The sequence below is a fragment of the Rhinoderma darwinii genome, chromosome 1 (assembly GCF_050947455.1).
Source record: "Rhinoderma darwinii isolate aRhiDar2 chromosome 1, aRhiDar2.hap1, whole genome shotgun sequence".
NCBI classification, from domain to species: domain Eukaryota; kingdom Metazoa; phylum Chordata; class Amphibia; order Anura; family Rhinodermatidae; genus Rhinoderma; species Rhinoderma darwinii.
The window spans coordinates 563,145,268-563,280,334 of NC_134687.1; the positions used below are offsets into that span (position 1 = coordinate 563,145,268).

At 43.2% G+C, this 135,067-nt stretch overlaps 1 protein-coding gene across 2 annotated transcripts; it reads left to right on the forward strand.

Moving 5' to 3' along the window:
• The first annotated feature begins 59,713 nt into the window (after positions 1–59,713).
• JMY (junction mediating and regulatory protein, p53 cofactor) lies at positions 59,714–121,574 on the forward strand. Of its 2 annotated transcripts, none has more exons than XM_075838749.1 (11): positions 59,714–60,809; positions 68,220–68,393; positions 86,418–86,568; positions 88,472–88,641; positions 97,766–97,931; positions 103,389–103,576; positions 110,802–110,885; positions 115,401–115,496; positions 116,608–117,151; positions 118,038–118,374; positions 120,370–121,574. In XM_075838749.1, exons 1-10 carry the CDS (start codon positions 60,171–60,173, stop codon positions 118,343–118,345), a joined length of 2,520 nt encoding a protein of 839 aa, XP_075694864.1. In that variant the 5' UTR covers positions 59,714–60,170; the 3' UTR covers positions 118,346–118,374; positions 120,370–121,574. The 2 variants fall into 2 exon arrangements, with proteins under 2 accessions (XP_075694864.1, XP_075694863.1); XM_075838748.1 differs by having other exon boundaries at positions 59,715–60,809; positions 118,038–118,348.
• The last annotated feature ends 13,493 nt before the right edge of the window (positions 121,575–135,067 follow it).

Sequence of the window (135,067 nt, forward strand, 5' to 3'; positions counted from 1 at the left end):
GTTGTGCCCCACAGTAATAATGCCCCCTGTATATTGCCATGCAGCCACCCCTCCCTTGTATATAGTGCCACACAGAACCCCTCTCCCTTGTATATAGTGCCACACAGAACCCCTCTCCCATGTATATAGAGCCACACAGAACCCTCCTTATATATAGTGCTACACAGCCCCCCTCCCTTGTATATACTGCTACACAAATTCCCCCCTGTATATTGCCACAGCCCCCCCTTTTATATAGTGCCACACAGAACCCCCCTTGTAAATAGTGCCACACAGCCCCTCTTGTATATAGTGCCACACAGCAATCCCCCCTGTATTTTGCCACACAGCCCCCTCCCTTGTATATAGTGCCACACAGAACTCTCCTTGTATATAGTGCTGCACAGCCCGCTCCCTTGTATATAGTGCTACACCGCAATTCCCCCCTGTATATCGCCACACAGTCCCCCAAAAAATGTATTTATACTTACCTTGCCCCGCAACAGATGGAACGATGCAAAGCCTCCGGATGGGATGCATGCGCAGACCGGCATGATGCAGTGACGTCATCACGCCGGCTTGCGCAAGGATTCTTCCCAGCGCCTTATAGGCTGCAGGCCTAACGTGGCCTGCAGCCTATAATATTCATTTGTATCTGCGTCCTGAAGACGCACATACAAGTGAATGTGGCTGTCGCTAGCACCGGTGCCCCCTCCAGTGCTAGCGATGCCACCAGGCATGAGGGGGCCCATGCCGCCCGGCCCATAAATGTTATGGACCGGGCGGCACGTAGCAGCCATGGGCAGGGGGCCCTAAGAGGATTGGGGCCCTGGGCAATTGTCCAGTTTGCTCCCCCTAATGCCGGCCCTGTCTATGGTAAAATAATAGCATGTGAAGGGACATGCCACCATTTTTTTTTCTTATGAATTTAGTATAAATCCATTAAAAAAACAACTTTACTTGCCTCTGTATTAAATTGGGAGCACATAAAGGTATAGTATGAGCCATGGATTTCTATGAAATTACCGATCCATACAACAGGCATCCATAATACAGTCCTGTGCAGGAGTTCATATTTCCCCTCTGCTGTAACATTAATAGATCTTACTGGTTGGTTCCACCTATTAATAATAGATGATGGGGGAATTTATTCTAGAATGGCACTGGAAATATGTTTGAGCAGAAGTGATGTACAAAATATCACCTTCGTATATAATTATTATAAAGTACAGCAATTCTTGGCATTTACACTTGAATCAGAATTTACTGTTTGTGGCTGTGGCAGAAAAATGGTGCAAACATTTACCTAAAAAAAGAGCGAAAGTTATATATTCTAGATCATATTTGGCCAACTAGCTACACCTATCAAATAAATATACTAGGTGTATCACCAAGTTACTGAAGTTTGTGCCATAAGTTGTCGCCTGTCTAAAGAGGTTAAGGTACCATGGCGAAACGCAATGGTCATGATAAAACTGCAATAGTAAATTTTCCCCCAAGGAGGAAAAAGTCATAGGAAACGATTGCTAGAACTACGACTATCCGACAATCAGGCAATTTTTTTCCCACATAGAGAAGCATTAAGATCAAGTGCTTTTGATAAGCTGTGATTATATGGCAACTGACATGCGACCCAAGAGTCCTTGTGGAGCCCAAGCCATATGCCATGCCCCATGTGTTGGCTATATGGCATGTTTACTAGTAGACTCTTACCTGTCGTCAATAGATCTTTCTTTTGCCACCACACAGTAGTATTGTTTTGGCTCTAGTTAACCGTTCTCACATTACAGCCTTTATATTTCTTGGTACACCATATGCGCAGGGCTTCACTCATTATTTATGACAATTGTCTTGTTCTTTGAATTGTCTTTGAGAATTTAGGACCCTCTGGGAGTCTAGTTACCCCCCTTAGGACTTCATGTCGACAAGCCATATGGCCTTGCAGTAATAAAAATGAAAGACATAAAACCCTTGAAAGCTGAAATGGATTTAAATAAACTCAGAGTGACGAATGGCATTGGGTAATGTAGTTTCCCTGCTGTTGTGGAACTGCAAGAACCAGGACGGCTGATCAGGATATGAGAGTTGTAGTTATACAATAGCTGTAAAGTGACCATAATGCCTATTATTTTGGTAATTGTGTGATCATTAAGGCTATTACATACAAAAAAAAATCCAAAATAAAATGAAATTCTATCTTAAGTGACATGATATTGTTTACATGCTAAAGCATTTTACATATAAATGAGATTAGTATAACTCAGCACTAAAAGTTTGTAATACACTTAGGGTATGTTCTCACGGAGTGTTTTCAGGTGTGTTTCGGGGCATTTACGCCTCGAAAAAAGCCTGAAAAAACGAAAGCAGAACGCCTACGAACATCTGCCCATTGATTTTAATGGGAAATACGGCGTTCTGTTCCGACGGGGCATTTTTCTACGCCTCGTTTTCCAAAAACGACACGTAAAAAGACGCTCACTAAAAAGTGCATGTCACTTCTTGGGCCGTATTTGGAGCCATTTTTCATAGACTCTATAGAAAAACATCTCCAAAATCGTCCGTTAAACGCGACTTTAATTAAAAAACGTCTGATAATCTGGAGCTGTTTTCCCTTGAAAACAGCTCTGTATTTTCAGAAGTTTTTGAGTTTGTGTGTGCACATACACTTTTCCCCTGAAAACAGCTCAGTATTTTCAGACGTTATTTGCTAAGCGTGTGAACATACCCTAGCTATGTTCACACGGCTTATTTTCGGACGTTTTTTGGGCCGAAAAATCGGAAGCAGAACGCCTCCAAACATCTGCCCATTCCGACGGGGGATTTTTTAAGCAGCTGTTTTTCAAAACGGCCGCGAAAAAGAAGTGCATGTCACTTTTTCAGCCGTTTTTGGAGCCATTTTTCATAGTCTTTATAGAAAAACAGCTCTAAAAGCGCAGCGAAAAACACGGCTTTGATTAAAAAACATCTGAAAATCAGGAGCTGTTTTCCCTTGAAAACAGCTCTGTATTTTGAGACGTTTTTTATTTTGTGTGTGCACATACCCTAACAATTGTGTATTAGATGTACTTGCATATACTGCATAATCCAAATCAACTCTGTCACAGAAGAGGCTGGACGCAGCCTGCAGGGCTTAAGGGGAAGCCTCCATGACCTCCCTGGTAGGGAAAGGGTTAATAGGTAAGGGAGAGTTGGAGGGAGAGTGAGGAGGAGGGATAAGGAGGAGTCAGGGGGCCGTTGCTGGGCTTCCCGCTGTTTTTCGGCATTGAGCCGGAAGCAGCGGGAGAAGTAACACAGGGAGAGACAAGCTCCCCGTTGCCGCGCTCACTCAGTATGGCAGAGGCAGGGTTGTTAGAGCAGCTGCGTGCTGCTGCTGTGCACCACGGTCCCGGATGGCTGGAGGAGACCGTGGCTGCATTAGCAAGGATCCCGGACGCCGTGTTGCCACGTCAGGCACGGCGTTCGGGGTCTGTTGCAGGAGACAGGCTCCCCTCCCCCGGCCCCCTTCCTAGCATGGCGGCGGGGGGGGAGTCGACAACAACTGCTCCTGTCCGGAGCAGGCAGAGAGCGTTGCCGGGGGTGACGGCGATGCAGGCCGGGTCGACTCGTCCCTCCCGGCGGTCTCGACCTCCAGAGCGCCTCAGTCCTGAGGCGGTCCCGCGGACACGGCGTCGCAGAGGGAGCCCGATCACGGACGCTGCAGGCCAGGCAGCTGGGAGGACCGCCTCTTCCCAGGCCCTGCGTCCTGGCAGGAATCCCAAGCCGCGACGGGGTCCGGCGGTATGCAGGGAGTCGCAGGCCGGGCTCCCTGTCACCCCTCCCCCATCGGATGGAAGATTCGGAGGACAAGGTACGGCCGCCCCGCCTGGTGATGTTCCGGCCAGGGGGCAGGCTTCTTCAGGATCATCGAGACGGACGCCTAGATCTACAGCGACGTCGAGGCAGCAGGTCCGGTCGGAAGTCTGGGTTCCAGCGGTCGGGCGGCAGGTTGCCGGCCCATCGGTCAGCGCTTCATCATCTCCGTTCCGAAGATGTCGGTGGGATGGCCAGTCGTCTGCGAGAGAGGAGCTGGAGGAAGGTGAATTGGACGCGTATCGTCGAGGTCAGGATGGTCCGGCTGACGGGAACACAGCGCCTGTGCAGCCCGGTGAGTGTATAACTCCATCATTGTCATATCCAGCGATTTTTATGTCGGGTGTCGGCGGGGGGGTTGCTAGCGTCGCATCGGTGGCCGGTAGTGGCGCGGGCGGGCGTGATGGCCCGGGTCTGGGAGATTTAGTGGGTTGCTTGAGAGAGCTGGTCGGGCGCCTAGATAGGGCGGTGGCGCCGGTAGTCACGGAAGTGTCCCCGGCGGTAGTTTGGGAGGGTCCCAGGGACGTGGGATTGTTACAAGCGCGGCCCGTGACGGCGGTTAGAGAGGCGGTCGCAGTGTCGGTACAGACCGAGGCGCAAAAAGATGGCGATCGGGTGCGTATTGATGATCGTGCTCGTGGGGAGGTGTATGTTTGTTTCGAAGGTCCGTTGGGGGCGCATTTAATGCAGGAGGTGCGGGAGCGGATCTGGAAGGACGAATATGTTGAGATTTTTTCTCTTTTGCCGCTCGCTAAATTTAATTTAGATAAGAGCAAGCGGGACGAGAGTAAAAAGGACGAGGAGGAACGGCGGCGGTATAGGCTTATCCCGCAGACGTTCGTCAATTGGTCGCAGGCGTTCGCCATATTAGCCAGTGTGATAGGGGAAAAGGCGCCGGAAAATTGTTCGGCGTTGTTTTGTTATTTTGATGCCATTGGGGAGGCTCATAGGGCGTATGGGGGTCAGGCGTGGCTGCGATATGATGAGCAATTCCGTCAGCGGAAAGCGGTTCGGCCGGCGATTCGGTGGGACCAGAAGGATATTGCTCTCTGGTTACGGGTTACGGCTCCGGTTAGGCAGTCTTTTCCCGTGAGCGCCGGCCAAGGAGGCCAGTCTAGTCAGGTTGGACAAGGCGGCGGGGGAAAGGCGGGGTTTTGCTGGCAATTTAATGAAGGCCAGTGTAAGTTCGGGGCCACGTGCAAGTTCAAGCACGTGTGTTCCGAGTGTAATGGTGCATCACACGGGGCGGCAAAATGTATGCGTAAAAAGAGGTCAGGGAACCTGTCCTCCGCGGCTGGTCAAGGGGGTGTCACCGGTGAGGGTGGAAAAGATGGCCCCTTATCTAAATGAGTATCCGGATAGGGCGGCGGCTAAATTGCTTTACGAGGGGTTTTTGTGTGGGTTTTGTTATTCCTCCGCCTCCTTATGAGGTGCCGGTTACGCGGAGGAATTTAAAATCGCCTTACTTGCATGCCAAGGTCGTGTCGGACAAATTGTTAAAAGAAGTTTCGTTGGGTCGCATGTCGGGGCCTTTTTGTTGATTCGCCAGTAAAAGATTTAGTTGTGTTCCCGTTGGGTATTGTTCCTAAGCGCGAGCCCGAAAAATTTCGTTTAATTCAACACTTATCGTATCCCAAGGGTTCGTCGGTAAAGGACGGGATAGATCACGAGTTGTGCTCCGTAGTTTATACCTCTTTCGATAAGGCGGTGGGTGTAGTGCGGGCTGCGGGTCCGGGCGCGCTGCTAGCAAAAAACCGACATCGAGGCGGCGTTCAGGTTGTTGCCAGTTCATTCAGAAAGCCAACGGCTGTTGGGCTGTTTTTGGGAATGGGGCTTTTTAAGTGGATCGGTGCCTTCCGATGGGGTGTTCCCTTTCTTGTGCATACTTCGAGGCGTTTAGTAGCTTCGTGGAGTGGGTAACGAGGGGAGTATCCGGGGTCGACTCGTTGATCCATTACTTAGATGATTTCTTGTGCGTGGGGCCGGGGGGTTCGCCGGTTTGCGGTAATTTGCTTTATGCACTACAGAAGGTGGCAAGGGATTTTGGGATCCCTTTGGCGCCAGGAAAAACGGAGGGCCCAGTAGCGACGATTTGTTTCTTGGGAATTGAAATAGATTCGGTGGCAATGGAGTGTCGTCTCCCTGCGGAGAAGCTGGTTGCTTTGAGGCTGGAGGTACGGCGGGCTTGTAGACCGAAGAAATTGACGCTGCGGGAGCTTCAGTCGCTGCTGGGGAAGTTGAATTTCGCCTGCCGGATTATGCCAATGGGGAGGGTGTTTGGTAGACGGTTGGCGGCGGCAACGGCGGGAGTGCGTGCGCCGCATCATTTTTGTGCGGCTCAAGGAGGAGCACCGAGCTGATCTTCAGGTTTGGGATGACTTCTTGGGCCAGTACAATGGTCGCTCGCTGTGGATGGCCCCAGCGCAGGATACGAGTGATTTGTATATTTTTACGGATGCGGCTGGGGCGGGCGGTTTTGGGGGCTTACGGCGGAGGTCCGTGGTGCGCAGGTCAATGGCCGGCTAGTTGGGTGTCCAGTGGACTCACGCAGAATCTGGCCCTGCTCGAGCTGTTCCCCATCGTGGTGGCGGCGACCATTTGGGGGGACAGGCTCAGGGATAAGAAGGTTTGTTTTTACTGCGACAACATGGGGGTGGTGCTGGCCATTAATAACATCACGGCGTCCTCTCCTCCGGTAGTTCAATTGTTGCGACATTTAGTGTTGGTGTGTTTGTCGTTGAACGCGTGGGTGGTGGCGGTGCATGTGCCGGGAGTACGGAATTGTATCGCTAATGCTCTTTCTCGCTCGCGGTGAAACCGGTTTCGGCAATTGGCACCGGGAGCGGAACGGCTCGGTTTGGCTTGTCCGGAACATCTTTGGGATCTGGTCTCGGTCCCGTGGAACAACTGGTAAAAAGGTCTTTGGCGCGCACGACGTGGAGTGCTTATTCTGCTTGTTGGAGGCAGTGGGAGGAGTGGGTAAGAGAGTGGGTGACGTCAATACGGATAGAGACAGGTTGGTGGCACTTTTGTACTGGTTAGGGGACGCCTGGGAGGCGGGGTTTTTTCTCAAAACCTGACCAATTGGGGAAGGGTAAGCTGATAGTTTTGTTCGCCCTTCCGGGGTCGGTTATGTGCCCAGTAGAGTGCATGCAGGGTTTTAAGCCGCGAGCGGGGCCTCCAGATTTGCCTTTGTTACGTCATGTGGACGGGTCGTTTTTGTCCAGGTTTCAGTTTGGAGCTGTATTTAAAAAATGTTTGACGGCGGTTGGTGTCGCGGCGGGCTCATATTCATCTCATTCCTTCAGGATTGGCGCAGCAACTGAAGCGGGGCGCTGGGGGTTGGATGATGAAGGGGTTCGGCGCATTGGTCGTTGGGAGTCCAACAGATTTAAGTCCTATGTCCGCCCCCATTTGTTATGAGGTTTGTTGTTAACGCTTAAAGAAATGTTTTATATGGTGGTGTCTAATTGTTTTCTGTTTCAGATTCGCCTCCGTAATTGGTGTGGTTGCTGGGTCATTCTTACGTGCACTGGGGGGCTTTGAGGGCGGACGTCCGCCCGGACGGTCGCCAATTGCGCATTCCGCGACAGGATGCGGTTGTGCATTGGCTGGGATTTAGAGGTATGTCATGGAGCAGGGTGTTGGCGGAATTCCAGATATATGCCCGGCTTGATAGGGTTCCGGAGGTCTTAGTGTTGCACGTGGGTGGGAATGACTTAGGAGTCCGCCCCTTTCGTGAGTTGGTGCGGGACATCAAACACGATATGTTGTGTTTGTGGGTTTCTTATCCCAAGTTGGTGATAGTGTGGTCGGACATAGTCCCGAGGAAACATTGGCGGTTGGCTAGGTCAGTGGAGAGAGTCAATAAGGCTCGCATTAAAGTTAATCGGGCGGTGTCCCGTTTTGTAGCAAAAAACGGGGGCATTTGCGTGCGGCACAGGGATTTGGAGTCAGGAGTGGGGAACTTCTGGAGGAGTGATGGGGTTCATCTGACCGAGGTTGGCATTGATCTTTGGAGCTTGGCGATAGCAGAAGGAATAAAAAGGGCGGTGGTGGTGTGGCGGAACTCACAGGCTTAAGGTGGTCAAGGCCTGTTTCGCTGTGGCGGGGGGAGTCCTTGAGGCCAGTCAGTACAAAATGGTGGGGGGGTCGCATCGGGGGTATGCGTCCCCCAAAAAAGGTACATGGTTGAAGACTTCATCGGGTGTTATCCCTTTGAAGTGGTCTTCTGGTGGAAGGTATATCACTTGAAGGCTTCATCGGGTGTTATCCCTTTGAAGTGGACTTCTGGTGGAAGGTATATCACTTGAAGGCTTCATCGGGTGTTATCCCTTTGAAGTGGACTTCTAGTGGTCGGTATATCACTTGAGGGCTTCATCGGGTGTTATCCCTTTGAAGTGGACTTCTAGTGGTTGGAGCCATCTGCAGAGGTGAACGGTGCTTCCGAGCTGGTTTACGGCTGGAGGTAATTACTGGTTTGCAGATGGCTAACTCGGTGTGTTCTTAAAAAAGGAATATCTGAAAGGGCTTCAAGGACTTCCTCTGCTCGGGTTAATGTTAACGTTAAAATTGTTATTTACGATTCTGACCCATGTTGGGTCATGTGAATTATTAGGAGGAATTCTCTGGTGGATTCCTAACTAGTTATCCGAATGTTTCGGATTTAAATTGTTTTTATAAAACTGTGAAATTAATAAACGGCTGCTGTGGCCATTTCACATCCAACCTCGGTGTCACGTGTCTTTCCTAAAGGTGGGGGTGGAGGGATAGGATGGGTAAGGGAAGGTTCATTAACACACGACTCTACTTAGGCAGGTCAAGAAGAGGCTGGACGCAGCCTGCAGGGCTTAAGGGGAAGCCTCCATGACCTCCCTGGTAGGGAAAGGGTTAATAGGTAAGGGAGAGTTGGAGGGAGAGTGAGGAGGAGGGATAAGGAGGAGTCAGGGGGCCGTTGCTGGGCTTCCCGCTGTTTTTCGGCATTGAGCCGGAAGCAGCGGGAGAAGTAACACAGGGAGAGACAAGCTCCCACCCTCCCGCCCTTGATTTGTTACCCCTGTGGGTCTTTATGTACGTCTGTCTATGAGTGTTGTGTTTGATTTGTGTGCTTATTTAACATGTTTTTCTTTTTTCCGGAGTAGGTTCTGTTGTCATGGCAGCTGGCGGGGGGAGTCCTTGAGGCCAGTCAGTACAAAATGGTGGGGGGGTCGCATCGGGGGTATGCGTCCCCCAAAAAAGGTACATGGTTGAAGACTTCATCGGGTGTTATCCCTTTGAAGTGGTCTTCTGGTGGAAGGTATATCACTTGAAGGCTTCATCGGGTGTTATCCCTTTGAAGTGGACTTCTGGTGGAAGGTATATCACTTGAAGGCTTCATCGGGTGTTATCCCTTTGAAGTGGACTTCTAGTGGTCGGTATATCACTTGAGGGCTTCATCGGGTGTTATCCCTTTGAAGTGGACTTCTAGTGGTTGGAGCCATCTGCAGAGGTGAACGGTGCTTCCGAGCTGGTTTACGGCTGGAGGTAATTACTGGTTTGCAGATGGCTAACTCGGTGTGTTCTTAAAAAAGGAATATCTGAAAGGGCTTCAAGGACTTCCTCTGCTCGGGTTAATGTTAACGTTAAAATTGTTATTTACGATTCTGACCCATGTTGGGTCATGTGAATTATTAGGAGGAATTCTCTGGTGGATTCCTAACTAGTTATCCGAATGTTTCGGATTTAAATTGTTTTTATAAAACTGTGAAATTAATAAACGGCTGCTGTGGCCATTTCACATCCAACCTCGGTGTCACGTGTCTTTCCTAAAGGTGGGGGTGGAGGGATAGGATGGGTAAGGGAAGGTTCATTAACACACGACTCTACTTAGGCAGGTCATGTATGTTTGCAATCAAAATAAATGTCATTAGAAACATATAACATAGCGGCAGCTAAGGACATAGATATAGAGGGACCTGTTATTGAACCAGGGAGACGAGGGGACCCCAACTCAGCCTGATGCTAAAGGTCCTTTCATATGGGCCAATCGAGCAGACAAACGCTTGTACATACGCCTGTTCCCAATCATACACCCATGTAACAGTGGCGTAGCTATAGGGGTCGCAGCGGTCGCAGTTGCGACCGGGCCCCTAAGCCTGAGGGGCCCACGGGCCCCTCTCGCCACACTTAGAGCGACCGTATCATTCATTATCGCTTAGCTAAACTTTACACAGCGCAGGTGCAGCAGCGTGTGTAATCCCCCCTCCCTTCTTGTGCTCTGAGGCACTGGATTGGAGGAGACAGGGGAGGAGGAGTCGTCTAGATACACACGCTGCCGCACGCTGTGTAAGGAGAAGCTCATGTCTCATCGCAGCTCGTTTCCCCCACATCCATGTGAGTTCTGGACAGGCATCACTTGTAATTACATGGTCTTTCTTTAGTGGTTTTTCCGACACTGGGTTTGATCTTTGCTGTCTCTCTCTGTTCTTTCTATCCTGCAAATAGAGGACAGAACGGGAGGATTCAGCAGTGAGAGCAGCGCAGACAGGACACTGATAACAGAAGTTACTGAGGGTCATAATTCATTACAGGACAGCTCCAGCCTCCAGTTATGGGGAAGACACTGATAAGGGGGCCAGAGGTTACTGTGGGTCATGATTGCAGCATAATTTGTAGTTTGTGTGAAGAGACAAGTTGTGGCTGGAAGAAGTCTTGCCGGTCTGGCCTGGATAGAGTAGAAAAGGGTAATCGGGATACAACTGTAGTGTATTCATTTTTTACTGTGTAGAGCTGGTATATGACCATTATTTGGCGACTTCATGATTTAGGTATACTATCATACACAGAACTGCGCCGCTTTAAGCCTGCCGTGTTATAAAAGTTGTTTTATTCGTCTCTGATGTATATATTTTTGTTTTGAGGGGTTACTTTAGAGACCCATTAATGCAGCTGTAAGTTAGAGAGAAGATGCGTAGGGGGGCCCAAACTGAAATTTTGCACCTGGGCCCATGAGCCTTTAGCTACGCCCCTGCCATGTAAATATGGCAGCGATTAGCCGATGAACGAGCAAACGTTCGTCGGCTGATTGGATCGTTTATGCTGCCATAATTTTTATCTGGCAGCATAAGAGTGTATACACATAGTGCAATTTTTGCCACGTTTTATACTGCACGACCGAAAACCACACCAGAAAATGCATGCGTTTTTAACACAATTTGCAAAATCACGACTAATCGCTCTAAAAATGCATTTGTTTTTCTATATGGTTTTCAACCGCATGGCAAATGACGCGGCAAAACCGCACCAAGTGAATACACCCTAAGGCCAGGTTCCCACGTGTCAAATACGCTGCGTAAAACTAGGCAGCGTATCCGACCTAGAATCCGCAGCACATTCCATCTGAAAAAACTGAATTTCTGCTGCGAAAAGCAGCACTAGAAAACACAAAAACGTTCATACTTACCCTGGTCATAGTCATGGCGACGCGTCCCTTCGTTGTCATGCAGTCCGACTTCATGGGTTGACTTCTGCAGCCTGTGATTGGCTGCAGCAGTCACATGGGATGAAACGTCATTCCAGGAGGCCGGCCTGGAAGAAGAGAAGATAACATTGCTATGACAACACCCGGGTGGTAAGTATAAGCTTTTTATTTCTGAGTTGCGATTTTTGTGGCAGAATTGCTGCAATTCCACCACAAAAGTCTGAACACTTGGCAATTTGTTGTGGATTTTACATCCCCATTGAATTCAATGATGAAAATCCACCCCAGAAAAGCAATGAAAACGCAGCATAAATTGACATGATTTGAAATCCGCACTGCAAGTCAATTTATTAACGTTTACGCTGCGGTTTTTTTCTGCAGCGTGGGCATGAGATTTTCTAAATCTCATTCACTTTGCTGGTACTGTAAATGCTGCCGAATTTCTGCACAGAATTCTGTAGCGTAAATTCCACAGCATTTCCGCTACATCGGAACACGGACTAAAATATATGAAATCATTCTTTGTCAGCAGCACATATCCCTCTGTAAACAGAGGATGTGCTGCCGACAATATGCAAACTATATGGCCATGATCATTGATCCATGTAGAGATGTATTCAAATGGTGTTGTTGTGCTGCGTTTTGTGTACCGAAACACACATGCGCTTTACCATGGTTTGCGGCGGTTTCCGTGCTCAGTGCAAGACCACGCTAAATTGTTGCTTGGAGTTCTCTGTGTATGTATGGTTCTACGTTGAAGCCAAATGTGTTGGGCCATATAATAGAAATGCGTAAAATAGTGCTTGAACTGAAGACACTAGTAAACATACAAGTGAGATAACCGCAACAAAGCTTTCATTCACTCACTAAAGAGTAACCTGAGCGTATCGTGTATTAACTGCCACCTTCCTCTTTTTTGTATTTCAGCTTGTAATTAATTGCTAATGTCTTGTCCATGATTATGTCAGACATTTCTTACAACTGATTATTTATCATCTTCATATACATGGTGTCACAGAAGAAAAAAAACACCTAAATATATATTGTGTAATTTGCTTTTAAGAGGCTCTGTCGGTGGTTTAGTAATGCCCAATCTCCTAGCTAGTCTAATAGGCGCTGTCACACTGATAATGCTAGTGACAATTGTGTCCCAAAACATTTATTATTTTAAAAGTTATGAGCTTTATTCTAAATATGTAAATGAGTCTATACTTGACAAATGGGCGTTAACAGCAGCGATTCTCCGTAGGTGGAGCCACCTAACAGCCTCTGACCTGTCCTATCAGCATGAAGCTGCTTCACACAGTGTGAAACTAAGGCTTTAGGGAAGGGTGATCATTTAACCCATTTACGCCGCAGCCCATTTTCAGATTTTCATTTTCGTTTTTTCCACCCCACCTTCCAAAAGCCATAACGTCTTTATTTTTCCGTCGATATAGTCCTATGAGGGCTTGAATTTTGCGGGGACGAGTTGTAGTTTTTAGTAGTACCATTTGTTTTGCCATATAAAGAACTAGGAAACTGTTTTTTTGCGCACCGTTGTTATGGAATTCACTGTGCAATTAAAACAACATATTAACTTAATTCTCTGGGTCAATACGATTACGGCGATACCAAATATATATAGTTTTTTCTATATTTTACTACTTTTACAAGTAAAAACCTAAGTGTAAGGGCATGACCACACATGGCGGAATTCCTCCGCAACTGTCCGCATCAATGCCGCACCTAATCCGGGTTGCGGATTACGGCTGCGGATCTGCACAAAATGTGCAGAAAATTGATGCGGACTAGCTGCTGCGGACTGCGGGAAAAGTGCTTCCCTTCTCCCTATCAGTGCAGGATAGAGAGAAGGGACAGCACTTTCCCTAGTGAAAGTAAAAGAAATTCATACTTACCGCCCGTTGTCTTGATGACGCGTCCCTCCTTCGGCATCCAGCCCGACCTCCCTGGATGACGCGCCAGCCCATGTGACCGCTGCAGCCTGTGCTTGGCCTGTGATTGGCTGCAGCCGTCACTTACACTGAAACGTCATCCTGGGAGGCCGGACTGGAGACAGAAACAGGGAGTTCTCGGTAAGTACGAACTTCATTTTTTTTAACAGATACATGTATATTGGGATCGGTAGTCACTGTCCCGGGTGCAGAAACAGTTACTGCCGATCGCTTAACTCTTTCAGCACCCTGGACAGTGACTATTTACTGACGTCTCCTAGCAACGCTCCCGTCATTACGGGAGCCCCATTGACTTCCTCAGTCTGGCTGTAGACCTAGAAATACATAGGTCCAGCCAGAATGAAGAAATGTAAAGTTAAAAAAGCAAGACGTATCCGCAGCACACATGACATGTGCATGACAGCTGCGGACTTCATTGCGGAACTTTGAATCTCCATTGAAGTCAATGGAGAAATTCCGCCATGAGTCCGCCACTGCTCCGCAACAGACAGAGCATGCTGCGGACACCAAATTCCGCTCCGCAGCCTATGCTCCGCAGCGGAATTGTACGCATCGTGTAAACGAACACTGCTAAATTAAAGTGAAAGTCAATGGAGAAACGGCTCCGCTGCGGATTAACGCTGCGGAGTGTCCGCAGCGGAATTTAAGTGAAATTCCGCCATGTGTGAACGTGCCCTAAAAAAGAAAATTTATTTTGTGTCGCCAAATTCCGAGAGCCATAACTTTTTCATTTTTCCGTCGATTAAGTGGTATGAGGGCTTATTTTTTGCGGGATAAGCTGTAGTTTTTAATAATACCCTTTTGGTGTACATGCGACGGTTTGATCACTTTTTATTTTATTTTTTGTGGGAGATTAGGTGACCAAAAAATAGAGATTCTGGCGTTTCCAATTTTTTTTTACGGAGTTCACCGTGCGGGTTAAATAATGATATATTGTAATAGTTCAGACTTTTATGGACGCGGCGATACCAATTATGTTTATTTATTTATTTTTTTACTATGCTCTAGGGGGAAAATGGGAAAAGGGGGGTTTTCGGAACTTTTAATATTTTTTATTTTTTTTACACAAAGAAAAAACTTTATTTAACTCATTTTTACTTTTTTTATTAGTCCCCCTAGGGGACCTCAACCAGCGATCGTTAGATCGCTTGCACGATATACTGCAATACTAATGTATTGCAGTATATCGTGATTCTGACAGGCAACTATTAAGCCCTGTCAGAAAAACGGCCGAAAGATCGGAAGCAGAACGCCTCCAAACATCTGCCCATTGATTGCAATGGGAAAAACGGTGTTCTGTTCCAATGGGAAGTTTTTTTACGTGGCTGTTTTGAAAAACGGCCGCGTAAAAAAACGGCCGAAAAAGAAGTGCAGGACACTTCTTGGGAAGTTTTTGGAACTGTTTTTCATTGACTCTATTGAAAACCGCTCCAAAAAACGGCCATAAAAAACGCAGCGAAAATCCGAGTAGCTTAAAAAACGTCTTAAAATGAGCTGTTTTCCCTTGAAAACAGCTCCGTATTTTCAGACGTCTTTTAGTAAGCGTGTGAACATAGTCTCAGACTCTGCTGACCAGAGTGGTGATGGATTGAGGTAGCTGATTTACCTGCACGCTTGTTCCAGACAGTCTCCAGCTACCTTTGGGGAATTACTCGTAAAACAATTCCATAAATTTGCACTCTGGGGAATTGCTCAAGTAGTGATTCCTTGACACATAGCTCCTTGTGAAACGAGCAAACAAGCGCCAATCAACGAGCTGTCTCTATAGGCACTCGTTTACAAGGCCCACTTTGGGCCGTGTAATAGGACCCTAAAGCTTTGTCCCTTTTGGTGCCCATAAACCTTAGATATAAATTGACCATAGTGATCAATTTTGACTTTTTCGGCTACTAGTTTGGAGGAAAGAATATAATGATCCCTAATCCTCCAAAAATAAGCTTGAATATGCTAGATGTTTTTTGCTTTTTTATAACTATGTTTATGATTTTGATGGCCATTGGTGAACATGCATAACATCGTTTCCTTAGCTTTTTCTTTAGATCTTTTTCTATAAACTTCAGTATCCAATTACTATACAATGAATGTGAGTGTAATATCAATTTATTTACATTGCAACATTGCTTTTTGAATAGTTTGGGTAAGTACTACTTGATTTATGTTTTTCATGCAGCACTATCATAAATTTACGTTTTATTCTGCTGCAGCAAAAGGGCAAAGCGTCAACTTTTTTAAGGTTATCCCACCCACCAAATCACAAAAGGTTATAGTGCCTGCGAGTGCAAATTTCTACAACATTATTGTTATCTGTGTTTCTCAGATTTTTTCGTAGATTCAAATAATTGCATAAAAGTAGATATAGGAAGAATTGACTATTAAAATTAACTGATATAGCTGTTGTGTAATGTTGATGAACAATACGTGCTCTGTAAGCCATTTATTGACTGCATCTACCTGGAAGTAGATTGAACTTTCTTTTGCTTACAGAACATTTCCGTGGAGGGAAGAATTTTACAAGATGTCCGAAATGAACAGCAAGATTATTGTTCTATGCAGAGATTATGACAATAAGCCGATGCTAAATATGAAATATTTGTATTACTATACTTTGCAAAGTCCATTCCACCTCATCTTAAATTAGTTATATGGTTATGGTAAAGATATCCGATTTTGAAATGACAAAGTGTTTTTTTAGGCTTTTTGTTTAATGAATCAAATGCAAAAACCGTGGGCGGTTTTTGATCAAAAACTGCGCAGAAAAATGGTTCAAACGAGCGGCACATTTTTTTTTTTCAATAAAGGTTAGGAGACAGAAACAGCTGCAAGATAGGGCATGCCGCCCGGGGGAAAAAAACCTCTCTGCCTCCCATTGAAAAAAATGGGGGGGGGGGCATTTTTGGCATTTTTTGGCGCAGTCTGACACAGTTTCCACTTCAAAATCAGCTCCCAAATACATAGTGTGAACTGCGCCTCAAGTGAATAGTATATTTACAAACAGTGTATTTCGTCTATACATTCAGGATATTCCATGTGTGGATGCCCTTGAACCTTGAATACAGTGTAATCTGTACTGTTATCTATTTACAAATGTACAGACCTAAACTAGTTGACACAGCGTGTATAAAAACATACAATATAGAACAAGATACATTAAAGAACATTGTGTCCCATTCTGCTGCTTCAACCTATACTCAGTGTTTTCAGAGACACCTAAAAAAGGGATGAACGTGAACCTACTGAATTAGCATGTTTCCTTGTTTGAACTCTTTTGTTTCAAGTTACAATCCAAAAATAACAAATAAAAATAATAGTCATATAAAAACAAGGCAAAGACCCACCGTTTAACAAAGCCAAACCCAACAGACAGCGGTACTTAAAGGGGTTTTCACATCTGGGACATTTATGACAAATCCACAGGATATGTCATAAATGTCAGATAGATGGGGTCCCACCTCTGGGACCCGCACCTATCTGTAGAACGGGACCCCCAAAACCCCGTTCTAGCTTTGTCTAATGTCGCTGCCTCCCGGCCACTTCCTATTTATGTTCGGGTGTTACGAAAACAGTGTAACTCCTCGCTGAGCTACGCTGTTTCTGTAGTGATTCACTACTGTTTCAATAGTAGTGAATGGCGGTTACGGAAGCAGCATAGCATGCGTCCTACGCTGTTTCCGTAACCACCATTCAATTCTATGGGACTTACGGAAACCGTGTAGCTCGGTGACCTACGCTGTTTTCGTAACTCACAACCATATAACCTTTTTCACCTGATTCAGCTGCAACACAGAGCAGCAGAACGAGGCTTAGGGGACCCTGTTCTGAAGATAGGTGCGGGTCCCAGAGGTGGGACCTGCATCTTACTGATATTTATGATATCTCCTGTGGATATGTCATAAATATCCCTCATGGGAAAACCCCTTTAACTACTTTTAGTAAAGGTCCACTTACTTGGGTATTACCTCAGATGATGTTCCGAGCTGAACACCAACAGCAAAAAAATGTAATAAGGCTATGTTCACACAGCGCGGATACGCTGCGTAAAAGTACACGGTGTATCCGCCCTAGTCGCCGCAGGGAATTCCGGCTGAAAAACGACACCAAATTGTGGAGCAGTTTTTCGGCTGGAAAGTCCTCTGTAGAAAACTGGCGGTAAAAAGAAAGAAAAAAAAAACGTTTCATACTTACCCGTAGCCATGGTGATGCATCCCCCTGCCGTCCTGCAGCCTGGCCTCCTGGGATCACGTTCCATCCCAGAAGGCTGGTCTGGACGAAGAAGCACGGAATTCTGGGTAAGAATAAGATATTTTTCTTCTGAGTTGCAATTTTTGCGATGGAATCGCAGCTTTTCCGCCGCAAAAATCGCAGCATCTGCTATTTGTTGGGGGTTTTACCGCCCCATCGAATTTAATGGGGAAAACCCCCAACCAAAAAGCAGCGATTACGCAAATACAATTGACATGCTGCGGATTAAAAACCGCACCACAGGTCAATTTCTGAGCGTTGTTTTCCACTCCGTATTTACGCAGCGTGTGGATGAGATCTTCAAGTCTCCTCCACTCTGCTGCTACTGTATTATGCTGTGAATTTTCCGCAACAAAATTAATTGCAGAAAATCTGCCGTATTTACGCTAAGTGTGGACCCGGCCTACAAATCACTGGTGAGGTTTAATAGATTATCTGTGCTTTAACACAGAAGAAATAGACCATAGTGGTCAATGATGTCAAAGGTAGTGGAGGTAAAAAGCACCTGCTTATAGCAGGCTATGAACGTGTACTACGTATCCGTACAACAAAGATCTGCACGTTTTGCTGAGCCGCAATAGATCAAGTATAGTAACGTGGATGCGTGGTCCAGGTTTTCTTCTCTTCCCTCGTGAATAGGTCTGTACAGCTGTGTGTGTGTGTATGAGGTCTTAAATTCAGATAATGTAAAGACTGGTATTTTCTAAGCAATGCAATTCAACTATATTTACCCTGCAGAATGTGCTGGTTTCTTTCCAGTAAAAACCATGTTTTATAGTGTGATCAGTTACTGACATAAACACTACACACAATTCAGGGAGATTGCTTCATTTTGAAGCACTTTATGTCAACATATGAGGTGACTTGTGGTTTTTGGTTTTCCTGAGCAGGATAATTGTGCGGCCAGCGGTCTCGTACTACACTTCCTTCCTGATAAATACGCATTGTCTAGTGCTATGCCTGTGCACAGATAAATGTGACGTGACACAAAGCAGCCAGCACACTGAACAAAGCAACTTGCACAACTGCAATATGTGACTCATTGGGAAAAGAATTTTTAATGAAAAGGTTTATTTACATGAGTAGATTTCCTACTGGATTTTAACATCTTCAAGACTGAGCCTGTTTTGGCCTTCAGGACGAAGCCGATTTTTCAAATCTGACGTTTCACTTTATGCGGTAATAACTCCGGAATGCTTTTACCTATCCAAGCGACTCTGAGACTGTTTTCTCGTGACATATTGTACTTTATGTTAGTGAAAAAATTTAGTAGATAAATTCAATATTTATTTGTAAAAAACACCAAGATTTGGAGAAAATTAGCAAAAATTAGCATTTTTCTAAATTTAAACGTATCTGCTTGTAAAACAGATAGTAGTACCACACAAAATAGTTACTAATTTAGATTTCCCGTATGTCTTCTTTATGTTTGCATCGTTTTTTGAACATTCTTTTATTTTTCTAGGACGTTACAAGGCTTAGAACTTTAGCAGCAATTTCTTATATTTTCAAGAAAATTTCAAAAGGCAATTTTTTCAGGGACCAGTTCAATTCTGAAGAGGCTTTGAGAGCCTTTTATATATGAAAGTCCAGATAAATCACCCCATTTTGAAAACTGCACCCCTCAAAGTATTCAAAAAAGCATTCAGAAAGTGTTTTTACCCTTTAGGCGTTTCACAGGAATTAAAGCAAAGTAGAGGTGAAATGTACAAATGTAATTTTTTTTGGGCAAAATGTATTTGTAATACATTTTTTTGCTGTTACACAGAAGGTTTTATCAGAGAAATGCAACTCTATTTATTGGATTCACTGGTGTGATATGAGTAAAATATAACATTTATTTATAACTCTCTAAAAACAGGGGTACAATCACCACTGTGAAAAAGCCCCACCGTGTGTATAAAAATGTATTAAATAGTAAACACTGAGTTCTAATTCAATTGTGAACCTACTATAGCTCAGTGTTAAACAAGAATATCAATACGGAATCAGCATTTGAAAAGTGGGCATAACAATAGTCTTGACCCTAATTCACACTAGAGTCCGTGATAACCGCACCGGAAGCTCCTAGTGTTGAGGTAAACAAACAATGCTAGTGTTCCCTATGCTAAAAAATTCCTATTCACAACCGACCCTACGCGTTTCAATACTCATCATCAGGGGTCTGTAGCTTGGTCACTCTGGCCGGGATGGCAGCGATATTTAGTTCAGCAGCAGGTATTCTGCTGTACACCACGGGAGCATGCTCGCATAGATGTCAGCGGCATGCTTCATTCTGGGACTCTAAGTTATTTAAAGCATCTGACTCCTCCCCCTGTCCTCGGCACCGCCAATCGAAACAGCCAATCACACTCACCAATCGAATTCGTGACACCTGTCCATGTGACTCCCGGCCATCTGCTGACAGCCAGGAACCAACATCGACCGCATCAATTGCCGAACGCGCAGGCGCAGTAGAGGCCACAAACGAATCGCCCATGCTGCCGGGAACTCACCACTGCAAGGAAGGAGTATAACGATATTAAGAGTTTGGGTAAGTGTTGCGGGTCAGCTCAAAACCCGCAGCTGGACTGCCATTGATAAAACAACTACACTGTAAGTACTGTGTAGATAAATGAGTGTCTACCCCACTATGAAGTGTCATTGGAACACCTGCTGAATAAGGACCATAGCCAGACTGCCCATACGATGATTATTATTGATGAAGAGTCCACCTATCATGACGGCCATGTGGGTATCTTGCTCTCCTGAAGGGATAACTGGCCATGGAAATGCATGTTTGAATAAAAAATGCATGTTTAAATAAAACATGCATAATTTGTCTGCTCATTTAAACCCCCTGGTTGTACACTCGCCAATCTATAGAGTCTCGTAACTCTCTCTCCCCTCCGTTGTCTAGGAACAAGAAGACTCTGCCTGTCCGCATCTCTCGCTCCACATAGGCCTTTCTGATCACTCCCTTAGGGAAACCTCTATCCTTCAATCTAGTTGTAAGTTCCTGTGCCTGTCTCTCAAAGTCGTCCATGGAGCTGCAATTCCGGCGTACTCTCATGAACTGACCTTTGGGGATACCGCGTTTGAGGGGATAAGGATGACAACTGTTCCATTGCAGGAAACTGTTGGTTGCTGTTTCCTTACGATGTACTTGAGTGCGGATTGTACCCTCTGATGTTTTTATAATTTTAAGGTCTAAGAAAGACAGTTCCTGATTGCTGATTTCACATGTGAACCTTAGCCCTAGATCGTTCTGGTTAAGGGCAGCCACAAACATATTGAATTCTTCCACTGTTGAATTCCAGAACAGTAGCACGTCATCAATATATCTGATCCAGATCCCTATTGACGAAGTCCACTTGGAAAAACTCTCCCCAAAAACAATTGTCTCCTCCCACCAGCCAAGAAATAAATTTGCATAGGTGGGAGCAGTTGGACTCCCCATTGCTGTGCCACATTGCTGGTGAAAAATCCTGTCTTCAAAGATAAATACATTTTTCTCCAGCACAAAATGTAATAACTGCAGAACTAGCTGGTTATGAGCCACAAATTGAGTACCTCTAGATCTCAAGAAGTACTCTACCGCTTCACAGCCAAGTTTGTGTGGAATGGAGGAATACAAAGCCTCTACATCCAGGCTAGCCAGGAAAGTACTGTGTTCCAAAGTGATACCTTCAATTTGTTTCAAAACATCCATGGTATCACGTACATATGATGTTAAACCCAGTACAAACGGACACAACACCTGATCTATATAAGTGCTTACATTTTGAGCTAGATTGTTTATGCCTGAAACAATGGGTCTGCCACGTAAGGGGGGATACCCTTTGTGGATTTTGTGCAGGCTATAAAAACATGCCATGATGGGAAATTGTGGAAATAAGAAATTAAATTCACTAGCACTGATCAAGGACCTGCTTTTTGCCTCACCCAAAATGCCCAAAAGCTCCTTTTTGAACAGTGCTGTGGGATTATCCTTTAAGATGGTATAACAGTTAGGATTGAGCAAAATGTCCTCACATATTTTTTTATAGTCTTCCCTGCTCATAACCACGATGTTCCCACCCTTATCGGATGCTTTCAGAACAATATTTTGTTTTTTCTCCAATTTGGTTAGGGCTAGCCGTTCAGACTTAGACAAATTGTTGTCAATACCCCTCATATCCTGACTCAATAGTTTAATCTCCTCTCCCACCATGTCAACAAATAAGTCCACATTAGTGAAATCTCCTATTCGTGGCAGCTTCCTACTCTTAGTCTTTAAATTAGTAAACGGGCCTTGTCCTGGGGCTCTACTTGACTCCTCCAGTAGCCCCTCCAAGGCCTCAAGGCCTTCCAAGTCAGATATTTCTAAACCCATTTCCATACATTTTTTTCTATTATGATCTTTAGAAAATTTTATCCATTTGAGTTTTCGAGCAAACAAATTTAAGTCCTTTATCCAGGTAAATGAATCAAACCTCACTGTGGGGACGAATGAAAGCCCCTTCTCTAATAACATAGTCTCAGATGCGCTAAGATTATACTCAGATAAATTGATGATTTGTAACTTATCTGTATCTCTTCCCTTCACTAATCCTTTTGTCCCCTCAGCATGTAGCGGGAAATGGGGGGATTGTTGACTAAAAAATTATTGCCACTATTGGAAGAGGCTCTGGCCCTACCTCTACTCCTGCCTCTAGCACCACCCCTAAATCTCTGTCTACCACCACCAGTCCAAAAGAAAGGACCCACTCTTTCAGAGTCTGTTGTCTCACTCTCAGATGTAGATGGGTCAGAGTCTCTTGGTCCCCTATTAAGTTGTTGGTGTTGTTGTTGCTGTTCGTTGACAAAATCGTAATCTTTTTTCTCCCTAAATTCCTGCAAATCTCTCTGGAACTGGAAGTGTTTACGCTCTTTTAAATGATTGGTAAACCTCTCTAGAGTTTGTTGTAGGATTTTGTCTTTTTTCTCAAAGCCAGGGGTATCGACCAGAGTCTTAGCCGTCTCAATTTCTTTTTTTCTTTTTTTTTTTTAAGGTCAGCACTAATGTGATCAAACTGGATTTTCTCTTCCTCAACCAAAATTTGCATTAGTCTCAGTGAACTCCCTGTGTTCTCCTGTTCCCACCTCTCTATTATATTAGATGTTTTTAATCTGGAAGCAGGGGCAATAGGTATTCTTAGGCCTCTAGGTACTATTTTATTCTTGAGATAGTTCTCCAGACTCTGGATCTCCCACCAACTCCTTGTATAATCCTTGTGTAGTCTAGTCAGGTTTTTAAAGGAGGATTTCAGGGACACACCCTGCGTTGTATACACCAGTTCACACTCAGAGAAGACGCTTTTTGCTTCTCTCATCCATCCCTCTGTACTCAAATCAGAGAGTGCAAAGGCTGCCATACCCAGATGAAATGTACTATATGAAGAACTGTATAATTTGTATAATTCACTGTATTTCAAAGATATATTCAATTGTGCTCCCACAACAATGTTATGTTGTGGGAGCACAATTGAATATATCTTTGAAATACAGTGAATTATACAACTCTATTTATTGCCCAGATTCTGTCGTTTTTAGAAATATCCCACATGTGGCCCTAGTGTGGTAATGGACTGAAACACAGGCCTCAGAAGCAAAGGAGCACCTAGAGGATTTTGGGGCCTCCTTTTTTTAGAATATATTTTAGGCACCATGTCAGGTTTGAAGAGGTCTTGTGGTGCTAAAAGAGTGGAAACCCCCCAAAAGTGACCCCATTTTGCAAAATACAACCCTCGAGGAATTTATCTAGGGGTATAGTTAGCATTTTGACCACATAGTTGTTTTGCTGAATTCATTGGAATTAGTCTGTAAAGGAGAAAAAGCACCCCAACGTTTGTAAAACAATTTCTTTTGATTACGGAAATATGCCATATGTGGTAATAAACTGCTGTTTGGACCCACAGCGGGGCTTAGAAGGGAAGGAGCACTTTTTGGCTTTTGGAGCTCAAATTTAGCTGAAATGGTTTTCGGGTGCCATCTAGAATTTGTAAAGCCCCTGAGAGACCAAAACAGTGGAAACCACACAAGAGTGATCCCATTTGGGAAATTACACCACTTAAGGAATCTATCTAGTGGTATAGTGAGCGTTTTGACCCCATAGGTCTTTTGCAGAATTTATTAGAAATAGGCCGTGAAAATGAATATCAACACTATTTCCACTAAAATGTTGAATTTTTTCAATTTCACAAAGGATAAAGGAGGAAAAAGCACCCCAACATTTGTAAAGCAATTTTTCCCGAGTACAGCAATACCCCACGTGGTCATAAATGTTATTTCATTAGAAAGTAATTAACCCTTTCCAGACATCCATTTTTGCTTTTTCTTTTTCATTTTTCCCTACCCGCTTTCCAAGAGCCATAATTTTTTTATCTTTCCGTCAATAGAGTGCTTTTTGGGCTTATTTTATGCGGGATGAGCTGTAGTTGTTAGGGTATGTCCACACGGCTTATTTACGGATGTAATTCGGGCGTTTTACGCCTCGATTTACATCCGAAAATGCGCCTCGATAGCGTTGGCAAACATCTGCCCATTCATTAGAATGGGTCTTACGATGTTCTGTGCACACGGTAATTTTTTTTTACGCCCCGCTGTCAAAAGGCGGGGCATAAGAAAGACGCCCGCATCAAAGAAGTGCCTGTCAATTCTTCAGACGTAAATGGAGCCGTTTTCCATTGACTCCATGGAAAAACAGCTCCATTTACGTCCGTAATGGACGCAGCGAAATAGCGCCTCAACATGCCATTACGGCTGAAACTACGGGGCTGTTTTCAGCCGTTACGGACGCTGCCGTGTGAACATACCCTTATTGGTAAAAATTTTTGGTACATACAACTTTTTGAGCACTTTTCCTTAAATTTTCTGGTAGAGCCAAGGTGACCAAAAAACAACGATTCTGCCATTTAAATTCTTGACTTTTTCACGGCGTTCACTGTGCGAGTTAAATAACGCTATATTGTAATAGTTTGGACTTTTACAGAGACAGCGATACCAATTTAGTGTGTTTTTTTTTATTTTTTACATTACTTGAGAGAAAAAATGTGAAAAGGGTTTTTTTTTTGGACATTAAATATTTATTTAATTTTTTTTCACTAATAATTTACTTTTGTTTTTACACCTTTTATTAATCCTAGGGGACTTAAACTAGCAATCAGTAGATCGCTGGTACAATACACTGCAATACTAATGTATTGCAGTATATTGTCATTTTTACGGGCTCCTGTAACAGCACGATCGCTGTTCCTGTCAGTTAGTCCCAGGTGTCAGCTGTAATACACAGCTAACACCCGTAGCGTATGGCGCAGGCTCAGCGCGTGAGCCCGCTTCATACATCACTGTCCACACAATGACATGCTATTAAGTCGTGGTGCGTGAAGGGGTTAATGCGCAAAGGATGGGGCGGAGTGAAAATTACAATTTTCCGTCGATATGCCATTTTAGTGCACTATATATTATGCCCAGTTTGTGCCACTGAAGACAAATACCTCATAAAATATTAATCGGGTTCTCCCGGGTATGGCGATGCCATATCTGTGGACCTAAACTTCTGTTTGGGCACGCTGTAGGGCTCAGAAGGGAGAGAGTGGCATTTGGCTTTTGGAGTGCAGATTTTGCTTGGCAGTAGTTCTGTTTGGCGTTTTGCTGCTATTTCAGTTTATAATGTGGGGGCATATGTAATCTGTGCGGAGTATATCAGGGCATAATAAGAGGGTATAATAATGGGGTAAATAAATAATAATCCGCAGATGTGGCCAGTGTCGCACTGATAAATGGCGCCCGATCTTTTCCGCTTTTGGAACACTGTACATTTTGCATCGCCATCTTCTGAGAGCCAGAATTTCTTTATTTTTTTCTTCACCGGAGCTGTGTGAGGGCTTATTTGTAGCGAGACAATCTGTAGTTTTCATTGGTACCATTTTAGGGTAAATGCGTTTTGTTTTGTTTTTTATTATCACTTTTTATTCCATTTTTTTGGCAAGCAAGGTGACCAAAAACCATCAACTCTGACAATGGTTTTTATTATTATTATTTTACGGCGTTCACCCTGGGCTATAAATGACCATTTTACTTTATTCTGCGGGTCGGTATGATTACGACGATACCATATGTATATAGGTTTTTTATGTTTTGCAGCGTTTGCGCAATAAAATCACTTTTCTTATAAAAAAAAAATTTTGTGTCACCATATTCTGAGAGCCGTAACTTTTTTATTTTTCAGTCAAAAAAGCTGTGGGAGGGCTTTGTTTTTTGAGGGACGGGTTGTAGTTTTTATTGGTACTATTTTGGGGTACATGAGATTTTTATTTTTATTTTTTTTTATCACTTTTTATTGTATATTTTGGGAGGGGTGGTGACCAAAAAATAGTGATTCTAGCATTACTTTTTTACTTTTTTTGCGGTGTTCATCGTGCGGGAAAAAGAATATTATAGTTTTATAGTTGGGGTTGTTACGAACGCGGTGATACCAAATATGTGTACTGTTTTAACGTGTTCATTTTTTTCCTAATAATAAAAAGTCTTTATTATAGGAAAAACAGCATTTTTTGTTTATGTAACTTATAACTTTAATTTTTACACTTTTATTTTTTACACTTATTTATTTATTTTTTTACTTTTTAGGCGGGATTCACACGACCGGGTCGTTCCCGAGCCCGAGTGTCGGCCGGTAAAATCGGCCATTTTGCCCGGCCGGTTTGCATAAAGTTATGCATCCGTGCCGGGCCGGGCAGATCCGGACAGTGACATCAGCGGCAGCTCCTGAAGGGGAATCCCCATGTGTTCGGGGATTCCGCTTCAGGAGTTTCCCCTGATGTCACTGCCCAGATATGGACAGAGACATCAAGCGCTCTGTCCAGGAGCGGAATCCCCGAAAACACGGGGATTCCGCTCCTTCAAGGAGCTAAAGTGCGGCTAGCACATAGCAGAGCGGGGAGATACCTCCTGCTCTGCTATAGTGGCGTCGCTACAGTAGTAGCAGCCGCAGCAGCTGCTGCTACTACTACTAGCGGCGCCATCGAAGGTGTCGCCGAGCCAGGGTGCTTTTAACAAGCAGGGGAAGGGAGCCAGCGCAGCGCTCCCTCCACCTGCTGTACACCCCGGCCCTGCAACACAGTGTACAGCGATGCCATTCGTCAGAATGGCATCAACTCCTCCTCCTCACATGCACTCTGCGCTGTGAGGAGGAGGAGATAGAGCGCAAGCGCCGGGAAACCCGGCCATCACTCGGAACACATTCCGGTGATGGCCGTGTAATACCCGGCCCCATAGACTTCTATGGGAGCCGGGCGGCCGGGTGTCCGGGCAAAGATAGAGCATGTCCTATTTTTTGACGGCCGGATTTTCCGGCCGTCAAAAAATCGGTCGTGTGAATAGCCCCATTAGGGGTCTATTATTCCTAATGCAGCCGGGTGCCGGCCGATTTATGAACGGCCGGCACCCGGCCGGGAAACCCTGCCGTGTGAATGAGGCCTTACACTTGTCCCACTAGGGGACATTTAGACTTGCAGCTCTGATCGCTGCTAGAACACATTACACTACCTACATAGTTTAATGTGTTCTGTCATTGTGACGGGACAGTCAGTGACGCGCCATCTTGAAGATCCGGATCAGGTACGTGGGGGCGGATGGGGGGGGTTGATAGGGGGTGCTGGCCTTTATTTAGATAATTTCTCTCTTCTCTCATAGAATATATTCTGTGAGAGAAGAGTGAGAACGAACCGCAGCTGTTTTAACAACGATCGCCGTTATTCGGTGAATAACGGCGATCACGTGACCGGGGTCCAGACAAAACAGTCCTCGGTCTGTGCTCCGAGACCTCAGCTAACTCCATAGCGGAGTCCACGGAGTTTAGGAGCCTCCCGGGGGGCGCTATCTAATGCCAAAGCGCCACCGTGAAAAGCGGCACTCTAGCATAAGTACCCTTAATGGCCGCCATGAAAACATGTATAGGCGGTAAATAAGGGGTTAATATAGTGCTACTGAATGACTTTAACTAATGAGCTACAGCTGAGTACATTGAGTTGCATGCAATCTTGGGGACTGCAGAAGTCACTAAAGAGTTAAAATCAATCAGTAGCACTACAAAAAGTCTAGGTGTAGCCCTGGCCTTAAGGCCTCATGCCCACGACAGAATTCTTCATCAGTAATTACGGACCCATTCATTTCTATTGGCCACAGACACCTTTCAGTATTTTTACTGGTGGGTGTCCGTGCTGAAAAAATGATAGAACCTGCATACCTCCCAACTTTTGTATTTGGAAAAGAGGGACATTTTAAGCCACACCCTAACCATGCCCAATATCCAGCATAAACACATCAAATCACGACAAGATCCTTCTGCAAATAACGCGCTCACATTCTCACTGCAGATTTCTAGACTGTCTGGATATCAGAGATTTATGGATCCGGTTATGTCGTCTTTATGTTACTTTTCCTATCTTGGGTATAACATTTGCTCATCACGGCGGCAGCAGCTCCAGGACAAACCAAAAGGTTGAGAACAATGAAAGTCAAGAGGGAGACCCTGTGGTGGATGACTTTTCAATTGACAGGTAGCAGAGTTACATGATGGGGATTTTTTTTTTCCAGTTGTGTAACTCTGCTACCGGTCAATGGAAAAATCATCCACCAGAGCACCCCTGTATATTGTTTCACACACAGCCCCCCTGTACATAGCACCAGACACAGCCCCCTGTAGATAGTGGCACACACAGCCCCCTGTAGATAGCTCCACCACAGCCCCCTGTAGATAGCTCCAGACACAACCCCCCTGTACATAGCGCCAGACAGAGCCCCCCTGTAGATAGTGGCACACACAGCCCCCCTGTAGATAGCTCCACCACAGCCCTCCTGTAGATAGCGCCACACACAGCCCCCTGTAGAAAGCGCCACAAACAGCCCCCTGTAGATAGCTCCACAAACAGACCCCCTTTACATAGCTCCACCACAGCCCCCCTGTGCATAGCCAGACAGAGGCCCCCTGTAGATAGCGCCACACACAGCCCCTGTAGATAGCGCCACACACAGCCCCCCTGTATATAGCTCCACACACAGTCCCCCTGTATATAGCTCCACACACAGCCTCCCTGTAGATAGCTCCACACACAGCCCCCTGTACATAGCGCCAGATACAGCTGTCCTGTACATAGCTCCACACACAGCACTCCTGTACATAGCTCCACACACAGCCCCCTGTACATAGCTCCACACACAGCCCCCGTGTAGATAGCTCCAGATACAGCCCCCCTGTAGATAGCCCCACACACAGCCCCCTGTAGATAGCTCCACACACAGCCCCCTGTAGATAGTGGCACACACAGCCCTCTGTAGATAGCTCCACCACAGCCCCCCTGTAGATAGCTCCAGACACAGCCCCCTGTACATAGCGCCAGACAGAGCCCCCCTGTAGATAGGGGCACACACAGCCCCCTGTAGATAGCTCCACACACAGATCCCCTGTAGATAGCTCCACACACAGCCCCCCTGTAGATAGCTCCACCACAGCCCCTCTGTAGATAGCTCCACCACAGACCCCTCTAGATAGCGCCACACACAGCCCCCTGTAGAATGCACCACAAACAGCCCCCCTGTAGATAGCTCCAGACACAGCCCCCTGTACATAGCGCCAGACAGAGCCCCCCCTGTAGATAGTGGCACACACTGCCCCCTGTAGATAGCTCCTCCACAGACCCCCTGTAGATAGCTCCACACACAGCCTCCCTGTAGATAGCTCCACACACAGCCTCCCTGTAGATAGCTCCACACACAGCCCCCTGTACATAGCGCTAGATACAGCCGCCCTGTACATAGCTCCACACACAGCCCTCCTGTACATAGCTCCACACACAGCCCCCTGTACATAGCTCCACACACAGCCCCCGTGTAGATAGCTCCAGATACAGCCCCCCTGTTGATAGCTCCAGATACAGCCCCCCTGTAGATATCCCCAGACACAGCCCCCCTGTAGATAGCTCCATACACAGCCCCGTGTAGATAGCTCCACCACAGCCCCCTGTAGATATTACCACACACAGCCCCCTGTAGATAGCTCCACACACAGCCCCCTGTACATAGCTCCACACACAGCCCCCCTGTAGATCGCTCCAGATACAGCCCCCTTGTAGATAGCTCCAGATACAGCCCCCTGTAGATTGCTCCACACACAGCCCCCTGTAGATTGCTCCACACACAGCCCACTGTAGATTGCTCCACACACAGCCCCCTGTAGATTGCTCCACACACAGCCCCCTGTAGATTGCTCCACATACAGCCCCCTGTAGATTGCTCCACACACAGCCCCCTGTAGATTGCTCCACACACAGCCCCCTGTAGATTGCTCCACACACAGCCCCCTGTAGATTGCTCCACACACAGCCCTCTGTAGATAGCTCCACACACAGCCCCCCTGCACATATCTCCACACACAGCCCCCCTGCACATATCTCCACACACAGCCCCCCCTGTAGATAGCTCCAGATACAGCCCCCCTGTAGATAGCTCCAGATACAGCCCCCCTGCAGATAGCTCCACACACAGGCCCCTGCAGATAGCTCCACACACAGGCCCCTGTAGATAGCTACACACACAGCCCCCCTGCAGATAGCTCCACACACAGCCCCCCTGTAGGTGCCACAATGCCGCCAGAGCGGTAGAGGTAGCTGGCCCTACTGCTGCCACTCTCCGTTCTGCTTTGACGTCACTCACCGTCAGAAGAAGGCAGGAGTCTTGCAGCAGCATTCTCACTGGTGTCAATGCCAGCCCGGGAATAAACCAGTCCAGTCACCTGACCGGTGACTACTGGTCCACTCCCGTGCCGTCATCGATCCCAGTGAGAACACAGCCGCAAGACTCCTGCCTTCTTCTGATCGCTGCTGCAGTGATCAGCTGTTTTGATGCAGTGCCCAGCGTGACATTTTGCAGACCGCCCGGGACGGCGGAACAGTGGTGAGAAGCCGGGACTGTCCCGCCGGATCCGGGACGGTTGGGAGGTATGGAACCTGTCCTATTATTGTCAGTTATTACGGCGAGGACTCTCCCATAGAAGTCTATGGGAGCTTCCATAAATACGGACGGCTACTGATGTGCATACGTATACCGTCCGTATTTACTGAAGCATTGGTAGGCAACACGATGACATCTTTTGCAACCTCCCTCTTTTTGTAAGGATCCGTATATACGGATGTAATATGGACCGTATTTACAGACACCCTTCCGTATATACGGATGCCTACTGATCCGTGTTTGCAGTCAGTATTTCGGGATAGATGAAAATACTGTCGTGTGCATGGGGCCTTATTTTCTTCAGGGTGCTATCCACTTAGGCCCTGTTCACATAGAGTTTCTTTGCAGGCAGGAAAATCTGCCTCAAAATTTTGCTGAAAAGAAGGGTAAGTATAATGTTAGGCTGGGTTCACACACCCTATTTACGGACGTAATTCGGGCGTTTTAACCTCAAATTACGTCCGAAAATACGGCTCCAAAGCGCCAGCAAACATCTGCCCATTCATTTGAATGGGCTTTACGATGTTCTGTGCCGACGGTCATTTTTTTACGCGCCGCTGTCAAAAGACGCCCACGTCAAAGAAGTGTCTGTCACTTCTTGGGACGTAATTGGAGCCGTTTTCCATTGACTCCATAGAAAAACAGCTCCAATTACGTCCGTAATGGACGCAGCGAAAAACGCCTGCACTTGCCATTACAGATACAAGGCCCAGCAGGCACGATCACACATGGGCCATGTAGCTAAAGGCTCATGGGCTCCACTACAAAAGTTCTTGTGTCCCCCGCCCCAAACTTCTTCTCATAGTCGAAGGCCCACAGCTTTCAGCTGCATCGCTGGGTCTCCTAAGTGACCCAACGATGCAGCACTAGCAGCCAGGGGCGTCACTAAGGTCTTATAACGTCAGGAGAAATGGCCCCAATACATATACCCCCACCCCCCCAAAAAAAAAATTAGATTGCTGAACAAAAACATTGCTGGGCCCTATGTCTAAGCCTATCATGTGTGATACTGTTTGCTGAGCCACTGTATCTAATCCTATCCATAGCTATAGGGTCGTAGTGCTATTGATATGCTGTCTCTCTCTATCTATCTCTCTCTCTATCTCTCTATATCTATATATCTCTCTATATCTCTATCTCTCTAAATCTCTATCTATATCTCTCTATATATCTCCCTATATCTCTATCTCTCTATCTCTCTCTCTATATCTATATCTCTCTATATATATCTCTATCTCTCTATATATCTCTCTCTATATCTCTATCGCTCTATATCTCTAAATCTATATGTAAAGGATCTGCCAGGCACAGCTTCGGGGTTAACGCCCATAGGTAATCAGTCTGCACCTGCTTCTATGTCTGTGAGACTGACTCCATCTTCCACCACTCAGGGTGGCAGGCTTAGGAGTGGGAGAACCTATCACAGCCTGGCCAGACGGAGCTAGCTCCCGCCCTCTGTCTATTTATACCTGCCTTTCCGGTTCCTCCTTTGCTTGTGATTCTTCTCGTTTGGTTTCCTGGCCCTGCTGCAGCTTCTTGTACCATTGTCCTTGCTTCATATTGAGCCCGGCTTGCTGACTACTCTCCTGCTCTGCGTTTGGTACCTCGTACACTCCTGGTTTGACTCGGCTTGTTTACTACTCTTCTGCTCTGCGTTTGGCACCTCGTACTCTCCTGGTTTGACTCGGCTTGTTCACTTCTCTTGTTGCTCACGGTGTTGCCGTGGGCAACTGCCCCTTTCTCCCCCTTGCTCTGTGTACCCTTGTCTGTTTGTCTGTCGTGCACTTATTGAGTGTAGGGACCGTCGCCCAGTTGTACCCCATCGCCTAGGGCGGGTCGTTGCAAGTAGGCAGGGACTGAGTGGTGGGTAGATTAGGGCTCACTTGTCTGTCTCCCCACCCCCGTCATTACACTATATCTCTAAATCTCTAGATCTATATCTCTCTCTATATCTATATCACTCTCTATATCTCTTTCTCTCTATATATCTCTATATCTCTCTCTATATCTCTATGGCTGGGTTCACACACACTATTTACGGACGTAATTCGGGCGTTTTAGCCCCGAATTACGTCCGAAAATGCGGCTCAAAAGCGTCGGCAAACATCTGCCCATTCATTTGAATTGGTCTTACGATGTTCTGTGCCGACGGTCATTTTTTTTACGCGCCACTGTCAAAAGGCGGCGCGTAAAAACGACGCCCACGTCAAAGAAGTGCCTGTCACTTCTTCAGATGTAAATGGAGCCGTTTCCCATGGACTCCATGGAAAAACAGCTCCAATTACGTCCGTAATGGACGCAGTGAAAGACGCCTGCACATGCCATTACGGCTGAAATTACGGTGCTGTTTTGTAATTTCAGCCGTAACAGACGCTGCCGTGTGAACATACCCTAACTCTCTATCTATCTATATATATCTCTCTCTATCTCTCTATCTCTGTATACACACTTTTTTTTGGGGGGAAGTATATGTATTTGGGCTATTGTGTGATCCTGTCCCTGTAGGCTTAGATATATGGCCCATGTGTGATCCTGTCTGATGGGCCCTGTATCTAAGCCTACTACATGGTAGGCTTAGATACAGGGCCCCAGCAGACAGTAATCTTATACTGTATGTATAAGATTACTGTCTGCTGGGGCCCTGTTTCTAAGCCTACTATGCGATAGGCTTAGATACAGGGTCCAACAGACAGTATTACACATGGGCCCAGTATCTAAGCCAACCACATGTGTTACTAAATGGGATTTTTTTTTTTTACAGAGTAGGTTGTTGGACTACTTTTGGATTTGAGGACTACTTCAAAGACAGTTTTCTTAATTTTCAATAAAATGGTTAACGAGTGTTGTGTATTTTTTATTTTTTATTTCACTAAAACATTTTTTTCTATGGCCCCATGCACACGAACTGAAAAATCGTCCATAATTGCGGACCGTAATCACGGTCCGCAATTATGGACCCATTCACTTCTATTGACCGTGGACACCTTCCTGTATATTTACGGAAAGGTGTCTGGTCCGTAGAAGTGTACCGCAAAAGATGGGGTATGTGCTAGCCTTTGCTTTTGACTTCGTATGGAAGTACGCAGTGCCACACCTCAAATGAGGCGAGGTGAGCCTACCGCCTCGGACGGCGCCACCGAGCCAAAAATGGGGGGCGGCATATTGAGCCAGGGACGGACTGGATGGGGGAAGGGGCATGCCTTATTTTACTTCACAGATATGCCGCACCATGAGCACATCTGCTACAACACTCCTCCTCCTCTCTGACGATGTACGCAGCACGTGCCACCAGAGAGCAGCAGGTCTGCAGGAGGAGTGGTCGAGCGCTCTCTCCTCAACTAAGAAGAGAAGTGACATGAGCCTGAGGTGAGCTGTGGCCTGTATTAAAGATTGAGCACTGTTTACAGTGCTCACGCTCCTGCCTTCACTCCTTTAAAAGGGGTCGGCCGATGCTAAGGGGCCGAGAGTATACTGCAAGGGGGGTCTGGGCATATTACTGACAGCCAAGGGATCTATGTGGGGGAATAATCCGCCCCATAGAGCTCTCACTAGTCACCATAATGCAAGGTTGGGTGTGTGTGGGGGGGTCTGATCGTCTGACTGCAGAGGGCTCTATGGGGGAGAGATTCCGCTCCCCCTTTAGAGCAGTTAGTCAGACGCTCAGACCACCCTAACCTTGCAGTATAGTAGCTAGTGAGGGCTCTACAAGGGGGATTTTTTCCCCCCTATAGAGCTCTCGGCTGTCAGTAAATGCTCAGACCGCCCCTTGTAGAATACCCCCGCCCCAGCCGACGCCTTTTAAATTAGTGGGGCAGGAAGCTGAGCGCAATATAATCCTTCCCCATAAACCTGCTAATTGAAAAGTCATTGGCCGACGCTGGAGGAGGGGGGTTTTCTACAAGGGGTGGTCTGAGCATCTTACTGATTGCCGAGTGCTCTATGGGGCTCAATAATCCCCCCCATAGAGACCGCACTAGTTACCATACTGAAAAGTTAGCGGGATCTGAGTGTCTGACTGACTGCTGAAGGCTCTAAGGGGAATCCCCCCCTTAGAGCCCTTAGCAGTCAGACGCCCAAACACCCACCTTGCAGTATAGTAATTAGTAAGGGCTCCATGGGGGGGATTATTCAGCCCCATAGAGCCCTTGGCTCAGAAAACACCCCCCCCTTGCGTCGAAAGATCACTTAAATTAGTGGGGGCAGGAAGCTGAGCGCAGTATAACTGCCCCCACAGAGCCGTCAGTCAGTAGCCCCCATAGCGCAATCAGTAGTTATTATACTCCTAGGGGGGGGGGGTTTCAGTGTGATTGGTGCAATTTTCTAATTAATTTTTATCTCAAATTATTTTTACTTTGATATACTGCTGCTTTCTATCCTGTATACAGAGCAGTTGTATCTAGCGCTGAAACCTGTATCCCTCTGGTGGGACTGACGGGTTCAGTGTCAGCGGGTCCTGACTTAGATGTGATCAGTTACAGGTGACCTAAAAAATGCAGGTTTCAGTGCTAGATACAGCTGATCTGTATACAGGATACAAAGCAGCTGTATCTCAAAGTAAAAATAATTTGAAATAAAAAGTAATTAAACTGATAAAACTTATTTTTTATATAAAAATATCTATCGGTGGGGGACCGAGCACTGAGACCCCCACCGATCGCTAAAACAAAGAAGCAGAAGTGGGCGAGCTCTGTGCCGCTTCATTTATAATCGAGTGAGCGGTGTACGGACTCATAGACTTTATATTGAGCCCGTACACTTTTTTTAAAATGGGCGCGTAAAAAAACGCCCGTGAAAAAGAAGTGCACGTCACTTCTTGAGCCGTTTTTCATTAAATCTATAGAAAAAACGCTCCAAAAACGGTCGTAAAAAACGCAGCGAAAAACGCTAGGTGATTAAAAAGCAGCTGAAAATCAGGAGCTGTTTTCCCTTGAAAACAGTTCCGTATTATCAGACGTTTTTTGCTAAGTAACGGCTGCTGGCTGATTGACAACTTTTCTTAGAACTCTGTGTTGTGCCGTTCCTCTGTTGTTCCTCCTAGAAATTTATGAACAAAAATGTCAGGAGAAGTGACGAGTCCTCTTTAACTGAATGTTCTTCATGAATCATTGCTAAAACAGTTTAAAAAAATCGATAGTCTTTCTTGACATTTAATGTGTTTTTATTTAATGACTTTGCAAATATTATTTATGTAATGACAACATGTAGAAAAGAAGACGGCACGACACTCACCATTTGTAAAAGGTTTCTCTTTATTCCAAGATTGAGGCAGGCAACACGGGATTCAAAAGACAACAGAGCCACTTTTGAATCCCATGTTGCCTGCCTCAATCTTGGAATAAAGAGAAACCTTTTACAAATGGTGAGTGCCGTGCCGTCTTCTTTTCTACATGTTGTCATTTGCTGAAACTAACTTCAACATGCACTGAGCACCGCCAGACAAAGGCTGTCGAACTACAGGTCCCAGCCAGAGGAAGCACAGAGTCTGTGACATTGCGAGCTAAGGCAGTGCCAACCATTTTTCATTTCTACATGTTGCACATTATTTATGTAATAATCTCAATATTTGTAAAAAATAAATAAAAATGAATTGCTGTGAAAAAGTATTTGCCTCCATCCAGAAGTCCCATTGTATTGCATATATCACATGGTTTCCGATCTTTAACCTCTTAACGGATTGTCATGTACATGACAAGTGTGAGGGTATGTTCACACGCAGTGTTTTCGCTCGAAAAACGCCTGAAAAAACGGAAGCTGAACGCCTACAAACATCTGCCCATTGAAATCAATGGGAAAAAACAGCAATTAGTTCATACGGGGCGTCTTTTTACGCCGCTGTTTTAAAAAACAGAGCGTAAAAAAAAGTGCATGTCACTTCTTGAGGCGTTTTTTGGAGCTGATTTTCCATTGAACACTATGAAAAACGCCTCAAAAAATGTCCCAGAAGAAGCCTGAAAAAAGCCACAAAAGAAGTTCCCAATTAAGGGTATGTTCACACTCCTAACCAAAAACGTCTGAAAAAACTGAGCTGTTTTCATGGGAAAACATCTCTTGATTTTTAGACTTTTTTAAGCCACTCGTGATTTTTGCTGCATTTTTACGGCCATTCTTTCTATAGTCAATGAAAAACGGCTCCAAAAACGTCCCAAGAAGAGACATGCACTTCTTTTTCACGGGCGTCATTTTACATGCTGTTTTTGGAAAACGAGGCGTAAAAGAACGCCCCGTCTGAACAGAATGCTGTATTTCCCATTGAAATCAATGGACAGATGTTTGTAGTCGTTCTGCTTTCGTTTTTTTTCAGGCGTTTTTCGAGGCGTAAACGCCCCTCGAAATACGCCTGAAAACACTCAGTGTGAACATGCCCTTAGGGCTTATTCAGACGAACTGGATATACGTCCGTGCAACGCGCGTGATTTTCACGCGCGTCGCACGGACCTATATTAGTCTATGGGGCAGTGCAGACAGTTGCATGATTTTTACGCAGCGTGAGTCCGCTGCGGAAAAACTCACGACATGTCCGTTCTTTGGGCGTATTTCGCGCATCACGCACCCATTGAAGTCAATGGGTGCGTGAAAATCACACGCACCACACGGAAGCACTTCCGTGGGACGAGAGTGATTCGCGCAACAGCAGTAAAAACTATGAATGTAAACAGAAAAGCAACACGTGCTTTTCTGTTTACAAACATCCAGAGTGTCATAATGATGGCGGCTGCGCACCATACGGGGCTGACACACAGAGCTGTCAAGTGCCTTTTGCGCGCGCAAAATGCCGTGTTTTTTGCGCTCGTAAAACGCACATGCTCGGTGAATCCGGCCTTAAACTGAAGCATGGAGTGTGTTCCATACTCAGCTAGTGGCGGTTATGTCATACAGCCAACACCTCACTGCAATGGGCAGATTAAGGGTAAGACCACACGGAGCGGCCCTGACACGGTCGCAACGCGGCCAACAACCGTGCTGGCACTATGTAGGTGCGGCTGTCAAATACCTCGTTAAGGAGTATTCCAGTTACATGCGCATGTGCACTGCCGTTCCATTAATTCTCTATGGGAGCGCCGGAGATAGCCGAGTGCAGTGTTCGGCTTTTTGCGGCGCTGCCATAGAGAATGAATAGGGGGTAAGTTGTTTGCTAAATCGTGCAGCCAGAAAGGGTGTATTAATTCATAGCCGCATGATTTTGCAGATAAAGGGACGGTTTACCCGCGTTAACGTGCAGCCACTAACAGGCTGTTTGACAGTCACACCGAACATGATGCCGGTGCGGTTGTTATCCGAGTTGCGACCGTGTCAGGGCCGCTCCGTGTGGCCTTACCCTTAAAGATCACTTATTCAGCCCGCTTAACCCACTAGATGTTGTGGTCTAAGGTGTTGGAAAGAGGGGGCGACCCCCTGCGACCTATTGTTGTCATGGCGGAATTGAAGACCCTAGCTCTGCCATCTTTGTGCTCCTCTTAAACCCTGTTAAGCTTAACCCTTTCGCACACCCAGATGTGCTATTACGTCCAGGTGCAGGTGGTGATGTTTGGAGTGCACTCAAGCGCTGAGCGCGCTCCATATGCTGCGGGTGTCAGCTGTATTTTACAGCGGACACCCGGGACTAAGATCCGGGAGCAGCGATCGCGCTGTTCCTGGATGTTTAACCCCTCAAATGCAGCATCTGAGGGGTTGAAAAGAGGGAGGTGGCCCCATCCAACAGCTCATCACCCCCCGTAGTGAGATCGGGGGGTGTGAGGACAGTTGTTATGGCAGCCCAGGGGCCTAATGATGGCCCCCAGGGCTGCCTTCACTCTCCATCTGCTAAACCCTGCCGGTGGCAGGGCTTAAGAGATGCCTGTAAAAATGACGATATACTGAAATACATTAGTATTACAGTATAATGTACCAGCGGTCTAACGATCGCTAGGGGGTGCTAATAAAGTTTTTAGTAGTGAAAAAAGAAATTAAAATTAAAAGTTAAAAAAAACAAAAAACCTTTTCCCATTTTCCCCCTAAAGTAATGTAAAAAATGTAAACAAAATTGGTATAGCTGCGTCCATAAAAGTCTGAACGATTCCAATATAGCGTTATTTAATGTGCATGGTGAACGCAGTCAAAAATAAAAAATGTCAAATGCCAAAATCGCTGTTTTTTGGTCACCTTAGCCCTAAAAAAAAATGGAATAAAAAGTGATTAAAAAGGTCTACTTACCAAAAAATACCAATAAAAACTACAGCTCGTCCCACAAATAATAAGCCCTCACACGGCTCAATCGATGAAAAAATAAAAAGTTATGGCTCTCAGAATGTGAAAACATTTTTTTTTTAACAAGTTATTATCAATAAAAGTAGTAAAATATAAAGAAACCTATATAAATTTGGTATCACCATGATTGTATTGAGCCATAGAATAAAAATAATATGTCGTTTTTACAACTCGGTGAAAGACGTCAAAACGAAACCCAAAAAACTATGTAGGAATCGCAGTTTTTTCCCACTTCAGCCACAAAGTACTTTTTTTTTTTCAAGCTTCCCAGTAAATTATATGGAACTATAAATGGTACCAAAAGAAACTACAACTTCTCCCGCAAAAAATAAGCCCACACACGACACTCTATTGACGAAAAAATAAAAAAGTTATGGCTCTTGGAATGTTGGGAGTGAAAAACGAAAATCAAAAATCAAAAAATGGCTTCGTCCCAAAGGGGTTAATAGAAGCCTGTCAAAATCACGATGTACTGCAGTATATAGTGCAAGCGATTCATTGATCGCTGGTTCAAGTCCCCTAGGGGGACGTAAAAAAAAAAGTTTAATTAAAAAATAAAAATACTAAAAGCTCTAAATAAAGACCTTTACCCATTTATTTTTTTCTCTAAAGTAATGTTAAAAAAAAATTAACATAACTGGTATCGCTGCATCTATAAAAGTCCAAACTACGGTGACACAAATTTTTTTTTTCATGCTGCAAAAAACATGTTGCCAGAAAAATAAAACAGTTCTGACTTTTAAGGCTTATTCAGACGAACGTGATATACGTCCGTGCAACGCGCGTGATTTTCACGCGCCTCGCACGGACCTATATAAGTCTATGGGGCCGGGCAGTCAGTGATTTTTGCGCAGCGTGAGTCCGCTGCGTAAAACTCACAACATGTCCGTTCTTTGTGCGTGTTTCGCACATCACGCACCCATTGAAGTCAATGGGTGCGTGAAAATCACGCGCACCACACGGAAGCACTTCCGTGGGACGCGCGTGATTCGCGCAACAGCAGTCAAAAGTATGAATGAAAACAGAAAAGCGTGCTTTTCTGTTTACAAACATCCAAACAGAGTGTCATAATGATGGCGGCTGCGCGAAAAGCACGCAGCCGCGCACCATATGATCATGACACAAGGAGCTGTTAAGTGCCTTTTGCGCACGCAAAACACCGTATTTTTTGCGTGCACAAAACGCACACGCTGGTGTGAATCCAGCCTTAAAAGGCAGAGGAAAAAAAAACGAAAATTGGCCTGGACTTTAAGGGGTTAAACAAAATGTCCTATTAGGATATGGGTTATATGTGGAGCTAGGGGACCTACCTATTTTAGCTAAAGCAGAGGGCCGCTGCAAATATCAGTTCCTGCTGTGGCAGACTCAGTGTGACCATTGATTAAACAGTCGCCCGTTCATTAGAATACTAAATAATAATGTTGCAACATCGACCAGCGATAATATCTGGGGTGTCAGCCAATCACAGGCTGCAGCGGTCACATGGACTGCCGCGTCATCCAGGGAGGTCCGGCTGGATGTCGAAAGAGGGACACATCACCAAGACAACGGCCGGGTAAGTATGAATTTCTTTTACTTTTACCTCGGAAAGGGCTGCCCCTTCTCTTTATCCTGCACTGATAGAGAGAAGGGGCTGCCGATTAGTGCAGTGCAATTTTGCAGCGAAAACGTGCCCGTAAATACCGGTGGAATACTGGTGACACCGGACCCGTATTTACGGGCACGGGTCCGTAAATACTGGTGCAATACGGGTCGAAAAAGTGTGACCAAGGACCCGTATTTACGCCAGTATTTACGGGAGGAAAAAAATAAGTTCGTGTAATAAAAAAAATAAAATGTATTTATTTGTGTTCGTGTATTCTACTTTTTACTTTTTTTTAATTTTTACTTCTCTATGGGGGCTGCCATTTTTTTTTTCATCTCTGTATGTGTCAATTAACGACACATACAGAGATGGAATACGGCACATACAACCCCATAGAGAATGCGAACGGGAGCCGTTCCATTCACTGCAGCGTGCGCCGTCTGTTCCCACACAGACCAAAACTAAGCTCGTTGGCAGAGCGAAATCCGGCGCCATTTTCATGTGGACCGAAAGCTGCTGCCGGACTGTAAGATGACGACTTCTGGCCGTGACTTCCGGCCATATGTTCAAGGAGGCAAAGACGCAAAGAATAGGAGCGGAGGCGGCAGCGGCAGCAGGAGCAGGTCATTTATGTTTGTGTATGTGATGTGTGTATTATGTTTGTGTATGTTCGTGTTATACTGTCTGATTAGCACTGTATCTAATCCTCCTACACTGTGCATTCGCTCAGAAAATGGAGGCACACAGTGTAGGAGGTTTGAAGATTCAACCCCCTCCTTCTCCTGGCACTAGCCAGAATAAGGGAGGGGGGATTGTGTGAGGACACTAGAGCGAGTGTGTCTACCACAAATTTGCAGCATAAAGCAATGAGGTTGCTTTACCACATTGACCATGCTGTAATTTTGGGAACTGCTCCCTCTAGTGACCAGCACATGGAAATGTTATAAATTAGAATCTAATTTATAATATTTCCTGACTTGTGAAAAAATAAAAAATAAATTAAAAAAATGTGTAATCACTTAAATAATAATTGTTTAACTAAAAAAAAAAATTTTCTAGCGACACATTCCCTTTAAGGCCTGGTTCCCACGTAGTGTAAACGATGCTGAATTTCCGCAACGGAATTGTGTGCAAAAATTCTGCAGCATTTACAGTAGCAGCAAAGTGGATGAGATTTAGAAAATCTCATGCCCATGCTGCGGGAAAAATACCACAGCGTAAACGTTAATAAATTGACCAGCGGTGCGGAATTTAAATCCGCAGCATGTCAATTTATACTGCATTTTAGTTTATTTTCCTTTGCGGGTTTTCCCCCATTGAATTCAATGGGAAATCAAATCCCGCAACAAGAGCTGGGGAGGGGTGGAGAGCGTGTGCGTACGCACGCCTCCGATGCCGCCGCTGCCACGGAACAGAAGAGAAGAATGTGAATTCTTCTTCTCTTCTGTTCCGTAGCGGCGGAGCTGTGCGTGCGCTCACGCTCTCCTCTCTCCACCTCTTGTTAGACAGTGATGACAAGACTGTGTGATCTCACGAGAGAGATCAACCAGCACAAGCCGCTCTGACACGGTCCTTAGCTGATTGGACTGTGTCAGAGAGCTAAGTATCACGCCCCCCTGCCCTTTCCATGAAAAGAAACGCCCCACTGACAGTACAGGGAGTAATTTACATATCGGGCGCCAAATATAATGGAACCGATATCACAAAAACAGAGGATGCTAGACAGGTAGTTTAAAGTGCCCCAGGGTCTGTGCAGCAGCACCTATAACATGGTGCACTCAGCTTCCTTTTCAGGCCTGGTCATTAGGGGGTTAATATTATAGGCAAAAAATATATTAAAAAAACTTCAAAATTCAGTTTCCAAAATTGTTGAAAGTACTTCTTGGATGTCGCTCTACAGCTATTGTATGCACGGTAACTATTTCTATATATATTATGTAGATATATTCTAGAATAAGCTTAAAGGAACAGTGTCACCAAACAAAAATTTTTAATATCAGTTTTATGTTAGGGTTTTATTAAAAACGTTTAGATTTATTTGTGTATTTGTGTGTTACTTTTTTCTATTTTTACACTTTTTCTTCCCTATGGGGGCTGCCATTTTTTTTTCCATTTCTGTATGTGTCGATTAACGACACATACAGACATGGAATACGGCAGCTCCAGTCCCATAGGGACTGCGAACGGGGCCCGTTCCATCCACTTTGGTGTACGCCGTGTGTGTGGGAACGGCACATGCGCCGCTCCCACACAGTCCGATTTGAAATGCGCGCCATCCGGCGCCATTTTCCTGTGGACCGGAAGTCGCAGCCGGGCAGTAAGATTACTACTTCCGGTCGCGGCTTCCGGACTTGTGCACATGGAGCAGCGGCAGCAGACGGAGCGGACGGACCGGAGGGAGCGGCGGCGACTGGAGCAGGTAAGTGATTTCTATGTATGTGCGTGTTTCAGTGTGTTTTACTAGTGTATGTAAACATTCTACACTGTGTGCTAGCTCAAAAAATGGCGACACACAGTGTAGGAGGTTAGACCGTTCAAACCCCTCGTTTCTCCCGGCACTAGCCAGGATAAAGGAGGGGGGATTCTGAGAGCTCACTAGAGCGAGGGATTTTTTCCCAATTTTGCAGCATAAAGCAATGTGGTTGCTTTACCACATGCAATGCTGCAATTTTGGGAATTGCTCCATCTAGTGACCAGTGCTGGGAAATATTATAAATTGAATCCAATTTATAATATTTCCTGACTCGTGGAAAAAATAAAACAAATTAGAACAATGTTTAATCACCTACACACTAATTGTTTAACTAAAAAAAACAAACATGTTTTTCTGGCAACACATTCCCTTTAAGTAATCATGACAGAACTAGCAACATTTCCCTTTTGAAGTCCAAGAGACCCTAGCAGTTATCGTCCCTCATTATATTTAGTCCTCTCTGTGTTCCTGTCGATCTTCATTGAGATGCAGCAATTATCTGTCTGTTCTATTTTTCATCACACACAAGCATGCATCACTCATGTGCTTTTCTTGCTCAGCTGTTAAATAATGCACCATATGTATTCCCTCTAAAGTGCCTATAATCCCAGATAAGCAAAATGTTTAAGGCTACCATACTTAAACACATCCGTTGACATCAGTATCTGTGTTCACTGAGTACAGAACATGAAAGATAATAACCGCCAATGGTTAATTAAATGGTAAGAGAACGCTTTGTAATATATTATTGGGTTCATCTACTTAATCACACCCAGGAATGAGATAGTAAGACATAAACATTACATACACAACGTGGAAGGCTTGCTGGAGACATGTTTTTGACCAAAATATGAGTAATTATATATTATTATTATAACTTTGTGTCATATTGTAATGCTAGACACACTCATGGGGGCAGATTTATTAAAACTTTCCTAAATTTTGACAGGATGAAACCAGACAGGCAGAAACTGCATCAAATTTATCACAATGCGCACACTGACGGACGTTTTATGCTGTAGAAAAATCGCTAAGAACTCAAATATCGCAGTTAGAGAGGAAAATGGCAGATTTTGGGCCTTTCACACCACTCGCACCATTTTTCTAAATGTGGGCCCAAGCCTTGTAAAACGGAGACAAAAACACCCAAGGCTTGACAAATTTATTATAATTTAGATTTCACTCTGTGGCCAGGGGCGTAACAGGGTACAGGCAGGCCCCATATCCCCCCCCCCCCCTTTAGAGCCTTTCATGTGATGCAGCACACATCCTGACACGGACATTGTGCACTGCATGCCTGCGTCACATAAAATGTCCTGGCGATGTTCGGCGCCATAACCTTGTATCAGCAGCAGCCTGATGTAGGAGCCAGGGCCGGCGTTAGGGGGGCAGACTGGGCAATTGCCATAACGGCATGAGGGGGCCCGCGCCGCCTGGCATATAACATTGATGTACGGGCAGGATGGCACGGCCCCCTCAGGCCCGGTGGCGTCGCTAGAACTGGGGGTGGGGCGGAAAAAAGCAACTGCCACATTCATTTGTATCTGCATCCTCCTGATGCAGATACAATTGAATAGTAGAGGCCACGTTAGGCCTGCAGCCTATAAGACGCTAGGTCAGGGTCCCTGCGCAGGCCGGCGTGATGACATCATTGCATCACACTGGCCTACGCAAGGGCCCGCCTGGAGATGGTGGAGCGCTCCGTCCATCTATAAGGGTGGCTGTGTGGCACTATACAGGGGGAGGGCTGTGTGGCACTATACAGGGGGAGGGCTGTGTGGCACTATACAGGGGGAGGTGTGGCACTATACAAGGGGGGCTGTGTGGCACTATCTACAAGGGGGCTGTGTGGCACTATCTACAAGGGGGTGCTGTTTGGCACTATCAGTTAGTGGGGTAGAACTGGAGGGTGAAGACATGGGTCAGCAATATCAGGCAAGTAGCTGGGTTAATGTAGTTAGGGGCAGTAGAAAGGGGTCCAAGAAAAGGAAGGTCAATCCTGTTTCTGATATTCCAAGCAAAATTGCCAATTTGGGTGATGATGCAAGGGAGTTGGTCTCAGAAATGGCAGCCCTAATGGATACTGATCTCCCTAACAGCCGGGAGAACAGCCCAGCTAGTAGTAGGATGGTAATGTAGGTAAGGCAAGACAATTAGTAGTTGTAGGGGATTATATACAACAGAAGAAAGAGCAGCTGATGTAGCCGCTGCCAGTGCTGTTAACTCCTTAACGCCGAAGGACGGATATATCCGTCCTCAGCAGCTGCTAGTTCGCGCAGGAGGACGGATATATCCGTCCTGTGATGGCGCGGGTACGGAGACTGTACCCACGCGATCAGCGGCAGGAGCACGGCTGTTATACACAGCCTGGCTCCTGCTGCAACTGCCGGAATCGAAGCGCGCGCCGATTCCGGCAGTTTAACCCATTAAATGCCGCTGTCAATAGTGACAGCGGCATTTAATGTGTTTGACAGAGGGGGGAGCTCACTCTGTCACCCGATCGGCGCCCCCGCAAACAAATTGCGGGTCGCCGTCGGGTTTCCATGACAGCCGGGGGTCTAACAAAGACCCCCAGGTCTGTCTTCAGCATCTGCCTGTTAGGCGATGCCGGAGGCATGACCTAACAGGTTGCCTGTCAGTTTTACACTGACAGGCAATAATGCTTTGGTATACTAAGTATACCAAAGCATTATATATGCGATCGGCACATCGCATAGTGAAGTCCCCAGGTGGGACTAAAAAAAAAAATGTAAAACAGTTAAATAAAGTTTGTGAAAAAAAAAATAAAAATAATTACAGTCAAAGTCAAATAAAACTACTTTTTTGGCCCAAAAAGTGGTTTTATTTAGTAAAACGGTCAAAACAAATCACACATACACATATATGGTATCCCCGCGTTCGTAACAACTTGACCAATAAAATGAACATATTAATTAAACCGCCGGATGAACGGCGTCCAAAGAAAACGCAAAAAACTACGTCAAAATTCTCTCTTTTCTCCCATTCCCCCCATAAAAAATAAAATAAAAGTTAATCTATAAGTCCTATGTACCCCAAAATAGTACTAATAAAAACTACACATTGGCCCGCAAAAATCAAGCCCACATACGGCCACATCGACGGAAAAATAAAAACGTTACGGCTCTTGGAACGCGGCGATGCAAAAACAAGTAATTTTTTTCTAAAAGGGTTTTTATTGTGCAAACGTAGGAAAAACATATAAAACCTTTACATATTTGGTATCCCTGTAATCGTGCCGACCCACAGAATAAAGTTAACATGTTATTTACGCTGCATAGTAAACGCCGTAAACTTATAACGTGAAAATCAATGCTGGAATAGCTGCTTATTTTCAATTCTCTCCTAAAATAAAGTTAATAAAAGTTAATCAATATGTTATAAGCATCTAAAAATGGTACAATTACAAAATACAACTCGTCCCGCAAAAAACAAGCCCTTATACGGCGATGTCGACGGAATAAAAAAAGAGTTACGACTCTTGGAATGCGACCGTGAAAAAACAAAAAATAATCCTTGGTCATTAACGTGCAAAATGGCCCGGTCATTAAGGGGTTAATATATCAGTTGATATACTGAATTGGATGAATGTAGATATGGTCCAAGCTAAATTAAATAAAATAAATGTGCACAAGGCCCCGGGAGCAGATGGGTTACACCCTAGAATTCTTAAAGAGCTTAGTTCAGTTATTTCTGTCCCCCTTTTCATAATATTCAGAGAATCTCTAGTGACTGGTATAGTGCCAAGGGACTGGCGCAGCGCAAATGTGGTGCCGATTTTCAAAAAGTTAAATTCAAAAAAGGCTGCCTGCCGGCAGAAATAAGCCCTGTTTTCCAACCATTATTAAAGAGTAAAAATAAAATAAAAAAGTCTTTATTCAATTTGCAACAAGGACAGACTACATGAAATTTAAAAGTTAATGTCCATTTCTGACAGCAATTAGCACAGTGCCAGACGTAAGAGCTCTGTCTAGTAAGGGTTAAGTACCACAACCACAGAGAACTAGTTATTAGTTAGATTCCAAGGTGTCAATAGGACAATTATTAAAATAAAGGTAGAAGCCCCCCCACTAGTTCTCTGTGGTTGTGGTACTTAACCCTTACTAGACAGAGCTCTTACGTCTGGCACTGTGCTAATTGCTGTCAGAAATGGACATTAACTTTTAAATTTCATGTAGTCTGTCCTTGTTGCAAATTGAATAAAGACTTTTTTATTTTATTTTTACTCTTTAATAATGGTTGGAAAACAGGGCTTATTTCTGCCGGCAGGCAGCCTTTTTTGAATTTAACTGTTGCACGCCCACCAACTATTGAGGTCCGCTCCATTGTATTTTTTGATTTTCAAAAAGGGCTCTGTCTTCCCCGGGTAATTATAGACCAGTAAGCTTAACATCCATCGTGGGGAAAATGTTTGAGGGGCTATTGAGGGACTATATACAGGATTATGTGACAATAAATAGCATTATAAGTGACAGCCAGCACGGTTTTACTAAGGACAGAAGCTGTCAAACTAACCTAATCTGTTTTTATGAAGAGGTGAGCAGAAGCCTAGACAGAGGGGCCGCTGTGGATTTAGTGTTTTTGGACTTTGCAAAGGCATTTGACACTGTCCCCCATAGACGCCTAATGGGTAAATTAAGGACTATAGGTTTAGAAAATATAGTTTGTAATTGGATTGAGAATTGGCTCAAGGACCGTATCCAGAGAGTTGTGGTCAATGATTCCTACTCTGAATGGTCACCGGTTATAAGTGGTGTACCTCAGGGTTCAGTGCTGAGACAACTATTATTCAACTTATTTATTAATGATATAGAAGATGGGATTAATAGCACTATTTCTATTTTTGCAGATGACACCAAGCTATGTAATATAGTTCAGACTATGGAAGATGTTCATGAATTGCAGGCAGATTTAAACAAACTAAGTGTTTGGGCGTCCACTTGGCAGATGAAGTTTAATGTAGATAAATGTAAAGTTATGCATCTGAGTACCAACAACCTGCATGCATCATATGTCCTAGGGGGAGCTTCATTGGCGGATTCACTTGTTGAGAAGGATCTGGGTGTACTTGTAAATCATAAACTCAATAACAGCATACAGTGTCAATCAGCTGCTTCAAAGGCCAGCAGGATATTGTTGTGTATTAAAAGAGGAATGGACTCACGGGACAGGGATGTAATATTGCCACTTTACAAAGCATTAGTGAGGCCTCATCTAGAATATGCAGTTCAGTTCTGGGCTCCAGTTCATAGAAAGGATGCCCTGGAGTTGGAAAAAATACAAAGAGCAACGAAGCTAATTAGGGGCATGGAGAATTTAAGTTATGAGGAAAGATTAAAAGAATTAAACCTATTTAGCCTTGAAAAAAGACGACTAAGGGGGGACATGATTAACTTATATAAATATATTAATGGCACATACAAAAAATATGGTGAAATCCTGTTCCTTGTAAAACCCCCTCAAAAAACAAGGGGGCACTCCCTCCGTCTGGAGAAAAAAAGGTTCAACCTGCAGAGGGGACAAGCCTTCTTTACCGTGAGAACTGTGAATCTATGGAATAGCCTACCGCAGGAGCTGGTCACAGCAGGGACAGTAGATGGCTTTAAAAAAGGGTTAGATAATTTCCTAGAACAAAAAAGTATTAACTCCTATGTGTAGAAATGTTTCCTTCCCTTTTCCCGTCCCTTGGTTGAACTTGATGGACATGTGTCTTTTTTCAGCCGTACTAACTATGTAACTATGTAACAAGCAAAGAGGAACAGGAAAGGCAGGTATAAATAGACAGAGGGCGGGAGCTAGCTCCGTCTGGCCAGGCTGTGATAGGCTCTCCCACTCCTAAGCCTGCCATCCTGAGTGGTGGAAGATGGAGTCAGTCTCACAGACATAGAAGCAGGTGCAGACTGATTAACTATGGGCGTAGACACAGAAACTGTGCCTGGCAGATCCTTAACATTAACCATTTTATTACAAAAAAAGCTTAAATCAACGAAGTAGTCCAACGAATCTACGACGTAGTCCAAATGGTCCAGCGGAACCTGTAAAACAAAAATTAGCAGTATGAAAAATAAAAATAAATATGGCTGCCCCCACAGACATATGAATAAATAGCTACCTTCGGGAACATATTAAAATAATTCGTAAAATTAGGCCCATAAAATAAAACATATCAAATTAAAAAAAAAATGATAACACCTTTTAAAGAGAACCTTTCACCTCCCCGTACATGTGCAGCTGAGTGCAGCATGTAATGGCCTCCCAATCAGCTACGGACAGCGTTACAGCAAGCGCTGAAGAGAGATCGTGTGCTCGCGAGCGTGCAGCTCCGCCACCACTAAGGAACAGAAGAGGAGAAGAAGAGTGTGAATGCTTCTTCTGTTTCATGGCATCGGAGCTGTGTGTGCACGCTCTCACTCTTTAGCTCTCGGCAGACAAGACTGATCTCTCGCGAGAGATCACATAGTCTTGTACTTGCTTGCCGAGAGCAGAAGAGTGAGAGCATGTGCACGCGCACATGATCTCCTCTCTCCAGCTCTTGCTGTTGACATTGTCCGTAGCTGATTGGACAGTGTCACAGCGATGTTACACGTCCCCTTGCCAATTACCGCCCCATTGGCAGTTCATGGGGTTATTTAAATATCGGGTGCCAAATATTACGGCACAGATATCTAAGTAAGGAAAGAGGGTAGGAAAAAAATGTAAAGTGCCCCAGAGTTTGTGCAGCCCTGACCATTATATGCTGCACTCAAATGCGCATCTATGGGCAGGTGAAAGGTTCTCTTTAAAGTGTAACAACTTTTTGAAAAACTTTTGACATGTCAGAAGTTTTGATCAGTGGGGTCCGAACACTGAGACCCCCTACTAGTCGCTAAAACTAAGCAGCAGAAGTGCTCGGGTGAGCGGTGTGCTGCTTCAATTCTGTTTGGCTTTCCTTGGAGCAGTGTACAGGCTCAATAGAAAGTCTAGGATCATAAATGAAGCGGCACATCGCTCACCCGAGCACTTCTGCTGCTTCGTTTTAGCGATCGGTGGGGGCCTCAGTGCTCAGTCCCCCACCGATGAAAACTTCGGACATGTCACTATGATATATAAAGATATCTATTAATGCGATTGGTGCAAGTTTTAATTACTTTTTATTGAAAATTATTGTTACTTTTTGAGATACAGCTGCTTTGTATCCTGTATACAGAGCAGCTGTATATAGCGCTGAGACCTGAATCCATTAGGTCGCCTATTTTCGATCACATCTAAGTTATGAACTTATATGTGACCGGTAACAGCTTGATCCTGCAGGACCCGCTGACACTGAATCCGTCAGTCCCGCTGACCTGACGGATACAGGATTCAGCGCTATATATATATATATATATATATATATATATATATATATATATATATATATAAGAGAAGAAAATTCAGCAGCACTCCGATGATCAAGGTGAAAAAAGTGAAATTTATTGTGCCAACATGGCAATGCAACGTTTCCGTCCCACCTTGGGACCTTTCTCAAGCATGCTTGAGAAAGGTCCCAAGGTGGGACGGAAACGTTGCATTGCCATGTTGGCACAATAAATTTCACTTTTTTCACCTTGATCATCGGAGTGCTGCTGAATTTTCTTCTTGGATATGCGTATGGTCTTTGGATCGGGACTATCAGCTGGCACCCTTCATTACTGGATTTTGTACGTGGAAACAGAGTGCTGCCGTTTTTCTACTGGTATATATATATATATATATATATGTATTTGAATTAGCGGGGACAGGTTTATGGGGAAGGATTAGGGCCTGTTCACATCAGCGTTGGCATTCTGTTCCGGGGTTCCGTGGGAGGTTTCCGTCGGGTGAACCCCGCAACGGAAAGTCAAACTGAAACCACGGCTTCCGTTTCAGTCACCATTGATATCAATGATGACGGAAACATTGCTAATGGTCTCCGTTCGTCACCATTCCGGCAGTCGACTGCGCTAATGGTGACGGAAATGGAAGCTGTGGTTTCAGTTTGACTTTCCGAAATCTATCTATCTGCCAATTATCTATCGATCGATCTATCTATCGATCTATCTATCTATCTATCTATCTATCTATCTATCTATCTATCTATCTATCTATCTATCTCATGTCTGTCTGTCTCTCTCATATATATTGATATATAGTTAGTGCTAGGCTGGGGCTACACGACGACTTTGGTCATGACACAGGTCGCACAGCCAAAGATCACTATGTTCCATAGCCTACATGGCAAGTAATGACAGTGAATGTGGTAGCAGTCATTAACTTGCGATGTAGGCTACTGGACAAAGTGATTTTTGGCCATGGGACCTGTGTCGTGCCCAAATTCGTCGTGTAGCCCCAGTCTAGTACAAACTATATATCAATATATATGAGACAGACTGACATGAGATAGATAGATAGATAGATAGATAGATAGATAGATAGATAGATAGATAGATAGATAGATAGATAGATAGATAGATAGATAGATAGATAGATGTGAGATAGATGTGAGATAGATGAGATAGATAGATAATTGGCAGATAGATAGATAGATAGATAGATAGATAGATAGATAGATAGATAGATAGATAGATAGATAGATAGATAGATAGATAGATAGATAGATAGATAGATAATTGACAGATAGATAGATGATAGATAATTGACAGCAAGATAGATAGATAGATAGATAGATAGATAGATAGATAGATAGATAGATAGATAGATAGATAAATAGACAGATAGATAGATAGATAGATAGATAGATAGATAGATAGATAGATAGATAGATAGATAGATAATTGACAGATAGATAGATAATTGACAGAAAGATAGATAGATAATAGACAGAAAGATAGATAGATAATTGGTAGATAGATAGATAATTGACAGATAGATAGATGATAGATAGATAATTGACAGAAAGATAGATACATAGATAGATAAATAATTTGGGGAATAAAAATGTTTTATTACTGTTCTCCCTCTCCTGACAGCCTGCCAGGAGAGGGAGAGGTTACAGCAGGTCTGCAGTGGGCCCGTGAGGGGGGGGAGGGGAGGCCCGCGAGAGGGGGTGAGTGGGGGGGGCGCGAGGGGGGGCGCACACACACAGCGTCGGCCCATTACTTTTAAATTAGTGGGGGCAGGAGGCTGAGCGCAGTAAGCGGCACTCTGCCTCTCGTCTTTTACAGCGACTCAGCCTCCTGTCCTCACCTCATTACTTACCAGCCACTCTCTTCTTTTCTTCAGTGGAGAGCGTTCGGCCGCTCCTCCTGCAGACCTCCAGCTTCTCTATGCTCCTCTCTGGTGGCGCGTGCAGCGTCAGAGAGGGGGAGTGTACTAGCAGACGTGCGCCTGTAGTGCCGCACGTCTGCTAGGTAAAGTACTCTCTCCTGCCATCCTCACGCGTCCCCCCCTGGCCCTGCCCGAATCCACAAGATGCCGCCCCGTTTTTATCCCAGTGGTGCCGCCTGAAGCGGCAGCCTCACCTCGCCTCATGGCAGGTGCGGCCCTGAGCCAAACCACTCTTCCCTTTCGTGGTCATTTCACGCCGGTATTGGTCCCTCGTGCTTCTCCACCTGACTTTGACATCATCAACTATAATAACAAAAATATGTACTGTAAAGTCCAGAAAAAATAAAGTGTACATGTACTATACGTCCCACATGTATTTTCTTACTTTCAAATGTTTTCACATCTTTCTAGACAGGCCTATAACATTCCCTAATCTGACTCCTTTCCATGGCCCCCCTTTTAGATTAGTCATCAGAATAAGTTTCCCTCACACTCCTTCACTTCATGTCTGTCATACACGGATACTGGCTGGTGACCGGCTCATGCAGCTAAAAAAATACCTTCAGCCATGACTAAGGACGCTGAAGCCGTCTGAAACGCGTAGGCAGCGTGCACCATTCACATTCACCTTTCTCTGTGGGATATTGTCTCCTTGTTTTACTGCTTCTATAATAAAATTGGAACCATGTTTCCATTTTAAACTATTCATCTTCCAAGAATTATTGTGCGCTGGAACCTGTCTTGTACTATTGTTAGCTAAAAAATAGCTGGACTATTGTACAGAACAAAGACTGTTTTTATCTCAATTATTTCCGCATAGATTGTAAGCTCTTGCGAGCCGGGTCTGCACTCCTCTTGTTTGAATTTTAAATTGACTTTGTCACTATAATGTCTGATATTGTCTGTTTCATGTTCCCTGTAAATTGTAAAGTGCTGCGTAATATGTTGGAGCTATATAAATAAAGATTATTATTATTGTTAAATGTTGTATTCTGTCTCTATCAGGGCCACATGCTACACAAGTACATTATTGACCACACCCTTTATCAACAGTGACACATGACAAACGTGGAAAAATTATATTGTGTCTATAGGGACAACATGGCTTGAACAATAAAAATTAGTCATTTTTGAAAACACTAGGTCACCTACATAGGCTTCTACTTACCAAAGTTGTTCCGTTCTGCACGACTCGCACTACTCCACTGGGTAAACATACTTTTAGCAACGTCCTCCCATGCCTTGTCTTTCTTGTGACGGTCATGGTACACATCAGACCTGCTGTCCCACAACTCCGGCCTCTACTGTACCAAAATAACCTCTCCACGTCTACAGGGCGAGGCTTCGTAAAGTGTGCTGCGCACAGGACTGAGCTATTCCTACTCCTCTGTTCCTCCTCCGCTGCAAACAAACACTTCTTGGTTTTTGTTATAAAGTCCCAATGTGCTTTGCAACTCTGCGTGAATAACGCGCTGGTCACAGATCATACAAGTGTTCAGTGCGTTGTTTTCACGCACCCATAGACTTCAATGGGCGAGTGCGATGCGTAAACCCGCACTAATATAGGTCATGCAGTGAGATTCACGCGACGCACTCACGCTGCGTGAAAAATCACGCATGTGTGAATGGCCCCATTGAAAGTAATGGGTCCATGTGTTGTGCGTTGTTTTAACACAAAAGGCCAAAACAGTAGTAGACATGATTGTGAGAATGTACAGTAACCGACCAGCAGTGGAAACCGAGCCAGGATCCAAATCTTGGATTAGAGCCTAGAACAACAATGGCATATCTCTGGATATGATTCCTTGGTAGAGGGGCCATTATAAAGCCCAGATCAAGAAAACGGAATTCTGCATTGTTGGGATAAATAATAGACATGCAATATTACTAAATCTATCATGCCTTCCTTATACAAGTTTTTTTTCCATATTGTGCTTAATTTTAAGGTGCTGTCCTAAATAGAAATGGAAGATTTTAACGTTAGTGTTAAATTTCTGTTAAAGGGACCACTACCCATGAATGGAATCAAGTTTTTACCCAAACCTATGTAATGTCTGCGCGTTTTAAGAGACAGATGGCGAAAGGTCTTGAACTAATGCTCTTTATTTAAGCCCAGACTGGACACCTAAAGAGCCAATCCTATCTCTAAACCTGACTAGGACTTATTAGAGCAGAGAATAGATGACTACATCCTTGAAATCTCTTAAATCTGTTCATAAACATACCTGATGATATGATGAATATTATTATTATTGATAAAGCGGCAATAATGCAAAAACAAGAACAAAAATAACAGTATGCAGACAATAACAAGGATACAAACATCATCACGCTGTTTAGGACCTATATATTGTAGTGAAAGAGCTCAGTCTAGTTTGATTAACCCATTCCCACCCCTCCAGCATACACTATATTATATAAGTATTGGGACACACCTCTTAATCATTCAATTCAGGTGTTTTATTCAGTCCCATTGCCACAGGTGTATAATATCCAGCACCTCGCCATGCAGTCTGCCTTTACAAACATTTGTGAAAGAATGGGTCGTTCTAAAGAGCTCACAGAATTCCAGCGTGGTACTGTAATAGGATGCCACCACTGCAACAAGTCACTTTGTGAAAGTTCTTCCTTCTGAGATATTCTACTGTGAGTGGTATTATTGCAAAGTGGAAGCGTCTAGAAACCACGTAAAGTTACAGAGCGGGGTCGCCAAGTGCTGAGGCGCATAGTGAATAAAAATCACCAACGCTCTGCTGACTCAATAACTGTAGATTTCAAACCTCCTCTGGTATTTAACATTCACACAAAAACTGTGCGCCGGGAGCTTCCTGGCATAGGTCTCCAAACCTTACGTCACAAAGCACAATGCCAAGCGTCGAATGGAGTGGTGTAAAGCACGCCGCCACTGGACTCCGGAGCAGTGTAAATGCGTTCTGTGGAGTAACGAATCGCCCTTCTCTAACTGGCCGTCTGATGGACGAATCTGGGTTTGGTGAATGCCAGGAGAACGTTACCTGCCTGACTGCATTGTGCCAACTGTAAAGTTCGGTGGAGGAGGGATAATGCTATGGGTCTGTTTTTGAGGGGTTGGCCTAGGCTCCTTAGTTCCAGTGAAGGGAAATCTTAATTCTTCAGCATGCCAAGACATTTTGGACAATTGTATATTTCCAGCTGTATAGGAACGGTATGGTAAAGGCCCTTTTCTGTTCCAGCATGACTGTGCATAAAGCCAAGTCCATGAAGGCATGGTTGGGTGAGTTTGGTGTGGAAGAACTTGACTGGCCCGCACAGAGCCCTGACCTCAACCCCATTGAGCATCTTTGGAATTAACTGGAACGGAGATTCTGGGCCAGGCCCTCTCGTCCAACATCAGTGTCTGACCTCACAAATGCTCTTTTGGATGAATGGGCAAAAATTCCCACAGACACACTGCAAAATCTTGTAGAAAGCTTTCCCAGAAGGGTAGAAGCAATCAAAAAGTTATATGTACCAACTGAAACTACAGCTCATCCTGCAAAAAAAAGTAAGACCTCAACCAGCTCCGTCGCAGGTAAAAAAAAATAGCTATGGCTCCCAGAATGTGAAGACATAAAAAAAATATTTAAAAAAACTATTTTTATTGTGCAAAAGTATAAAAAAAATTATACAATTATATAAATTTAGTAACGTCGTAATCGTATTGACTAGCAGAATAAAGTAACATGTAATTTATACTGAACGGTGAACGCTATGAAAACTAAACTCAAGAAAAAAATGGCAAAGTTGCTGTTTTTCCCATTAATTTCCCCCAAAAATGAATAAAAGTTGTTCAATACATTATATATAGCCATTAATAGTGCGATCTCGCAACAAAGAAGCCCTTAAAAGAGTTTTCCGGAACCAATTAACTCATTTCTATTTCACTGCACATATAAAAATAATGTAATTTGTAATATACTTACGTTTTGATTTCATCTTCTAACACCCGATTCCAGCGCTGGTCAGGTGATGCGTCTCCAGTAGCAAAATCCTTACTTCCGGCGCTAGCTTGTCCATGATCTAAGTTCTGTGTTCCGGCTGGCTCAATGTACGGGTACTTCATTCCTGACGTCACTGTACACTGAGGAGGGAAGTGGTGGACCGGATACTCCCGTTCTTCTGATAGTTTCCGGTCTGCTGCTAGGGGGGAGATAAACACTGCTAGTCTCTGAGCATGTGTGGTTTCTACACTAGCAGTGTTTACCACGCATACCCACTCCTGCGCTATCACAGCGCCTCTGCATCATTTTCTCCCCCCTAGCAGCAGACCGAGAACTATCAGAAGACATTATGTGATGACAGGAGCAAGTTGCTATTAGCGCTCTGACAAGGACTCCGGCGCTGGGATTAGTGCCGGTATCCCGGGCAGTGCGCTAGTATAAGCTCTGCTCCGGGACTCTGGGGAATCCCCTGACATCACTGTCCATATATGGACAGTGTTGTGAGGGTCTTCCCCAGAGCCGGAGTCCCGGGCAGAGCGCTAGTATAGGCTCTGCTCCGGGACTCTGTGGAATCCCCTGACATCACTGTCCATATATGTATGGAGTATCGAGTCTCGTCAACATGTTGGATGGTAAATGGAGTAGCTGGGGAAGCAGCAGTGCAGGAATGAAGAAGTAATAAAGTAAGTTTTTTTTACATGCAGCACTTTTAGGAAAAATGCATCATTCTTTTTAACATTTTTCCTGGCATTCTTTGCCACATTTTTTGGGCCAAAAAAAGCTGTGGCCAGATGTTATCTGGAAGCCAATAGCAAAATATGGAACGCACTAAAAACAGTGACCTTTTTGGGTGGTGTTTTTTTTCTTTTGTCTTGCTTTTTTGGCACAGTATTTTTTTTTAAAACCTTTGCTGTGATATAAAAAAAAGTTACTGAACCAAAAAAACGCAAGACAAAAGAAAAAAGTACACCACCCGCAGTTTGTAGTGCATTCAATATTTCCCTATTGACTTCCAGTTAACAAAAATGTCAAAAAAGTGTGACTACAAAAAACACCACCTAAAAAGGGCATAAAATTCATGCAGTTTTCCAAAAGAGCTACAAAAATAACCTGGACAGCCCTTACAACCACAACGCATAGCCGTACCGTCCCATGACGGATCCCATTAACGTACAATGGGGTCTGTCGGCTTCAGTTGTGGTTTGTCTTTTGACAGAAATAATAGCATTTCGCACAGCACTATTCTTCGCGTCAAATTTGCCGGAAATGGATGGAGCCTCTGACGCAGAATGAACATAGCCTTAGGGAGTACATTACAGAAAGGCGAGCCTAGGCGATTTCTTGTAATAAACCTGTCAGTATTTTACATGATAATGTGATGAGGGAGGACTCTCATACTGATCACCATAATGTTAATGGGTGAGGCGACCTTAATTTATTACTTCTCGGGATGGACATGTGTAATCCGAAGATTAAAGACAGCAAATCTGTCATTTCACTGATACCTGCCATGGTAATTCTAATTAAAACAATTAACTTGCTTTCTATTACATTTGTTAGTGATTTTAATCATCTAAATGTAGTGACTTAAATATTAATGCAGGAAAGTAATGAGAATGAATCATCTGTCTACAAACATCACAAATACTCGCTCTGATAAAGGTTTTTTTTTCACAATAGCTAGTCATTGCAATTATTACTGCTTGTATAGATGAATGACTATGGTGCCTGTAGCAGCAGATGGTCAGACACATGAGGTAGCTGCCGGGTGATTGAGTGTTTGGTTTACAGGATTTTTGCCACCCAAATTCAATATGCACACTTGGCTTGGTTGAACATGTATGTTTATTTTAATGGGGAGAGGGGATAAGGCCCCATGCACACGGCCGTGCCCGTAATCACAGCTCGCGATTGGGGGCACGGCCGCCCGCATTTTCGGGCCGTGCTCCCATACAAAGTATGGGAGCACGGCCCGCAACATGCAAAAGAACGGACATGTTCCATAATTTTCTGAACATTTCTACGGCACGGACAGCGGTAGCACGGTAGCGATACGGAAAGGTGTCCGCGGCCAATAGAACTGAATGGGTCAGCCATTGCGGACCGTATTACGGTCCACAATTATGGAGAATTTTTATGGTTGAGTGCATGGGGCCTTAACGCCACCAAACACCTCAGGCAGTAGCTTATCTCTAGTGGAATAAATGATATTTTCCACCTGATATCTGCTGTTGGGGGACTTTTAGGATGCCCCCATACACATTTTTTATACGTATACACAGATTTTTATGTGTTAGGCTCTGTTCATACCAGGTTGGAAAAAGTCCTATGCACCGTCCTATGCAACGGTATGCCATACATTTGCAAATGTCGACTATTAATTGATTAATTGTTATTGCCAGGGAAAATGTTGTATTACATGGTGCCTATTCAAATGAATTGGTGACCATGAAATACATTGTTGAGCGGACTCTGCCAGAGCTGGAACCAGTCTTTGCAGAAATGGGACCCCACGTATGATGTCAATGTGCCCTAATATGTTCTCTTCTGCCAAGTTAGTAGTCGGCTAACTGCTTTTTGTGAACCACAGACTATTCTGTGGCCAGCAGGAATACACACTACCCTATAAACAGAAAAAGTCTGCAGTAAAGCCGATTTACACGTTTGATGCAGCCAGGAGTCCATACAAGAGAGGAGAAACATCAGTCTTTTCTTTATACTATTCCTTCCTTTTGATTCACTTCTGGCTTTGGCTCAAATAACTGCATTAAAATGACATGTGTGACTGTAGCCTTAAAGCATGAAATCAGTAGATGCAGAGAACCTCATGTACACAGGTGACATTTACGTACAATGGCGACTTTACTGAAAAGGGCTGTCCCATCAGGGCATATGAAAAGAGGGTCCTCTAGTTCGGACTTCGTCTATGAGCCAGATTAATTCCGCTCTGGCTGACCCAGTCTGTCCATATATTACAAGGACAGCCATTCAATTGAAGGCACTGCGATGGGGCATGTTTGTCACAATTTCCCTGGAAATAACAGCTTATCTCCAGGGGGTTTCAGAAGCCAGACTGGTGACCTCCGATCAGCCGGCTTCATTTTCAGAAGGGGTTATTAGGAGACAAGCACTTTAAGTCTCCCATATGGAATTTTGGTGCATGTTACTATGAGTTTAGGATGCTGCATTGTATAAGGCCTTGTTCACACAGAGAAAAATTCACACCAACTCCGACGCATTTTTTCGTGTTGGAATTTGGGTAAATTCCGCTTCCGTTGTTTTCAATGGGAAACCGCTGTAAATACGGGGCCTAATTTTCAGCGTGTGGAGTTGAAAACCACATCAGATCTGCGACAGATTTTACTGCAAAACCGCAGCAGAAATCAGAGGGTCAGCCTCGGATTTCTGCCGCGGAAACTCGGTTACATCCACGTCAGATTTTTCCACATTGAAAATCCTCTGTGTGAACATGCAATGTTTCTAATATTTACATATTTGTATGTCACTCTATCTAGAAGTTCTCATAACGGGAGATAAAGTAGTGAGCCTATATCAAGCATCAAAGGGCTGATAACACAGAACAATAGACTGAATGCAGCTCACACTGTCCATAAGCATAGCGGAACACTAGTCACATGACCAGAAGGCGAGGGTGTGAGCATGCGCGGAATAACAAGGGACACGTGCGCATGTTTACGTTCCTTCTCACAGGTCGTGACGTCAGCACCGGCCTGACAGCTTTGTTGTCTCCATCGTCCTAAGAAGGGGAGGTCGTCGAGGGGAGAGAGGAGGAGGAGGAGGCAGCGGCGACGAGGAGTCCGGTCGGCTGGAAAAGTGAATATGTGATGCGAGTGAATGGCGAGGAGGTCATGCCGGAGATAAGAGAGGCGACGGCCGAAGAAGAACGAGGCCGCTGCCCGGCGACTGTCAACAAAGCGCATAGTCACATGACCGCCGAGCAGTGCGGCCGCTGATGACAACAACAATAGGGGCACAAGTGTAGAGAGATCCGGCCGCAGCGCCACTCGCAGGGATCCATCCGCCGCCAGAGCCGCGCACGTATACAGCTAGCCCGCAGCGGATGAGCGGTCCGCCGTGAGGAGGTCCCGGCGACATGTCTTTCTCTCTAGAGGACACGCTGGAGTCGGACTGGGTCGCTGTGCGTCCCAATGTGTTCGAGGAGAAGGAACGGAACAAGTTCGTGTTTATAGTGGCCTGGAATGAAGTAGAAGGCAAGTTCGCCATCACCTGTCACAACCGGACAGCGCAGCGCCAGCGGAGCGCTGACAAAGGAGGCAGCCGGAGCCCCTCCAAGAGGGATGAGCCAGAGGGCAGCCCTGCGAAGAGGGACATGACGCCATCGGGCAGCCCTGCTCGGGAACCTGAGGCGCAGGATGAGGACTGCAGCTGGGCCGGACTCTTCTCTTTCCAGGACCTGCGGGCCGTGCACCAGCAGCTGTGCTCCGTTAACGCGGAGCTGGAGCCCTGCCTTCCCGCTTTCCCAGAGGAGCCGTCTGGCATGTGGTCCGTGCTATTCGGGTCCCCGGAGCTGAGCGAGGAGCTGGTGGAGGAACTGTGCTGCCGCCTGCAGCTTTACTTGGGTCATGCCCTGGACACCTGCAGCTGGAAGATCCTCTCCCAAGTCCTGTTCACGGAGAGTGACGACCCGGAGGAGTATTACGAGAGCCTGAGCGAGCTGAGACATAAGGGCTACGAGGAGGCGCTGCAGAGGGCCCGGCGGAGGCTGCAGGAGGTATACGGGGCTTGTATGAGAGAGATTGCCTTAGTTACCATGGAAACCTGTGAGCCTCAAGGCCTAGTAAAATATGTAAGCGAGTAGTGATGGAAGGAGACAGGAGAGCTGTCTAATCATAACTTCTACCCATTATAACGAGATAAATGGCTGCCAGGCATCTCTGATCACGCTTATCTGGGTGAGGCGGGTACAAGTTGGTCATGGCGATTCATGTTTTACCCAATGGGATACATTGGAGGACTTGATATTGTTAATGGATCCTGCCGAAAGCTGTGGGATATACTAACGGAAAGAAAGATTGGTGTATTTTAGATCCCTCTGGTGCTGTAAGTTCATTTAGAAGACCTGCAGTTGGTCCTGGTGTTACATCTAGAATATGGACTGGTACATCTAGGTGCAATGTGCTGTCTGATTGAGGCCCGAGAGAGTAGTGGTGGGAATAGTGTGAGGACTAACGCTGGCCATACGGATCATAGAATCCTACTAATAATCTAATATGTATGGGGTCGTCCTGACTGTCCCCCGACGCCTGCTCACCAGGGAAATACTAATTCATTGTTACTCCAGAAGATCAGCGGTTCCAGAGGTACCTGGCAGCCGGTTACCCTTATCTCCCTACGACCGTACAACGAATGCTGGGTGATCGTGCGTATTTGTGGGGCAGACGGCTGGATAAGATACCTTATGTGAATGCGGAAATCTAGTGGTAATGGGAGATAAGTAAATAGAAAGGAAGCAGTGGATGGAGATGTGTAAGGAACAGCAAGAGAGTAATGGAGTGAAACTTAACAGCACCTGCCCTTTTAATAAAACTTTTGACATGATATAGTGACCTGTCAGAAGTTTTGATCGGTGGGGGTCCGGGTGCTGAGACCCCCACCAATCACTAAAATTAAGGGGCAGAAGCGCTCAGCCAGTCATCAGCTAACCCCACCTATCAGATGAAAGCCCAGCACTTCAGCACCAATCATTGAAACAAAAGTGCTCGTCTTCGCGCTCGGTTTTCATCTGCTAGGTGGGGTTAACTGATGACCGGCCTATAGAAGTCTTCGAGCCTGTATACAGCCTAACTTGCTGAGGAGAGCCGATCGTCGTCGAAAGAGCACAGCGCTTAGCTGAGCGCTTCTGCCCCTTTATTTTAGTGATTGGTGGGGCTTTAGCACACGGACCCCCACCCATCAAAACTTCTGATCGCTCACTATATCATGTCAAAAGTATTAAGATAGGGAAGTTACTTTTTGAGAAAAGATCCGGAAAGGAGTAAAGTGGCCATACACCATACCTGACCCGGCATGCTTATTTTAATGGGGAGGGGGCAGTAAGCCGCGGGCTTATCTTCCATGGGAGCAAAGGATTAAATCCCTCAACATCTAACATTAGTGGGGCGAGTTAGGTGCCCTCTATTCCCATTAGCAGAGTTTTGTTTTAATGTTGGGGCACTTTGAGTAGTGGAGCAAGACGTGCAGGACTATGCTGAGGTAAGAGGTTATGTGGTAGTGTAAGGCTGGATTCACATGAGCACATTACGTCCGTAATGGACGGAACGTATTTCGGCCCGTAATCCCGGACCAAACTCAGTGCAGGGAGCCGGGCTCCTAGCATCATAGTTATGTACGATGCTAGGAGTCCCTGCCTCTCTGCCGGACATCTGTCCCGTACTCTAATCATGTTTTCAGTACGGGACAGTAGTTCCACGGAGAGGCAGGGACTCCTAGCGTCGTACATCACTATGATGCTAGGAGCCCGGCTCCCTGCACTGAGTTCGGTCCGGGATTACCGGCCGAAATACGTTCCGTCCATTACGGACGTAATGTGCTCATGTGAATACAGCCTAAGAGAGCGTAAATAATGTGAGGTGTAAGAGAATAATAATGGGAGACGTAACAATATGAATAGTGTTGGGGAACATATAATAAGGCTACGTGCACACGCTTACTAAAAAATGTCTGAAAATACGGAGTTGTCTTCAAGGGAAAACTGCTCCTCATTATCATACGTTTTTTTTTGCAACTCACGTTTTTTACGGCCTTTTTTGGACCGGTTTTTCTTTTGAGTCAATCACCAGTGACTCAAGAAGTGACATGCAGTTCTGTTTCGCTGGCGTTTTTTTACGTGGCCGTTTTTCAAAACGGCCGCGTAAAAGAAAAAACGCCCCATCGGTACACAACGCCGTTTTTTTTCATTGAAATCAATGGGCAGATGTTTGGAGGCGTTCTGCTTCCGATTTTTCGGCTGTTTACGGCCCGAAAAACTGCCGAAAATAAGCCGTATGAACATACCCTAAGACTTCGTTCACTTCTGCGTCGGGACTTTGTTTATGGGTACCGTCGCAGCTCTCCGTCAGGGAAACCCATAAACGGAACCGTGACTGATACAAACGGAAACCATAGGTTTCACATTTGAAGGAAGCAATACCGTAGTCGACTGCGCTATTCATTCCGTCAAAATGATGGAACCCCTGCACAACGGAGACAAACAGAAACCATTTGCACCGGATCCGTCACCGTTGAATCAATGGTGATGCAAATGGAAACCTATGGTTTCAGTCAGGGTTCCGTTCATGGGTTCACCTGATGGAGAGCTCCGATGGAACCCCTGAACAGAGTCCCGACGTAGATGTGAAAGAAGCCTAAGAGAGTAGTGGTGGGAGATGTGTAAGGTGGAAAACTATGAGAGTTAGGCCTAGTTCACACTGAGTTTTTTGCAGACAGAAAACTGCCTGGAAAAATCCGCTCAGTTTTTATTTTGTTTTTTAAGTGGTTTTGTACCACACGCGTTCTTTGACGCATGTTTTTGAATGCGTTTTTTTTACTTCCAACAGGCAAAGGGAAACATTTTTTTTGTTTTTTTTACCCAAAAAACCGGCATGGCCGTTTGCTGCAGTTTTTTCCATCTCCTATTGATTTCAATGTGGACTCTGAGGTGGAAATCGCCTCAAGAAAGTTTGTCGCTTTTTTCTTCCCGCGAGCGCTTGTCTCTGCTCGCTTGAAAAAACACCTCTGCCTCCCATTGAATTCAATGGAAGGTGGTTTTGGCCGTTTTCTGGCGTGGGTTCCATGTCAAAACAGCACCCAAAAACTCTGTGTGAACTAGGCCCTAGACTGTTTTCAGACTAGTATAATACAGGTGCTTTTTACTCATAAAGCTGTGAGGGTCATTGGGGCCGGAATTTGCAACTGTAAGGGTATGTTCACACAGGGCGGATACACTGTGTAAAAGCACACAGCGTATCCCCCCCTGGGCGCCGCAACGAATTCCGGTCAAAAAAACGCACCAAATCATGGTCCAGGTTTTCAGCTGGAATGTCTGCTTTGGAAAGCTGCACATAAAAAAAAAAAAAAAAAAAAAAAGGTTCATACGTAGGCATGGCGACCCGTCCCTCTGCAGGCTGACCTCCTGGGATGACGTTTCATCCCATGTGACTGCTGCAGCCTGTCATTGGTCACATGGGATGAAACGTTATCCCAGGAGGCCAGCCGGGATGAAGCACAGAATTCTGGGTAAGTATAAGAATTTTTTTTCCTGAATTGTGTTTTTTTGCAGCGGCGGCGGCAACATCTGCTATTTGTTGTGGGTTTTATCTCCCCATTAAATTCAATGGGGAAAACCCGCAACAAAAAAGCAGTGATTGTGCAAATACAATTGGCGCTGTGGATGAGAAAAACGTGCCTTAGGTGAATTTGTGAGTGTTTTTTTTCCCACTCATCATTTACGCAGCATGTGGATAAGATTTGTTCAAATCTTATCCACTCTGCTGCTACTGTATTATGCTGTGGATTTTCTGCAACAAAATCCGTTGTGGAAAATCTGCAGTATTTACGCTACGTGTGAACTTCGCCTAATACGGCGTAAAAATGCATCCACATTCTGCTGGTCTGATACCGGCTTAATAGAGTAAGAGGGAGTGGTGGAGGGGGACGTGTAAGACTACAGTGAGGGGAGTAGTAAGAGTGCCGGAGTAACGGTAATGCAGCGTGACGGGTAAGAAACAAATGGGGTAAATTGTGAGAGTGGTGAAGAAGATGACGTAAGTAGCAGCGGGGTATGTGTGCGTCTCGGTGTATATCACGGGACACTGGTGTACCTATAGACCTCACTGGACTAATGTATACCAGAAGTGTGTCCTTTTGATTATCTGGTATTTCAGTATTCCTTTTTATTTAGTCTACTATGCACAATTCTCACGTGCACCTGATCTGTATGTCAAAACTGCGACCAAAGAGACATGATGGAGGCTCCTGTTATAAGGGGATCCGTTCCCTGATCTCATGTGGGACGGGATGTGAACAGAGCCGAAGATCAATGAACAGTGCAGTGACATCCTTGTGTAGTGTTTCCTATAAAACCATGGGTATCGATTCTCCCCCTCCCCGGAGCCCTAGTGCAGCAATGCTTTCATTCTCAGATCTCAATCCGTCTCCTCAATAAATCAATTTATAAAGAAAAGAAGCTTTCAAGATATTTCCGAGAACATTGATGTAACTTTTATTACTCAACTTAAAACATTCTTTGATCAGAGATCTTTGCTAAACTCCCAATGACACGAGACTATTTTTGACTGTGCTGTATTTTGAGACCCGTGTGCACTAGCTGAGCTGTTCTTCATTCATGTGCACAATATGGCCATTTACACTATTTACTGCTGATCTTTGGAAAGTTTTACAGATGCAGAGTTCATCCTACAGAGTATCTGGAAGGAAGTGCAGTAAGTAAGCTGCAAGTGTGCGCCCAGTGTCGTGTCCTGCAGTCTGTCCCTCATCTACCGTGTCCTCCGAACAGAGCGAGCACTGTAACCAATTATAAATGAATGCGCCGCAATTGTTCACTAGTTGCATTTTTTGTTGGTAACTTGGCACGTCTCTCACTTCATATCAATGGCACATTTATCGTGCTTAGCCGTCCCTGCATTAATGTGGTGATCTCACAGACTTGCCCCATGTTGAGTGATTCAGATTACCTCCGTATACCATACGCTGTCACAGTATTTTATATTCCCCCTGATCAGTTTGTTGTCTGGTTACAGTAAAGTATCCACTTGAGTATCAATCCTGTCTCTTTTAGTTCCAGTTTTCAGATACAGCTCTGTTTTATACACTGCAATAGACTTGATAAGCAGCCAACGGGCTCTTCTTAACAGGGGCTTTCCGGGAATATATAATTAACACTTAAAGGGACACAAAAGATAAAGTCTATTCTATTTCCATTTACTATGCTGTGGAATGTAGTCTGTTTTCTCTATGGAGCTATTTAAAGGGAACCTGTCAGTTCCTATTTGCCTGCCAAGCTGGTCCCGGCGTTTGGTAGGTATTGTAAAACTATGTGCCCACATAACTTTAGTTTGCTTTGTATTACCGGATTTGTCCAGATAAACTAGTTTATTGCCGTATGCAAATTTCTGTGCACGTGCCACCTGGGCGGTCAGTTCCCCACCAAGTGCTCCTTTTCTCGCCCCTATAGCCTTCTCAACTCCGCCTCCTTGCTCAGGATTGATGTCGGCACACTCATCCTCACTGAGGGGGTGGAGTTCTTCGCTGGCATTATCTATCACCATGTTTACTACTACTACTCCTACTACTACTCCTACTACTCCTCTGTACAGCGCTGGGCTATAGAAGTAACCAGAATAAATAAAAAAATCAACCATGTGTGATTGGCAGGGGTCCAACCCCCAGGACACCCACTAGTCCGAATGAAGACTATGGTGCCACATGTACAGAGGAGCTCCTGTGCCTGGATAAATATTTGTTCTACTTATTGTAAGGATAGGCCATCAATGTATATACCTGGAGAAACCCCTTAACGACCAATGGCTGTCACTTCTTAGCGCCCTGTCATGTAAATATCACAGGGATCATCACTGGGATCTCGGGGATACTGCCCAGTCTACCTACGAGAACGCAGCGGCAGTGCAGCTGTAATATACAGACCGGCTCCTGCTGCAACTGTCGGGATCAGAGTTTAGCCCCTCAGTCGTGACATCTAAGCTGTTTGAAAGATTGATTGTGCCCTGTGACGCTACAATGGGCAACCAATGGGTTAGGTCTGCTATCGGTATGTGTTTATGCCACAGTTACAATCCACATGAACACGGAACATGACGTTATCCAGCTGTAGTAAGCAATAAGCTTCTGCTCCATGTCTGGAATGTGACAAAAAAGCAGCAGAGTTAGTAGGCCTTAGGGCTCACGTACATGGCAAAGTCTGCCAGTGTCTGTCGGGTGGGTATGTGGGAGATATTCTCCTTCTAGGGAAAAATACCAGTGATCAAGCATGCAATGGAGCATGGCACGATTTTTTTTCGACTGGATTCATACATAAGCTGTCAGAAAAACAAACTTCTGAATGAAATTGGAGGGGTACGGAGGTGCAGTAAAGGTCCCATGCACCTCTGTGTGACCCTTTTTAGTGCTTTGTACATAACAGCCATAATAGGGTTGTCTGCGTAAGGCCTTATAGACCTCCGTCATTTTACCTATATAATCAATGGTAAGTGTGGATTCGCACGCTGCGTTTTTAGGAAAAACTGCACTTTTTTGGTGGTTTTTTTTCCTTTGTAGTTTTTGCCATTCTTTTCGGCACCAAAAAAAAACCGCTGCGACCAAATGCCAACTTGAAGTCAAAGGTGAAATATTGATTTTACTACAGACATTGCATTTGTAAAAGCACATACAAAAAAACTTTAAGTGCGGATTTTGCCTGCGTTTATCAGTGGTTTTGATGCAGATTTTCCCCATTCAATTCTGCAATGTTGCCTAAGGCTGGAGTCGCACAAAATTTCCCACAGCGTTTGCGCAGCAAAATCCGCAAATGTTATGTGCGGATTTCACTGTGTATTTCATCCCTTCTACATTAAAAAGAATGAAATCCACAGTGAACATCCAGAACCGAATGAGCTTATGGCGGGTTGGAAAATTCGCAGCATGCTCGGATATCTGTGCAGGAAGATGTTCAGCATCATGTGAATGAGAATTTTTAAATCTCATCCGATTGCTTAAAACTTCCACTCCGGATTTTCCACTCTCAAATCCGGACGGAAAATCTGCAACGAATCCCCTATGTAAACCTATTCAGAAGTGCTGAATCTTCATTAAATTAAACATTTTCTTTACCTGCATGTCTATAAATAAAAACACTGGACCAAAATGTTCTTAGTGAGTAAACCCCATTATCCCCTATTTACAGGATAAATGTATGCTCAATGGGGGTCCCACCACTCACTAGAATGGGGGTCCTGAGCCCGCTCAGTTTCTCCCTGTTGCACGATCGCAGTGAAGAGTTTGAATGGAGCGGTGATGAATGTTCTTAGTGGGAAAGCCCTTCAACCCTTATTATGAAATAATGCTGTACAAACCTATACCGGTGAGTGGTTTTTTATTTTGTCCTAAAAATATATTTTTTTCTTTGTAGCTGTTGGAAAAACATAAAGCAACAGAAAAAATGGTTGATCTTCTGGAGTTGTATCAGATGGAAGATGAAGCTTACAATGCTGTTGTAGAAGCCACTACAGAATTTTATCAGTACTTGTTGCAACCATTTCGAGACATGAGGGAGCTTGCTATGTTAAGGAGGCAACAGATTAAGGTATTGGTTTATATGGTTTTGTATTTCTTCTCTATAGATTAACAAATATACACTTTACTATTTATTTATAAAAAGACCTAGGATGGATACGTCTTGGCTCCTAAACATTGCTGCAATAGATATCCATTATCCGTTATTATTAGGATTTTGAAAGTGAACGTGTGAAATTCATCTTTGCTTCTGTATCTGAACGTGTAGCGTAATGGAGGAGAAGCGGAGTAAATCCCGCCCAGAGTCACCGAGTGAACATGTGAGTTTGGCTCTCCTCGCCCCCCACGCTAGGGTTGCACTATACATCGAAATATCGATATTGTGCACCCCCAAACGGTTCAATGCTGTGAATTCATCTATTTCAACACTAAGCCTTGCAGCCGCACAGCTTAGTATTGTAATACATGAATTTAATCACTAGTACTACAAAGAACGTGGCGCGTGCACTGCACAGCACCCGCGATGTCCTCCATCTCCAATGCCCACCGCTCATTTGTGCAGCGCTGGTCGAATCCCATCATGCTGATCGCCTGGATACAGCAAGTATGCTCGTGCGATCAGAAGCAGGGCAACTTCTGTAATACATAGCCACAGCCCCACTAACGGTGGAGATCAGAGAGCGCTTTTGTCTCCATTGTTAACCCCTTAAATGCCACGATCAAAGCTGATTGCGGCATTCAAAGGAGAAGGGGGAACCCCTTTGATCGCGTCACAGGGAATACCTATGACGTGTTTGAGGGACATACCTTATAAGGACATACAGCCCAGGGTCTATTGAAGGACCCCAGGGCTGTCTGACCATATTTCCGGTTGCTAGGACATACTTAGTACACAGGCTGTTAGGGCATAACTATCAGTACATAGATATATGCCAGTACATTAAAGTTAAAAATAATAAAAATCTGAATATAAAAAGTAATGTTAAATAAATACAAATCTGTAAAGAAAAAACCCCAAAACACATTCATATTTTTTACAATAAATAAACGTATTAAAATATAGGTCCCAAAACATAAAATAATCTACACACATTTGGTATCATAACTACCATAACAACCTGCACATCAAATGTATAGCGTTATTTATGATGACTGGTGTATACCTTTAAAAAAAACAAAAAAAAAAAACCTCTACTTTTCTGCATTTTTGGCAAAATAAAAATTTATATAAATCAAACGATAATGTAAATGTACCAAAAAATGGCACGTACATAAAGTACAACTTCTCCTGCAAAAAAAGTCTCGTACAGCTACGTCGAGCAAAAAATAGAAAAGTTATGAATGCAGGATGCAAAGAGGAAAAAATAAAAAAATTGTTATGTTCTCAAGGCCAAAATTGTCCTTAGAGGGTTAAAGAGTAACTATGACTGTACAAATGTTTGGATCGGTGGGGTCCGGGTGCGGAGACCTACACAATTGCTAAACGGTGCAGAAGCGCTCCGCTCTCTGCACCTTCTGCTGTGATCACGCTCCTGGTCAGGCTGAAGATGGCCTAAATAGAATGTCTAAAAGGCCCGTCTTCAGCTAAACAAGGAGCACCGATCACAGCCAAAGGTGCAGAGAGTGAGCGCTTCTGCACCTTCGTTTCAGTAACGGTGGGGTTCTCCGCACCGATCCAAACTTTTGATATGTCTGAAGTTTCAAAGGTTTTATGAAAGTGCAGTCATTCTTCAACCCCAATGTTGCCATTATGAGAGGGAAATGCTGGTCACTTATTTATGTGGTGCACATGGTGTTATGAATTTTGAACCTCCATGTGCCTGACATAGTAATTAACCACATTATGTACCTCACACACATTAACCTGATGTTGCCCATTATGACTGTGAGGTACATGATGGAGTTAATTACTATTGGTCCGGATTCACACGAGCGTTGCGCATCTCGGATGTGAAAAACTGCCATTTTTCACGTCCGAGGTACATCCGTGTTCTGCGGGATGCGTTATCAGGCATCCTCCATAGAAAAAAAGAGAAGTAGGATCCAGCGATGTATATATAAATGGGGAAACTCGGTTTCCACTTTATTGATCACGAACAATAAAAGGTGAATACAGGAGAGATGACAAGGTGGTTGAATTGGCAAATGAAAGGAAGCCTACGCGTTTCGAGCACAGTCTGTGCTCTTATTCATGGCTGATTCATGTCCCGTTTCCCGCTACATTATATGGTTCAATGAATAGAGCCATGAAAATCTACAACTCGTCCCGCAAAAAAACCAAAACCCTCCTGTGGCAATTTTGATGGAATAATAAAAAAGTTATGGCTTTTGGAAGGTGGGGAGGAAGAAATGAAAGTGACAATGCAAAAAATGGCTGCGGCAGGAAAGGGTTAAATAGTATCTGTCACCAGATTATAAGTGCCCTATCTCCTACATAATCTGATCGGCGCTGTAATGTAGATAACAACAGTGTTTTTTTTTAAAACGATCATTTTTGAGCAAGTTATGAGCTAGTTTAGATTTATGCTAATTAGTTTCTTAATGACCAACTGGACGTGTTTTTACTTTTTACCAACTGGGCGTTGTGAAGAGGAGTGTATGACGCTGACCAATCAGTGAGCAATCGGCGTCATAGACTTCTCATTGTTCCAGCCCAGCTTCTTTCACTGCACAATCACACTGTAACAATGGGCTGGAACAATGAGAAGTGTATGACGCTGATTGCTCACTGATTGGTCAGCGTTATACACTTCTCTGTACAACGCCCACTTGGTAAAAAGTAAAAACACGACCAGTTGGTCATTAAGAAACTAATTAGCATAAATCTAAACTAGCTCATAACTTGCTCAAAAACCACTATTGTTATCTACATTACAGCGCCAAGCAGATTATGTAGGAAATAGGGCATTTATAATCTGGTGACAGAGCCTCTTTAAAAAGGCAATAAAAGATACAAATGACAAAAAGGTGGCTATCAAATCAACATGCTCAAATACAACTGGTATTAGTACAAATGTTTTTTACAATGTGCAATATAAGTTCAGTCATGAAACAAGAAAAAAAACAAACATTGAAGGACTTTTTGGAGCAATTGGTAGCCTGAAGGTTCTTTATCTTGGTTTGCGCAATAATCAGTATGACAAGTGTAAGTGTACAGAAATCGGAGCGGCCATAGTCACTTTAGACTTGCCCACTTACCAATCCCTATAAACAGTGTTTGTGGTGTGGCATCCTACTTCCCTGATAAGCGACTATAAATTATATACGGACAAAGAAGAAGTTAAGGTGGTATAAAAGCATTAAAAACCAGCTGTCCCAACCCCCTAAGCGATCAGCATGTGGTCGCTCCTTTCAAAACTATCACCAAAGTTACAGTTGGGGAAAGTCCATAAAATGAGTTTCCAGATATCATTAAAAGGGTTTTCCGAGCGCCATCTTTTACTCTAACCCATGCTTAACCTTCTGAAATCCATAGATTTGTAAGTTACACACCGCTCCAAAAGTGGCTTTGAGTTCTTTTTCTGTCGTGGATTATGAAATCTGTTTTCTTCTTCCGCAATTCATGACCCTCTGTACATCCGTAACGTAGGTCCTGTTTAGGAAACCATTCCCCCAATGTACGGCACATCATTAATGTCCCGTTTAGGGTTCTGGATCAACTCACCGCATGTTACACGCATGCTACATAGGTGGAAATATTGTGCATGCATGGGCCCTTCAGTTGCATTATGGAATTCGTAGTTTTCCACCCCCCCACACACGAAAGAAATTAAGCAGAAAAAAATGTTGTGTGATAATGAGAGATTGTGGTAAGAGAATTGTGGGTTTTTTGTTGCTTTTTTTTAAACTGAAACATGAAATACGCTTTCGAGAGTGACTACACTTTAGTCAAACTTTTGATATGTCAGAGACATATCAGAAGTTTTGATCGGTGGGGTCCGGGTGCTTAGACCCCCACCATCGTGGAAATGAAGGTACCGAAGCACTCAGCTGAGTGCTATCCACCTTCGGCAGTGATCAGCTCTTCCCGTTATGGTGAAAACGGCTCATAGACGTTCCATGAGAGCCATCTTTAGGCTGACAAGGAGAGCCGATCACAGCCAAAAGTGGATAGCGCTCAGCGGAGTGCGTCTGTATCTTCATTTGAGGAACGGTGGGGGTCTCCGCACCGATCAAAACTTCTGATATGTCTCTGACATCAAAGTTGCTGAAAGTACAGTTAAACTTTAAGATTAATAATCGTATTGTTCGTTGTATTTTTTTTTTTTTTGACGTCTCTGAAAACCCCTTTTAACATTACAATAATCTGAACATGTCGTGATCTACAATAAAACTTACAGGGGTTTTCCCGATCTTTAAAAATTGTGTGCAGACGGTTTAGCTGCAGTATGATTAGTCACTTACTTATGTACTGTCTGTAGCTGAAAAGCCTCTGTAAACCAGTCTAACATTCAGTCGCATGATCCTGCTTTTGGTGTTTATCGCCTCCTTGTGTGACGATCCCTACACTGAAGACTTGGTTAACTCCCCCCTACAGGTAATCGCACATCACATACCTCTTATCTTCACTGCTGCCTGCTCTACCTCTCTCTCTGGAGGAATTGTGTTTCACATGCTGAGCAGCATATAGTTCAGAGTCTTGTCAGAGCTGTATCTCCGTACTAGACAGTGAGTAATTGCAGCACTACCTTAGACTTTGTAATAAAGGGCATGCAGGCAGCTGTAAGAGGGGAAAAGAATCATAGGAACTGAAGCTCTTCACATGGTAATCCTACCCGCAGCCAGTCCTGCCAGCCTCAAAGCACAGGTGCTGTACAGAGATGGGTAACCTAATAAAAGTAACAAATTACTTTCTTGTTGATATCATTGGGGGTCACAGTACCATGGGTATATGCCCTTGCCACTAGGAGGCTGACACTAGGTAGGAAAGAGTCTAGGCTCTGCCCAGGCAGACCATACCCTTCCTGCAGACACTGGCTCAGGCCCCCTGCACACGGCCATAGACGTCATCCCGGTCCGTGGCTACAGCCGGTCTCGGACAGTCGTCTGCATTTGCGGACCGTGCTCCTATTCTAAAGTATGGGAACATGGTCTGTAAAATAATTTAAAAAAAATAGGACGTCCTAATTTTTACGGAATCTTTTTACGGCCCGAACGCGTTCCCATAAATATACGGGAAGGTGTCCGTCAGCCATATAAATGAATCGGTCCGTAATTACAGTCGAAATCTACGTGTGCACGGGGCCTTAATCCGTTTTAGCCTAGTGTCCATAGGAGGTAAACAAGACCTGATTATCAGGTCTGCTGCTATATTTTTATTTTAGTTTTTATTGCTTTCATATTATTTCTTCTTATCGGCAGGGGGGTTTTCACCCTGTGCTGCCAGCCCATTCAACCTCGTGCGGGTGTTGGGAAACCAGGCAGTCCTCTGCACTGTGCTTCCTTCACCACCGGTCACTTATCCTATTTTCTGAATCTTTAGGTAGTGTGACACTTCAAAATACCCGTATGTTCTGTCTTCGGTGCCTGCGCCGCGGCTCATTAGTACATTTTTTTTTTTTTTTACAATAAACGTTTAAAATAAGTCTCAATATATTTAAATATACACATTCGGTATCGTCGCGACCATAATAACACATTTATAGCGTCATGTATGATGTTTACGCAGTTTTAAAATAAAATAAAATCTGCTTTCTTTCACTTATTAATGTGAGGCACGAAGTATTATGAATTTTGAACCTCCATGTGCCTCACATTAATAGTAATTAAACCCATCATGTACCTCACACATTAACCCAATGTTGTCCATTCTGGCTGAGGAGCATGATTGGGTTAATTACGATTAATGTAAGGCACACGGAGGTTCAAAATTCATCACACCCCGCGCCTCACATCAGAAAATGTAAGAACTTTTTTAAAATGTATTATTGTTGCCAAAATATCGTTTTGGTATCGAGTATTGCAATACTGCAAGAAGTGTCGGTATCTAAGTCCATATTCTGGTATCGTGACAACCCTAGTCAGAAACACGATCTACTGCAATGCATTAGTATAGTAGTATATAGCGCTAGCAATCCAACGATCTCTAGTTCAAGTCATCTAGAGGGGACTAGTAAAAATCAGTTATTTTTTTTTTTTGGTAAAAATAAATAAAATAAACATAATTGTTCTCACCGTGTCTGTAAAAGGCTGATCTATTACAATATAACATTATTTAACAGTCACCGTGAATCCAGTACGAAAAAAATGCCAGAATCGCAGTTTTTTGGTCACTTCCTCATCTCCCACAAAAAATGCAATAAAAAGTAATCAAAAACTTGTTATTACCCCAAAATGGTACCATTAAAAACTACAGCTCGTCCCGCAAAAAAAAAGCCCTCCTACTGATCGACGGAAAAAAAGTTGTCAGAATTTAGTAACACAAAATAAATAAAAAAATTACAGTAGAAAAATATAAATCGCTACGGATGGGTGTCCGTGCCGTAGAGGTGTTCCGAAAATTATGGAACATGTACGTTCTTTTGCATTTTGCGGGCTGTACTCCCATATGTTGAATGGGAGCACGGGCCGAAAATGCGGGTGGCAGTCTCCGGTCGGCCGTGCCCGCTATTGCATGCCGTGATTATGGGCACGGCCATGTGCATGGGGCCTAAGAAATGTACTTTACCGCTCAAATGACCAATATCAGTCCACAAAAGAAAAGTCCTAAGTTCATGGAATATCGCTCCCCTTTACACCGTTGGGAAAGGCGAAAATCTGCGATCTGCGCTGTTACAGATTAGTCCACTGGACTCTAGTTCCACTGTCGACAAGGCAAGCGCATCCGGATGTCTGTACCTGTAGTTTTCATAGTAAAGCTGACATAGAGTAGTACCGCCCCAACAGCGCAAATCAAAATTATTTTTAAATACTTACCAGATGTAAGTGACAAACAAGCATGTCATTAAAAACACGTGCACCTTCGTCTGTGATCAGTGCTCCTTGTTATGATAAAGGAGGCTCACACAGTGCTACAAGTCACGGCCTGCCATGATAGCTTTCATAAGTCCTGGTACCAGTTTTAGGTTAGCAGGAGATTCAAAGATTGCAGACCACTGGTGAAAAGGTATAAGGCCTTATTCACACTATATAATTCAATGCGGCTCTTCACACGGCCGTTGTTTCAATGGACCGTGTGAAGGGTCTGTGAGAAAATAGAACATGTCCTATTTTTTCACGCTACACGCATCCCTCCATAGACTCTAGTCTATGGAGGATGCGTGATATCGCATCCCACAGCGCGAGATCCGCAACGCCCGTGTGACTCTAGCCTAAGGCATATGAATTTCTATTTATGGTGTAATGTATGGCACACACTTAAGTATTCACAACACTGAAAAATGTTAAATGTAGTCATTAACCGGGTATATAACCCCATTGCACATGCAAATGACCAGAAGGTATATTGGGTGCTTTGACAGGGTATTTTTAGTATTCTTCAGCAACCACCATGTATTTAATTAGAGAGTAGAACAGGAGGAAGAAAATTGCTTCCCAGTGATCGGTTGACAAAATCCCGAGAGCTGCTGCAATAGCCCTTCCAGAGATTTGCTTTACAGTAGGCACCTGGACATAAGAAAACAATCCTATATTCTATGGAAAACTGTTGTGGGCATGCTCTGTGACCTTTGCAGAGGTTGCTATGCAGGGAGTAGGAGCAGAGCTGTCATCACCTACCATCCGTGGTGTGAAGTGTAATCATACCCTCTGATGACAATGACTGCTATCCCTGCCCCCAGTGTACACAACACAAGCTGAAAAGTGGTCTCTGCAAAACAGGAAGTGTCCGCCTATCGTGAGGGCTCAGTGGCCAGTGTGAAAACGGCAATATTTTACTAAAGATGACGACATGGAAAGTAAAGAAAAACTCACTGTATACTGTTGTATCTGGCACTTCGCTGTCTGTTTCTATGGACTTCCCAATGAAGAATGGTTTTGTTTACTTAACTGTGAGTAACTTCTTTTTGCCTTTTCCCTTAAGATACATATTGTAATCTAATTATATAAGAAATATGGGTCTTGCTTAGATTGTCCCAGTTGTGTCAAGTAGTTATTACCTTTGATGTCTCATTTCCTTTTTGATGTAAGTTGACAACGTGGGCTTCATTTCAGAATGGCATATTCAATTAAAATTCTTTTACATCTTTGGAGAAGAGAGCAGACAAATAACCTGTGTTAGAAATACACGTATCGGAAGGAAACCTCCTTGCAGTAGATATAATAGAAGTGCAGTCAGACCATGCATTTTATATTCCTCAAGTTTGTAGGTTGTGTCGTCCCCCCCCCCCCCCCCATAATCCCATTGTCATTTCTAAGATTTGACACCACTGTACTCTCATGTATACGATCATCTGCAACAATAGATTGCTCGTGTGCATATTTGTACTCCAGTCCAGCAAGAATACATTAATCTCTTATAATAAATATAACCCTTTATTGTTTGCCTGCATTTTGTCACCTACTCTAACAAACCCACAAAAGCCGTAAAAGGGTCCACTCAAAAGGGTTTTCCAGTCCCTAAAGATTGATGGCTTATCCTCCGGGTAGGCCATCAATAGCTGATGGATTGGGGCCGGGGCCCCCACCGATCAGCTGTTTTGAAGGGGGTACAGCGCTCATACGAGCACTGCTTCCCCTTTTCTACTTGCTCACTATGAATCATCGACACAAATGTAGCCGCGATTCACAGTTGTTGCAGCCGCCTTCTCCCATTGAAGTGAATAGAAGAAGGCTGTGAATCGCCGCTACAGGTGTGTCGATAATTCACAGTGAGCAAGTAAAAATCGCTGCACCCCCTTCAAAATTAGCTAAACAGCAGGGGTCCCAAGAGTCTGACCCCGAGCGATCAGCTATTGATGGCCTATCCTGAGGATTGGAAAACCCCTTTTAAGTCATTACTTTATTGATTGGAATAAACATTAAAGAGAACCTGTCACTTGGTCATATAAGTAGAACTGGTTTACTGACCTGAATAGCCTTTTTTTCCTGGAACCCTTGTACCAGAGCTATGGCCCACTGTTATTGCCCACTGAGGTGCTCCCTCTATGCTAATTTTCTGTAGTTAGCCAAAGAGGGCGTGAACTACCCTCAAGCTGCCTCGAGCTGATTGGTCCGCATCAGAGGCAGAGGGAAGCTGGCTCCACCCCGTTGGCTAACTACAGCAAATTAGCCAACTCAACAGTGGGCCATATCTCTGGAATGGGGGAGGGGGAATCCCAGAAAAAATAAAACTGCACTGGATTAAGGGAGACCGTGCTATTCAGGTCAGTTTACCTGTTCAATTTATATGAACTGGCTGGCCCATAGTAATGTGGATCAGTCCATAAGCTGCAAAAGTCCAACAGTCAGATAATCTACGACTTTAAACATCTGCGACCGTGAACAACGACCGCTCTTCTCTGCTCTTTGTGCTGGGCCTGTATTCCCATCAGGTCATTTTGTGTTGTGGTTAGGGACATGTCGGGGGAGTGCATGGACACGCATGGCTAAGGGATGTGACAGACGGCCCCTGGATATGTGATCTGTAACAAATCATTGTGGCTGATCGTGACCAGTAGTATTCTTTCTTGGAAAGAACATCCTGTACACAACACATCACACACATTGCATTTTTAAGAAAACTATAGAATCTAATGTGCTTATTTATTTATTTATTTATTTATTATTTATTTATTTATTTCAGTTACTTATATAGCGCCAACATATTACGCAGCGCTGTACAGAGGTCATTTAATCCCCCGTGTCCAGGTCTAATTCTCCATTTTTTTAAATGCACTTCTTTTAACGATAATATCTTTGCAACCGCTTTTAATATCACAACTATTTTTACTTTGTTTTTTACAAGATTTATGAGGCTTTCGTTTTCTAGATTAGTTTAATTCCATGTTTTGAATTTTTCTGAGCAGAGAAATCATAAAAAATGTAAAAAAAAACTTTTTGGTATTTATATTTGTGTGTGTGTGTGTGTGTGTGTATGCGTATGTATATAATGTGTGTGTATATATTAACCCCTTCCTGACAAAAACAACTTTCAGATTTTCATTTTCGTTTTTTCCTCCCCACATTCCAGAAGCCATAGCGTCTTTATTTTTCCGTCGATATAGTCCTATGAGGGCTTGATTTTTGTGGGACGAGATGTAATTTTTCGTAGCACCATTTATTTTGCCGTATAATGTACTAGGAAATGGGAAAAAATTATTTGTGGGGTAGAAAATGAAAAAAAAACAGCGATTCCTCCATGTTTTTTTGCGCGCTGTTTTTACGGCATTTACTGTGCAATTAAAACAACATGTTAACTTTATTCTGTGGGTTAATAAGATTACGGCGATACCAAATATATATAGTTTTTTTCTATATTTTACAATTAAAAACCTAAGTGTAAAAAAGAACATTTATTTTGCGTCGCCAAATTCCGAGAGCCATAACTTTTTTTTTATTTTTCCGTCTATTAAGTGGTATGAGGGCTTATTTTTTGCGGGATAAGCTGTAGTTTTTAATAATACCATTTTGGTGTAAATGCGACGGTTTGATCACTTTTTATTTAATTTTTTTGTGGGAGATTAGGTGACTAAAAAATAGAGATTCTGGCGTTTACAATTTTTTATTTTATTTTATTTAATTTTATTTTTTTACAGCGTTCACCATGCGGGTTAAATAATGATATATTATAATAGTTCAGACTTTTACGGACGCGGCGATACCAATTATGTATATTTATTTACTTTTTTACTGTGCTCTAGGGGGAAAATGGGAAAACGTGTTTTGTTTTTTTTTTTTGTTTGTTTTTTTACTTAAAATTTTTTTTTATACACAAAAAAATCAACTTTATTTAACTCCTTTTTACTTTTTTTATTAGGGACTTCAACCAGCGATCATTAGATCGCTTGCACGATATACTGCAATACTAATGTATTGCAGTATATCGTGATTCTGACAGCCATCTATTAAGCCCTGCCAGAGGCAGGACTTAATGGGTGTACAAAGATGGCGGACCTGGGGGTCTTCATTAGGCCCCCAGGCAGCCATAGCAACCATCGCCCCCCAGGGGGGGGCGCGATGAGCTGTTAGAGGGGGTCGCCCCCCTCTTTCTCACGATTTAAATGCTGCGGTCGGTATTGACCGCGGCATTTAACTAGTTAAACTAGCGGGATCGCGCTCAAGTTACTCAAGTTATCGCGCTAGTTACTCTGAAGTGTCGGCTGTAACATACAGCCGACACCGGCATCGTATGGAGCGAGCTCACTGCGTGAGCTCGCTCCATACTTCCCCTTCCCGGCTATGACGTAACTGTATGTCATATGTCGGGAAGGGGTTAATGTATGTGTGTCACCCTGGATCGCTGTGAGCGGATAAGAGGGCTATAAGGCTATGTTCACGCGAAGTGAAAAAAAATGGCAGTTAACGGATCAACTGTCAGTTTTTCATGGCTTTTTTGCATCAATGTGTCTCAAAATTTGAATCCATTTCCCGGCCGTCTGATATATACCATCCATTTTTCATGAACGTTAAAGAAAAAAAAAAATTGATTAATTTTATTCATTAGGGTTTTTTTTTTTTGTTACAGCCACCTGAAAACACCACAGTGCCGCTGCAGATAGTGACGCAATACAATTGTAGATAGTGCCACTTTGCCCACTGTAAATAGTGCCACACACAGTACCCATGTAGATAGCGCCACAGTGTCCCCTGTAGGTAGCGCCCATATAATGCCACAGTGCCCATGTAAATAGTGCCACACCCCCTGTAGATAGCACCAGTCCCTGCAGATCGCACCATCCCCCTGTAGATAGTGCCACTCCCTCTGTATGGATCAGCACCCCCCCCTGTAATTGGCACCCCCCTCCTCTAAATAGCACCACTGTAGCTCCCTGTAGGAGCGGAATCCATCTGGCCGAGGATTCCACTCCTAGAAGGAGCCCCTGGTGTCTCTGTCCATATATGGATAGTGATGCCAGGGGCTTCTCTAGTAGTGGAATCCCCGACGCAGATCGGTCTGACACCGGGGATTCCGCTTCTAGAGAGAGCCGCTGACGTCGCTGTCCATATATGGATAGGGACGCCAGGGGCTTCTCCAGTAGCGGAATCCGCGGTCAGAGTGTCGGTGACGGTGAACAATGACGTCAGGGTCTCTAGAAGCTGAATCCCAGGGACAGAGTGATCTGACACCGGGGATTCCGCTCCTAGAGGGAGCTTAGGTAGCGCTATCTGCAGGGGGTTTTGCGCTATCTACAGTGGGGGGTGTAGTCTGGGGCTCTTAAAGCCCCGCAGACATGAGAATGCAGCGCTGCTCACACTGAAGCAGAACCGCACTCAATAAACCCTGTTCAAGGCTGTCCACGTTTTATACACGTGACGACGGCACGGGGCATTAACAGTTAGAAGGTATATAGCCTTATGGCGGTTGTGAAGGGGTTAACATTCTTTATTTTTTGATTGCCTGGGTACAGCCGGCATATAAGTTTGTGTCAAACTAAAGAAATGGGGAAATATTTTGAATTTTAGCTTATATTATTGTGAAAACCACCTTCTTCCACATATAACATCATAAAGGGTATATTATTTACCAGCTTTCTCACATCCCAGATTGATGAGCTCCGCAGGATTTACGACCTAGATGGGTAGAGAGGAGTATGTGTATGGTGGCCATACATGGTAGATAGCGGTCCACCGGACCAACTCCTTGGGAGCCTAGAGAGGCAGTCGGTGTGCTTGCGCTTGGGACCCCACTGATTACAAGAATAGGGTTCCCACCAGGAACTGAATGGAGCGGAGGTTGCATTAGTTCCCTCTTTTGCAGAGGTTTCCTTTTGAGTGTGTTTTTGGAATGATACTGCTGTTCACAGTATATCCCTGCAGCAACCTGATTTGATATGGTCAAAGTTATAATAACTGTTCATACAGTGCGGGCCCTCATTTTCAGGAATATCTATATTTTTTCTTAAACAATAGCGTGCTCCATCTGTGGCATTTGTGTGGCCAGCAGGAAAATTGTATTCTAAATCCATTTTGTTTCCACGTTGTATGACTTTACCATAACCTCCTTTTAATATCGCTTCTATACAGTACCTCCCATAGCATTGTAGGGAGAGTGATCCTGGACGCGTTTCCAACTCTCTGGCGTCACCCCCCGCACCCTTGTTTCTCGGGCTTCATGGGGATACCATTGGTGGGAACCCCACTGATCAGACATCTATGGCATATCACATGTTCAGGGTTCTGTCATAGGTAGTTTCTCTTTTCTATGTGTACTTCTAGCTCATTACGTTCAGGAGATCTGCTCGAATCAAAAGGAGGATCATGAAGTGGAAACATTCCCTAACATATCCTTCTTTTCATCAAAGAAGGCTCACTGGACAACAAATCTCCCTGACGTGTTGTACCTGGGGCATTAGAATGATATATGGAAGAGCTAGCTTTGATCATTAAAAAAAAAAAAAAAATAAAAAAATCTTTCTGTACAGTAACTTTGATTTTCTATAGGGGATACATACAACATAATGTCATATGTTTCCGGTGGGATCCCCTTTTTTTCTTCTTCTCCTGGACAGAAAATCGTAGCCTGCCACACTTCTGTTCTGTTAACAAAATAAAATCCTGACGCATTTATCTTTTTTGATAGTGGAAGTAAATGGTAGACTTCACAACAGGGAAAGAGACCAAACAAAATACATGATGTGAACCCAACCTGATGTGGAAAACCTTCATGGCAGCCAGACTTTACTTTACTGACCTATTGACTTGAGCAGTATTCTGTGACCGGCAGCCTCGATTGAGCAGTGGCTAATGTTGGTGTGACCTATTTCGCCATATGTAGCTTAATATTATTATTAATAATTAACAATAACCTTTTATTTTTATTATGTGCTGTCACTGGCAGCTTGGGCAGTCATTGACTTCATCTTGTATGTTCCAAAGCAGGTTACAAGTTGCTTCCTTGGAGAGGATGTGACGATCTCCTAGGCAATATCTAGGGGGCACTGTAGCTGAAAGCCGAATGTCCTATGTGTAGCTTACACAGGCTCTATGGCTTTGACATCAGAATAGATTGTGCGATTCCTCTGCAGGAAATCTACATTACAAAGTGGTTTGGAATCTCAGATCAGTCAGCATTTAATCAAAAGGGTTATAAAATGTAAAGCCAAACTCCATACAATCTGATAGAGGTTTGGGAAAATGTAATGGACATTCACTATGAGTCTTCACATGTCATCATGTTATCAGTGCTTGCAGCACTTTTGCTTTGCAGGCCCCATGACAACACTTGTGCTCTGGCCTTGTTCAATCTTGTAGGGACATTCAGAGGATCCAAACCATATCCGTGTGAACATCCAGTGATCTGAGTGCTGATGGTGTTTTTTCAGGCGTTTCTCCCATAGATTGATGATGGTGTTTGCAACAGACTAATAGGTTTTAGGAGCTGCTAGACGCTAGTCCTACGGAGATGAACATTGCCAGAGGTGTTTGGCAGTCGCTGCTTCCCCTCCTCCATAAGAACTGATATAAACTTTGCTGCACGTTGTGAAATGTACATAAGTATGAAACACACACTAGCCTTTACTCCTCAGTCTCTGGTCACCTTTTATTTCTCCCACATAAAACATGTCATTTATAGATCTGATAGTTGTTTGATTTGTCTTCCCCTCTCGGTCTCCGTCTCATGCCATTTTCTTCACTATGTCCTGCTTCGCACAGTGCTTTCTTTTCAGATTTTAGCTTTACATTTTCTGATTGTCCTGAAAACTTGTTGGGTTTAATACTTTTCACTCCGGTATCGCTATCTAAGTGAGATTTGTTTTCATAGGTCTAAAGTCGTCATATTCGTGTTCATGCAAATGTGTAAGGTTAAAGATAGATTAGATTTGCAAATGTGCCATCCATGTAAGCACAGCTGCTAACGTCCGTGGGAGCATGGAAGTAGATGGATCGTCTGTGGAACTGGGTTTGTCGTGCAACGCTCCTGACTTCATTACACTAGGCTTTATATACTGGTTGGATACAGTTTACATCGTTTTCTGTTGTAGATTTGTGTGTTTTTTTATTTTCTTTCTAATTGATATTATTAACCCCTTAATGACCAGCCTATTTTAAACCTTAATGACCAAGCCATTTTTTACGTTTTTCCATCGTCGCATTCCAAGAGCTATAACCTTTTTTTATTTTTGCGTCGACATAGCCGTATAAGGTCTTGTTTTTTGCGGGACAAGTTGTACTTTTTAATAGCACCATTTTAGGGGACATATTATTTATTGATTAACTTTTTGGGGGGGGGGGGGAATAGAAAAAAACCTGAAATTTCGCCACTCTTTTTCGCGTCTTAAATCAACGGCGTTTACCGTGTGATATAAATAACACAATAACTTTATTCAGCGGGTTGTTACGATTGCAACGATACCAAATTTGTATAGATTTTGTATGTTTTACTACTTTTACACAGTAAAAACACTTTTTTTTTCAAAATGATTTGTTTTTGTGTCTCCATATTTGAAGAGCCGTAACGTTTTTATTTTTTCGCCGATGCGGTCGTATGAGGGCTTTTTTTTTGCGGGAAGACTTGTAGTTTTTATTGGTACCATTTTTGAGTAAATGTGACTTTTTGATCACTTATCACATTTTTTTTAAGTCAGGATTCACAGAAAACAGCAATTTTTCCATAGTTTTTTATTAACATTTTTTACGGCGTTCACCGTGCGGGTTAAATAATGTAATAGATTTATAGTCAGGGTCGTTACGGACGCGGCGATACCAAATATGTGTAACTTTTTTACTTTTATTTTGTTTTTTTAATAGTAAACAGTTTGTAAGGGGAAAAGCCAGGTTTTTCATTTTTTTTTCACATTTTTTTTAAAATTAACTTTATTAAACTTTTTTTTCACTTTTTTACTAGTCCCACTAGGGGACTATAATATGCGATTCTCCGATCGCTATTATAATACACTGCAGTACTTTTGTATTGCAGTGTATTACTGCCTGTCCGTTTAAAACGGACAGGCATCTGCTAGGTCATGCCTGCGGCATGATCTAGCAGGCATTCACTCCAGGCAGACCTGGGGGCCTTTATTAGGCCCCCGGCTGCCATTAGAGACACAGACACTCGGCGATCGTATCGCCGGGTGTCGGTGGGATGAGAGGGAGCTCCCTCCCTCTCTCCAAAACCACTTAGATGCGGTGCTCGCTATTGCGCACCGCATCTGAAGGGTTAAACAGGTGAGATCGATACTAATATCGATCTCACCCGCAGAGCAGGGACGCCCCCAGCCCTCAGCTACCTCTAGCAGCTGAGAGCAGGGAGATTTGACACTCTCTGCTCTGTTTACTTTATCCTGATGCAGCGCCATAAAAAGGCACATGCATCAGAATAAAGCCTGTTAGTGGCCGCCGTCACTAACGGGTTAAAGTGGTTTTCTGGTCTTTGGGCTATGTTCACACCTGCGTTGGTTTGTTGACTTGAATGGGTTCCGTCAGCTTTCCGTCGGGGTGTCCGTGATTTTACCTGAAAAAATAGAACGGCGTTCTGCGCTATTGTTTCCGGTAATCCCTATCAGATCTGCGACTGATGCCCCTAACGCAGATATGAACAGGGCTTTAGAATGTAAAAATAAAAGACGTTGAAATTGGCTTACCTTATCAATACCGCTTTATTCCTGTGATGCCCACTCTTTCCAGTCTGCTCACAAAATATACTTGATAACCTGATATCTGTGTCCTTCTGTAAATTTTCTACAAAGGGCTCATGCACACTGGCACAGAGTTGTACAGGCTCCAATGGACCCTGTGTGTATGGATTTATTACCCACTAGAAGCAGCTCTTCTAATGGAGAATATCTCTGTGCATAGAGTCCGATGGAGCATTCCCCTAGTTTTTTTGTCTGTAAGGGTATGTTCACACGGCCGAAAAATCGGAAGCAGAACGCCTCCAAACATCTGCCCATTGATTTCAATGGGAAAAACGGCGTTCTGTTCCGACGGGCCGTTTTTTTTTACGTGGCTGTTATAACAAACGGCCGCGTAAAAAAACAGCCGCGAAAAAGAAGTGCATGTTACTTCTTGGGACCTTCTTAGAGCTGTTTTTCATAGACTATTGAAAACAGCTCAAAAACGGCCGAAAAAAAACAGCGAAAAACGTAGCAGAAATCGCAAGTGGCTTAAAAAACGTCTAAAAATCAGGAGCTGTTTCCCTTGAAAACCGCTCCATAGTTTCAGGCGTTTTTGAGTCTGCGTGTGAACATACCCTAATTCATTCCAATATACTTTTGTGTTTCAGTTTCTCACCGATATTCAACATCTCTGTTTCTTGTCAGTGAATCGGACCCATCTTGTTTACAACTAAAGGCTGAAAGCTGTACAGAACTAGTACCTGTCATAGTTGATTATATCCGGTCTCGGCAATCCTCTCCGAGCTAAATACAACTTTACTTCGTATGTTCTATAAGTTTACCTCCAAGCCCACGTTGTGCCTACTCACGTGTTGTTTCTGAACATGGACTTGGCTATATTTATATATGCGCTTGGCTGTTTCCGTAACTCCCAGAGAGATTTTGGAAATGAAGTGCACATGCTCAACCATTTGTGGGGTCTTGGTGTATGTGGGAAAATACAGAGGTGTATGAATATACCAGTATATACCAAAGACTGCTATTAGCGCGTGCAACAAACCGTATAAGGCTGGATTCACACATTTTTTTTGTGTTTTTTTCATGCATTTTTTTTAGTGCAGCCAAATGTTTTATTAAACTCTTTGGTAAAATATCAAATGCACTACGTACGACTACGTTTTGGTTTGTGGCCTTTTTTAGGCAATTTTGTGGCCAGTGTGGTCATGCTCTGGGTATTGCGTTTTTTTTGTTTTTTTTCAGGCGTTTCTCCCATAGGCTTCTCTATAGGACTTCAAAAACGCCATAAAACAAAGCATGTACAAAATGACACTAAATAGAAAAAAGCCATAAAAAACCGCATGTTTTTTAATGCAGTTTAAATTGCCAGAAAAAAAAAAATCTGGGTGTGAAGGAGGACTAAAAGAGTTGTATACCAACAGGATTTATTTTTGTTTTATTTACAGATCTCTATAGAAAATGATTACTTGGGACCCAGACGAATAGAAAGCCTGAAGAAGGAAGATGCAGACTGGCAGAAAAAAGCTCACATGGCCATGCTTTCTATTCAAGATTTAACTGTTAAATACTTTGAAATAACAGCAAAAGCTCAGAAAGGTAATTAGATATATTTTTTTTGTGTTCTAAGTTTACTTAATTTTGTAATATATTCTACCAAATTCTCTTTTATGAACCTTTGAAAAAAATATTAGGGAATTGCTTAAATAGCAATTTCCTAATACAGTATTATTATCCGAGTGTGAATGTTTTGATGCTACACATGTAGAGCTGCAGGAAATGTAAAGTCCTAGATAATCGAGTGATCGATGTATATTGGGAGTTACTATAAATGTTACTCCCTCGTCTTTGTGTGGCTCTAGATCTGGACCTTTACGTTAAATTCCACCCGCATGACCAGTTCTTTCAACCATTGTTATAAGGCTTTGCAATATTCATATGGTAAGTTGGTAATCTACTATGTTGCCTATTTCCTAGTTTATGATATTCAATTTCATTTGTTTGGCACCTTAAGGCTGTGTTCACACTGAGTTTTTTGCAGGAGGAAAATTTCTCCTGCAAAAACTGCTCCAGACGTTTTTTGCACAGTGGTTTGACAAAAACTCGTCAAAACACTCGTCAAGGTGTTTGTTTTTTTTTACCCTTTCTGACTGATTGAAATGGGGTTTTGGAGGCGGAAACCGCCTCAAGATGGGTCATGTCGCTTATTTTTACCGCGACGCGTTTTTTTTTTTTTTTTTACTCGCGGTAAAAAAACTCGTCCAACTCCCATTGAAATCAATGGGAGGCGTTTTTCGACGAGTTTTGCGCAGCGGTTTCCGTGCCAAAAAAAACTCGTAAAAAAAACTCTGTGTGAACAGGGCCTAAAGAAATATTGGGACATGTAGTTGTTATCCTAGTGTTTAACAAGTATGTGCCTACTAATACTAAGGTTTTTTTAATTACATAATGAATTGTTTATAAATATGTCATAACTGCACTGGTGTTATGTTTAGGCCTTTCTGGGACCTCATACTATAGCTTTATCTTTCTTGTACCACAGTGGAAACATACTGCACTCCGTTGTGGTCCCAATTGTGCTTCGCTATGTCTCCTTCTAGCTATCTTGTCTTCTCCTTGCCCATTCTTTACAAAATAGAAAAAAAAACCCTCTAAACGTCACATAGGTGTTTGTTAAATAGTACACATAGTGAGCAATGTAAGGCCCTTTTCACACCGCAAAATCCGCCGCGGAACTATGTCTGCCATCGTCAGGAAGATCCCTCCCATTGACTTCAATGGGAGGTTTGGGCAGAACTTGCCCGAGGTTCGAGCAGGATGCTTCTTTTTCCTGCTAGATAAAAAAAATGAGCTAGCTGGAAACTGAAGCATCCGACTCTCATTGAAATGAATGGGAGGCAGAAATTTGCAGCGGATGCCACCGTGTGAACACACCCTAATCGGTGCTTGATATATAGCTCCGATTTACAAGAAATGACCATCTGAAGCATGCTAGTCCTTTCTGTATCGCTTCTCCTCCCAGCCCGCTCTCGACACGGCTCTCCTTAGCTCGGCCTGGCTGTATTCTTAGGGCCGAGCTAGAAAGAACATGTCCTGAAAATCATTTGCGCTTTCCTCATTCGTGTAGGTGGCATAATGGATAAATAAAATGCATCACATAGATTCTTTATGATTTTGTTGCCGAATAACATTAACGTGAAGTTCTGCTCATACTCTAGATGACCCACAATTCACCTAACATTTGGTACATTGTGGCACCAACTGCAAAAAACTTGATTGATCAAGGACAATTTCAGTGACATGATTTTGTTACTAAAAGTCAGTCTTGTGGCTGGCATGGGACTAAATACATGCAGTTCATGAAATAAATCAACTTATTTGAAAAATCGGTCTGTAAATTGAGGTTTATTACTTAACTGTTTTTGCCTTTTATGTAAGATTTATTATTCTCTTTAATGGTTTACGGGTGTTGGTAACTACATTTTTATTTTTGTATGTAAAGGCGTATTTGAGCGGATGCGAGCAGACCAGAAAAAGTTTGGAAAGACATGCTGGACAGCAGCGGTGGAGCGCATGGAAAAACTTCAGTACGGGGTTTCTAGAGAAACTTTGCAACTCATGAGAGCAAAAGAAATCTGTCTTGAACAAAAGAAACATGCACTAAAGGAGGAGGTAACTGTAAACTGTATTTTTAAAGGGTGTGTCCATTTTGTTAAAAGGATCCACCAAAGATGAGCTGATCACAGGGAATTGCTGCTGGGACCCCCAGAAGGCAGCTGTAATCCATGGGGACCTGGCAGCAAGTGTTTCATTTCCCTGTTTTGCCAACACAGGGGAGAGAAAACATTACACAGTGCCCGTTGAAATAACTGTGTAATGCACAAGCGATCCGTGTCCTTCAGAGGGAGAGATGCTTGTTTATCCATTCTCTGCTTTGACTAATAGAGGGGAATGGGCTGAGGGGGAAAACACACTGTAATATTGTTGTATTTTTGGAGCATGTGGTCTGTTTTCTGTCGAAGAATGTTCTTTAACATTTTGGTTTATGCTTTACCTAAACTTTCTTGCTGTTCATCCAACAACAAGATCACTTGTAATTGGTACTGTTCACAGCACCAGGTCGATAAGAGCTTGGGCACCTTTGTCACATAAACGTCTTTGACACTGGCCAACAGGCCTCGTTGAGACTAGGTAAGCCTTCATATGCTCATTAACCACAAGTTAGGTGCCCTTCACATCACATTTTTTACTTCCATCGGAGGTATACGTCTTCCGAACACCCTGAGCAGAACGCTACTTGAAGCGCTGTGCCCGGGGAAGCTCCTGATGTCCCTTTCCATATATGGCCCGACAGAGCTCAACAGGTAACTCTAATGGAGCCCTATAGACACATTTAGCATGTACGTCGGGAGCTTACTGAAGGGGGGGCCCTTACTGTACTCATTTATCATTGTTGGGGCATATGTAAGGTATCCAAATTTGTTTTTTATACTGGGGACAGAGTCTTCATAAAGTGAAGCTCATGTTTGTAGATTCTTTTAACCCCTTCCCGCTTTGGCCACTTTTGACATTCCTGACAGAGCCTCATTTTTCAAATCTGACATGTTTCACTTTATGTGGTAATAACTCCGGAATGCTTTTACCTATCCAAGCGATTCTGAGATTGTTTTCTCGTGACACATTGGACTTTATGTTACTGGCAAAATTTGCTCGATACATTGAGTATTTAATTGTGAAAAACACCAAAATTTAGGGAAAAATTGCAAAAATGTTCATTTTTCTAAAGTTAAGTGTATCTGCTTGTAAGACAGGCAGTAATACCACACAATATAGTTGCTAATTAACATCACCCATATGTCTACATTAGATTGGCATAGTTTTTTTGAACATCCTTTTATTTTTCTAGGACTTTACAAGGCTTAAAACTTTAGCAGCAATTTCTCACATTTTCAAGAAAATGTCAAAAGGCTATTTTTTCAGGGACCAGTTCAGTTGTGAAGTGGCTTTGAGGGCCTTATATATTAGAAACCCTCAATAAGTCACCCTATTTTAAAAACTGCACCCCTCAAAGTATTCAAAACAGAATTTAGACATTTTCTTAACCCTTTAGACGTTTCACAGGAATTAAACCAATATAGAGGTGAAATGTACAAATTTCATATTATTTTTTTTGCATACATTTTTTTTAGCCCTTTTTTTTTTGTAACACAAAGTTTTACCAGAGAAATGCAACTCAATATTTATTGCCCAGATTTTGCAGTTTTTAGAAATATCCCACATGTGGCCCTAGTGCGCTACTGGACTGAAACACCGGCCTCCGAAGCAAAGGAGCACCTAGTGGATTTTGGGCCTCCTTTTTATTTGGATATATTTTAGGCACCATGTCAGGTTTGAAGGGCTCTTGTGGTGCCAAAACAGTGGAAAATCCCCCAAAAGCGACCCCATTTGGGAAACTACACACCTCAAGGAGTTTATCTAGGGTTATAGTGAGCATTTTGACTCCACAGGTGTTTTGCAGAAATTATTGGTATTGGGCTGTGAAAATGAAAATTAACTTTTTTTTTTTCAAAGAAAATGTAGGTCTAGCTATTTTTTTTCTTTTTTTTTTCATTTCCACGAGGACTAAAGGAGAAAAAGCACCACATCATTTGTAAAGCAATTTCTCCCGAGTACAACATTACGCCGTATGTAGTCATAAACGCCTGTTTGGATACGGGACAGGGCTCAGAAGGGAAAGAGCGCCATTTGGCTTTTGGTTCTCAAATTAAGCAGGAATGGTTTGCGGAGGCCATGTTGCATTTGCAAAGCTCCTCAGGGGACAAAACAGTGGAAACCCCCACAAGTGACCCCATTTTAGAAACGACACCCCTTGAGGAAATTATCTAGGGGTATAGTGAGCATTTTGACCCCACAGGTGTTTTGCAGAAATCATTGGCCGTGAAAATGAAAACATAATATTTTTTTTCAAAGAAAATATAGGTTTAGCGTTTTGTTTTTTTTGTTTTTTTTGTTTTCACTTCCACAAGGACTAAAGGAGAAAATGCACCACAACATTTGTAAAACAATTTCTCCCGAGTAAAACAATACCCCACATGTGGTCATAAACTGCTGTTTGGACACATGGTGGGGCTCAGAAGGGAAGGAGCACTGTTTTGGATTTTGGAACGGTTTCTGGGCGCCGTGTCACTTTTGCTGAGCCCCTGTAGTACTAGTACAGGGGAAACACCCCAAAAGTGACTCCATTTAGGAAACTGCACAACTTGAGGAAATTACCTAGGGGTATAGTCAGCATTTTGACCCCACAGTTGTTTTGCAGAAATTATTGGAAGTAGGCTGTGAAAATGAAAATATAACTTTTTTTTCAAAGAAAATGTAGGTTTAGCTAATTTTTTTTCATTTCCACAAGGACTAAAGGAGAAAAAGCACTGTAACATTTGTAAAGCAATTTCTCCCGAGTAAAACAATACCCCACATGTTTACACGTGTGTTAGGGTTTAGAAGAAAAGAAGTGGTATTTAACTTTTGGCGCATGGATTTTGCTGTAATGGTTTGCGGACGCCATGTAGCATTTGCAAAACCCCTGATGTACCAAAAAAAAGTTATCCCCATTTTGGAAACTACACCCCTAAAGGCATTTATCAAGGAGTGTGTTTTTCAGAAATTAATACGAAGTGGATGATGCAAAGTGAAAACTGCAATTTTTATACTGATCTGCCATTTCACCGCTCAATATGGTGTGCCCAGCATGTGCCACTGGAGAATCTTACCCCGTAAATTGTTAAGCGGGTTCTCCCGGGTGTGGTAATGCCTTACTTGTGGACGTAAACGGCTTTTTGGGCACACTGTAGGTCTAAGAGTGCCATTTTTAGTATGGATTTTGCTTGGTAGTAGTTTTGTTTGAGTATTACTGGTATTTCAATTTATAATGTGGTGGCATATGTAATCTGTGCGGAGTACATCAGGGTATATGTAATCTGTGCGGAGTATATCAGGGTATATGTAATCTGTGCGGAGTATATCAGGGTATATGTAATCTGTGCGGAGTATATCAGGGTATATGTAATCTGTGCGGAGTACATCAGGGCATAATAAGAGGATATAATAATTGGGTAAATGATACAATTCTCCATAGATGTGTGTTACGCTGTGAAGCGATCCGTTATGCGCAGGCCGGTGTCACACTGATAAACGGTTTTCTTTCTTATTCCCCTTTTGTAACACTCTGCACATTTTGGGGACTTTTTCTCCTTTGTAGTTTGGGAAATTCTGCTGGGAAAGTTTTGCGCTGGTATAATACGGGCACCCTCGCTTCCAGCGGATATGTGATGTCCCTTTCCTTCCTAGTTCCTAAATACTAGGGCCTTGAAAATCAATGAATGTTCCCCTCCAGCCTGTACATCGGGATGTTTTTTTATCACCGCATTACTAGTGCCATAACTTTTTTATTTTCCGGTTGATGCGGGCTCGTTTTTTGCGAGACGAGCTGTAGATTTTATTGGTATAGTTTTGGGACACATACGACTTTTTGATCACTTCTTATTTCATGTTTTGGAATAGAAAATTACCAAAAACAAGCAACTGTAACAGGTTTTTTTTTTATTGTTTTTTTTTTTCGGCATTCACGTTGCGTCATCAATTACATGTTGACTTTAATCTGCGGGTCGATACGATTACCGCGATACCAAATTTATATAGGTTTTTTATGTATTGCAGCTTTTGCACAATAAAATCACGTTTTAAAATATGTTGCCATACTTAATACCCATAACATTTTTTTATTTTTGCGTGGACAAATCTGTGTCAGGGATTATTTTCTGTGGGACGGGTTGTCGTTTTTATTGGTACTATTTTGGAGTAAATGTGACTTTTTGATCACTTTTTATACCATTTTTTTGGGAGGAGTAACAAAATTCTGGCGTTTTTGTGTTTTCTTTTGTTTTTTTTAATGGCGTTCACCGTGCGGGATAAATGACATAATAGTTTGGGTCGTTATGGACGTGGCGATACCAATTATCTATTTCCCAATAATAAAAAACTTCTTATGGGAAAAAAGGCAGTTTGGCTTTTTTTTTTTTTTACTTTGAAACTTGTGTTTTTATTTTTTGACAACATTTTTATTAACTTTTACTTTTCTTTTTTTACTTGTCCCACTAGGGGACTTGAAGGCCTGATGCCCGAATGCTACTCTAATACACTACACTACATAGTGCAGTGTATTAGAGCTGTCAGTCATTCACTGACAACAGGCCTATGAGGACCCGCCGGAGGCTTCCGTACAAGACAGACGCGGAGGCAATTATTTGACCTTATTTGTACTGTGGTTGCCATAGCAACCCAGCGATTGCGTCGCTGGGTTGCCGGTCGGGTACAAACCCCTCAGATGCTGCGCTCTCTATTGAGCGCAGCATCTGAGGGGTTAATCGGCCGGATTAGAGAATAGCTCTGGTCCTGGCCTTCACAGGACTTTTGCCAGCATATAATACAGCTGTCACCCCGCGGTGATGGTGTGGACTCCGCTTCTGAGCCCACACCATCGTCGCAACATAACTGCACTGCGGTTTGTGGGAACACCTTCCCGATAGCGCCGTATATATACAGCGGATGTCGGGAAGGGGTTAAACGGTGCATCATCATGTCTCCCTGTTCTGATAACCTTTAGGGCAGTTTCCCTTTAAACCAGTCAGCAAAATCTAGGTCATCTGAGGTTTATTCAAGTACAATCCCTTGGCATGAAAAGTGTTCATTTACTTGTTGAGCTGTAGCATTCTCGGGCCTCTGCTGGTTTGGATGGTAGTTGCATATTAATATTGTGTTGCTTGTCTTAAGAGGTAACATGAGTTTGTCTGTTCTGCATCAGATCATGCTGTACTGTTCTTGTCGCTCTGCTCTATTTCATTGCTTTATGTACTCATGAGTGTTTTTACTCTTCTTTTAAAGCTTGAAATGCTAATTATTTTATGTTTATTTTGCAGACTAAGGCCCTGCTCACACAGTTTTTTGCAGGCAGAAATTTCTGCCTCATCTTGATCTGCCTGCACGCTGTTTGCCGCGTTTTTCGCCCGCGGCCATTGAGCGCTGCGGGCAAAAACGCAGCGAAATACGCTTTCTCTGCCTCCCGTTGATGCCAATGGGAGGTCAGAGACGTAAATGCCCGGAGATGGGGCATGTCGCTTCTTTTTCCCGCGAGACAGTTTTTCTGCTCACTGGGGAAAAACACGCCTATGCCTCCCATTGAAATCAATGGGAGGCATTTTCGGCCCTTGTTTGGCGCGTTTTCGGACGCTGTTTCCGCGTCAAAAAGCGTGTCAAAAAACTCTGCATGAAAGGGCCTTAAAGGTCTGATGTTTTAGGTTTACATCCTATTATTATAAATGTATGCGCTTGGGAGGTTTTTCAAAACTAGTGTAAAGCAAATGTGGAGCAGTTACCCATAATAACCAGTTAGATTTGAACTTTTACGTTTATTTGAGGACCTATGCAAAATGAAAGCAGCGGTCTGGTTACCATGGGTAAGTACTCCACTTCTACTACTTCGTTTTTCTGTGCACTGCAGATCATGCGAGTTTGGTGCGTTTTACTAAGATTCAAAGAACACGGAGAATCTGTGTCATCGTACACCCCCTCAGGCTCTTCACTAGGCATAACGCAGTGTACCAGGAGTGTTTCCTAAATAAAATTAAATTAAAATATTTCCATACACTTGACTAGAGCGGTTGTCTCATCGAGGTAACCATTATTTCATATTATCTGGGCTGGTAGTTAGTTGATAAAAATAAGTTGGACTTCTGAGGAGCGTTGTTTCTGGAAATTTGCCATGCAGCGGCATGTAGTGCTACAAATGCATAGCCGTTTATGTAATACATTGACAGACTGGGTCACCCGAGACCAAGAGCCACCATTTGTTAGTGTCTCCGCTCTAGCTATTTATAGGGGATACAAAGTGGAGAAGGCCTCCCTCTTAGATGTCCATATGAACTAATAGGGCATATGGAAAGGGGTTGTCATCATGAAATTCCCCCTTTTTACAGTATCTTCTTCTAATAGACTACCTGGTGGGTCTGCTGTTTTCTGGGCATGAAGAAGTCTTACAGTGTAACAGAGGGCCATAAGTCCTGTCTTCCAGACTTTCAGAGGGCCTTGCTGTCATTCTCCCATCATATACAATACGAGCTTTGTGGTAGAGGCTCCCTACTGCATATGGTGGCCTTGGAGACCTCACGGGTTTGTTTCTTGCTGCAAGATTTCTTACCTGAATGCCCAGCAAGCAGCTCGGACATTTGAAGAGCATGAAGTATATAACAATTTTTAAATTACTGCTAAATAGTGATGCATCTTGTAACTTGTCGTTTTAGGTACACAATAAACAGCCTTTCAATACGAAATCTACCAACAGATTCATGGTTTTTTGTTTTTTTTCATAGGTGTCCAGTAGCCTCTTCTTTTTCATTTCACTGGGGACAGACTAGTGTATCCATTGCCTGATAGATGTTCTTCCTAAGGATATGGCCCCACGCAGCAGCAGCCAATCCATGCCCATATGTGGCGGGCAGGGTTTTCAAATAGACAAAATCATTCAGCCAATTAAGTCTATTTGAATATCCCATTTACCGCATGTGGCCATGGTTCTCGCCCTCAGCTACGTGGGGCAATACCCTACATCACATTTAGCTGATGCTATTGAACTCTAGTTCGGGCGAAAAATTAGTTGAGCTACAGCGCTCGGGCAGGGAGGCACCCCAATATGCATAAAGTTCTCAATTTAACTCCGCACCCTAAACTCCTGTTGATGTAATTTTAAAAAAAAACACAAACCCATCTGTTAGTGTGTTGGCAGACCTTCCTTTAAAGCCTAACTCAGCTTGTAAAACCACTTTTTCTATTTGCATACTTTTATTTACCATGGAGCGTTGCCTGGAAAGAAGTCTCCATACAGCGTCGGAGTCTCTTCGATAAGAGCCCCTGATCAAAATAAACTAACTTGCAACTGACCACTGTGCAAGGTCCACTCAAATCCTCCCTTCTTCATGTTCTGATGTCTCCTTCTTCCCAGCTGTCATTGATGACCACACCCATGGGGACATTGGAAAGCTGTACAGGGGAGTGATCACAGACTGTCTCCTTTCTTCCCTGCTGCTCCCTCCTCCCCTACACAGAGACAGAACTAGGAAGTCAACGTTTTCCTCCTGCTCCAGACTTCAAACAAGTGCTGTGCCCCTATGTATTGCGCCTAAAACTTTTTATATGATCTAAAGAGCTAAGCTCTAGCCCTTATATTATTTATGTTTCTTATATCGCACAAACATATTGCACAGCCCTGTACAAAAGTTATATCTGACTATCCCCTTTGGGGCTCACAATCCAAAAACATACAGATAGTCAGAATTTAGAGTGTGGGAGGAAATCTGAATACCTATAAGAAACCCATATACAAACTCCATGACGATGTTGTCCTTGGTTGGATTTGAATCCAGGACCCCAGTGCTGCAAGGCAGCAGTGAAAGTGTTAGTATTACAGCAGTCAAAGTGTTAAATCCCCTGGTAATGACAGTGATCCTGTGGTCCCCGCTTGGTCTCCGTTTGTATCGCTGCAGCAATGATGTGCAGTATTAACATATGACCGTTTCAGCCAATCACTGACAACAGTGGTGATGCCAGTATGTACGGCATGTGGTCAGGTATTTGGCTGCTGTGGTCATGTCCCAGTAAGGCATGCCATGGCTGCAATGATATAAACAAACTGGTGGGGAACCATGGGTCAGGCAAGGCTGGAGCGAGATGGGCTTTTATGTTATTTTAGTCAATGTTTTTGTTTTTTATCTGTTAAAATCCAATTTTATAAAACCTGAATTTACATGAGCGTGCTTATAGTGCAGTGTCAATTTTGCAGAATTCTTATTGCAATGTACCCTTTAAGTCTCAAGCTTGCTTATATGTGGGCACTTAAACGTTGGCATGATATTCTATGCCTGCATACAATCACAAGACCTGGTTCTTTTAGCCATCTTATTCCAGACTATTACTTGTTTGTTTTAATTTGTAAGCCAAGGAAGCACAGGAGACCTACAAACTAATGGAACAATGATATCCTTATTAGGTAAGGATCTGATATATATATATATATATATATATATATATATATATATAGTGAGACAGTGACCGGTAAAGTCATTGAGGGAAGGTACATTTCCCCTAGAATCCTGTCATATGTATCCTAGGCTCCAGGGAATGAGTATTTTTGCAATAGAAAGCTCTAGCTTTCCAATCTCGGCTTAAGGAAAAGCCGGAAAAAGGGCCTGGAGTTGGATTGGGGAAGAGCAGGGCGGGTTCCCCAATCCCTAGTCCATCTCTGTTTGTAGGACAAGGCTGCTGCTCAATTAGCTGCACCTGCAGCCTGTGTATAAAAAGGTGCAGACACAGTGTGTGTGTCTCACCCCTGACTCAGACTGGAGACTACTAAGTCTGGAGTAGCCTGTATTCTATGTGAGTAAAGACCTGTGTTACTTTGTGTCCAGTGCCTGGTAAGAAGGCACTTGGTATAGTTAGATAATATCTTGTTTAGTTAGTGCTCAGACGAGCAGGATTTATTTTGTATTTTGCCTTGTTGTATAAGAGGCTGTTTCTTTGACAAGAATAAAACACAGGCCAAGCCCTGTTATGACTTTTAATGCACGGTGTCCCTGTCTCTGGCTACTAAGAAACCGCTGTACCAACCTCTCCTGATGCTAAACCCTCACAATATATATATATATATATTCCGATGAGCTAATCGGGTGTTTTTTTTCTCTTCATTATTTAGATGCAGAGTTTACACGGTGGAACAGAAGCAATAGCCGTATTAGACCAGCTAGAAGCAGATTATTATGATGATCAGCTGCAACTATATGAAGTACAGTTTGAAATTCTCAAGTATGAGGAGCTGCTGCTGACAGCCCAACTGGAAAGCATCAAGCGGCAGATCTCAGGTGCAGCCTTATAGTCATTGCGTCCGACATGTGCATACATGGAAATGTGTCGTTTTTCTTAACCAGTTCTTTTGTATTTTTATTTTTTTTTAATATATATTTTTTTCTATCCCAAGTGCTGAGCTCTTATTAGTGTAACCATTCCAAATATGCTACTGAAAACTTGACTGTACAGGGCCCCATTTTCCATAAAACTGGCCTTTACAAATGGGTGCATCAAACTTCTTTTGGGATTGCTTCTGGCCAGCTGGGGGTCGTGCTGATATGTTTTTCCAGCGATGTGAAAAGCTTTTGGTTTTAGAAATACTATATGGATAAAAGTATTGGGACACCCCTCAATTATTGCATTTTGGTGTTTCATTGTCTCATTGACACAAGTGTATAAAATCCAGCACCTCTAGCCATGCAGTCTGTCTTTAGAACAACCCATTCTTTCACAAATGTTTGAAGAGCTCACTGAATTCGGGCGTGCTACTTTAATAGGATGCCACCATTGCAACAAGTCCGTTTGGAATATCTAGGAGGCAAGAAATTTCACAATCAACTGTGAGTGGTATTATTACAAAATGGAAGCGTTTCGGAACCATAGCAACTCCGCTACAAAGTGGCAGACCACGTGAAATTTCACAGCGGGGTTGCCGAGTCCCTAGGCGTATAGTGCATAAAAGTCGCCAACGCTTTGCTGACTTAAAAACTGCAGCGTTGCAAACCTCCTCTGGGATTAATATCAGCACAAAAACTGTGCGCCGGGAGCTTCGTGGCTGAGCAGCTGCATACAAGCCTTACATCACCAGGATCAATGCCAAGCGTCGGGTGGAGTGGTGTAAAGCACGCCGCCACTGGACTCCAGAGCAGTGGAAACGTGTTCTGTGGAGTGATGAATCGAACTTCTCTATCTGGCAGTCTAATGGACGAATCTGGGTTTTGTTGGGTATTCTTGCCGTCATAAACAGTCCTCACTCAGGATTTGGCAAACAATGCTCGTATTTATTTTGATCAAATACAAAACAAAAGTAACAAAAAGCTGCTACATTAGAGATTAGATTGCAGCTACCTTCATATCAAGCAGCACCCCAATCCTCCACTCATATGCCCTGAACTGAACCTGTCCCACCCTCCTCTGGGTGCACTTAAATACAAAATGTTCTATTTCCCAGAACTCTACAGTCTTAAAGGGACACACACATTTGTGTTTCAATTTAAAAAACATACATATTATACATAAACCATATATTATGCGTATTCCATACTGCCATTCCATACTGCCTGTCTCCTTTTAAAATGAAAAGGAGCTCACAATCTATACACATAACCAAATCATACAAAAGAAACCTACATATACTTTGGCTGCAGCTCCGCCTCACCGGGCATCAATCAAGTGCATCCTATAGAAACCCAGCACCCCCTCCATTCAGGTTTAGTCACATGCAGGTAATGCTGTGTGTTAGTGGGGAATGCTGAATCAGTTTGTCTGTAGAAATAATAGTGGACAGCGACAAAGGGTTTGCTGGCCAGCAGGTGAAAGAGCAAAGAGAGAGAGAGATACAGACAAGCTAATTCACTATTCAGCCCCTCAGCACTGCCTGACTGCATTGTGCCAACTGTAACGTTTGGTGGAGGAGGGATGATACCATAGGGTTGTTTTTCAGGAGTTGGCATGGGCCCCTTAGTTCCAGTGAAGGGAAATCTTAATAGAATACAAAGATATTTTGGACAATTGTATGCTTCCAACTTTCTGGGAACCGTTTGGGAAGGCCCTTTTTTGTTCCAGCATGACTGTGCCCGAGTTCCTAAAGCAAGGTCCATAAAGGCATGGTTGGGCGAGTTTGTTGTGGAAGAAGTTGACTGACCTCAACCGCATCCAACACCTTTTGGGATGAACTAGAGCGGAGATTAAGAGCCTGGCCCTCTCATCCAGCATCCGTGTCTGACTTCACAAATGCTCTTCAGTAAATCTTGTAGAGAGCCTTCCAAGAAGAGAGGAAGCGAAGGGGAGACCGACTTCATAAATGCTTTTTGGATTTAGAATGGGATGTCCTAAAAGCTCCTGTCGGTGTCCCAATACTTTTGTCCATATAGTATATGTGAACTGCAAACCTAAGTAATGTCTAATTCAAAACTTTTTTTTTTTTCTGAGATCTTGTGAAAAAATGAGACTAACAATATAGTGTCAAATACTTCTACTGTTACCTGTTGTGTGCATAAGGCCACAGCTAAAGCCCTTCCTCTGTGACGTCTTCACATGACCCCCACTATGTGTGGGCTCTGCTACAGATGTGTGTGCAGCAGTGGTCTCCAATTTGCGGCTCTCCATCAGTTGTAGATACTAATACTTTCAGCATGGCCTGACATCTGCAGGCAGCATGGCTTGTTGGGAGTTCTAGTTTTACAACAGCTCAAGAGAGCCACAGGTTGGAGAACTCTGATGCACAATGAGGTCACTTGATTGTCATGAGACTACTTGGCTGAGAAATCATTAGGATGAGCCATGACTATACTTTTCATACAGGTGTTTTTTTTCTTTTTGTTTTTTTTTTTTTTAGCTTTTGGCCCTGTTCACGCAGCGTTTTTTTGCAGGCAGAAAAATCTGCCTCAAAATTCCTTCTGGAGTTTTGAGGCGGTTTTTGACCTGCCTGCACTCTCTTTGACTTTTCTCTGCCTCCCAGTGATGTGAATGGGTTGTCAGAGATGAGAACGCCTGAAGATAGAGCATGTTGCTTTCTTTTCCCGCGTGCCTTTTATTCCACTTGCGAGAAAAAAAACACTTCCGCCTCCCATTGAAATCAATGGGAGACTGTGACGATCGCCGATCTCAGGTCACGTCACAGGGGTGAACTACACTACTGAGTTTATTAATTTACCTCATAAATCCACGCCCACCTACTCTAGATGACAGGATTATGCTAAATTACTCCCGTAGTTTCCAACACCCCAATAATTTATACCACAGTATGCTACCACCACCTATACTTATCTAGGCAATAGGGGCCTAAGTCTCTATGTTCCCTTAACACCAGTTCCTATAACACAGGTTATCTAAATTGAACATAAAATACAGGTAACGTTCCTCACCTTCGGAAGATTAAGTTCTGTAAGACTACAAGGAAGAGACTTATAAATATTTCAGATTTAATACACAATAGTGCAGTGCAATACATAAAATAGTTGTCAGAATAAAAGATGAAAGATCTACATACAGTTACAATGCAATCAAACAGTTTATGAAAATAAAAGGGATAAAAGAAACAGAACAAAACCTTACTGATGTACAGCGGCGATATCCTGGCTGTGGGGACAGCTGAAAATATGGGCAGTCACTCCAACCGAGATATGGATCCCCAACGACTGACACTGACCCTCACTTCTCATGGCATTTTAAACCCAGTTTTTTCCCTCCAGTTCACTGGCTGGTGATGTCACTGAGAGGAGGCTGTTCATATGATAATGAAGGGTACTCCTCCCATTACACAGTTGTATTTCTATAGAGAAACATAAAAGTGATCATGTGTCCTTGCAGGAATCCCCTAGAAATATAATATTACCTGCATTCATCTGTGCAGACATTTACCAACCAGGGCATATCAAACACCACTATAATAGGCCCATGTTTTTAGCCAATAGCCAATCCCAGGTAGTTCCTCTGAGTGTAGGGATCTGAATTTGACATATATATGAGGGCTATTTTCCCTGATCATAACTAGCTATGTGGGTCATTACAAATATAAATTATGACGGGGTTTGCCTTGATGTATCATACTTTCTTTGAACACCATGCCATTCTCCCATGTTTCTCCTGGTCCACAGACAGACACACCACAGGCATCCATTTGCATAGCTTTAGATGTTTGGTCAGGATGTTTGGTCAGCCCTAGTGACAAATCCTTAATCAGCACATCTCGCACCTTGGTGAGGAAAGAGCCAATTAAACATTTGTCAGACAGTGGACATCCTTTGATGGCCAAAGATCTGCATTTCCTATGCAAATCAGATGTATCTTCTGTGTCAGAGGGAGTTATGAAATTACCTCCTAGTAACCTACTTTTGATTCTCTTACCTATAACACCACAGAGACTATCTCGGCCGTTTTTTTGGCGCAGTTTCCGCATCAAAAGGAGCGCCGAAAAACTCAGAGCTAGGTCTTTAAGTCCTGAACAACCTTGTAATTGCAGGAATTAAAGACCTATTGTTGAACAGATATAAGATGCTTTTTTTAATCTGGATGACAAGTATCTGACAGTGATATAAAATACCTCTTTTAAAGTGTAGCTAAACGTTCGACAAACTGCTGACATGTCATAGTGACATGTCAGAAGTTTTGATTGGTGGGGGTCCGAGCACGGAGACCCCCACCAATCTCTAGAATGAAGCAGCTGAAGCACTCGTGTGAGCGTTCAGCTGCTTCGTGTCTGTTCAGCTTTTTCCGGAAAGCCGATGTATCGGAGTACGGGCTCATAGACTTTCTATTGAGTCCGTACACCGATACATTTATTTCCGGAAAAAGCCGAACAGACACGAAGCAGCTGAACGCTCACACGAACACTTCAGCTGATTTGTCCTAGCGATTGGTGGGGGTCTCAGTGCTCGGACCCTACCAATCCCATCTTCTGACATGTCACTATGACATGTCCGAAGTTTGTCGAACATTTAGCTACTCTTTAAGGCTCTTCCACCATCCATGTATTCTGTCGTTGGTAGCCACATGGACCATGACAGCTGGATCATCACCAGCCCCTCCCAGTAATTTATCCACCCGTTCCACCACAAGCCAAACCATGTCAGGGAGACGGCAAACCATTCGGTTGAGGCGGTCTTGGCGACAAACTATTCTATCCATCTTCCTGATTATAGAATCCCCTACAACTACCAATTCTCTTGCCTTACCCGCGTTACCATCCCGCCAACTACTAGCTGGGCTGTTCTCGCTAGAACTAAGCAGCTGAAGTGTTTGTGTGAGCGCTCAGCTGCTTCATTTCTGTTCGACTTTTTCCGGAAATAGATGTATTGGTGTACGGACTCATAGGCTTTCTATTGAGTCCCTACACGATACATTTATTTCCGGAAATAGCCGAACAGACACGAAGCGGCTGAGCGCTCACACGAACACTTCAGCTGCTTAGTTCTAGCGATTGGTGGGGGTCTCAGTGCTCGGACCCCCACCAATCCAAACCTCTGACATGTCACTATGACGTTTAGCTACACTTTAAATTACATACATAGTAAATATGTAAAATTTTTCTCCAGTGCTAGGGACCATTGTACATCTTCCTTCTTACCTGCTGGCATTGGTGACTCTTGCAAGGCCAGTGAACCAAGCATTTGTGGGTGCTGCCAGGTATACTTGGGGCATAACAAATAATTTTCAGTAGGGGGTCTGAATCCTTCCCTAATAAATACCAACTGAAAACTATATATATTATATTTTTCACTGACTTTTTCGTGATCTTTATTTACCTCCAGAGAAAAGAGATGAAGTGGTTTATTATGATACATATGAGAGTATGGAGGCAATGCCGGAAACAGAAGACATGGTATCATCCATACATTTACAGAGGGAAGAGTTGCATAAACTTCAGCTGAAAGTTCGACAGCTGGAGGCAAAACGAGGCAGAATTTCAGCAAAAAAAGCCTACCTCAGAAACAAAAAGGTATAGTGGAATGTCCTCTGCATATAAAGACCCTTATCCCTTCCCACCCATATGATGTAAATTAAAGCTGACCATATATAAGGTTCTATGGTTTGGGAGTACGTATACTGTTCCATACAGTTGAAAAAAGGTTTACCAATGTATATCAGGAGTATGACAGGAAGGGGGGGTGTCCCAGGAGTATGATGGGGGGGGTCCCAGGAGTATGACCGGAGACTCCTCTCCTTACTTAATAGTCAGACCGGCGGCGGGGCATAAAAGCAGGGGAACCGAGGAAGTCTTGGAGGAAGTTATCTGTTGCTTCTGTAAGTATGAACCAGGGGCAACGGGCTGGGCTTATATAAACGGTGTAAACCATTTAAGGGGATGTGGATACCTGGAAAGTACCTTTTGTGATCGGCAGACGGAACTTCATGCCGTTGCAGGTAGCGCTACATAGTTCCTGCCACGTGAGCGGGAAGCAGAGCGACCAAAATGATTTAAAGTCCAGTCTTAAATTATACCTTAATTGTTGAAGAGTTAGGGTATGTTCACACGGCCTATTTTAAGCCGTTTTTCGGGCCGTAAACGCTAAAAATACGGGGGCTGAACGCCTACAAACATCTGCCCATTGATTTCAATGGGAAAAACGGCGTTCCGATCCCACGGGGTGTTTTTTACACGGCCGTTAAAAAAACTCATCGTAAAAAGTGCATGTCACTTCCTGTGCCGTTTTTGGAGACGTCTTTCATTGACTCAATAGAAAACCGCTCCAAAAACGGCTGTAAAAACGCTAGTTGGTTAAAAAACTTCTGAAAATAGGAGCTCTTTATCCTTGAAAACAGCTCAGTATTTTCAGCCGTTTTTTGTTAAGCGTGTGAACATACCCTTAGGCGACTTTCTAATGAACTTTTGTATTTCAGTTCTTCTCGATTTCAAGATCTGTTCTTGCTGTCAGTGGATTGAATCCTTTATTACTTCCATTCAGAGCTTGGTCCTTCTTACATAGCTGAAGGGCCTGTTACAATGTATTGGACTTAAAGGCTATGAAAACCTCTTTAGCCATTTTTTTAAATTAAATATATGTAATTGGTGATTATAAACACTTTTTTTTTTTTTCTAATTTACATTCATTCAACTTTGCTATAGTTTTTAAGATGCCATTTCTAAATATCCCCTATACATAGAAGCTGCATCAAGCGCTTTTAGCCGATGAACTTAGATGTGATTAAAATAGAGGATAAGCATAATAGCTGAGAGACATAGGAGCTGCTCTCAGCCGAGCTAAACTGACAGATACGGCGAACAGGGCTTGATGCAGCTTCTATGTGTAGAGCAGGCTCAAGTACGCGGTCCGCGGGACACAGAGCCGCTAGTATAGGCTCTGATCCGAGATTCTGGAATTCCCTGACATCGCTGTCCACATATGAACAGCGATGTCTGGGGCTTCCCCAGAGCCGGAGTCCCGTGCAGAGTGCTAGTATAGGCTCTGCTCTGGGACTCGGGGGAAGCCTCTGAAATTGTCAGGGGCTTCCCCAGAGCAGGAGTCCCGGGCAGAGCTCTAGCATAGGCTCCTCTCTGGGACTCAGGGGAAGCCTCTGAGATCGCTGTCCATACATCAACAATGATGTCAGGGGCTTCCCCAGAGCAGGAGTCCCAGTGATGTCAGGAGCACAGCTGGAGTCCCAGGAAGAGCCTACTAGCGCTCTGCCCGAGACTCCAGCTCTGGGGTTGCCTCTGACATCTCTGTCCATATATGGACAGTGATGTCAGGAGCAGAGCTGGAATCCCAGGCAGAGTGCTAGAAGCGGCTCTGCTCCGGGACTCCAGCTCTGGGCAAGCCCCTGACATCACTGTGGCAGCATCTGCGGAGGGCGCTGTGGCAGCATCTGCGGAGGGCGCTGTGGCAGCATCTGCGGAGGGCGCTGTGGCAGCATCTGCGGAGGGCGCTGTGGCAGCATCTGCGGAGGGCGCTGTGGCAGCATCTGCGGGGGGCGCTGTGGCAGCATCTGCGGGGGGGGGCGCTGTGGCAGCATCTGCGGGGGGGCGCTGTGGCAGCATCTGCGGGGGGGGCGCTGTGGCAGCATCTGCGGAGGGCGCTGTGGCAGCATCTGCGGAGGGCGCTGTGGCAGCATCTGCGGAGGGCGCTGTGGCAGCATCTGCGGAGGGCGCTGTGGCAGCATCTGCGGAGGGCGCTGTGGCAGCATCTGCGGAGGGCGCTGTGGCAGCATCTGCGGAGGGCGCTGTGGCAGCATCTGCGGAGGGCGCTGTGGCAGCATCTGCGGAGGGCGCTGTGGCAGCATCTGCGGAGGGCGCTGTGGCAGCATCTGCGGAGGGCGCTGTGGCAGCATCTGCGGAGGGCGCTGTGGCAGCATCTGCGGAGGGCGCTGTGGCAGCATCTGCGGAGGGTGCTGTGGCAGCATCTGCGGAGGGTGCTGTGGCATCATCTGCGGAGGGCGCTGTGGCAGCATCTGCGGAGGGTGCTGTGGCATTATCTACAGATCACTCTGTGGCATTATCCACCGTGGACACTGCGGCACTATCTAAAAAGGGGCTGCCCAATCTTGACGTGTGCTAACTGAGCCGCCGGACTGCATTTAGCGACACTTAAACTGGAAAGCTGGATTGTTGAAATAAGCACGTGGAGAAATATCCCAAATTTTAAACCTATCGCTATTAGGCTATGTTCACACGGAGTATTTTGGGGGAGGAATATCTGCCTCAAAATTCCATTTGGAACTTTGAGGCAGATATTCCTCTCCCTGCACGCCGATTTTCGGGGCGATTATTGCGCCGTTTTTCGCCCGCGGCCGTTGAGCGCCGCGGGCATAAAACAGCGAGAAATACGCTTTCTCCTGCCTCCCATTGAAGTCAATGGGAGGTCAGAGGCGGAAGCGCCCGAAGATAGGGCATGTACATACATTTTAATAAAATAATGTCTATCTGGGTCTCCATATTAAGTAATAATTTGTAAACCAATCACGGCATCAGCAGAATTATTTATTCTGTCCTGGATTCTCTGGTACTTTCAATGATCTGTGTATTAAGCCCATCAGCACATCATGTGAACATCTGTCAGAGGCAGTCTGGGAAAATGCTGCAGTGATAACTGGTGGTAGATAAACACATACACAGGATCAATTCTGGTCTGAAAATGCTTATTCTCCCTTGTTCTACAGAATGAGCGATAACAATGTGAGGTCTTTTCTTGAAAGAAATGTGAACAAGGAGGAATGCTTAAATCGAAGAGTTGTAGTTGGCTTTTTATAAATGGCAGCTATGCAAGAAGCAAATACAGCAGGTTATGAAAATATACCACCCTTTGTTAACTGCCTTTTTGGAACATGTTTACGTATTTAGATGTCTTCCACTTGGGACCTCCTCACCAAAAAGATTACTTTTTTATTAGTCGTCATCAGATTACTGGTTATACCTGGCAGAATGAGATATTTTGTTAGTTGCTGCTTGCAAAGGGACTATTCAAGCGGAAAATGTTTGCCACTATTCTAACCTACACGTGGTGAACCTACACTCCCGTCTCCATGATGACACTGCACATGACAGAAATCAAGACAAGAAATATTGTCAGCAAAATTTCTCACTAGTGCAACGTCGTGCTTTAGACAAGTAACTTGAACTTTAAGCTTGACGTGTCAAAAATATTATCTCTACATAGAGGTAAGATTTAAAAAAAAAAAAAAAAAATTATTTTAGGCCCTCTGCACATGTAGCGAATATGTTGCGGATTTTCCGGACGGATTTGTGGGTGGAAAATCCATAGCAGAAGACTGTTGCAGGCAAGTGAATGATATTTAAAAAAAAAAAACCTCATCCTTATGCTGCTGAAAATTTTCCACATGGAAATTCGAGCCGTAGCATGCTGATTCTGTTCTGGATGTTCACTAGGGATTTCAACCTATTCAATGTAGAAGGGCTGAAATATGCAGCAAATTTGCTGCGAAAGATCCATAACAAATCTATGTGTATGGGTACCCTTAATATTCTCTTAAAGGTCTGTTTCATGGAGACCACCCCTGATTAGGGCATATGGACATCATAGAGGGGGATCGCTCTGGCAGACTTGAGAAGTCTGGCTATTTAAATGAATTATGCCATATTATACTACATTTCCCCAGCAGCTGGCTATGGCTTCCTCCAGCAAAATCAGATGTTTGTTGGGGGTGTCGGGAAGCAGGTCACTGCAGCGGATTTAATCTGAGTTTTTTTATCTATCTTGTGGACTCCTACAAAAATCTGAAGACAAGCCAAACTTAACCATGCTGAGTAAATGAGCGTACTATCATTCTGTGCATGAGCCATATAGTTAGAGCCAAGGATGGTATCTGATCCAATCCTTGGCTCTAAATATATACGGCTCATCCACAGAAATACAATACGCTTGTGTGCGTGTGCCCAAAGTGTGCAATATAACTATTTAGGCTACTTTGCCTTATTTATTAAGAGCACCAGTGGTCTACTAGTCAGTAATTTGTGAACATCCCTGTGCTTATTTCTAAACCTATCTGTATTTGTTCTCCACTTATTGGTTCAGACCATTTGTGCTCCATATAGAAGATACTGAGCATGGAGTATATTACAGACTTGGCAATTTAACATCTCTGTTCTTATAGTGTTTTAACCCCTTAAAGTCACCAGATTATAAATGCATTATTTCCTACATAATCTGATTGGCGTTGTAATGTAGATAACAGTGGTTTTTATTTAGAAAAACTATCATTTTTGAGCAAGTTATGAGCAATTTTCGATTTATGCTAATTAGTTTCTTAATGACCAACTGGGCGTGTTTTCACTTTTTACCAACTGGGCGTTGTACAGAGGAGTGTATGACGGTGACCAATCAGCGTCATGCACTCCTCTCCATTCATTTAGTCAGCGCATAGGGATCCTTTTAGATCCTTATGTGCTGTCTTATACTAACCCATTAACGATACTGAAGTGTTTAGAAAGTGAATAGACATTCCACGGGATGTCTATTCACAATCTCTGCACTTCGTTACTGTTTCTGTGGTAGTTACATCAGAGGAAGCGTGATCCAGCGAGATTACGCTGTAGCTAACAGGTTACAACGAGATTACGCTTCCTTTGCTGTAACTACCACAGACAGAGTAACGAAGTGCAGGGATTGTGAATGGACATCCCGTGGAATGGACAAAATCATTAGCATAAATCTAAAATTGCTAATAAAGTGGTGAAAACAGATTGTTTTTTTTTTTAAATAAAAAGCACTGCTGTCCCCTACATTATAGCGCTGATCTCCTTATGTAGGAGATAGGGCACTTATAATGTGGTGACAGAGCCTCTTTAAGGCTCAGAGCCCATTTTTCAAATCAGACCTATTTCACTTTATGTGGTAATAACTTCGGAATGCTTAAACCTATGCAAGCGATTCTGAGATTGTTTTCTCGTGAGACATTGGGCTTTATGTTAGTGGTAAAATTTGGTCGATCTATTCAGTGTTTTATTTGTGAAAAATTGCAAAATTTAGAGAAAATTTAGAAAAAATAGAATTTTTCTGACTTTAAATGCATCTGCTTGTAAAACAGATGGTTATACCACCCAAAATAGTTACTAGTTCACATTTTCCATATGTCTACTTTAGATTGACCTAGTTTTTTGAACATTTTTTTTGGACGTTACAAGGCTTCGAACATAAACAGCAATTTAGAAATTTTCTTAAAAATATGAGAGCCTTTTTTTTTCATGGTTCAGTTGTGAAGTGGCTTTGAGGGGCCTATGTATTCGAAACCCCAATAAAACACCCCATTTTAAAAACTAGACCCCTCACAGTATTCAAAATAGCATTTAGAAAGTGTATTTAACCCTTTAGGCATTTCACAGGAATTAAAGCAAAGTGGAGGTGAAATTTCCAAAATTCATTTTTCTTTCTGAATTTCAATTTCATTCAATTTTTTTCTGTAACACAGAAGGTTTTACCAGAGAAACACTACTAAATATGTATTGTCCTGATTCTGCAGTTTTTATAAATGTCCCACGTGTGGCTTTAGTGTGATCGTGGACTAAAACACAAGCCCCAGAAGCAAAGAAGCACCTAGTGCATTTTGAGGCCTCCTTTTTTTTTATTTTTTATTAGAATATATGTCAGGCAGCATGCCAGTTATTTTTACACAACTTTTTTTTTACTTTATTACTTTGTCCCACTAGGGGACTTGAGGGCAGGAGGCCCTGATCACAATTCTAATACACTGCACTACATGACTTTATCAGGACCCACTAGGCTTCCGTAGATGGCATAGCCGGACGCCATGGTTAGGCATCTGGTTGTCATAGCCGCCATCGCCGCCCCCGCTATCATGTAGCGGGCCGTCGATGGTGGTTTAACCCCTAACAAGCCGCGATCGCTATTGAACGTGGCTTTTAAATGGTTAATCAGCGGGGACACCGCGATCGGTCCCCGCTATAGGAGCTGCGGCAACCGCTGTACAAGACAGCAGCTGTCACAGCTCGTGTATGTGACGGGAGGACGGCCGAAATGGCCGTTACTCCCGTGGCGTCCCATTCCGTCGTGGAGCGCGAACGGGATGGTTTCCATGACGGAATAGTACGTCACTGAGCGTTAAGGGGTTAAAGAACCTGGAGGTAATCTCTAACCCAGAAAAAGAGTTTGCAAAAAAACCTATGTAGGATTATACTGCAAGGAGGAGCAGCCACCAGATGGTGCACGTCCTGCTCTAATGTAATTTGCTCAAACAACCAAATGTTGATATTTAAGTTCCCTTTTAAATGTTCTCACTACAGACGGTCACCGTTGGTCGGTAGGGTGCAAGGTAGGAATTCTAATATTGTAATGTGTTATGAAATTTTAAAAAAATTGACCCGTTCAAGTTACTTGTCTAGAGGTAGACGTTCCAAAAATCTCTTCAATGTATGCTTTGAATCAGTGCGTCTCAAACTGAGGCGAGCCTCAATGGTAAGGCTCCCCCCGATTGTTGGCAAGGTTCAGCTTTGACAAGTGATTTATATGTTGCACAGACCTTTTTATGGTTTTACCAATCTTTGATTTAGCAACATGACTGACTCCTTTGTGCTTATTTAATGCTGTTCTGCATTCAAGAGAGAAATTTGGGGTCAATTTATGTTCTGGCTGGTGAGAACCCAGTAGTGAAAGATTGAGAAGCCCAGCTTTAAATTACTATATGCCGATATATATATACTCCCTTATATTTCATTGTGTTTGTTTTACTAATATTTTGTCCTATGGCTCTAGGAGATTTGCATAGCGAAGAACAGTGAAAAGATGCAGCAGCGTTTTCAGACCGATGAGCAGTATAGAATTCATGGCACACAAATGGTGAGTTTGCCTTTTAAATGCTTACAACTTTATACATTTACGCTATGGAAATTCATATTGTTCCTGTTCTTTTTTCTATAAAAGCAAGGAACGATGTGTGTAATGCATGCTGTTGAACAGGGGTTGTCCCACCACAACAACTTATCGCCTATACACAGGATAGGTGATAAGTATTTGATCGCTGGGGGTCCCACCACTGGTACCCCCACCGATCAAGAGAATGAGAGTACCAAGCCCTTGCATGAACGGAGCGGCAGTTCACGCATGCGCGCTGCCACTGCAGTTATACTCAATGGGAGTGCTAGAGATAGCAGATTACAGCGCTCATCTTAGAAGCAACAGATGGGAAAAGCACCTTCCTTTAAACCCCATTCTTCTTAGTGCACCTGTCCTCAGGCCACTAAGTCTGCAGTGGGTAAGGCCAGTTCCGTTTATAGGTACTTGGTTCTCTGGTGGGAGGCAAATTTCTACTTTTCAAGGAAGTCTGGCTCTCTTACACGCGTATGCCTGGAAACAAACCGTTGTCTCCCCAGAGAATAAGATTTGTACACCTTACACCAGACAGGTTCTTCCAGTATACACCCACTCAGTTGCCTGCTTCAAGGAAGCGTACCTACACAGCCCCATTTGCCTGTCCCACCAGCGCTTCTTGTGTCTTGCTGTCCTCCCTCACCACTACCAGTTTGTGTCACTCCAAATTCTTTCTGTGGTTATGGCGCTTCTTTGTTCCAGGGTGATTTTAGTTGCCCTCTATCTGGACGATATTTTTATCAAGTGCCCTTATCGGGAGGACAATCTGGCCCGTCTACAAATCACTCTGGCACAATTTGGATGGAGTGTCAGACTTCTTTTCCTGGAGATGGTATTCGACACTGGTTCGGCTCGGGTCCTCCCTGCGGCAGGGGTCTGTGCTTTGCAGCAGGGCACTCCCACTTCTCTCTGGTTCTGGGCACCATGGTAGCTTCCATCGAGGCCATTCCCTCTGCCCAGTTTCACACTCTTCTGCTTCAGACTCCCGGTGGAGCCGCTCTTCGTATTCTCTGGATTGCCGAATCATATTTCCCTCGTCCGTCCGTCACTCTCTGTGATGCCTCTGGTCCGCTCCTTTCTCCCACTTGCCGCTGGCAGGTCCTCTTCACAGATGCCAGCCTTCGTGGTTGGGGAGGTGTTTTCCGGGATCTCACGGTGCCAGTCTTCCAATCAACATTCTATAGCTGAGGGCAATATTCCTCTGTCTTGGTCACAAACGACTCTTCTAGCTCGCGGCCCAGTCCGACTGCAGATAGACAATATCATGGCAGTTGCTTACCTCAATCATCAAGGCTGAACACAAAGTTAGGCGGCATTTAACATTCTGGAGTAGGCGAAAATGCACGTTCCTGCTCTCTCCACAGTTCACATTCCCGGGGTCTCCATCGTGAACAGTTCAAATGGGCCTTTCATTATGAGGTGTTCAAACAAATTTGTTCCAGATGGGGCATGCCGGAAGTGGACTTACTGACGTCTTCACTCAGTTGGCAAGTTTCCGTCTTCATTTTCCGAAGACTGAAACGCGGTCGGCGCTCTGGTGCTCACATGGGATCACTTCAGCCTGATTTTACATTTATCCCTCTGCCGCCTCCTTTCCTATCTCCTCAGGAGGATCAAGACTGGGTGGGGTTTCCAGTCATCCTCGTTGCTACGTTCTGGCTGCGCCTCTTGATACGCTGATGTGGTGGGGGATACTGGCCGACATTTCCTGGCGCTTACTTCTTTGGCACAATTTGCCCTTTCGGGGGTCTCTCCTCCACCCGAGTTTGCAGTCGCTACATTTAACAGTTGAAGCTACAGTGCTAATGCGAATGGCTTATCGCAGTGGTGGTCCACACCACGTTGAAGGCCTTCTTCAGCCCGTACCTATTACCATACTTATTGTGAAGGTGTGAGGATCTGCATCTTCTGTCCTTTGTCAAGTATCCACAATGTCCATTCCTTTCAAAAGACCTCTAGCATCTAAATCTGATTTCGGAACTTTCTTACAGGGGTTTGCCCACGTGGTGCCCCGCTATCGGCCCCCAACTCCGTCTTGTAATTTCACTTTTATTCCCACTGCCATGCAGTCTGCGCCATCAGGATAACTATGCCCTCCTTTTTGCCAAAGGTGGTCTCCTCCTAAAGCAGATTTGTCCAATATTTATGCGGCCCTGTCTGAGGGCAGCATTATGAAGTGACAGACGCGCTAATTGACACTTTACAATCGGGAGAAAAGTGTCAATCGGCGGCGGGGAGCATGAATATATTTACTTGCAGCACTAACCTCGCACAGCAAGTGTACGTTTTAAATACTCCTAAACTACTTAAAGGGATTCTGTCACTGGAAATTGCCCTATAAAAGCAGCAGCACAGTAAGATTGTACAGCCCCATCTGAATATAATGCTGTTTTGAGTTTTCAGATTCGTGGCTCCATTGCAGAAATATAAGTTTATTTGTAATATTCAAATTAGAATTTTACGGCTCTACGTTCTCTCTCCAATCCGTCCCTCCCTTTCTTCTCTTATTGACAGGGCCACTGAAGTTTCACGGGTCGAATCTGCTCTACTGTGCATGCGCCGATTACGTCACATTACGCACGGATTAGTGTAACGTAATCGGCGCATGCGCAGTAGAGCCGATTTGACCCGTGAAACTTCAGTGGCCCTCTCAATCAGAGAAGGGAGGGACATACTGGGGTGGTAACGTAGAGTGGTTTGGAGCAAAAGGTGACGCTCTCGTTGGTCCAAAAGGCTCATTAGCATATTACGAATAAACTTATATTTCTGCAACGGAGCCACGCATCTGAAAAAGGAAAACCACATTATATTGAGGTGGAGCTACACTATCTTACTGTGCTGCAGCTTTTGTAAGGCAATTTATGGTGACAGAATCACTTTAATATTTACCTAATAAGTGATAGTATGCTGAAATCTGCATGCCTGTCATTTCTTTATGCTGCCCTCAGACAGTGCAGCATAAATATCTGACCGATCCGCCCTAAAGGGGCATTCCCAAAATCATAAATTATTCACAGGAAAGGTGATCATTTCTGATCATTGGGGGCCCCACCATTGGGAGGAGGAGCTTGAATGGAAAGGCGATTGAACATGCTCCATTCGCATTCTATGAGAAAGACACACAGCCGATCGCTGCACTCAGCTTTTTCCGTTATTCCCATAGACTTTGAATAGAGTGGCAGTCAAGCAGCGAGGAGGATTTGGGGGTTCAGGATCCCTGTTCTCCTGATTGGTGGAGGTGCCAGTGGTGGTGCCTCAGCAATTGGAAAATTATCACCTATACTGTGGATAGGTGATAATTTTAGGATTTTTGGAATACCCCTTTAAGCAGTTTTGAGCGTCTTCAGGTTTTTGGTTCATAAAAGCCCTTAAAAAAAAAAAAAAAGCAAGACTAGTTATTTAATGGCCATGGATATATTGGGATATAGACTAAAATAATTGTTAGTGACTGAATAATGAAGTTTAAAGAGGCTCTGTCACCAGATTTTGCAACCCCTATCTCCTATTGCAGCAGATCGGTGCTGCAATGTAGATAAGAGTACCATGTTTTTTTTGTTTTTTTTTTAAACGAGCATTTTTGGCCTAGTTATGACCATTTTTATATTTATGTAAATGAGGCTTTCTAAAGTACAACTGGGCGTGTTTAAATTTATGTACAACTGGGCGTGTATTGTGTATGTACATCTGGGCGTGTATTATGTGCGTTACATCGGGGCGTTTTTACTTCTTTTACTAGCTGGGCGTTGTGAATAGAAGTGTATGATGCTGACGAATCACCACCATCCACTTCTCTTCGCAACGCCCAGCTTCTGGCAGTGCACAGACACAGCGTGTTCTCGAGAGATCACGCTGTGACGTCACTCACTTCCTGCCCCAGGTCCTGCATCGTGTCGGACGAGCGAGGACACATCGGCACCAGAGGCTACATCGACTTACCTGCAAACGCCGATGCTGCTGCAGAATCAACTGTAGCCTCTGGTGCCGATGTGTCCTCGCTCGTCCGACACGATGCAGGACCTGGGGCAGGAAGTGAGTGACGTCACAGCGTGATCTCTCGAGAACACGCTGTGTCTGTGCACTGCCAGAAGCTGGGTGGTAACGAAGAGAGGTGGATGATGCTGATTCGTCAGAACGCCCAGCTAGTAAAAGAAGTAAACACGCCCAGATGTACACACACAATACACGCCCAGTTGTACTTTTACTTTAAACACGCCCAGTTGTACTTTAGAAAGCCTCATTTACATAAATATAAAAATGGTCATAACTTGGCCAAAAATGCTCGTTTTAAAAAAAAACAAAAACGTTACTCTTATCTACATTGCAGCGCCGATCTGCTGCAATAGCAGATAGGGGTTGCAAAATCTGGTGACAGAGCCTCTTTAATGTATGTGTATATATAACGAAGATAATTTTTTTTCAAAGCACATGTTTGGAAACGTAGTTATTTGTTTCTTTTTTTGATATGCATTATGTCTTCTCTTTTAGGCACGAGACAAGCAACAAGATGAAGAAGATCGCAAAAGTACTTGGGTTACTCAGGAGCGACAGAAGACTTTGGACAGGCTACGCACATTTAAGCAGGTTAGCTCCTTGTAGCATACAGATATGCTTAGATTAGCAAAATATGTTTCGCTTTATATACACCTGGAGTTGTAGAGTGTATGGCATTTATTAATAAATGACGACATTCTGACTGACTGGTTTCATGGTAGTAAGATCTTTCCTGTGGTAATTATTATAAGGAATCCTTTGTTTCACCCATACGCTATGCTTGAAGAACTGGCAATTTTAAATAGGGAGAAGGTCTTTGTGCTGGGGTGTTTTCTTACTTCATCGTTCTATAATTAATAGTTGCTTTTTGTATTCTCATGACACAAATGTGTTCTTGAGTCTTAAGGTGTATGTTGTAATTTCCTTTCTACAAACCCAAATGTGTAGTGACATGACCATATATCTATTCCAATGAGGCTTATTTACTCCGCAATGAAAAGGTTGATCATACTATATGGCAGGGAAAATCCTTTATCATGGGTTGAAATTATTCAATAGGACGTTCCTCAAACTAGCTAAAGAACAATCAGCCCCAGATATTGGATATCACGCGGGTTCCTGTTGTGGTAGGATAGGAGGTCCAGGTGTACAAGGCCCTCTTACTTGAAAAGTCATATTTGACTATACATGGAGGTCTTCCTAAGTTCCTTAAAAAATGGAAGTGGTGGATTGATACCCTTGATCCTAGCGATATACATAATGTTTCAGAAAGCAATTAGAATACTTTTTTTTTTTTTTTTTCCCCCCTCTCCTTCTTGTTTGACGTTCGCTTCCGAGCTTACTTCTCCAGTGGTAGGGGGTGGGTAAGGGGCGAACGCTTCATTTACTGTTTCTGTTTTGTAATTTGGCACGCTAATGAACATTATAAATTAAAATAAAAAGAAAGATGCAGCCCAAACATGTTCAGTACGCGGTGGACACATCCTGATCTGTTTGTGTAACTCCTATTCACTGCACATGCTTGACTAGAAGTATCATTTTTATAAAGGCTGTCCGCACTTTGGGTCCATTGTGCTAGAGAAGCAAGAACGTGCCATCAAATGTTGATGTACCCTGTCGTGGCAATAGTGACTAATTATTAAGTAGGGTTTTACACTTCTCAATTTATTTGCTTGCTAAGGCTAATTTTATCTTTGTTTAGCGACATCCTGGGCAAGTATTCCTGAAATCAACCAGACTGCGTTTGACTCCTAGTAGAAGAAAACCCACCGGAGGAAATACCCCCAGTGTTGATGAACCACGATCCCTCTCGGTCATTATTCAGACACAACGGATACTTGATGTGGATTCGCCAGAAAATTTACGGCCTTTGGACGTTGAAAAGCTCCAAAGCCTAAAACTTGAAGATAATTTATTACCGCCTGATGTAGATACCTCTAGACTTCAGGAAACAACTTCACTACCCACTTTAACTCATGAAAGACTTGAAACCAATTCTGTGCAACCCCTTTCTCTTCAACTGTCCTCCCTACCGCCGCCGCCACCACCACCACCTCCACCCCAGCAGAAGGAAGCAAATCCTTTAGAAGTCCGAGTTATTCATGTTAAGAAAGAGTCCGAAGAGACTGCACCCCAGACACCTGTTAGCGGCCCTTTGTCCCAATTATTTGACAGCAGTCAGCTTCTCAGTGCCAGGAAAAAACTGAAGAAAACTGAAGCTCTAGAAGGAATACAAAGAAGACGAGGTATGGAGCAAAGTTTTACAATTGTTTTTTTTTTTTTTTGTTTTGTTTTTTTTAATTAAATTGCAGTAGAAAACTATTGGCAGTGTGGTGTACATTTACACAATTATGTTATAGCTATTACCTGACTTGTAGTATATGTTGTTGTTTTCTTTAACATGGGAGCCTATGATCTATATATGACACTGCATGACTTCCGTCACAGGCATCCATTAAACATATACGTCATGGGTTTTTCATGAGGTGTAAGTTTATTGGAAGCCATAATAGCCTATGGGTGACGGGGTGCCATACAGTGGTATTGGTCAGAGGAATAGACAGATGATCTTCCTTGCTTACATAGAACATCCTGTTAGCAGCCTTGTTGACTTACATAGTGCATGAATGGATTTTATATTGGTGATTTTACAAGTCCTCGGCCATGACGGTACATAGTTTCATGACGGTACATAGTTTCATGACGGTACATAGTTTCATGACGGTACATAGTTTCATGACGGTACATAGTTTCATGACGGTACATAGTTTCATGACGGTACATAGTTTCATGACGGTACATAGTTTCATGACGGTACATAGTTTCATGACGGTACATAGTTTCATGACGGTACATAGTTTCATGACGGTACATAGTTTCATGACGGTACATAGTTTCATGACGGTACATAGTTTCATGACGGTACATAGTTTCATGACGGTACATAGTTTCATGACGGTACATAGTTTCATGACGGTACATAGTTTCATGACGGTACATAGTTTCATGACGGTACATAGTTTCATGACGGTACATAGTTTCATTAATGAAATAAAGATTAGAATCTGTAACAACTTTTTATTGAAATAGTTTCATGTTAAAAATAATATTTTTGTCACTTATCTTTTGCAGTGAGCTCGCCAATGGATGAAGTACTGGCATCACTAAAACGTGGTAGTTTTCATTTGAAGAAGGTGGAACAGCGAACTTTAGCTCCTTTTCAAGATGAGGATGACAGTAATAATATATTAGCGCAAATCAGAAAAGGGGTAATGTTGAAGAAAGTGCAAAAAGATGTTTTAAAAGAATCCTTCACACTTCTGCCTGACACTGACCCACTGACACGCAGCATTCACGAAGCACTTAGACGGATTAAGGAGGCCTCGCCTGAATCAGAGGATGAGGAGGAAAGTTTGCCTTTCACAGACTGGGAAAACTAATTGGTATTAAATCTTAACTACATTTTATAGTGAGTAACTATTGTAAAAAATCGGTTCTAAATGTGAAATATTATAAATAGAGGGCTCATTTGCTTTGCTAGAACTTCTCCTGACTGCTGGGTGACTGTCATTCCCTATGAGTAGTCACTTATTGCAACAATGCTTCAAAAAATACATTTTAATAGTGAGCCGATCGTATTGCATTCTGAATAATTTATTTAAAGCAAATGTCCACCCTTGTACTCCATTTATGGATAGATGGCGATGCAAGCATCTCTTTTTATCCTAAGGCCATCAATTTTGAAGAACCGAATAACCTATTTAAATAATACAAGATGGGCTACCCCACCAGAAAGCTTAGCGGCTTAAGAAATTAATCAACGTTGAATGTTGGACCTAGAAATAACATTTGGCAGATTTGCTTTTGTGTCTGCGTCTTGAAAGTGTAGAAAAAATGTGCCAATTTTGCTCATTTTGGTGCATTTCATTTTACACTAATTCAAGAACAGATGTTTGCTCCTCTCTAGACTCTTTCAAAAAGTGTCTAGTAAAGAAGGCGTGGCTTAGCGGGGAAGGGATGTGTCTTATAATGTGCCAAAGTGAAAACTAAGCCAACCAAGAGTTGGTATAAGGAGGAGAATTTTTTTTTCGCAAGATGTACCAAATTTATCATACAGCATGCGCCACTGGCACATCTTCACACTGTCTGGTGTAAGTTTATGCTGTATACATGTTAGACCGCTTAGTAAATCTGCCCGATGGTGTTAAAAGGTGGACATTGGAAAACAAAGTTTTTCACTGGTGTTTCTCTTACTTTTTGTTGCCATTTAGATCTTCGAAATTCGAATCATAGTCTACCCATTACAGTGCCCCACAGTTAATCACTTAGATGCATCCACACATATTTAAATCCGTTTGCTTAAAGAGGCTCTGTCACCAGATTATAAGTGAAAAACGATCCGTTTTGAGCAAGTTATGAGCAATTTTAGATTTATGCTAATTAGTTTCTTAATGGCCAACTGGGCGTGTTTTTTACTTTTTACCAACTGGGCGTTGTACAGAGGAGTGTATGACGCTGACCAATCAGCGACCAATCAGTGACCAATCAGTGTCATACACTCCTCATTGTTCCAGCCCAGCTTCTTTCACTGCACAATCACACTGTAACAACGGGCTGGAACAATGAGAAGTGTATGACGCTGATTGGTCAGCGTCATACACTTCTCTTCACAACGCCCAGTTGGTAAAAAGTAAAAACACACCCAGTTGGTCATTAAGAAAGTAATTAGCATAAATCTAAAATTGCTCATAACTTGCTCAAAAATGATTTTTTTTTCAAAATAAAAAACACTTATCTACATTACAGCGCCGATCAGATTATGTAAGAGATATACTCTGGTGACAGAGTCCCTTTAAAAATTTGTATTCAGTTATCTTCTAAGAAAGAAAAACAAAACATTTATTCTTAAGGAAATTGGCACAAGCCGTTAAAAACTATTGCTGCCATTAGAAATAATACACAGAGATCCACAATGCAGTGCTGGGATCTCCTTGGCAGTCGGGACTGGAAGTATGTGAGTGGTAACCTGAAGATCAAGTGTTGTCAAGCACTAGCCACATATAGGGCTTTCCTGACTTCTGTTTTTGATAGAATATCATTAGGATATCCGTTATAGGGCAGAATTTATGAAGCGCTCTACCATAGGAAACTTGCAATTTGCACAAAAACTTCTCTCTTTTTACACCGCCTCCAGCGGGACCATGGGGGCCTGATAAATTTACTATAATTTACACCGTAAAACTGGCCTCTTTGGTTCTTGTGATCGATGTTGAAGCCCACCCACATTTGTGGTGTATCCTAGTGATAAAAGGGTAAGAGTCAGAAATCCCTTTTAAAATATTATGTAGTATTTCAATTGGTTTGTCCACTACCCCTTTAAACTATTTTATTTTACTATATACAGTGTTTAAATGCTTTATACACATTTGCTATTCATAAAGGTGTCTTTTATATGCACACACAGGTGGATCTCATGAACGATTTGAGATACCCAAAGCCAAATTGAATTGCTTTTACTGCATGAAGAAAAGAATGAGGCGGTGTCAAGTAAATCCAATGAAGAGCTTCTACTATTGCGAAACCTCATCAAATGGTAGATGCGGTTAGAAACTTGATATAAGTCATGTGATACATGTTGGACGCTATGAGCTTTCCTTAGCTTCCAAAAGCCATTTTTATCTTCCTGTCGCTTATTGGCCAGTTCAAAAGTTTGGTATTTTGTATGGCAAATTCTATTCAATTATTTGTGAAGTTGAGTTTACGAAAGACATCTTTGAAATCATATCACTGGATGCACTGAACCCAATCCATGTGAAGGAGAATGACGATAAGTGACCTCCTTTCCACCAACAGTATCAGACACTGTATTAATCACAAGTAGATTGTGTGCGGTTTACTCCAATCATGGATCCAATGGATTGCAGTAACATTACAGTGAAGCAACATTTCTTTAAAGAGTCGGCCATGATTAGGTGCTTGCCGTTACTTAACATTACTGAATATCATCCTGAGAGTCGGGTAAGGTACACCTGAGCCTTTGGTCTGATGTCTCACGCACTCTTTCTCTTCAACACTGTTGAAGTGTTGCCATGGACAAAGTGCTTTTTCCATGCTGTTCAACAAATCTAGCTGCTCACGCAACTGACTACATAATGTGTATAAGGGGCAGTTAGTCATTTTACTAATTCTTATATTTTTGAATTTTTATTATTTGATGGCTTTTTATTTTGTTTGTCTTGAATAGTCACTGCACTTTGAAACAAGTTATTTGCTTTTGATAGCCAATGAGATATCTAACCTATTTCTAAATCACATTAGTTAAAAAAGAGAAAAAGGTCCTGGCCACTAAGGGTCTCACTTCCTCCTCTGCCTGTTGCTATGTGTTCTACATCTCTAGCAGCAGAGACAACAAGCACAGGAAGTGGTGGACGAGCCTTTGATTCTTCAGTCAAGCTCCTGTGTACTGCATTGAGGTTTTGAGTCCTCTCCTTCAGCTTCTCCAAACAGTGTGTGCCAGGTAAATCAAGTCTTCCCTGTAAATATTGCTACCCACCTAGGACTTCGTTCACATCTGCGTTGGTACTCTGTTCGTGGGTACCGTCGGAACTTTCCGTCAGGGGAACCCATGAACGGAATCCAAACGGAAACCATGGGTTTCCATTTGCATCACCGTTGATTTCAATGGTGACGGATCCAGTGCAAATGGTTTCCGCTTGTCACCGTTGTGTAAGGGTTCCGCTGTTTTGGCGGAATTAATACCGTAGTAGACTGCACTATTCATTCCATCAAAACAGAACCCTTACACAACAGTGACAAGCGGAAACTATTTGCACCGGATCCGTCACCATTAAAATCCATGGTGATGCAAATGGAAACCTATGGTTTCCGTTTGTTTTAGTTTGGATTCCGTTCATGAGTTTCCCTGACAAAAAGCTCAGATGGAACCCCTAAACGGAGCCCCAACGCAGATGTGAACGAAGCCTTCGCTCTCCTTTTGCAGACACACTAATCTGTAACCACTGTTTCTGCTATGTACACAGCCCCTGCCTCCTGAATGTCTGGCAGCTGGCCGTCATCACGGTTATCTGAAAAATCCACTTCCGACTGATTCTTTGCCTTGCTTCTGACATGTTTACTGCATTTAGATCTATAATACCTGTCCTCTCGATTTTGCTGTGTTATCAGATGTTCTATTTTATCAGTCCACTGTCACTCTGGGAGCTGTGCATGAAGAATGCAGACAGGAGTGCTCCGGACACGGCCCCAGCAATAGAGTAAAAAGCAAACCGCAGTGCTGGTGAAAAAAAGCCACTCGGGCTCATTAAAAATAGTAGGAGACTTTTAAAACAGAGGAGACCACTCTAGAACTTGGATATCACAAGGCTATACATTTTTAGTAAATTTTGAGCAAAGTGCTGGTACGCTTTAATTATTTAATGCAATATTGTTTTGACTTCCTTACAGGGTTTCCTAAGGAAAAAGCTAAATTTATATTTATACATCACTCTCGAAAAAAGAAAAAAAATCTAGTATTATTTACTGTGCATACTTTCTTTGGTTTGGTTGTTGGGCATTGTTCAAGCGATGGCCATTATTTGGTTTCTGATGATAGCTTCTCAACAAATTTATGACTAGCAACTTGCATAAATTCACTACTGTCCAGCAGCCCAGTGTGTTCAAGGATTTAGGGGGTTAAGCTTCAACTTTGGCTCCTCAGCTCACTACTCAAAGAGACTCTGTCACCACATTATAAGTGTCCTGTCTCCTACATAAGGAGATCGGCGCTGTAATGTAGGTGACAGTAATGCTTTTTATTTTAAAAAAAACTATCTATTTTTACCACTTTATTAGCGATTTTAGATTTATGCTAATGAGTTGCTCAATGGACAATTGGGCGTGTTTTACTATTGACCAAGGGGGCGTTGTACAGAGGAGTGTATGACGCTGACCAATCATTGACCAATCAGCGTCATGCACTTCTCTCCATTCATTTACTCAGCGCATAGGGATCCTGCTAGATCACTATGTGCTGTCTTATACTGACACATTAACAATACTGAAGTGTTTAGACAGTGACTGGACATTCTACGGGATGTCTATGCTCAATCCCGGCACTTAATATTTCTGTGGTAGTTACAGCAGAGGAAACGTAATCTCGAGAGATCACGCTGTAAATGACAGGTTACAACGAGATTACTCCTTTTGTAGGAGATACGGCACTTATAATGTGGTGACAGAGCCTCTTTAAGTGTCACACAATTTTTTATTTTGCTTCGTTTTGATAAAAAACAAACATAATGTTTGCTTGATAGATATAGCTATTTTCTTTATAAGGTAACATTTTCCAATGTTCAGGCATGATGCTCATGTGGCGCTTTAGCATCCAAGTTTTCCAATAGTACATAGCATGCACCGTTATAAGTCAGTAATGTACTTTTCTACATATGTCCATGAATAGTAAATTACATTTTTATTTTTATTGTTCCCCAATTATTTAGGGTTCTACTTTGCACGACAGGAAAGTGTTTTTTGTATTACTGTGATAAGATGACTCAGATTCCCTCTGCTGTGGAGTATGGATTGACCCCAGGGCTGTACATGTCCTTTTTATCCAAGCTTTCATCACCATATTTTGCGTTCTTTATTGTAAAATGCAAGCAGAAATTGTTCCATATAATAAGTTGATGTAGTTTACTTCTCTATATTCAAGTAAAAGAGGCACTTAGGATAAAAAAAACGAGCCTACTCTGATATATTTTTGTTTTATGTTACATTTAATAGAGTGAATATAATAGCTTCTATATGTAGCCAGAGGTTTTTATTTTTGTCCCAAATTGCCTCTTCAGTGGTTAGAAATCAGTAGATCTGCGGAGGGGCTCAAGCTGCTGTTTTGTCCCTGGCTAGGAGGCAGATTGCTACAGCAGAAGCGTCTGCATGGTAGACCAGACAAGCTAAGGCCCATTCACAGCCAGTACCCAGTCAAAGATGGTTTAGTGCCCCTTTAAACGTTTGATAACCATTGTCATGCTATACTCTACACACTTTTATACAGATTTAAAATGTTTGGTTGTTCGTTTCACTGTAATTTTTGTGGCTTACTAAAATTATTTACCTACTTGGTAGAAAGACTCATGTTAAATTTACCTCCTATATTTTTTTTTAATGCTAAATGTGTACAGATGACCCCCCCATTTTTTTGTATTTTTCCTTTTGTATTTTTTTTTTTTTGTATTTGCCACTCACTTATAACATGGTAACTTTAAAAATATAAGCTATGCAAACAATTATTTTACAAAGTCATAACCTCTAAATTACAGTAGCACTCGATATGGTGGTGGAGCTGTGAGCCTAGTATATTTCAGTACAAATAATAAATTCACTAATTTTGCACACTTTTGGTCTATGTAAACATGGAACTCCTTTCTGATATTTAAGACCTTTTTATGTGCTTGAATGAATTGAAAGGCAAATTTATTTTCCAGTTAAGCAAAAGATCATAGAAAAGCATATATTTACAGTTTATAAAACGAAAAAAAGAGCAGCACAGCCACTGGAAAATAAGTGCAAATCCTCCCAGGACTCCCCATTCAGTGTCTGACAATATTACAATCCAAGGATGAAAAAGCACTGCTATGGGTGAATAAAGACCATTTACTTTTTTTCACTTTACTTTTAAAAGTGCTGTCTCATCCATTTGTCTACAGTTTTTTTATAAATCTAATATACATTAACCACTTATGCATTGCATTACTTGTACTCATTCCTTGGTGTTACATAATGTATTATAGTCCAGAGCTACATTCACAGTTCTGCTGGTTGTTATTGGGAACAGTCAAGAACCTGACACCACACATTCCCCCACATTTAACTAATCTCCTATGATGCATTAGGAAAGTGGGATTTTTTTTTATTTTTGTTTGCTACATTAGATTTATGTACAGTTTCTGGTGTAAAGATAACACTTCCCAGAATGCAAATTACCAGAAAAATTTAGCAGATATTGGATTACCAAAGAATGCTGGGGGATTACAGCTCTTTTTTTTTTTTTTCCCCATTGAAAACAAATACATGCGTGCTCGGCAGGCTTGAGCGTGCATGTGTATGGGGAGTTGGCTAGAAATAGCTGTTTGCCGAACGAGTGTTTGGCTAACATCTATTGAAAGTTTATGGCCACGTTAAAGGCTATGTACACCTTTTATTTAGGTTTTTTTTTTTTATATTATTGAAATGCATTCATTTAGTGAATACAATTACTTTTGTGTTTGACTCTTTTATATTTTTTATATATATATATACAGTGAAGGAAATAAGTATTTGATCCCTTGCTGATTTTGTAAGTTTGCCCATTGTCAAAGACATTAACAGTCTAGAATTTTTAGGCTAGGTTACTTTTACCAGTGAGAGATAGATTATATAAAAAAGAAAACAGAAAATTACATAGTCAAAATTATATATATTTATTTGCATTGTGCACAGAGAAATAAGTATTTGATCCCTTTGGCAAACAAGATTTAATACTTGGTGGCAAAACCCTTGTTGGCAAGCACAGCAGTCAGACATTTTTTGTAGTTGATGATGAGGTTTGCACACATGTTAGATGGAATTTTGTCCCACTCCTCTTTCCAGATCATCTGTAAATCATTAAGATTTCGAGGCAGTCGCTTGGCAACTCGGATCTTCAGCTCCCTCCATAAGTTTTCGATGGGATTAAGGTCTGGAGACTGGCTAGGCCACTCCATGACCTTAATGTGCTTCTTTTTGAACCACTCCTTTGTTGCCTTGGCTGTATGTTTCGGGTCATTGTCGTGCTGGAAGACCCAGCCACGAGCCATTTTTAATGTCCTGGTGGGGGGAAGGAGGTTGTCACTCAGGATTTGACGGTACATGGCTCCATCCATTCTCCCATTGATGCGGTGAAGTAGTCCTGTGCCCTTAGCAGAGAAACACCCCCAAAACATAATGTTTCCACCTCCATGCTTGACAGTGGGGACAGTGTTCTTTGGGTCATAGGCAGCATTTCTCTTCCTCCAAACACGGCGAGTTGAGTTAATGCCAAAGAGCTCAATTTTAGTCTCATCTGACCACAGCACCTTCTCCCAATCACTCTCAGAATCATCCAGATGTTAATTTGCAAACTTCAGACGGGCCTGTACATGTGCCTTCTTGAGCAGGGGGACCTTGCGGGCACTGCAGGATTTTAATCCATTACGGCGTAATGTGTTACCAATGGTTTTCTTGGTGACTGTGGTCCCAGCTGCCTTGAGATTATTAACAAGTTCCCCCTGTGTAGTTTTCGGCTGAGCTCTCACCTTCCTCAGGATCAAGGATACCCCACGAGGTGAGATTTTGCATGGAGCCCCAGATCGATGTCGATTGACAGTCATTTTGTATGTCTTCCATTTTCTTACTATTGCACCAACAGTTGTCTCCTTCTCACCCAGCGTCTTACTTATGGTTTTGTAGCCCATTCCAGCCTTGTGCAGGTCTATTATCTTGTCCCTGACATCCTTAGAAAGCTCTTTGGTCTTGCCCATGTTGTAGAGGTTAGAGTCAGACTGATTAATTCAGTCTGTGGACAGGAGTCTTTTATACAGGTGACCATTTAAGACAGCTGTCTTTAAAGAGGCTCTGTCACCAGATTTTGCAACCCCTATCTGCTATTGCAGCAGATCGGCGCTGCAATGTAGATAAGAGTAACGTTTTTATTTTTAAAAAACAAGCATTTTTGGCCAAGTTATGACCGTTTTTTATATTTATGCAAATGAGGCTTGCTAAAGTCCAACTGGGCGTGTATTATGTGCGTACATCTGGGCGTTTTTTACTACTTTTACTAGCTGGGCGTTGTGTATAGAAGTATCATCCACTTCTCTTCAGAACGCCCAGCTTCTGGCAGTGCAGACACAGCGTGTTCTCGAGAGATCACGCTGTGTCGTCACTCACTTCCTGCCCCAGGTCCTGCATTGTGTCGGACGAGCGAGGACACATCGGCACCAGAGGCTACAGTTGATTCTGCAGCAGCATCGGCGTTTGCAGGTAAGTCGATGTAGCTACTTACCTGCAAACGCTGATGCTGCTGCAGAATCAACTGTAGCCTCTGGTGCCGATGTAGCCGACACGATGCCGGACCTGGGGCAGGAAGTGACGTCACAGCGTGATCTCTCGAGAACACGCTGTGTGTCTGCACTGCCAGAAGCTGGGTGTTAACGAACAGAAGTGGATGATGCTGATTCGTCAGCATCATACACTCTCATTCACAACGCCCAGCTAGTAAAAGACGTAAAAACGCCCAGATGTACACACATAATACACGCCCAGTTGGACTTTTACTGTAAACACGCCCAGTTGTACTTTTGCAAGCCTCATTTGCATAAATACAAAAATGGTCATAACTTGGCCAAAAATGCTCGTTTTTAAAAAATAAAAACTTTACTGTAATCTACATTGCAGCGCCGATCTGCTGCAATAGCAGATAGGGGTTGCAAAATCTGGTGACAGAGCCTCTTTAATGCAGGCACCAAGTTGGAGCGTGTAACTGGTCTGGAGGAGGCTGAACTCTTAATGGTTGGTAGGGGATCAAATACTTATTTCTCTGTGCACAATGCAAAGAAATATATATCATTTTGACTATGTGATTTTTCTTTTTTTTTTATTATATATAATCTCTCACTGGTAAAATTAACCTAGCCTAAAAATTCTAGACTGTTCATGTCTTTGACAGTGGGCAAACTTACAAAATCAGCAAGGGATCAAATACTTATTTCCTTCACTGCGTGTGTGTGTGTGTATGTATGTATGTATGTATGTATGTATGTATGTATGTGTATATATATATATATATATATATATATATATAATCTCTGTTTCACTTCTGTAGCATCTATGTATCGCAGTACATATAAACTGCAAAAAGCCATTCTAAGTAAAATCCTTCAGTGAGCTGCACTGATGGTTCGGCATACAGAGACTCCTGTGTGCTCCTGAGATATCTTCTATGCAGAGTCCCGTTCAAATCAAAGTGGATCCACTCAGTGTCTTTTATGTGCTCCTGTCAGCTGAGCCGTCTCTGATGGACCTTCGATGTACTGTGATACATAGAAGCTTCAGAAGTGAAACAGAATTATTTTTTTTCTAAAAGTCATATGCAAAAGGTAATTCACAAAATAAATGCATTTTCATTTTAAAAATAGCCTTTTAAGTCTACATGTAAACTGTAAAATGGTGTTCAAAGTTGGAAATATATACTTTAAAGTCCTGAGTGGGTCTCTGTTAAATACGGTTTATAGGTTATTTTAACTTGATAGTATGAATTGTCCATAAACGTAATATGTAAAACTGTAAATGAAAGCTCCTTTTTGTATTTTAGAAATGTGAAAACTGTGCCAAATCATCAGAAATGAATGTTGTAGGTCACTTCTCTGATTCTATTCCTCTTCCTGGTCTTGTGGCTGAGTGTCATCGCAGGGACATGGAAGTTAATGGAAACCAATCACAACTTTCTTTTCATACTTGTCCCTGGAAAATGCCAGCTGTGTTTTGATTCTTTGCTTTGAGGCCCAATGTTGTGATAAGGCCCTGTAAACATCTGTCGCAGATGCTGTCATTTTTGCCAAACAAAATAAAGCAGCAATCGGTTCTATTCTGCCTGGCAAAAATGACGGAACCTATTATAGTCCATGTGTTCTGTCGGGCACTGCTGGTTTAGGTCAGGCGACAGATCCGGCGCTTCTGTTTTTCCCGTTGTTCTGTTCCTCTGACGGAGCAGAATAATGTAAATCGTAGCACAGATCTGAACAAAGCCTAAGACAACAGTCAGGGCACGGAGAGTGGAAGCAGAGGAGTTCTGTAACTTCTGATAACTTGGCATACAGAATAAAAAAATAAATAAAAAAGTTCACATTTCTAAACAGACTTGCAGGGCTTTAATAGATCCCAAAACATCTCGTACACAAGCGAGTTTGGAGGACAAGTATAAGGCGTAAAAAACGGACTAGAAAACTGCAAATAGTCTTGAGTAAAATTCCTTTACTATTTTACGTCTAGAGCTCCTATGCAGATCTATGTGTTAGAAACAATAAGCTGTAGAGTGTAGTCTGATGCTGCAGTTATGTACTTTATATATACATCCGTTGTCAGATTAGTGTTGTGTTCGATTAATCTGTTTACTAATAGAAATTGTCAAGGATCAGGGATTTCACCGGCCAGGAGATCACTGATACACAGACACCATGTAGCGTATAACGGCATCTGAGGGAGGTCCCACAGTCCTCTTAATGTATTCCATTATACCTTTTGTTATAAATAATGATGTAGATTCAATCATTCGATAAGACTCGGGTGTTGACAATAAGTAAAATATGCATACATTATTGCAGGAAAGAAACTAAAATGTTACCAGAAATTACCAGAAAACGATTTTAATTGATTTTAAATTATTTTAATTGATTTTAAATTATTTGAATGAATTCATTACTATTACAGTTTGCACAAACTTCTATCTATCTATCTATCTCCGGCTAGAAAGATGTGGAGAACAAGAGAGTGAGTATGCTTAAGAGGGAACACCCACTGAGCTCAGAGCTTGACGTTTCAGAAGCCAGTGAAATAGAAATTAGCCAACAACATAGTGCAACTTTAAAAATTGTATGCAAACTGTTTAACTGCAGTAAGATTATCCACATTCTAACGTACTGTCTGTAGCTGAAATGTCTCTAAGCCAGTCTCCCATGTTGTCACATGACCATGCTCCAGGTGTTTATCTCCTGCTGCCTTCTCCCCTCCCTGTAGTAGAAATGTCACGCATCACATGAGCTGGGCAACATAATGACAAATAACAACTACGTCTGAGCTATGGTGGCACCATCTGGTGACCATTGAAGACCCATACGTGTACTTTTCTATTTTTTGTTTTCAAAAGCTCAGAAAATCCCTTTAATCTCCTCTAGGTACATATATTGAAACTTTTTTTTGTTTTTTTTTTGTTCCCATAACAAAGGTGCACTCTTTTTAGCAACATTAACAAGCGTTCTGACCTGATTTGAAATGTGTAAGATTTGCAAGGGAAGGCCGCACAACTCAAGAGAAAATGTAGTCCTGGTGATATTTACTTTCCTTTCTTGATGAATATTTACCATTTTGCACATAATGTATTTTTAGAAGTACATTTTGGAATATTTGTGCCTTTTTTGCAAGCTCTCCTATTTCCCCCCACGGATATAATTTATCTAAACTGTGCTTTGTACGTGAGGTGACCGCTTTTTAGCTGTAATATCTGTCTTTTGTGTACTCTAAATGTTTTTTTTTAAAACGCAATGTACATGGTCTTCCTTTTAATATCAGGAGATGAAGAGTTAAGATTCAACCAAATGTTCCCTTCCTTATAATTTACTTGTACTCAAAAAATGCACGAACATCTAACAATCTAAAAAAAAAAAAAAATCAAGCCATATTCATAGCCCTAGATAAGTCCACAGTATGAAAAACGTAGACTTTATCATCTTTATGATATTTTTGACAGGCGTTATCGTGAGGCAGGTCTACCAAAGTGGGCCTTTAGAAGGAAACAAAAAAAATCTTAATTTTATTCTGCAATATTTATCATTGTACCTGGCTTTAAAATGGTATATTCAATGCTTGTTGACGGATCCCCTGAATTCATCAGGATGGATTTGACTGGCTAAAATCCTGTCGTCGTCCCCCCCCCAGATAAACACATTCAGAGATATCTGGCAGCCGCTGATTAGCCCCGCTTTATAGAAGGAACATGAATTTTTACCATAGCTGAATGAGGGAATTGGCCATGAAATGTTCTTTTGCTTAACAAGTATTTTATACCCACCTTGAGGAAGGATAAATACACAGTAGTTACTGCAACGGCCGGATGTTACATGGTAGAGAATGTGTTTTTCATGTTTTTTTTTCTAAACGTCCGCATGTTTTGGTCCGTGTTTTGCAAAGCTGAACATACACGTTCATTGATTTTTCCTTGTTTCACATTTACCTAAAGACTTTTAAAATTAAGCCGCCCAAACGCGGGTCTGACTTCTTAAACCCCTGGTGATCAGCTGTTATCAGCGGGGAAGGTCTGTGCAGTCAAATGAATAAGCGACCATGTAATACATGGCTGTGTGGAGAGCTCTGGTCCATAGTAGGGGCTCCCTAGTAGGGAACACCCCTCTATGAAGTCCAATAATGGATTGTCTTCTTTTAAATTATAACCCCACCCACAAAAATGTCAATTGACTTAAATGTATATATGTATAGAATACGTAAATCTATACTATACGTAAATGTGTAGTTCAGAAGATTTAAGATCTTTTTACTGAACCGGTTGATGTACTTGTTTTACGTAGAGAACTGTCAAGTATACAAGTGCGTACGTCCTAGGTATAATTTAAAGACTTAATTTCCCTTTTTACGCAGCATTTTTAACTTGTATTATTCAGTTACATCCTACCAAGAAGCATTGTCTGATGTACTGTATGTTAATATTGTTTTCATATTATACCCTCCAGTAATTGCTTCTAAATGACATGTTTTATATATTCTAATATATATCCATTAGTTATTGCAGAAGATTGTCGTTGTCGGTTCTTAATCGGAACAGAGAACAGGAATAGTCTTTTAGAACAGTTTTTGTTGAAGTGACGCCATGCCTTACCCCCATACTGTAAAACCGCTAGGTCAAATCTGTGTTTCGGGAATAAATGATCGGTTCAAAAGAGAAGCTCATCTTTTGATGTAGAGCTGTTCTTTAATTCATGTCCTAATACAACTGCATCCGCTAGAAAAAAGGTCATTAACTTGTCACCCATTTTTTCAACCCCACATGAAAGACTTTTACTTAATCAGACGCTACTTTCCCTGAAGGCCTGATGAAGGCCTGAGCTGCAAAACCAGACAGATCCCATGGACCAGGGAATGTGCTGCTCCTGGAAGGAAGAAACAGACCCTTTTTTTCTAATAAGATTGCCATATCAAAGGGGTACTCCCAAAACCATAAATTATCATCGATCATGAGAACAGGTGTCCCGAACCCCCAGATCCTCCTTACTGCTCGACCGCAGTGAGGAATACATCTAATGGAGCAGCGGTTGAGCATGCGCGCTGCTGCTCCATTTGATGTCTATGGGAATGATGAAACAGCCGGGTACAGTTCTTGGCTGTTTACATCTGTCTCACAGACCTGGGGGTTCGGGACCCCCGTTCTCATGTTCTCAGCGGTGGAACCCCTAGCGATCATAAAATGATCACCTATCCTGTTCATACGTGATAATTTATGATTTTGGGAATACAAAAACTTTTTCTAATGTTTTTGGACAGGTTTTTCTGCATTCCCCTGCAAGGATCCATTCTTGTTTCTGGACCAAATATGACTCCCACATGGAGACGCAATATAGTCCTCTAAATACAGTATAAATACACGTATGATGAAGTTTAAAACAAAAATAAATTTCACACGCTCTTTTATGCTAACATTATGTTTCAGATCTGTAGTTTACATTTTCATGTCTGGTCTCTCGAAAGACTAATTTTCCATCTTGTTGTAATGCACTTTCTATTTTTAATATAGTATATTATGACTTTGGTTGTATGGCTGCTCCGCACGCATCAGCCTGTAAACTGGATCTATAGAGGCTGCTATGATGATGTGTGTAAGTAAATACGGTCAAGGCCTCCGAATGAGTTCCTTCAGTGCTCCGTTCCTGAAACATGTAAAAGAAAAGACAACTGAAATTATGTTTCTTATCTTCATTTTATGAAAGCCATAATAGCCTACAAATATTGTATAGACTTTTTATGGATTGAGCTAATTATTTTAAAAATTCAACGCAGTGTGACCATTTTCTGAATGTGTTTTTTTAACCCCTTAGGTGGTCAGCAAACCACAGCACTTTAGTAACACACTATAAAATGAAATGTACTGGGTAAAATGAAAGGTCTGGGTAAATCTTACTATTGAATTGTGCTGTCCTTCATAAAACTGTAATGAAGAATTCCACATAATCCTGGGAATGTTTATGTACAAGTGTAATACCCGACCTGTAACATGAGAAGTTGTGTAATTGTGTGTGGGGGTGTTTGAGTTCTGCTACAGATGGTTAAGAGGACCTGTCTGCTCTCCTGACATGTTTTGTTTCAGTAAATAAGGTGCTCCAGCATTATTTTGTTCTGTTACTCTGTTATTCCTCCTAAAAATGCATGAATAATTTGACAATGGAGTGTTACCATTCCCTTTGTGAAGGGGTTGCATCCCTACACACACTCTTACAATGTCCAATCAATGCCGGCTGTCTCAGTGTTTAGGTAAACACCCCATTAACAAGGGGAATGGTAACATCCAGTTAATTTTATCATATATTTCCAGGAGGAATTACAGAACTCCGTGTTGTGCCGTTCCTCTAAGAAAAGTTGTTCCAGCGTTGGGTAATAAAAGGCGAGCAGACAGGTCCGTTTTAAGTTTCGTTCTATTGCTGATATAATTATTTGCTGACACTTTATAAATTCCTGCTTATGTTTCTATGAAATATAAGCCGCGTCCTCTTTGGCTGATGCCAGTTTAGAGCTTTTGTCGCAGCATTTCTGACATTATCAGGACAGGCAGGGCCAGCACTGACATTTTTACATGACTTGACAGGAACCATAGAAGTCTTGACTATTGGCTGACACGCTAATGTATTTTGGGGTATCAAAATGACTTGATGCTTTAGGAGTCGGTCAGCGGATTATTCCCTCCTTTCTATTAAAATAAACATGCATGTATAGCAATGCTCAGCATGCATGTCTGGGGGCGTACGCGATAGATGGCTTCTGGCACATCTCCATAATCCATTCTGAATCTACTTAAAACATTCAATGAAAATTTCAAATTTTTAAATATTTTTTATTGAAATCCTCCGAATTTCATGAAGTAAAGCCGCTACAGCATCTTTATTGGCAGTAATGTTCATATATGAGCTATATTTTTATGACTTGTAGTTTTCAGGGTGACTGAGCTTATATGACAATGCTGTGTAAGCACCATTCCTATGAATAAATAATTTTCACGGTTGGCTCTGTTCGTCCTGTGCCCTCCAATTCCATGCACATGCTTTCTACTAAACAATGCAAGCTTCAGCCAGGTCTTTGTGTGTTTACATTCGAACATGCCCTGCGACGGCACACGTTACGTTCCTTGAATGCCCGCGCCTACAGTACGTCCGTCTATAGATTGGTTCTCGTATGCAGTAAGCTGCCTGTACCTGTTTAGCGTTCAGCTGACCTTTTTTAATATCTGGGAAATCATTATAGGATAATGCAGACTGCTCATGTTATAGCTTTGTGCAATATGATAAAACTGACGCAAATCTTGGCACACCGTGCTCTTTCTACAAGACAATATCACTTTAATAAATGACTATTTTCAGATGCACATTGTATGTAAATGGTGATGCAGATACAGTATGTCCATTTTCATCAAATGATCCATTATTCGAAGGTATTTATTAAGTGATGAAAGTATCATTATTTTAACGTTTATATATAGCAATACTATGAGATGAATATATTTAATTGTGTTTTTTTTCCATTTGCTTTTTTTTTTCTATTTTAGTTTAATCTCGAATTATTCCTTCATTTTATTCCACCCTCTTATTTTTACTATTTAATATTTTGTTTTTAAATCACATTTCTCATATTAAATGTAACTTCACACTCACAGTTTTGGTGCTTACAACTATTAATTTGTTTTATTCATTAAAGGTTATTTATTTCAACCAAAATTGTTTATGATCTGTTTTTTTATACTGTACGAGACGTTCGATGTCTTCGTCTATTCTGCTGCTCCTACTTGTGTTTTAAAAGTTTGTCATGAATGCCAAACACTTCATAGAGGTTTAGTTTTACTTTGACGTTAAAGGGGTTTAGCAGAGCCTCTTTCCCGCCCTATCTGAAATTTGGTGTGGAGAGATTCTGTTGCACGTCGGATGGGACAGTTGCTGAGGCAACAGTCTGATGCCCGGTAGGTATCGTGTACATGTCCTAGTAATTATAAATAGGAAATGGGACACATTGCGGATACCTATTGGACTGTTTCCTCGACAACTGTTCTGCCCGGAGTGGCGTACGTTGGAGGCTTCCATCACGAGTATTTCCCGACGTATACATCCAACGTGTGCTGTAAATGC

Bases quoted from the DNA above. Each gene is read 5' to 3' on its own strand.
- JMY (XM_075838749.1), top strand. From the start codon at position 60,171: ATGTCTTTCTCTCTAGAGGACACGCTGGAGTCGGACTGGGTCGCTGTG. The intron at 60,810-68,219 runs GTATACGGGGCT...TTTTCTTTGTAG, and splicing joins CCCGGCGGAGGCTGCAGGAG to CTGTTGGAAAAACATAAAGC. The intron at 117,152-118,037 runs GTATGGAGCAAA...TATCTTTTGCAG, and splicing joins AGGAATACAAAGAAGACGAG to TGAGCTCGCCAATGGATGAA.